The sequence below is a fragment of the Mytilus galloprovincialis genome, chromosome 8, assembly GCF_965363235.1.
Source record: "Mytilus galloprovincialis chromosome 8, xbMytGall1.hap1.1, whole genome shotgun sequence".
Lineage (NCBI taxonomy): Eukaryota > Metazoa > Mollusca > Bivalvia > Mytilida > Mytilidae > Mytilus > Mytilus galloprovincialis.
This window is the reverse complement of record NC_134845.1, coordinates 63,731,993-63,856,792: the sequence shown is the minus strand read 5'-3', so window position 1 is coordinate 63,856,792 and position 124,800 is coordinate 63,731,993. Positions and strand designations below refer to the sequence as shown.

Genomic DNA, 124,800 nt, shown 5'->3' with positions numbered 1-124,800 from the left:
TTGTCTAAATCACTTATATATTGTATAACCAAAAATGGAAGATTCCCCTAACATCTATAAATCAAATGGCACAAAAGTGTGGACTGTGTCACAGAAAATACCAAATCCTAAAATTGTATGATGCTTCTATCAATTTGGATGAATTAATGTGAACTTGAGCCAAATGTTCTTTACCAGACTTTTGGCAGTTCCTGATTACATAACAAGATAAATGAGGAGCAATATTTGTCAACAATAGTTAGAAGCTGATCATTCATCACATGTTATGTGTCAATATTAATGGCCTTCATAATTACATGACCTGAGAAAATCTACTCTATATTCATATCTTATTTTCAAATATTACCTTTTCCTTCACACTCTAACATTGTCTAACTCCAAAAAATGCATAACTCTAAAGAACTTTTAAATTAATTGATTTAAAATGAATAAAAAATTTGAAATCGTTTTCATAAAAGTTCCTAGAATTTACAGCTAATTTCCTACTGCTTGTAGAGTAAAACTTTGGTTGACTTGCTTGCTTTGTTTGTGTAAACCTTTACTCAAGCTTTGCAATTAAGATTCAAACAAAATATATAGGCATAATTAAACTGGTATATATTATATTTAAATTTGATTGGACATTTTACCAATTACAATTATACAATATACAAACAAAGCAAGTAATCTAACCAAAGTCTTGCTCTTCATGCATTAGGAAATCAGCTGTAATACATTCAAAAATGTATTCAAAGCTGAAACAAAAATGTCAATGAAAGAGAAAAAAGAATGTTTTCTTAAATCTTGCAGTATAAAATTAAAAAAGCTAGGACATTTTTGCTGTAAAACTATCATTTAAAATGTCAGCTTGATCATGGTAGACTTATCTGGAAAGAGAAGCAGAAAAAAAACAAGATTAGGAACAAATTAAGTTAATCTTTACAAATTGGTGAGAGTCAAAGTAGAATACACTCATTTCCAGAACAAATCCAATGCAAAGTATTAAATTAAAATTTTATTTTCTTCCATCAGACATTGCAACATAAAACTAAACTCTATAACTATCAAATTAATATAACATAGAACCTTTCCAAAAAGAATTATTTACAGCCTAAAACCTAAAAATTCCCGTACTATAATGGATCAATACTAAGAGCTTTCTCTTTAATGAACATAACTTTATGAGATGTTGGACATCTAGAGAATGATTATACAACTAATGTTACAAGAGTTAAGACAATTTGTCACTGTAGGTGATCCCACACATCTACACATCACCTAGTCTAATTGATTTCTAACAAGTCAACCTTTATCGCTATGTCCATATAGTGTCAAATTTATCATTTTTATGGGACATTTTATGGGACATTATTATTAATTTTTGTCTTTGAAATCATTTTGATTGATTTTAAGAATTGTATCGGATTGTAAGACATACAACACTACCACAGCATTAAACAAGCGATTCATTTAAAAACAATTGATATACTTAAAAAAAAATATATCAATTGAAAGTAAGCCTGCTAAATGATCAGTGGCAAGTATTTAATTTAATGATTGGCTTGATGTATCTTGCACAAAATTACAGCTGCATTACCAATCTTGTCTTACTAAGAAGTAAACAACTTTGGATTCATTTTTTCATTGATCCAGGAAAAATTAGAACTGTCAGTGAATTGACAAAAAGGATACACGATCTAGCCCAACATATTTGATTATCTCCCCTTTTCACATGTTGGACTGTGATTTAAAGCCCTTCATATGCAAGTTTGAATGCTTAAATTTTTTTTGAACTGTACGGTATAAGCTCTCAAGTTTATTGCTCAAAATCTCAACCATCCAGCATTTCTAAAGACGAAGAAAAATTATGCATTAAACAACATTTGATACTTTTTTGTTTTTTTATTGGGTTTTTTCGTTATATTAATGTCCCTTAATAACACCTACAAATAATCTTTTCCTTTTAAAAAAAAATAGTCATTCCATAAAATAAATGTTAATTTAAAAAGTGTTTTTTGAAACAAAACACCTAAAAGGACAAGGACACAGAAAATCAGCATACTTGGACAGGACCCATGTTAATCTTTCCACCAAGTAAACAAATTGACAGGATCCAGATAACTTGATAAGATATCCAGGTGTGCAGATGTTTACCTGTACCAATGGTCAGACTCAATCAAGTGAGACAAGATATATCAGTCAAGCTTATGTCCATTAGGTCTGTCTACCGTAAGGAGATTTGGTGGTGTTTGTAACAGATGGACATAGGATAAAACAATGGTCAACTGATTATCTGTGTCACCTGCCATTAGTGGACAGTTACAAATGTTAACTAGTGTACGACAAATGTTAAATTGTGGCTTGTTTTATCAAACAATATGCCGGTTCAAACAGATTAAGACATATTTACTTTAGTGGTTTACATTTTACTTTTTAAAAATTGTGAGTTGTCTCATTGGTACTCATTCAGTTGTCTCATTGGTACTCATTCAGTTGTCTCATTGGTACTCATTCAGTTGTCTCATTGGTACTCATTCAGTTATCTCATTGGCACTCATACCACATCTTTTCAAATTCTTATATCTATGTTCAGCTATTGTTTGACAATTTGGAATTGTATTTAAACTTTCATTATTTTCAATACATTTTGTATAATAAATTCAGTAAAACCACAGAATTTTTCTAACCATGTGCAACAACACACTTTTATACTTGTTTTTTAACCATCCTCAGAGGTCTTACATGAGTTTGTTTCTCTCAATTGTGGGAAGTTCCTTTTCCCACCACAGATAAACCTTAGATTACTATAACAGTTAAGTCTCAGGCAAAACAAACCAAGTTGAAAACTTCTCATGAGTGTTAAAATTTGGAAAAGAATTAAATCTATCGAAAATATATTAACAAATTTTCAACCTTTTCATAAACCTTCTCAATATCAATGATTTTCACGGTATCATTAGATTTTAATAGATGATGGATAAAGATTCAACAATATTAACATACAGAACTATATGGTATAAAAGAAGAAAAGGTGTTCAGTAAATCATATATATCACCTAATGATATGGGTGGATTGTATAGATTTGCCGCAAAATTATTTATTCTGATTTAATCAAAGACCGTATCTTTTCAAATAGATTTGAATTTATTCAATTCACTGCCTAGGTCAGCGATTTTATGTGGACGATTCAGAAACCAAATATATTATCTTCCTCAATTGATTTCTACAGTGACTTGTTAAATAGCGTGAATTTATCATCCCTAAATAAAGCATTGACCCACAGAATAAAAATCTGATCCAGACTTTTCTTTTTCATAGTATGAAGGAAGATCCAATAAGTAGAGGAAACAAAACAAAAACCAGATGCTACGCAGGGTGCAGCTTTATACGACCGCAGAGGTTGAACCCTGAACGGTTGGGGCAAGTATGGACACAACATTCAAGCTGGGTTCAGCTCTAAATTTGGATTGCGATTAAATAGTTGACACAGCATAGGTTTCGGACACAGAATGAATGTGGTCTAATGAACTTAAAATATTTTGTTTGCCCTTTGAGCAATTCACTAGGCTGTTGAATATTAATCCTCTCAAAAAAATGTTTGAAGAAATTTTCTTTTTATTTATGAAATCTGAAATGAGAAAAATTTGTCAACAATAAAAACAATATATCTGCATAATTTGTTTACCTACAAGTGTTGGTTTAATTATGTGCCTATTACACTGCTAACGATTAAATGGTTGTTAAAAAAACTTTGCTTAAATTCATTTGTGGTGAGACAAATGTTTCAAATGACTTTTGTGGTCAAAACGTTTGCCACTAAATTGTTCAGCATTTAAAAAGAAGGAGAGCACACAATGGAATTTGTCAGACAGTATAATAATTTATCTATTTTAGTTATAATATTTGCATTTTATAACATGACATGCAAATAAATATATGACATGAAAGATTGCAGAGTATGGTCGACATTATAGTTTTGGTTGTAACATGTATACAGGTCTTGAGCTTTAGTATTTCCTGATTCTTGAAACAACATATCCCTTAAAAGTGTTATCAAAATTAAGAAATGTGGAATGCATGAATACCAATAAGACAACTATCCATTATGTATAGAGCAAAGGCCCAAAATGTTACCGTCCCTTTACTCAGTATCATTTCTTATGCAAAGTTAGGTTAATGTTTTTTTTTAAAACTAGTACCTGTATAAGTTAACATAATTTAATCAAATAAATGGAGAGCAAACTGGAGGATTCCTCTTTGTTAATAACATAAGTATAGTTCTTTCTAGGAACACTTTTTAAGATGTATCTGTGACAGACATTTAAAAACAAGCAAGAGCACACAGTGAAATTTGTCAGCCAGTAAAATAATAAATCTACTTTAGTTACAATATTTGCATATGATATATTTACCATTACATACATTGACAACAGGTGTTCAAAATTTTAAAAAAATAGTCTTTTTAACATACTATGTATGATGAAGAAAGTGTATTTGAAGGATTTTAAACATTGAATAAATTAACAATGAACAAAAGACAGATAGTTAAAAAAATTCATGACCACAATTATTTCAGCCAATCCCATATGATCATTGATACAAGGTTTCCATTTCTACGATTGTAAAAATGAACTGGCGTAATGGGGAGATAATTTTGACAAAGTAGAATCCGGACTGAATATATTCAATTGTCATGTCAAAGTCCTCTTAGAAAGTACATTCTTCCAACATGTCCAAGATTATTGATTAAAATAATCCCCATCTAAATTGTTTCTTTTAAAAGATATGCAAATATATTATCTTGTAAAAAAAAAAAGGAGGCAGAAATTAATGCAAAAAGAGAGAAAAATGAGAATAGTTCAAACAAAGGTAAAGCTACTTAAAAACAGACAAAGTGCATCATCAAAATTCCTAAAATATACCCAAATATTCACGCCAATCACAAAAAGAACCCTGCTCTAAAGAATCAGTATTTATTAAGTCAACAATTTCACACTTCTCATTGTGTCAAGCCCCTCAAATACATGTCAAGTCTAACAATAGTTGATAGATGGTGATAGCCAGCTGACACCTTTCCGCCTTATGTCTTAAGCCACAATACAATTGTATCGACATCGGACCTCTTTAATCACCTTTTTTGTAAACGTTATACACCATATCAATAAGCTTGTTTACTCTTCACTTATCGGAAGGATCCTCTTTAAAGATTTAAATAAATAACAATGTGGTCGAATTGCTACTCGGCTAATACTCAGATAAATCTCCATCTTTTTCAATTCTGAAAACCATTTACTATATTTATTAAGAGAGATTAATGGCAGGTCATCAATTCACGATATAAATATCTGCAAAGTCGGACACCTTCATAACACTAAGCAGACCTGTATGTATGTCCTACTTTCTATATTCATTCAAGCAATACTTTTGCCGCCACTAGAATTACTAGGATTTCCTCGATTCCCAAGAAACCGAAGATTTCTATTCACATCTCGGCAATAAAACAGATATTAACATCAATCGACCAGCAGGATGTTTGTATATCGGACATATAAATAGATTACGCTTGTTTCACACGATAATGCCTTGTATACAATACATCATAACTTTTCAAAAATAAAATATACGGACTTTAAACTACAATATTTAAAAGGATTTTCATCATCTTTGTAGATTTTATAGATTTTCCTTTCTTTTGAAATCAATGATTTTTATTTCTCAAATTTATTTTAATTCACTTTTTGTCTAATAAATCATAATTTTATTACAGACAACTGTCTATTTCTTGAAATACAAACATAGAGCAAGCCCAGACCCACTTTACCAAGGATTTGTCTAAACCTTGAAAACAATCTATGTTCATTGGTCTTGCATATCATTTAAAAAAACACAATGTATGTACATTTGTCCTGCGTATCATTTAAAAAAAAAGTATTTAAAGATTTCAACTTTGTCTTTCCTATAGATTTAAAAATGATTAATTAAAGTCACAAGAAACGAGTGACCAGTGAAAAATAATGTTCCTCCAATTCTTGAACCAAAGCATACAAACATCATAAACTTAGTCTTCTGTGCACGAATTTATCATTTTTTCGCATAAATTTCGTATAATCATCAATTTTTTTTTCAATCGGTCAGTGTTGTTGTGAAAATATGGCAGGAAATTAAAGTTCGTGTTTTGAAGCCGAAGTTTAAAGATGGTCACATGTTTGTCAACAATCAACAAAAAAGCATGGAAATTGAGCACATGTTTAACATGTAAATTCAGATAATAGTTTATTTTAAGGACATCCATGCGTATTGCGATCACCGGATTTTTACGGGATGGGTCACACTGAGGTCACTTTGCATATGGAAAATATGTTGGGGGAATTGCTTCCTGGAAGGAAGCAATTAAAATAAAGTAAACTTCTTCTAAATATGAATATATTAAAGAATTTTCTTCAGAAAAAAGTATATGTACATAAGTTTTATAACAAAAACTATCCATTGAGTTATAAAAAAACATATATGCCTTATTTTTTTTAATTTGAGGTTTCTTATGACTTTAACTTCTTTAGTTTACCGGTAATTTTACAAATATTTAGAAGTATACTGACAAAATCAGGCAGGTATGTATGTTTCACATAAAGTTTCTTTTTACAGAACAGAAATGGTGCAGCTTATTAGATGCCATTTGGTGCATTTCTTGTATTTGACATGTAAAGATGAATTTTAAGTAAAGTTCTTTAATAATTAACTAAGTGGTATGTTTCTGTATGTTAAGTGAATTAGATAAAAGCCTAATCTTTCGCATTCTTGTACAGTGAAACCTGATTAAACCGGACCCTGAATAAACCGGTTTCCTGTCCATTCATGAAAATGAAAGTCCCATTTTTTCCCCTTCAAAGTCTTTGTTAAAATACCCTTTGTAAATCGGACCCTGTGTATTCCAAATTCCGGTCTAATTATGCAGTCCCAATACTCTTTATTTCATTAATCATAACCTGTCAAAACCGGTTTGTCTAATTAATTTCAATGATCGATATGCAATCAAAACATATTTGTTTATACAATAGTGCTTTTTAGGATAATCAATTAGTCAGGTGTTAAACTGTGAACTTACAACCGGACAGTAGTGAGCTGTTTTATTTATTAAAACATTATAAACGTGTCAATTAAACAAAAAGACACATCGAATATATCTCGGATTTAACTTGCGTTGTAAGTTGGATAAACAAATTTAAATCGCGGAGAAAGACATTTACCAAAGTTTACCACGTGATTTCTAAATCCTGGGTTCCCTGTTGTGAACCCCTAAACAAATGACTTTGATAATGAAAAAACACCCGGATGACAACAATGAATGGGTATTGTACACTGTACGACAACGTTTCGATAGTGATGAAATTACGTTTGATTATATTCTGGCTTTTTAATTGGCCATTCCAATGTTTCAAATAAACGATCATGGAAGTAAATCGAAACTATCGCCTCACAATCCCAAACAACGCGAGAATTATGATGCAAATACAAACAATGAAAAACGAAGTGAAAGTATTTTAATTTTATTTTATCAGATATAATTTACAATCAAAGAGAACTTTTACATGCAAAATATCGGACGTCACCAGTCTTTAACTTCCGGTCAAAACGGAAACCTGAATAAACCGGCTCACTGTCCAAACCGGCCCTTTTTCATAGTCCCATAGCCGGCCGGTTTATACAGGTTTTACTGTATTTCAGTAATTTTATTTTAAAAAAGTAGTGTTTATCTCTGTCACTGATCATTGCAGAATCATATGTGCAACCCTTTGCATTACTTAGATATAAGAATATGTGATATGAGTGCCAATGAGACAAGCATTACTTAGATATAAGAAGATGCGGTATAAGTGCCAATGAAACAAGTATTACTTAGATATAAGAAGATGTGGTATGAATGTCAATGAGACAAGAATTACTTAGATATAAGAAGATGTGGTATGAATGTCAATGAGACAAGAATTACTTAGATATAAGAAGATGTGGTATGAGTGCCAATGAGACAAGAATTACTTAGATATAAGAAGATGTGGTATGAGTGTCAATTAGACTAAGTATTACTTAGATATAAGAAGATGTGGTATGAGTGTCAATTAGACTAAGTATTACTTAGATATAAGAAGATGTGGTATGAGTGCCAATGAGACAAGAATTACTTAGATATAAGAAGATGTGGTATAAGTGTCAATGAGACAAGAATTACTTAGATATAAGAAGATGTGGTATGAGTGTCAATTAGACTAAGTATTACTTAGATATAAGAAGATGTGGTATGAGTGCCAATGAGACAAGAATTACTTAGATATAAGAAGATGTGGTATAAGTGTCAATGAGACAAGAATTACTTAGATATAAGAAGATGTGGTATGAATGTCAATGAGACAAGAATTACTTAGATATAAGAAGATGTGGTATGAGTGTCAATTAGACAAGAATTACTTAGATATAAGAAGATGTGGTATGAATGTCAATGAGACAAGAATTACTTAGATATAAGAAGATGTGGTATGAGTGTCAATGAGACAAGAATGTTTTAGATATAAGAAGATGTGGTATGGGTGCCAATGAGACAAGCATTACTTAGATATAAGAAGATGCGGTATAAGTGCCAATGAAACAAGAATTACTTAGATATAAGAAGATGTGGTATGAGTGCCAATGAGACAAGAATTACTTAGATATAAGAAGATGTGGTATGAATGTCAATGAGACAAGAATTACTTAAATATAAGAAGATGTGGTATGAATGTCAATGAGACAGGCATTACTTAGATATAAGATGTGGTATGGGTGCCAATGAGACAAGCATTACTTAGAAAATAAGAAGATATGGTATGAGTGCGAACGAGACAGGCATCACTTAGATAAAAGAAGATGTAGTATGAGTTCCAATGAGACCAGCATTACTTAGATATAAGAAGATGTGGTATGAGTGCCAATGAGGCAAGCATTACTTAGATATAATCAATTACTGGAAGTAACTAAAAGGTCAGCTGATCATGAAAACTCATATTTTCAATGAAATATAAAATGATGTACAGGTCAAGATTTCACCCATTTGAACAGTATGTACATCTTACAATTCTATGGACCAAAATATAACTTTAGCTCATGCTCTCATTGAAACAGTAATTCAGTGGGTGACCTAATAGTTATTGTTTAATGCAAGTCAATGAACTGTGAAATTGAGGTCAAAAGAAAGAGACGTCTATCAGTCTGACATAGACAACATAAAAAATTCAAGTTTCATTAAGTTATAAAACAATTTCCCCCTATAGTTGTAAGTAAGAAATATAAAAAATTAATGAACTGAATCTTGATATCCTGATATGATAACTTTCTTTCAAAACTCTTTGTGCTTTATATTTAGCAGTGTTCCTGCTTGTAAGTACAACTTATAAATAGAAATAGAAATGTGTTTTGATTACAAATTTAACAGGCTGTCATACATTATCCATGAAAGAAAAAGCCAAAGATCATTTATAATTTTGAAATTGTAAATTGTATCACTTTATATCATTGTAAACAAATGAAATAATATATGCAATCCCAACATCAATTAAGACAATTAATGACACAGCAATGTAACTTTCGAGCTTCAAGTTCCAAAAACTTGGATAAATTGATACACAAGTTCTGTCATGAATGCTTATCAAGACATAATACATTAGAGTGATCAGCAGGTGTTCTCAAATAAGTCGTACTTTACAATCGTCAAATTTCACATCCCATGTCGATTTCGAAAGGAAAACGACACTATGTCAATATATAAATGTCTCGGTCAAATCATTGGATGCTTCATCTTAACCTTTTAAGCGAAACCTACCATTATTCCGTATTTAACTGTATCAGGTCACAATGACTACATACAGAGCTCTTTTGTTCTCCAGTTTGTAAAAGATCACTTTTTGTAGTTATAAGAAACCCTAAACCACTTGAGTTTTAACCTTATACGGATAATATGTTTCATAAATTATTTTCTATTTTCATGCTCAGATAAATCTACACAAATTTGGTAGTTACATTAAACACATTAGATTTGGCTTATTTCCCTAATGATATTTAATTGTAGCAGAACCTAGCATGCATGCCATGCAACTTGAGATGTGGACCTTTAAAATGGAAGTGTGAGTAACATTAGGTACATATCCTTCTATCAAAAGGAGTAAACAAAGTTCTTTAAGAAGCACTTTGAATGTAGTGGTGTAAATGTATATAAGAAAATGTTGTTTGTTCTGTAGTAATACCCCTCTACAACGAAATTTGTTACATGCACACGTATAAAAATTGTGTTTTTTTTTAAATTGGGGTTTTTATCCAACACAATCATAGCTTTGGAAATTGTTTTCAATTTAGTCTTGTTTAACTGTATACATATATATATATATTTTATTGAGAGCCCAGGTGGTCGTGTGGTCTAGCGGGACGGCTGCAGTGCAGGCGATTTGGTGTCACGATATCACAGTAGCATGGGTTTGAATCCCGGCGAGGGAAGAACCAAAAATTTGCGAAAGCAAATTTACAGATCTAACATTGTTGGGTTGATGTTTAGACGAGTTGTATATACATTATGTACACAGCCATGTATCACCATCATTGATGGCGATCCGATGGATACATCTGTTGTAGGGTTGTCACTGACTCAGACGTACTTATGAATATAATTATTTTCTGTGACTGTATCTTACATTAATTTGTAGGATCCTTTCCTATAGATAATTTAGCTGATCTGTAACAATAACATCTTCATGCCTTATATATCATGTACTGTAGTACGCCGCTAGATTAAAACTGACGTGGAAAGGTAACACATGCCCACCGAAAGCTCTTTTATTGAGAGCGCAGGTGGTCGTGTGGTCTAGCGGGACGGCTGCAGTGCAGGCGATTTGGTGTCACGATATCACAGTAGCATGGGTTCGAATCCCGGCGAGGGAAGAACCAAAAATTTGCGAAAGCAAATTTACAGATCTAACATTGTTGGGTTGATGTTTAGACGAGTTGTATATACATTATGTACACAGCCATGTATCACCATCATTGATGGCGATCCGATGGATACATCTGTTGTAGGGTTGTCACTGACTCAGACGTACTTATGAATATAATTATTTTCTGTGACTGTATCTTACATTAATTTGTAGGATCCTTTACTATAGATAATTTAGCTGATCTGTAACAATAACATCTTCATGCCTTATATATCATGTACTGTAGTACGCCGCTAGATTAAAACTGACGTGGAAAGGTAACACATGCCCACCGAAAGCTCTTTTATTGAGAGCCCAGGTGGTCGTGTGGTCTAGTGGGACGGCTGCAGTGCAGGCGATTTGGTGTCACGATATCACAGTAGCATGGGTTCGAATCCCGGCGAGGGAAGAACCAAAAATTTGCGAAAGCAAATTTACAGATCTAACATTGTTGGGTTGATGTTTAGACGAGTTGTATATATATATATATATATATACATGACATCCATTTTTTAATTAACTATGGATTCATAATTATTTTTCAACGGTACCTTTTTTTGTCGATTTAAAAGGTATAGGTAAAGCACAAATTTAAATGTTCAACTAAGTACAAATATATCATAAGCTTGTATGCAGACTTTTGTAAAACTAAGAAGTTAAATATCCTCATCATTCTTAAATAATAAGCACTGTTTAATTTGTAAGGTTTATAAAATTTGGTTGAGGCAAACTAAAGTCATGGAGAACAGAAACAAATTTTGAGGACACAAGTATGCATAAGGGATGGCATAGAGGGAGAAGGGTTTCACTTAATGCCCCATATTATTCAATTCAATTCACTGTCAGCCATTGTTTCATATTATGAAACATTATATTTTAATCCTCAGCACCATTACTTTATTTAAGTTTAAAGACCACATGAAAATATTGTTACACATCTGATTTTAAAGATGGCAGTTATAATAGAACCTTCTCCTTTAGCTCTAATAGAATGAAAATACTTAGCATGCAAAAACTTACATTCAAACTTCCGATCATAACAACCTGCAAATTTCCAAAATGACTAATTCATAAATTGTAAATGCCTGGAAGCTGGATTTTATGTAAAAGAATTTTCATCAGATATCATAAATGTAACGGGAAGGATACAGATGAATGGAGAAGTCGAACAAACAACACATCAAAACTCGGACAACTGATAAAATCACCGATTTTCATCACCTCGGGTTCCAAATGATACACAGCAATCGGTACTTTATACAACTTAACCACAGGGAAATTATAGTAAATGTTGATAATTACATTGTAACTTGTTTGCTTTTATCAAATCAGATTTTCATTTTAAATCTCCAGTTGTAATATTTCAAGGGATAAATCATTTAGTAACGTTAATCATTAAATGCTGAACAGCAATAATACAATTATAATTTCAGTAAATTAAGCCAATCATTCTAGAAAGATTTGTTTTTTATTCTATGGTTAATATACAGTCAAACCTGATTAAACCGGACCCTGAATAAACCGGTTTCCTGTCCATTCCGGCCGAAAATGAAAGTCCCATATTTTCCCATTCAAAGTCTTTGTTAAAATACCCTTTGTAAACCGGACCCTGTGTATTCCGAATTCCGGTCTAATTATGAAGTCCCAATACTCTTATTTACATTAATTATTACCTGTCAAAACCGGTTTGTCTAATTAATTTCAATGGTCGATATGCAATCAAAACATATTTGATAATCAATTAGTCAGGTGTCAAACTGCGAACCTACAATCGTATAGTAGTGAGCTGTATTATTTATTAAAACATTATAAACGTGTGAATGAAACGAAAAGACACATCGAATATATCTCGGATTGAACTTACGTTTTAACCTCAGTCCTGGATAAACACGAAGTGAAAGTATTTTAATTTATCAGATATAATTTACAATCAGAGAGAACTCTTACATGCAAAATATCGGACGTCACAAGTCATTAACTTCCGGTCAAAACGGAAACCTGAATAAACCGGCTCACTGTCTAAACCGGCCCTTTTTCATAGTCCCGTAGCCGGCCGGTTTATACAGGTTTTACTGTATATATATTATGACAACATTAGAATACATACTGTTAAAAGGTTGATATGCCCACTCCTAACAGAGGAATCAAAACTATGGTTGTACATGTATCATAAAAAGTTTAACGTAAATTTTAAAAATTTGATGGGTTTAACAGATTTCAATTAAAACTTATTACATCATCTCTGAATGTGAATAAAAATCAAATGAAAACAATTACAAACAATTTGGATAAATAAAAAGTTTTTTGATAGAATAAAAGAACCTTAGTGAGCGCGCTCACATACCCCACGCCCCTACATTGTCACTGGACAAATAAAATAACTGTAAGGCCTAAAAGTTATATCATAATTTCCTGTTGATATGCACCTATACATAGTATGTCCTTATAATCTAAAAGGTTTCATGAAATTCTGTTGTAAGGTTTCAAAGGAGTTTTGATGACAAACTGTTGCAGTAGTATATTGAAGCAAATAAGTTCAAAGGGGCATAACTCCTAGAAAAAAACCTGATTTATAATTTCCTGTTGATATGCACATCTACATAGTATTGCTCTTTTTCATAATCTAAAACATTTTAATATACGCACTGAAGTATACCAATTGTATCACTTACTAACTGGGAACAGTTCTTATGTTACCTTCTAAGGTCATTGCCTGCTATAAGAACCATAGCTGTAACATAATACATTACCACAAGAAAATGTAATCATTTCCAAATAAAACATATATGAAAAAGATATATATAGTTGGTCATAAAATATCACACTACAATAAATTTTTATGATGGTACCTTTAAATCTCAGTCAGTATTGGCAGCAAGCATGGAGTTCATTTGGTTGATTTCCACTTTCATGTTCACCTGTTTTATTATGACCAGGCCTACAAATATAGTAATAAAAGAATATTTCATCTTCGGTCACATTTAAAATTTGTTTTGAATACCTATTATTACAATTATGTATTTGGAAATAAAACAATAATCAGAAAAGTGGTTGCTTTATGTTTAAAAAGTGTGAAATAAATATTATTATTAATAAGTGTTTCTCATTTCTAGTTTTTTTTATATAGATTAGACCTTTCGTTTTCCCTGTTTGAATGGTTTTACACTAGTCATTTTTGGGCCCTTTATAGCTTGAGGTTCGGTGTGATCCAAGACTCAAAATTGAAGACTGTACTTTGACCTATAATGGTTTACTTTTACTAATTGTGAATTGGATGGAGAGTTGTCACATTGGCACTCAATACCACATCTTCTTATAAATCGATGTATGAGTAAAGATTGAGATCTTCCTAATTTATTAAAAAAAAAATCATAATAAAATTGTATTTTACAAACTTTAGTAAAAGAATCTAGGTATGAATATCATTATTTTCTTTTCAGAAGTAACATGTTCAGCCAGATATGAAAGACAGAAAAATATTACAACCTTTCATGAAATCACGAACAAAATGAAAATTCAATTGTTTTCCCACAGCAGTAGATCTTCCAGAAAATTTTGTGGCTGATTCAAAACCATGAGAAAACCTAGTATGTCAGTTTCCAATTAAAATTTCCACAATTAGTCGGAAGTGTACTGAGTCAGAAATACTCGATATATTCAATACGAATCAGTTTGAGATATTTAAAATTCCATGAAACAATTTTATGTAGGATTATAGTATTTACTGTTTTAAATACAATTCATATGTAATAATCTTAAGATGACACTTTTTCAATTAAGTGCTCAACCCAGTCATAAAAAATCCAGCAGTGTCAATCAGAACCAGGAACAATAAGTTACAATCTATGGACGTCAGGCTTGCTGTTACCCATCCTTCCATCACGGAAATCTATATCGCCATGGAAACTAAGAGGTTCAGCATCTTAACCTTCAAAAGAGCACGACATGAGTTCAACATTTTTCGTGGTTTATGGTTTGTTGACCTGTCATCAGTACTGTAGGATACTTTTTCAATTTTATATAGCTTAATCAAATATTTAAAAAGATTAATAAATAGACATTGAAGTAGTTTAACATGATTTATATATATACAACTGTAAACAAAAATCCATGACATTTTTGTGATAAAATGTTAATCTTAAATTTCATACAATTGACCTTCTACTATATGGTGAAGAATTTCATGAATTGCATGTAGTAAATAACATTAAAATTCATTTCATCATTACTTGTTTACAAGTATGAAACATTTTTAAGTAACTTATTTAAATAAAACTTTTTTTAACATATATTTTGCTATTGCTGAAAGTCACCTTGAAACTGGTGCACATCTGTTCTTCATCATTTCTGACTTTTTAATGTGACATTAAAACACAAACAAGACTGGAATTCGGCTCTCAATACAAAGGTTAGGGACAATAAACCACAAAATTATTCTGCTAAACACCTAAAAAAGAAGATATTTACAACATAATTTGAAGGAAAGAGACTGAAAAATGTGATTAAGAAATCCAGTGGACACACACAAGATGTGTAAATGAGGCACTTGACCACTGAGTCAACACAACAAAGCTATCATCTTCCGGGATGACAATTGAAAGGACTATAATAATAGCTAAAAACAACATTAAAATGCATGAAATTTCACCTCTTTCATCTACTCTTTTATCATGCATCACTTTCTATTAAAAATGAAATATGATTTCTTTTGTTCAGACAGGCTATCAAAATTTGACGGCAGATTAGCACATGTGGCTGAATGACAATTTCTCACTAATTTCTATGTTAATGAAGACAGATGCAGGAGACTGCACATGTTTTAGTCGGTCCCTGTACATTATCCAGTATCCATTTTAGTCCAGAGGCTTATTATGGGCAGATGTCCAGTCCAGTGGACATTAACGGACAAGATGGTCAACAGGATAACTGATTTTATGACATGGAAAGATACAAATGTAGTAAATATGAGTGATACATGTTTGTTTTCTCTAGCGGGTCACTGTGATCATCGTTTTATAATACTTTTATCAATGACCATCTTATACTGTCGGTACAAACAGATTTCACTCCATATTTAGCGAAAAATTTAAAGAATTGATACAACTTTTATGTGGTCACAGTTTTGTCAACTCTATCAGTTTAAATTCCATTTTAACCATTATTTTCATTTGTCAGATGAAAGTTTGCATAATGCATAGTGAATTTTTTAACTATGCTAGATTTTACTACAAATACAAACTAACAAATTATGAAATAATGTGTTTCTATTAGCATTCAATATATAGGGGTTATGGCCACACAACATTTGTCAATGGAAGTTTAAGGCAAGCAACAGTTAATCTGATATACAATCCTTATATAAATTTTTTCAAAGTAAGGAGTGAAGGGCTTGCCGGACTTATGCCATCAAATTCTAAAGCATACAAAATACAGTTTAATTTTCTTCACTTATAAGCATAAGTCAAGACTTTTAACTAAAATGAAATACAAATAGTCGACATTTTTCTAGCCAGGGTACCTTTAAGGCACTAGTATTATTCTAATTTAAAAACTTATCAATGGAAAATTCTAAACACTAAACAATTTTTTTGTTTTATTTTTAAATTATCCTCTGAATCATGTACATGTAATTCTTTTCTTACATCCACTATCTTTAGTACATCTCAAACTACAAACTTCCGAAATCTAAATATGTATGTAAACTTTTGTCATCAGCATTGTTACATATCATTCATTTCAAATCAAGAAACAATTTTATGGCAATAAACCAAGCCATAAACACGTTCATTGTCGTCCAAACACGTTTTTAGAACAAATATTCAATATTTTATTGATAACTATAAAACCCATAACAATGTGGTCATTTGAGTGCATTGTTACAAAAAATCATTTTTAAGCAATATTTTAATAATAAAATTTATACAAAGCAAAAAATAACTGTTTTACTATAATACAAGACAACCCAAGCAAACACCTTAAAAGAATTATTTACGACTATTTCCATTATTTAATTGACGTAACAAATCGTTTAATGATGCTGCGATATTAGAGCATCACATTACATGACCATTTAGATACCTGATAACAATGAAAATGAGGCTGTCAACGATCGTACAGTATGGCCTATTTTGACATCAATTAGGTTCTCTTCCTTTTTTGACGTAACCTTCTTTCATCTCTTACAAGTACCTGTTGGTTTCGTCTCCTGTTACCTTTTCATGTCTTGCTTTCTGAAATTAGAATATGTAATAAAACATGAAACTTAATTACTATTCTGAGCACTATAGATTACATTATCTTTATCTAATAAACAATAATTTATGTCGTTATAAATATGTACCAATGAGAGAAGACTGACAGGCAATGCTTGGCATATAACTTCCATATTGTTATGCAATTTGTTGATGTTATATGTGCAGTGACAGAAACTGCCTTCCATTATAATAATAATTCTATTAACGTTGTTATTATGTTGTTTGGCAAACATATTGGTGGATGGTATGAAAATGTGCATACTGAAGGCGCAAGTCAGTAAAAATGGTGCATGACCATTGCAATATGAAAATATTTTGCCAATGTTCTATACATGTAGTTTAAGTACAACTTACAGATTTGCTAAGACTAAGGGGAGGGGGAGAGTACGTTTGACCATTCCTACATTCTGTATGTGCATGTCCCTCATAAGTCAGTAACCTGTGATTAAGCGGTTGTAGTTTGTTGCTGTATACCATTTTGTGATAATTGTTTTTGCTTATTGTCTTTTACATAATTTATAGGATGTTGCTCTCTTGTTTGAATTATTTTATGTTTGTTGTATCGGGGCCTAAATATAAAATGGGTTTTGCATATGGTTGAAGGCTGTGCAGTGACCTATAGTTCTTAACTTCTACATCTGTTCTTAAATATTCAGATTATAATCATACCACATCTCCTTATTTTTAGATACCATGCTAAATAAATCCGCAAAAATCACTCCTTTACCAACCTTAGATACCATATGGAATACAAATTTAAAAAAAATCCTATTCAATAATGTATCATTCTTTTTTCTCTCAATATCACTATCAATTCATCAAGTGCTCTCTTCTATAACCTCATTTGATATCAAGACATCTGAGAGTATGGTGTTTGCCATGGTAAAAATATCTGGACCATTATTTCAATTAAAAAATTCCTGTTTGTGATGATAATGTCTGCTCAACTGAATACAATATCAAAATCACTATCTCAATTAATATAACGTGGACATTATTGTTCCAATATCGGATCGAATCACCAGTTTAATGTTTCACATAGAATGATTATATTTCAAACAGAACTCCTGCATTTTATTTATTTTAACCAGTAAGAGATGTTTATTTAGCTTAGCACTTTTCAAAAGTGACAAATCAAATGCTGTCTAGATTGCTTGATTGCTGCTTGCTTAATGTTCAGTGGCAAATATGTCATGAATATTTAGACAACTATGATGTCTTTTGAAAAAGAAAGCTATTAAATTATGTAGTCTAAATATATATTAACAGTAACATTTTGTTCATTGTCACACTCACAGTAGTCTTAATACATTTCAGTTGATCATGCCTTTTGTTCAACTCGAAAAACCATTAATTTTGCAAACGTCCCTTAATTTAATTGTTGGAATTACGATAACACTAACAATATTTTCCAGATTTTGTTAATTAAAGGCTTTATTCATTGATTTGTTTGTTGCATTGTGATGGTGCTTCATTGTCTGTGGTAAATGCATGCACTCAATATCTAATAAACATACATGTATTTGTCAACTTTAACTTTTAAAACTTTGTACATACTTAATAATTTTATTTAGGTCAATATCACCTGATTTTGTAATAGTATATTTTCAGCTGAGACACCTCCTCCTTTGCTGGGCTATAAATCTGAAAAATATATCATACAGTATGAATACATAGCATGCTGGCATGAAGCTTGCTACCAAATTTCAGAAAGTTACTGAGAAATGTGCAACAAAAATTTCAGGGGACAGAGAGAAAATAAACAGACAATAGACAAATGAAAATCCTTTGTTTTGGCATTGTTTGTGTTGCCCATTCTCTATAGTTATTATGTTGTGTTCTTTTTATTGTTGTAATTTTTTTCAGCCATAGAGTTGTCATTTTATATTGACTTTTTTTTTTTTTGTAATTTGTTTATTTTTGACATTTTATATTGACTTACCGGTACTAGTTTAAATGTCCCTTCAGAACCTAAGACTTTGCCTCTTTCCTCTAATTCTATGTCATCATGCGATACCAAAATTTCTATTTATAATTAAAACAGTGGCGGATAAAAAAAAATCATAAGGGGGGTCCATTAACCACCGAAGAAGGAGCCCACTCTAGCCATGCTTCAATGATTCCTTAAATATTAAACCAAATTTTTCCTACAAAGAAAAAAGAGGGGTGGGCTTTGTAATTTTTTTTCAAACATCCCATAGATCAAAATTTTCATCTTAAATTATATACAGTTTCATCATGGGTAGCCATAATTATTGTTGCATGAATCCAGAAAATATAGGACAAATATCAATATCTTCTTGTTCCTTTTTCTTTTACAGATTTTTAAAAAAGATCTTTAAAGACCTTTAAAAATAATTTTGATATTTCTAAAGATAATATCTGGTCTTGATTTATTTTCAATGTATCATGTTAAACAGCCTTTCATGATGATAACATATTATAGAATTGTTGATAGTTTCATAAAAACTGTAAACAATATCAGTTTAGCAAATGACCAATTTTTTTTACCTAAATATATCTTTAATCTATGAATAATTCATGAGCTTTGAGAAAAGATTTGAACTACACTTGTAATATGTGTTTTCAATCATCTCCCGTCAATAAAATGACAATTTTACATATGTTTATTTCTCTCTTATCTCATGTTAAATCTTTGTGAAATTATACACTTGAAAGGCACATTTATTACAATTTTCTCTGCTTCAAAAATTTCTATTTGAAAAAAGTGTTTCTTAATATACCTCGCTTGATCATTATGCTTTCATACAACTCTGGTTATGCGATTTTAATGAAATTTTCCGTGCATAATGGGGACATCTAATTCAATTAGGTTACCCCCAATGAACAAAGTAACACAACATTAAAATTGTATTTTAGTCATTTTTAAAAAGTGGTGTTCCAAAATTGAATTTTTACTGATATTAAATGGCTTTTATTGCAAGACATTACATGATTCAATGATGAAAAGATATTTATCAACATTTTTTAAATAAAGTGAAATATATAGATCAACGCATAGCGGAAACTCATAAACTGTTGATACTTTCAGAAGAAAATAAATATCAATTTTCTTAAACTATTTTCCCATATGAAAACAACCACATAATGTGAGTGTAAGCATATTAGAGTAATTTGTGTAGAATTTATGTAATAGGAAATGTCCCAGTTTATAGCTTATTTACACAAGCATGTTTATTCCGTCAGGAATAAAACCCTTGGGAAGGACAGAGTCCAATGAAAAAGTATCAGCATTACAAGAACAAAAATTGTTTGAGCTGACCAAAGACACCAGTCCAACTTGTAATTTCATTGATTTTATAAAACCAAAATGGTATCAACTTCATTTTGTAGATGGAAGATTAGGGGAATGAACAAAGGTCACATTGATGATCCTTATATTATGGCAAAGCATTGTAAAATAATCCATGAAAAGCAAATAAAATATAGATTTTCAATAAGGAATGTTTTCCATATTTCTTAATATTAAAGCAGATTTTCTATAGCTAAATGTTATCCCCTCCACAAGCAACATTTGTTTTGTTACTTCCTAAGAAGAAATTTTTTTTTCATTAATGATTGCCAATTAGACAACTCACCACGACATAGACGTTAACAGAACTTTGGTAAAGATGATAGGGCGACTTCTATTATGTAGTGACGCCTTCAGTTGAAGTTTATAGTATCTTATATATAATATCAACCAATATCCTGTAAATTATAAAAACAAATCTTGAAATGGCTTTGTAACTTCTCTATTCACCCCACCCCGACCACCGATTTTAAAAAGAAGATATTTTGATAATTGGTATCAAAGAATACCATTGCTTACAATGTTCTTTGTCCAATTTGAGCAGAAAAAAGATCATTTGTAGAGGACCTCCCTAACATCATTCCTAGCAAGATCGGTTCAAATTGGTGTAAAATAATAAAACGCACATACAATCACATCTGTAATAAGATGACAGGTTAACTAACTTACATTAGTGCAAAAAAAAAATTAAAAAATTTCTTGCCAAAAACCAGATCAAAAACTAATTTCATAAGATTACTTCTTTCTAAGTTCTTATTTTTCAATGTCGAGAATACAAGTGCCGACTATAACTATCTTTGAAGATTTTCAAGGTGGTCCAGACTACCCAATCTTGACACAAACACAGAATCTGTCTATTCTAAAAGATGTCACGTAGTCTGTACATTTTCACTGTCAGATGTCAGCGGTCTTCATAGGAAAACGTTACTTGATTGCATAATTACAGAGACAACTGTGAAGGTTGTTTTTTAATCCTTTAAACTTACAATTTGTCCGTCTAATTCAAAAGACGATTTATCAGATCAAATGGGTTAAAAATGTTTCTAAAAACTCAGGTACAAGGGAACAAATTTAAACTTCCCATGTAAAAAGTTTCTCTTTTTTAGTCATTAGATCATTATCTTCCAATTAAAAAGATTGGTAAAATAGATTAGTTAATAAAAGATTTAAATTATTACATTTAATATCTACCGGTAATCTTTCCCTCTTTTCAAGGTACCACCCATTTAATAGAATCTTTTTAAAAATTTTGTAATTTTCATTTCATCTACACAAAAAAATCAATTGTAAGCGTTGGATCGCATTCAAGTGTCATGAAACTTGTCAGGGCCAAAGAAAGCAAAAGTTATAGTGTAACCCAGTGATCGGAAAATCAAAAGATAGTATCATGTAAAAGAGTTACTTTAATATCAAAATTGTAACTTAAAATATATATATGCACCTAGATATGTCACTTTTGAGGATTATCTGTGTTATCTTAGGTGCACATAAGTTTTATTTTTTATTTTACATATCCTTAAAGGTCATAAATAAGGATTTGCCAATCTTCAGCCTTAGGTCAATAACTTTTTTTCTAAATCAATTCAAGAATAGTTTTAAATCTGTAAAAAAAGATTTATATATTTTGTAACTATGTGGGACTTTTTAACATTAAAGGAAAATCAATTTAGGGAAGCTCTATATCATATTTTATATTTTGTAAAAGAAGTGTTTTTTAAAACACTGTAACCTGTGTAGGAAGCATGTTTTAAGTTCGAATAAAACAAAACAAAATTGATTACATAAATATAAATAAGATAAACAAAACTTATTTTCAAACATATCCCTCTATTTGTTTTTAGCCTTTTCAACTTGCAGTGATTTATTATTGAGTTTTTTTTAATCTAATTTTTTGATGATGTAATCAAATAAGAAATGATTAGTGTTTGACGTATTCACATAATTTTTCTATTCATTAAGTCAAAAACCATTTTCCGCCCAATCAAAGGGGATGTTTGTCCTCTATGCCTCCATATTATTTCACTTTGTTGAATTTAGTGTATTGTTACACTTTGTTTAATGATGCATTGACCAACTGAATTGATCAACTGCCTATTAAGAACCATCTTATTAATAATAATATCATATGTGCAAAGCAATGTTAAATCTCAGATAACTATTTAATATCACAAAAAAAGACAAAATATACTGTTTAAGGTTTCATATTTTCCTGGGATTTATCAATAATTTCAAAGTTTAAAGTTCCTAGATATGTTTTGTTTTTATGTTTTTTTCTTGTTCCCAACTCTTGCCCTCCTTAAAGATAAAATTCACTCAAGGAAATATTTGCAAGATTTTATCTTGGCATAGTTAACAAAAAATAAAGAGCTCTGCCATAAGAATAAAGTCCAACAACTTGGAAATAAAAACTCTAAACTTATCAAAAGTTCATGTCAATAGATATAAACAAGGCACTAGAGTTTGATGCAAATTCTTTAAAGTATTTTTTGAATTATTGTCTGTCATGTTGACAACGGACTGACAGACAGGTGACAAAAGGTGTACCATAATACCTCCTGGAGAAGGGCCCATTAAAAAACCTTCCAATAATTACTACCGTACAGTACTTATGTTTCAAAACACAAATTGAAAACATCTTGCAGTCATGACTTACATATATAAGACAGTTCTTTTACACCTTTATTTCTGTAGACAGCATAATATGTTCAGGGTGCTAAGACTATTTTTTTAGTCAACTGGATAACTTGATTTAGGTATCACTGAAAAAAATAAAAGCTTTGCATCAACACATTATTATTGATTCACCCTAGGCCTGTCCAAGGACTTACATTATCATTACTTGATCACCATTAAATGGTCTTGGTACATTGTACTGCCAAACAGCAACATGAACCTTAATGTAATGTCACTTCATTATTTAAACAGTTTTTGTATAAATATATTGTTGATGAAATCACTAAATGTCTTTGTACAACACAACATTTAGTTATCAATAATTCAATCACCACATCACATTATTTTTTCTTTGCCACTAAAAAAAAAGTGCTTGAAATCCAATTTTTTAACTGCTTAACTGACAGTCAAGATAAAGGGAAGTAACTCAATATTTACAAACAATTTAAATATTGTACAATAAAGTCTTGTAACAACATCTTGCATTCATAACTTGCACAGCAGTTGTACATCTATGACTAACATCTTTATTTTTTGTATAAACCAGAGTGGAAGGAACTGTTCACTGGGCAATTTAATTGAGAAGTCACTGAGGAAAAATAAAGGCTTTTTATAAAAGCTCCATTATTGTGTCAACTCTGGTTTAGGATCATTGTTTGATCACCATTAAATGTTCTTGGTACTGCCTGCCAGCAACATGAACCTTAATTTAATAACATTCATTATTAAATTATTTTTTTTTGTAGAATCACAGGATGCCTTTGCACGTACCATTATGCATTTAATAATCAATAATGCAGAAATTACATTAATTTTCATTTGGTTGTGATTTGTGTAAAATAGATTTTATGAATGCTTGTTATCCATTAGTTTATTGTGTTTGAGCTTTTGCATGATTTTGCCACTTGCTTTTAGGGACTATTCATTTAGAATTTTCCTATAGTGGGTTCGGTACTTCTTTCTACTAAAATTTATCATATGGAAAAATTAGAAATTATTGTGAGCATTTATTTTCGCTATTTTTGAAGAATAAACAACAATGTGAGTTTAATTATTGTACATTCAGGAAAATCTGCATACAGATATATGTATCAGATACTAATTATTGCAATACTCCCCCAGTCTAATTATTGGCAATAATAAAAACCTGTAAATTCAACTAAATTTACAGTCAAGATAAAGGGGAATAACTCTGCATTCATAGCCAATTTAGATATCATATACTGTGGATTCATTTTTATTCTTGGGATACCCATTTTTCGTGGATTTCATGTATACAGGCAAACCACGAAATTAAATGTTCAACTAATAACAAATTTTCTATAGGCTTTTATTTGGACTTGGGCAAAACCACGAAATTAAATATCGAAGAACATGTCCTTAATCCATTCAAATTGGTACCCACAAAAATCAATGTATTCACAGCGCTTTTTCATCATTCTATTCCACTTTTCTATCTTCTTCCAGTATGAGGAACTGTTTCATAATTTTTTAAAAGGCGTTGTTAAATAAAGCACCATTTATGAAAAGTTTGAAGAGATTACACCCCAAAAAAAATATTTCAGAATCCCTTTCCACTGATTTCTGTCAAAATTTCCAGTTTGATATTCAGTTTTTTTGTAAGATTATTTCAATAGTTATCAGTGGCGGATCCAGGGGGGGGTTCCGGGGGTGCGCACCCCCCTTTATTTTTGCCGATCAATGCATTTGTATTGGGACATATGTTTTGCACCCCTTTGCACCCCCCCCCCTTTGCCCTGGGTTAGCACCCCCCCTTTGAAAATTCCTGCATCTGCCCCTGGTTATTCTATTTCCCCCTTCTTCTATTACAACAATGTATTAAAAAAATCAAACTCAGGGAATTGCTTAACAATAACAATTGACTCCAATGAGTATTTTAATATAATTAATCCAACTAAGAAGTCATGTCTTAATTATAGACTAAGAGATATGTTTATTAAATGAAAAACATTACCCTCTCCCCTAGGATTAAAGTGAAACCATTCTTTAACGGTGTAGGGATCCATATGAAAGAACAGCTGATCAATCTTTTTAAAGAATACCTGTACATGTAATAAAATTCACTTCTAAAAAGTGCAAATCATTACATTATGTTACAATATCATAATGAGATCATTTTGAAATATAATATAAAATATTTACGTTTTGAAATTATAATCTCATTACAAGATTTTTATCAAGAAATATATGCATCAAAGTAGTAGAGTATACAATGAAAGGTATTATATTCAATACTGTTCAGCATGCAATGGTGTGAGTGTTGATACTCTTAATAATATATTAAATTTTATATGTAGTTATTAAACGGTACATGCAACAGTCTAACGTGTTATGGCTCAGAGTTTATTCCCTCTGTTCTTACTACAGAATAATTGCATTGTCACGATTGTATTAGTTTTTTTTATAACTTTGCAATGCCCTTTGCTCATTGTTGAAGGCTGTACATTAACCTAGTATAGTTGTTAACTTCTTTGTCATTTGGTCTCTTGTAAAGAGTTGTCTCATTGGCAGTCATACCATATCTTCATTTTTATATTCCATAAATTTGCACTTTAGTATTTCATAACCCTGTATTACTCAACACACAATAGATTCTCCAAAAGTTTTATTGATAATTTAATAGACATAAGAAGATCAGGAATGAGTGCCGATGAACAATTCTCCATCCAGTCACAATTTATAGAAGTTTGCTGTTTTGTCTTATTATAATCCAGCAGCAAATATTTCAAAATATTTAGTATTGCAATATCTTTGGTTCAATAGAGAATGATGATACCAAGTGCGAACAAACTTTAGTATGGTAGTATGAATAGACAGGAAGGCAAGGACAATGTACCCCAAATTTTAAAAACTTCAGTATTGAGTATATAGACAAATAGGCAACATGGGCAAGGACTAAGTATCCCAAATTCAAAAGGCAGGATTATTATAAAGTTGTTTCAAGCAGAAATTACGGACCATCATTTATATGTATCCTAGAAGTAGTAAGTCAATGTGGGGTCCTTCATTAAGAGCTTGCTGCTCAGTGTGACCCAAGGCTCTGTGTTAAAGGCTGATGCTTTGACCGATAACTGTTTACTTTTAATACATTATGACTTGAATGGAGAGTTGTCTCATTGGCACTCGTACAAAATCTTCTCATTTATAATAAAGCAATAAAGTTCTTCATAATTAAAATACTATTTCAAACTTGATGCATTATAAACTTACATTTTGCTGGTGATAAAACAATGCCTTAGTACATGTAGTAACCCTAATTTCTAATCTTTACCTACAAAATCAGAATGCTGGTTCTCTCCTTTGCTGGTTTCTTCTGTTCTGCAAACAACTTCAGTTCCTGCTTTTTCTTGGTGAGTTTTGCTGTTCATTTCACTCTGGCACCTGTCAATCAAAGCAAACGAAGAACACTGATTGGAAGACTCATTGTTTTAATGTCACCTGACTAATTTACACTGGAACAGGAAAGGTCATGCTTTGCACATGCAGCTTAAATAGTCTATTTTTGAAACAAGTTGTTCATTTCAGCATGCAAATTTCTAACTATCTGAGCAAGCACCTGTTACTGTCTGACCCAATTCTTGACAATTGCAATGTAGCAAGTTCATATATATGCACTTTAGCAATTGCTTCTGTAGATTTTAATATTTAAAAAACATTTTATTCCTTAAAGAAAATTATGCCAAAAATGCAATAGGGAAAAGTAATTTTAAATGTTGAAACTTGCTTTAATACAAAAAACAAAAAATCATTTTTTTACTTACAAAATAGCAAAAAATATTAAACTTATTCAAAATACATTTACTCAGTTTTTAATTTTTTCATTTTTGTAAAATGTATTTTTACTTTAACACATTTAATAGTCATGATAGTAAATCAGACTTTATCCCGCTTTTTGTTTGGAACAATATTGATTTTCATCCGGTCTTTGGGAAAGTTATCTCCCCTTCCATAAAAATAAAAAGGTCATCCCTTTTAGGACTAAATATTTCACTTTACAAAATACTAATTACATGACAACATCAGTCTGAAGAAATAACCAAAGAACCCCACTTTCTTTAATTTCACCTGTCTGGTCAATTATCATGATGGGTGTTTTAATAGATATAATTTCAAAACCCAACGAGGCAAATAAAAAAATTAACTTCACAAATTTTATTCTTTGAACCAAACAAAGTCCTATAATTATTTCACCACATTCTGTTAACACTATGGGTTGATGAAAATTTGCCGATTCAAATTAAACAAGACAAATAGAAATCTTTTCAAATATTTAATTTCTACCTTAAAAACCATGAAATAGCTATACAGCCGAAATAATATATACTTCTGAATAATTGTCTATTTCCCACAGATGGCGATAACAATCACGTTGACGTGCTATAAATTGCTAGGTTCGGCTATTTTCTGCAGCGTAAAATACAGTAATTACACAAAATTATGTAGAAGGGCTTTTGCATATCTAAATTTTTATATCCTAAAGGTTCCTTATGTAAATATCATTTCTTGTTTCACCTCTGAGTATCAGCAGACTGAAATCTTGGTAGAATTTGAATTTGAAATTTAATCACAATGAAATTAATGTACTTATAAAGGTATACCTCGAAATTAAACTGTAAGTCATAATTGAAATGTGTACTTATATACTTATATATATATATTTGTATACTGTGGTATTAAACTAAAGGTCACATCTGAAGATGAACCTGGGAATTATTTTTTCTTTCTCCCAAGGTTTTAAATCCAATTAATCAAGTTTTGTCACACTAAATGAAATGTAATTCTTATCCTTAATAGATGGGATAATGTCAGTTCACATCAGGGACAGTATCTAGTCAACTCACAATCAGGAATGGGCATATCATTACCTCTTAAAATTATAATTAACAATGACCCTGATTTGTTTTAAGTTGAGATTTCTTAATTTTATAATACATTCAATTGGCGATGTATATATATCATTCTAATTGAAATAATTAAAATAAATTTTGATGTCACTATAATAATGAAACCTCAATATTGAGAACAATAAATTTTTACCAAAAGACGTATTGAAAATCATATCATGTTTATGTATTTGTGAGGAATACTAATATACTTAATCTAGACCAATATTATTTGAATAATCAGGTTAACATGGTTAAAAACAAAACTTGTATCAAATTCTATTTCCTTGAAAAAATCAGGATACAACATAAAAGCAATAGATTTCAGTAGAACACCTTTTTCCTGAAATAATTTTGACATGTCACTTTTTAAGTATTTAAATTTTAAAAGCTTTTTTTACTGCAATCCAATCTGCATGGACAATAAGTAAACCGAGCATAAATGTGCAAGACAAAGTAACTAAACAATAAAAAGTACATTATCTAAAATAACAAGGGGCCTTGATTGTTGAGCCATTTAAGTAGTATCACTGTACAGTCAATGATGATGTTGTTAGTTTGAACAAAGATCAGCAGTTTTTCCTACTAAAGATAGTGGTTCTCTCCGGGTGAAATTTCCACCTAAAAAACTGACTTCCACTATATAGCCAAAAGTGCTGAAATCAAGGTCTTAAATAGGACGTTGCTGCGACGCTAAAACGGCCTGGGGAGGAAACTGTAAGACAATAGGTTATGATCTACATGTAGCTTCCTATGGTTTACAAAATTATTTGAAGCTTTTAAAAGTAGCCTTACTTCTCAATTAGCCAACGGTCAGTGCTCCCAAACCTCTTATAAAATTTGAAGTGTCAATTTTGTAACAAATGAAAGCTAATATTTTCAAGAATACATAAACAAGCCTGACCAAAATCATTTTATTTAAAATCTGGGGAAAAAAACTTGTCTGCCAAGTATTGATCTAACTTTAGAACTTGAAAACCTTTCAATAATTGATTAGAATTTTAAAAATAGTCCAAACAAGGAAAAATTGTAAACAAAGATCAATTAACAGGAAAACAAAATAAACAATTTTTCCTTGAAACAAAAAAAACCTAATACTTACAAATAACAGGTGTTGTCCAGCATTTTGGATGGTACTTTTAGATAAAAGTATAAACTTTCGTTACTATCCAGTTCTGATTTCAAAGGGAAGAGATCATTTAGTTCCTGTAATAAACAAAACAGGAAACTTGTTTGGTAAGTTTAATATTCATACTTAATCTTTCAGAAGATCAGTCAAACATTTTTGAGTTATGTTCATTTTGTGGCTATTTTGTTGTCTTGTTGATGAAGGTTAATCCAGAAAACACACTTCGTACACATTAAATTATTAAATAAGGTGTTGTTTTTATTTTTTACAGCACTGGTCAATATGGTGATGGGCTATAAGTCCCTGGGGTATTATCATCTCTGTAGTCATTACTTGGGTACTGATATAATTTATAACAAACTTTCTAAAATTCATTTTGAAGAAACTGAGGTTTCAACTACCTCAGGCAGAGTTAACCTCAGATGGATTTGGCTATTTATAGCTACTTTAGGAAGTTTTGGTTATATAGTTCTTCAAATGTTTCTGTTCATATATATATCCTTTGATTTCCAATTTTGGACTTTGGGGTTCCTGATGAAGGGAAATCCAAAAAAGAATATGAATCTGGAGAAATATCAAATTCTGGAAAATTGACATAAAATGTATTTATGATGAAAACTACAACCCAACTAAATATATAGGGTAAGCTTTGTGTACATGACAAAGAGAGGTTAGTTACTTCATGTTGAAATTTCTGTGAAAGTTAACTGAACATCATGACTATAACCCTAAATATTTGGGTAAGGTTTCATCATACAATTATAATCAAATTTCCAGAATTCAAAATTTCTCCAGATTCAAATGATTCCTTGTTTTAAAGAGTTTTGTAATCACAAGGTATTGTGGATTCATTAATATACAATGGATATCAGTTCTCATGGAATTTTTGTATTGGGTAACCATGAATTTGAATGTTCCAAATTTTCTATGGAATGTATGCAAACTTTGAATATTTAGTCACAAAATTAAGAATCTACGAAACATGCAAGTTTTCCTCAATCCACAAAAATCGATAACAACAAAAATAAATGAATCCAAAGTATATATTTTTAGAATTGAATACCCATAATCTTGCCTCTGCAACTTCATTGAGGCATGACAAAAACAACACTCTACATATACCTGCATATCAAATCTGTATATGAAGGTGTTTCGTTCAGTACATGTATTTACATTTTCTTCTCTCTAGGTGCTTCTTTGTTTTGTGCATCTTATCTACATCTAATGGATCAGCTTTACCTGAAGAAGATGAATTAGAATCTATTGATGACATTGATGAAAGTGAACTAGAAGAAACTGACCGAAAGAGAGCTGCTGTATCGGACGAGGATGATTTGGATGAAATAAATGACATTGATGAAAGGGATGTAGAAGAGAACGATCATAGAGTAGAGAAAAGGTAAACTTACATGCTGGCCTTAGCCTCTTAGGTACAGCATTTGTAATTACATACTTAACATCCTTAAAGAAGAAATGTATATCTAATCATTTTTGCTAATAAAAGCAAAATTAAAATTCATCAACAGAAATTAAATACATATATCTGAATAATAGACCATGAACTCATGTTATATTTCTTTAATATAAAAACATGACTGGATATTAATGAGATACTGTTCCCAAAGTTAAGGTAGGTGAAGGATAAATAAAGAGCTGCACCATGAGTGCATGATACTCCTGTCCATTTTTCAAAAAAATAAAGTTCCATTACTGTCATATCAAAAATTTAAAATAAAAACTAAAAGGAGCTTATTCTAGCAAATATAAACCAGTCACCAAAGTTTAACCAAAACTGCTCAAAGCATTTTTGAGTTGTTGTCTGAAAACTGGATACTACCCCCTTTTTTATGAATAACTCGGAAACTAAAAATCTGAAATTCATTATAATGGAAAGCTAGCTTAGGTCAACATGGTTAATAGATATAAATAACTAATCACAGTTTCATGAAAATTATTTCAAGTGTTTTTGAGATATTGTCTGAAATGTTGAAGTAGGACGGACAGACAGATGACTGTTTACCATAATACTGGTACCGGTATCTCCTGTGAACAGGCCTATAAACATGATAAAAATAAATATTCTAAAAATTTGTGTTTTTTTTTCATTTTAAGATGGGGTAAAATAAGACTAACTAAATTGGTTTTGAAAAAACTGGCAAGAGACCTGAGAAGAAATGGATCACTAGCAAGAAGAGCTGCTAGAAGACTTGAATCCTGGACTGGAGGTCGTCTGAGTGCAAATAGGATTACAGCTGTTATAGAAGGAGTAGCTGCTAGACTTGACAGATATGAAACTGCAACATGTAACTTCTTTGCAAGTGTTGCATCCAGATTTGGTATTTCCAGATGGATAGGATACAAAATTTGCCAACTTGCAATTTACTTGCTTTTGTAAAGTGAAATATGATTAAAAATGAACCCAGAAAACAATTTTATTACATTTAAATGTAACCATCAGACCCTAATAAGTGAGTCAGTAGAATTGGTGAGCACAGCAACATAATAAAAGTTTGTTTTCATAAGTACAGAAAAGTCAAAGAAAGATAACCCACCCCTGCTCAACAGTTTCTTTTCATGCTTTTAAAACAATTCAGGTTGTGTAATTCGTTTAGATAAACGTGCATTTGAAGACTAGAGGCTCTATAAAGAAACTGATTTGCTTGCTCACCTTGGTGTGCATATTTGACAAAGGCAGCTTTACTGATCATTTTAGTCTGTTTAATTTCTCTTTATCTTCAGTGGATTTTGCTCACAACACAAAAGAGGGTAAAAAAAAAATCCTCATTAAGAGGATGGGCAATCACTTCTATATTAAAAGAGTGACAGCCGTACTGCCTATATCAGTAAAATGTGATTTGTTTAAGTAGATCTAAAAATTGAGAAGGGAAATGGGCAATGTGTCAAAGAGACAACAAGGTGACCAAAGGACAGGAAAAAAAGAAGGCCACCAATGAGTCTTCAACACAGCTCCTTGCTAATAATTTAGAGTGTCTACTTATGGGGGAGCAGGACCTTTTTCGTGACGTTGGGATTGGGTGTTTTTAAGTTTGGGATTTCGGGATTTACCCTTTCAGGATCCAGGAATTCTTTTTTACAACTTCAGCATTTCTGGATTTAAATTTTTCTAAATTTAGGTCCTCAGGATTTCATGTTTTTAAGCCGGGATTTCAGGATCAGGACCTTCTCTGTTAGGGAAGGGTTAAGTGCTCACATGCATGTTTAACCCATTAACATTCTCAGTGGCATAATGAGATCCAGGGCATGCAGGGGGAGAGTTCGGGGGGGGGGGGGGGTTGGAATCCCCCCTTTTTTTGACGATCAAGGCACATATAGTTGGAACCACAGGCACTTGTTTCTATCCATTGGAAGGTCGACTATCCATACCAGGGCCGTAACTACCTATGAGGCAGGGGAGGCAGGCAGGGGAGGCAACAGCCTCCCCTGAATTTTCTAAACCAAAATTTTTTTTTGAAGTCAAAAAATAAAAATATTGACAATATATGTGTACACGAAGAACTTGAATTTATATTATAAACAACACAAGTTAACAGTTTTAACAGTGTTATCATGATACGGGATATGTCTGTCATTATTGGGATTTTTTATCTAAAGTAAACCGTTTCAGTATTTGTTTTATTTTTTTTCGTGTGGCCGTCCGTCTGTTATTCAGTATTGAGGGGGTCAGTATTCATATGAGAACACATATGAAACTTTGATTTCTATAATTTTGAATAAAAACTTAACTATTCACATTTATTTGGGGGCTCAATTATTTAAGCAGAGGAAGTTCCTTTTGTATTGTGAATCTTTTAAGATATCGGAAATTCGTTACCGGCTGAATCAGCTGTTGGATCGTTTTTTTTTAAGTTTTCCGATCGTAAGAGAACATTATCAGATTATGGTCAATGCCTTAGTAGGTAAACACTCCCTTTCGTTGTAGCAGGGACTTTCTATACTAATTATATACTAGACTAGTATAGAAAGTCCCTGGTTGTAGTTATATACATGTCTGTTCAGCTTTCAACAATATTGAAATTCAAGATCCTCGATCAAAAAAAAATATCTTGCGTTTTATAATCTTGCTTTATATGTTTTTTGAACTTACCAGTTTCTAAAAAAAATATTTTTAAATACAGAAAATACAGATAATAATTGTTTGCATGAAAATTGATCCAAGGATCCAGCAAAACTGATCTTTCTTAAAGTAAGAAAATCGAAGGAAAACAGGTAATTTTAGCTATATCATTTGAGAAAAAGTCCACCGTCACAATGTATTTAATGTTAACAATTATAGGTCAAAGTACAGCCTTCAAGACAGAGCTAGCCTTGGCTCACCCCGAACAGCAATCTCAGCTTATTTTTGCATAAAAGTTGCTTTCAGGTTCAAGCAATACTGATGTTTCTTAAAGTAAGGAAATCGAAGGGAAACCCCCCCCCAATATTTATAATAAACTTACTGAAAAAAATCAAAGATACGAACACAAGATAGTCATGATCAGACAGACAAAGTTTACTTAAAATCATTCTGAATGTTTATCTGTGTCACAAACATGTGCATGTGGCTCTTGCGGGATCAATGAGATTAGGGGAAAGAAACTATGTGAATGTCTTCATTTTCGTATCAGGTTCTGTACTTCCAGACGGAAACGAAAGAATTGTCGCTATTTTATACACTCAAATTGGAATATCTGCTTAATTATTTAACACTTTCATGTATCACGATTTCCCGAGAAATACGAGAAAAACGTAATATCCCGAGTAATCGTGGTACCCCTTACATGCCAACAAGGGAAACCGATTCACAGTATGAATATGGCGACTGTTTGGATATAATCCGCTCAATTATAAAGAAATATCAATCAACTTACCAAGTAATTGTCTGTGGAGATCTAAATGGTACTCTTGCTACTAGTACTGTAGGAATAACAAACATGATCAGCTTTTGAAACAATTTGTTCTGGAAATGGACCTATTTACTGTCGGAAATTATGGTGAACAAAAAACATTCTTCCACCATTCAGGGCAATCTTCTTCTCAAATTGACTACATACTGACCAACAACAAGGATATTTATTGTAATCATAAGATCTGGGAAAATACATCATCTAATGTCTCCTCTCATGTACCTGTCTCAATGGTCACCAATATTGCTGTCCCTCTGCTTGAAATTTTTTTCTTATCAAAATAAAAAGACTGTTCAAAGACTGAAATGAAACGAGATTGATGAACAACTGTACCGGGATACTATCTCAGAAAAACTAACTGACATTAGGGAAGACAAAACAACCTCAGAGAGCATTAAAACTCTGACATCTATTCTGTTAAAAGCTTCGCATCTGGCAGTCCAAACAAAAATGACCAAGCTAAAAGGTCCAAAATGGAAAGCCTCACCGAAAGTCAGGAAACATCTCAAAACCTGCAAACTGCTCTATTCTACATGGAAAGCTCTGGGCAAACCAGAAAATCATCAAAGCAAGCAAGATCTCAAAATTGAAAAGAAACTCCGTAGCTGCATCACAAAGACAAGAACATGCAATTGACAGGAGAAAGCTATATGAGCAAATTATTGACACAATCCTTCATCTGAACTCTTCTTCAAACTCATTAATAGAAATAAATCAAAATCTAAAACGGAAACATCTGGCTTGGAAATTGACGGTAAATTTGACTTCTCTTCCCAAACTACTACGAAGATCTCAGCCTTCCAAAAGAGAACTCATATGACAACGCATATCTGGAACTCTGCCAAATAAGACAGAAAATAGTTGCTCAAGGAAACATTCAGTCAGACTATGCCATCAATTGACATACACAGAAAAGGAAGTAAAACAAGCAATTGAGTACTTATAAACACAGGAAAATCAGCGGACGAACACGGTATCTGTGCAGAACATCTAAAATATGCTCAACATACCGTGGTACCAGTGCTGACAAAAATTTTCAATAAAATCTTGCAGGAAAGAAAAGTCCCAGTTGACTTCAAATCAGGAATCTTGACGCTAGTCTTAAAGAAGGAAAAAATCCATCTCTGGTTAATAGTTACCGTGGCTACACGAGTTCTGCATTCTTGGCAAACTCTTTATCAACGCCGATACTGACTTACAATTTGGATTTACTGCAGGTCTTTGGCCACTCTTCGCAAGTCTAATTATCTCAGAGTGTAAATGTAAAATAAGCAGTGCATTATCCTTATATCTTGCTACTGTCGACGTCCAATCAGCTTTTGATGTCGTCCAACATACCATTCTTCTTGACAAGCTTCTCGACCGTGGAACACCCTGATATATGGTTACTAATCAAAGACTTCTACAGCGGTCTTTACCTCCAAAGTTAAATGGCAGGGAGAATTCAGTGACAGCTTTAACATCCAACAAGGAGTTAGACAAGGGGTATTTTATTAACCCACCTATATAAAATATTTGTTGAAGATCTTCTTAAAGAACTGTAAGAAAACTCTTTATAGGCTTTATATTAGGCACAATATACTGTGGTGCACCAACGTGTGCTGATGATGTAGCACTACTGAGCTCAAATCCAGAAGAACTTCAGGTGATGCTTAACATTCTACAGAGATATGCAAATCAACATCAGTATACTATTCATAACTAAATCCAAAATTATTCACTATAAATCATCAAAAAATCCCAAGCCTTACTCCTGGAACATGTCAGGAAAGGTAATTTCTGCTTCTGAACAGAGATGGGTCCGATTACTTTCAATGTAATTGATTAAATTACAATTACTTTGTCATTTGTACGATTAAATTAATGATTACATCATTTCTGAAAGTATCTGATTAAATTAATGATTACATTGGCAAAGTAATCATGATTACAATGAATTTAAAAACAACACATTTTGAATGATGTGAATGAATAAACGTTCAATAACACTATAGCATTTTTGAGAAAGTATTTTAATTGGTTCAATTATAAAATGATAACTTCAAATTAAACTTCATTTATTTAAATAAACACCAAATTTCACTTCATTTATTTAAATAAACACCAAATTTCACTACATATATATACATTACATTTTATCACCAATGATCTCTGAATTATTTTGAATTAAATTTAATAAAGATAAATCATAATCAAGAGTTTTTTGTTGTCTTTTGACCTCTTTCATAATTTATATGTATTCCAAGTTGCAGTTTATGGAAGTTTAAGTATGGATGAAATAAAGTTACCAGTTAAAACTATGTTAAATTTGAATAGAAGTGTTTAATCAAATTGTAAACAATATATAAGTACTAAAAATCATTGCATTTTACATGTCCAAATACAAACAAAAATTAAACAACATATTTGTTAGCTTTTGCTAATTAGATAAATGTTCATGTCTGATTTATCTTTTATCATATATATTTCCCTACAGCTATACTCAATTTGTAATTGCAATAAAAACAAACCTTAATTAGTCTCCTACCTGTCAATTCAAAGTTGATAAAAATCACAAACATTAACAAAAGATTATAATTCAGGGTTAAAGAAAAGTATTACTTGAATATATTACAGTTATTATCAAATATTAATATGAAGATCATTATAAAATGATGAATATACATGTATGTACAATATCTTTTACCAAGATAAAAGGTATATAATTGTATTATATGTCTCTGCTTAGGCTAAAGATGACTTTTCAATACTGTAACAGTTTATTTTTTACTGAAGTAGACATGCGTAAAGTAACCAAACCATTTTAGTATGTTAAAAATTTATCAAATATGAATAACAAAGAGGTTCATTTAATGACCAAAACACAATTTTAGATTTTTTTCATTGTAATCAGAAGTAATCAAAAAGTAATCATGATTACAGGGTATTTTGAAAAGTAATTGATTAAATTAAATTACATGTAATCAGATTTTTGGCTGATTAATGATTACACTGATTACTTGAAAAATTGTAATCAATTACAGCTGATTAATGATTACAATTACAATTACCCCAAGTCTGCTTCTGAAGAAATTGTACATCTGGGTATAAAACGAACAGCTAGAAATGAATGTGATATCAACATAGAGGAACGCATCAAATCTGCAAGAAGAACTCTAATGAACTCAGGTCTACATGGAACCAACGGCTTAAATCCCAAAATCTCCGTTACAATATACAAAAGCTATGTATTGCCTAGACTCGTATATGGCTTAGAAGTCTTACCAATGCTCAAATGGAACTACTGGAAAAGTTTCACAAAGAAACTCTTAGATCCATACAATCATTCTTTAAAAGAACGGCTATACCTGTCATTTATTTACTATTGGGTGTCCTACATGTAGAAGGAGAAATCCACAGAAAGAAACTGACTCTCTTACATGGAATTCTATCTTGTGACAACTCTAAATTATGGAAATTCTTAAAAGACAAATATCCGTCAATTCCAAAAATCCTAAAAGCTTCTTTCATCAATCAATCTTATTGGTACAACAATACAACCTGCCAAACATTCTTGACTCCAGTAGAAAACTGCCTTCAAAAGTTGTATGGAAAAAAGCCTGAGATCCACAATCAACAAATACTGGACCTCTGAACTACAAGAAACGGCAGATGCAAAATCCTCATTGAGATTCCTTAACACAACCATCTTAGAGATAGGTATTGTTCACCCAGTCTGGGAATTCGCATCACAGAGCTTATTAGTCGTACGGAAAAGCATGATCAAAGCTAGTATGCTCACTGATACATACTTGGTACAGGCCGACAAAATGCAACATGTCTGCTGTGCCATAGGGAGGACGAAGATTTAATGCACGTCTTTACATTTTGTCCAGCTTTAAGGGAAACTCGTATGAAGTATTTCCTTCCTCTCAAAGTCCTGGTCACAAATATCATAGGCTGCAAAGGATGGGAACAACTCTTTAACATCAACCAAAACATTGTAGCACTTTTGCTTGATTTTTCAGTTTTCTGCAATCTGCAAAACCTCAGCAAAACCCAGAAGATGAATATTGAGTCACTGGCTATATAGAGACTTCTGTTACAAAATACATATCTGCCGCATACAACTTCTAAAGAATTTAGAAGTCAAGTGAAATGCAAATGGAAGTATGTGAATTCAAGGAATGGATGTTATAGACAATGAACTTTTAGTGATTTATGTACTTATTTGGAACAAATATACCTCGAGAAAATATATGGTCGGGATAAGAACATTTGAAAATTGAAAATAAAGTAAAAGAATTTCAATGGAGATCCATGCACAATACTTTATATACTGAAGAAAGATTAAAACAAAATGAAGATATCAAATGGAAAATGCCACATTTGTCAAAATGACAGTGATATAGAAACCCTGCAACACTTATTTTTCAGGTGTAGTACATCACAGTTAATTTAAAAAAATCTCCAATAAATAATCCTTTTGTTGAAAAGGACATTCTATTAGGTAAAAACACGAAAAGAATTAAAATATGATAATTTTTTAAACATAATTATCATATATTTTAAATTGACACTATGGAAAATTAGGAATTCAATAAAATTTGACAAAACGCCTAAAGCACCGCAAGATATTTATAAAATCTGGAAACAAAACTTGAAAATTAATCTAAATTTTGATTTCTTTTGAAAGGCGTTGACATCATTGAGAAGACAAAATTGGAGTCGGTTATAAGGAAAATTTAGACAGTAAATATAGTATTAAGCTTGTCATGAGTCAAAGTACATTTTTTATGGTTTATCGTATAAGAATACAGATTTTATCTATTTATACAAACATAGAAAAAAAATGTAATTTAGCCTATCATGTTTATTGTAGTAAATGCACATCTTTAGTGTGAATATCTTATTATTTACTTATACTATTTTGAAATTAAAGAATAGAACTGTTAGATGCTTCTAACATTGTATGGATATAGTTTTTACACGAATTGTATATCCAAGGTAATAAGTGGACTACATTTTTATAGCCTTCTATTAACCCAGGATAGATGGTTCATTTTGTAAACAGGGACCCTTAGCCTGTACTTGGACGACTAAGGTAATTGTATACAGGAAATATTTAGTTTATATGTCTTAAAAATTAAAAACAAATCGTATCACGGTCGTGGTGAGGTCTTCAAGATCGTGATGAGCGTGACAAACTTTGAACATGTTCAAAACAATCGTGGTGCGGTCGTGGTGAAATCAGGTCGTATTAGAAGCGTAGTGAGAGCGCACTTATGTCGTGGTAAGATCGCAAAGGTCGCTGTACCATCGTAGCGAGAGCGAGCGAAAGCGTGATTCTATTCGGAGAGACAGCGCTACGATCTCACAGCGACGTTATTATGACCTCACTACGACCATCACGTTCTCACCGCGACCTAACTACGCTTCCACTACGATCATACCACGTTTACAACTCGCAGTTCAAGACCACAGTACGATTGTAGTACGCCCTTGTCGTCCTCATCACGCTCTTCTTACGACATCACTACGTTCATACTATGACCATCATTCTCATTGTCATTTTCACTTAAAATATATTAAATCTCTACAGGTTTTATTTGTCTGTATGTAATTAGGACTTCTTTTTCTCTAACGGCTCAACCATGCTTCTCGTTTTTATATAGATTAGACCGTTGGTTTTCCTGTTTGAATGGTTTCACACTATTAATTTTGGGGTCCCATATAGCTTGCTGTTCGGTGTGAGCCAAGGTTCCGTGTAGAAGGCAGTACCTTGGCCTATAATGGTTTACTTTTATAAATTGTTACTTGGATGGAGAGTTGTCTCATTGACACTCATACCACATCTTCCTATATCTATTGACACATCTGTGTCATCTCTGCTTTTGTTCATTAAAATATCGTCATTTTAGTTTGATGGACCAGCAATAGGTTGTAATTTAGGTTGGATTGGTCGGTCCGACATCTCTGCTGGATCAGGATTCGTTACTATCAGAGCTCCCTTTGCCTCTACGTCAACCCCTACCACCACACCCACGTGTTTTAGTCGATTTTGGTGGCATGACTGTATTGTTTCTGAGAAATCTACGTATTAAACAGAAACAGAAGGAATGGAACTGTATTGATTTGGAACATGATGTTGACGTTATTGCTGAGAACATAGTAAGATCGCGTTATGAACGTAGTATAATATTAATCGTGGTAAGAACGTACTATAATCGCAGTAGAAGCGTGGTTAGTGGATAGCTCGTGGTATCGGGTCGTGGTGAGAACGTGATGAGCGTAGAAAGATCTTATAAGCGTTGTGAGGTCGCAGAATAAGCGCGGTGAGAACGTGGTATAATCGTAGAAGGATCGTCGTAGAAGCGTAATGAGAACGTAGTAGCATCGTGAAAGCAATGAAAATATACATTTTCATGCCGCTCATACCGCGACCTCACCACGATCGGAATTTATTTTAGATCGCGGTGAACGTGGTGCAATCGTGGTCTAGTGGGACTGGGTCTTTAGGGAGAGATAAATCCTTCTTTATAAAAATATCACTCCGCCCTATAGAACACAGATATCACATTGGCGGATCATGGCCAGAACTTTATAAAAGTGGGGTGGGGGGCGCTGACTGACCTAAGGGGGCTACTCCAGTCTTGCTTCATTGAATCCTTATATATATAATCTACCAAATTTTTCCTATATATAAAGGGGGCGTGCCAGTTCTACACGAACCTTCATTGTAAACAATGCCATGTAAGTTCCAGTTGGATGTTTTATACCCTTAGTTCCGTTTGACTGTATGTGTTCCAGTGAGAATAATACATGTACTACAGAATATTTTTTTTCACTTGGAACTTATATTATGAAAGATATTTTTTCATGACACATCACAACTGCAGCTTCAAAATGTCGTTATATGGAACCACAATTTCCGTTCACTTTCAAGCTTCCTTAAGATCACATTAAACAGCTTAACAGGTTAAATTAAGTGACACATCACATTTAACGAGTTAAGATTTAATTTAAACGTGCATCCCACTTCTCGAATTATTCAGAAATAAGATGGTGGCCATGGGTTGCGGTGGGGACATGTATTAACAACGATATAATTTAAGATTGTGCGCTTAAGAATGTAAACACAAAAAAGACGGGTACATGCCCCCGAAATGCCTGTCTAATTTTCAATATACTTTAATTGTATTGCATATACATGTATACGCATGCTTTCTGTTATTTCTAGCCTAAAAAAAAAGAAAATATATCTAAAGTATAAAAAAAAATGCTATTGACTGTGCAGTGTATAGTATTATATGTTTGACTGTACATAATTGATTCGACAAATTTGAAAAGAAGATCAAATGTTCCAATAGATCAAATGTTCCAATAGATCAACTAGTATTTTCTAGTTGATATTTTTACCTTTACATTGACCTATTTAATTTTTCTCTATTTAAACTATGGGAAATCCCGATATCAAGATTGTCAAGATTGTATATAAATATGCTATATACAGTTACTTATGATATTTCTAGATTTTTCTATACCTCTGTTTTATTTTAAAAGTTCCATTTTCTTTAATGAAAAACAAGCTTTAGTTTAAGCCTGTTGACTGGGTGACCAGCTTTATAGAAATGCGCATAAAATTTTCTAGGTAATAATTCACTCCGATCTAAAAATAGATATCTAATATATTGATGTATTACGTCAGCTTTCTATACTGAATGATGCAACTTTTGTTTGTTTACATTTTACCGGCGTATAGAATTTAAATAACACGTGTACTTATCAATAACACGTATACTTAATGAATTTACTACGAAAATGATTACGACAAATAAATAAATGACACGACAACTTATACTAAGTACTATGAGAAATAATTTAGTATAAAATCAAATGCAAATTCATATTATTTTATTCACCTTTGATACAAAGCTTACAATTCAATCAACCTATACCGGAGATCTTCAACCTCAGACTTCAACTATTTTATTGTTTACCGGAAGAAAGAAATTAGTATACCTAAACTGTTAAATAATTACAAAACCTGATTTAACATCTCACAGTAAGTACATATATTACATAGTATAATTATATACGATTAGTTAATATTGCTTAAAGTTCAGTGGCAAATATTTCATGCAATTTCAGGACGAACATAGACTATGATGGTTCTCATCATTGAAAATACAGGTAAAATTGAATTTGATTTTTATTTTTGTTACAGAAGGTATTCGGTTCTTCAGTTCACTATTTAGATATGTTTTTTTTTTCTTGGGGATATTTCAGTTTTATAAAAACCGAATACCTTTAAAAGTTGTAAAGGAATATTTGTTAGGGAAGTTTGATGATTTGAAAATATCAAGAATATATCATCCCATATTTCGTGTACCACCTGATATACATGTAGATAAATTAGGTCCGTAACTAAACGAAAAGCTCTAAAATAGAATAATCTACCATTGGACATTCGCGATTATATAATTATTTCAACATTTTTTTTTAAATCATTAGGAGTTGTATATATTTTATTATGGTGTATACTTAAAGACCACACCGTAAACAAAATATCATTTAAAACTAAATACAAATAAGTGAGTGCATATTGTATTACATGTATCATTATACATGTTATATATATATATAACTTTTCTATATTTCTATAATATGTTTTCCTCGAGGTTTCAGCCGCTTCTTATGGTTTTGTCTGTGAAATGTATTTTGTGTATGCAGGGGCGGATCCAGCCATTTTAAAGGGGGGGGGGGGTTCCAACTATATGTCCCCATTCAAATGCATTGATCGGCCAAAAAAAGGGGGTCCAACCCCCGGAATACACCTCCCCTCCCTGGATCCGCCAATGGTATGTTTATATAATTTGTCACAAACTCATTGTTAATATTTTAAGTGACAATGAATATTTGAATTGAATTGAATTGAATATATTACGTATATGGAATTTCAAAGTTTTGGATCAAATATTGGTCGATTTTATTTAATGAAGAAACGAACAAATCTCAACCTAAAATTGTATATGCTAGATATGTGTTCAAGTAACTTTTTTGAAGTTATTGTAAAATTCTCAATACCATCATGTTCAACATTTTCTTCGAAGATGTTAATTAGAAAAAAAAAATTATGTGTATTTTATTTCCTCTCTTATAGACATGCACATGATGAAGTTTCTTATAATTGGAGTTAGTGTGCTTGTGTTCCTGTCATGCGCAATGGCAAAAGACGAGGATATTGGAACAGTTATTGGTATAGATCTTGGAACTACTTATTCTTGGTAAGTTCAAAGTCATAACAATTACTATTTTTTCCTTTATTATAATATTTCATTATGAAAACCGTGTTCAAAGCATTTACAGTGCCTAATTTCAAGATTTTATAAATTTTCAGCTTTCCTATGGGAACAAACTGTGCGCATCTCCTTGTCTACCTCTTCTTACTTTCATATGAATTGGAGTTCCTTCAGACACTTGTCAAAACAAGAAAGACCAAAGAAGCCAGACCGTTTAATTTCACTTTCAGATATATTAATGATGTTCTTTCCATTAACAATCCATTTTTTTCTGATTGGATTCCATTGATATATCCCCCAAAACTCGAACTTTAACAAACAACACCACGGCTTCCGCTTTTTTCCTGTTTTTTTTTCACTTCATCAAATATGATTTTCACATATAATATATCAATAGAAGGTTACAGGGACATGCAAAACTAACACAATTTAGCATCACTGCTACACTATATGATGAATCTATTATATAAAATCGAGTTTCTTTATTTTAGTGTTGGCGTTTTCAAAAATGGAAGAGTTGAAATAATCGCAAATGACCAGGGAAACAGAATCACTCCGTCTTACGTAGCGTTTACTGAAGAAGGCGATCGTCTTATAGGAGATGCAGCTAAAAACCAGCTGACAACCAACCCTGAACATACGATATTTGACGTCAAGCGTCTGATTGGTCGAGAATGGAATGATGAAGCTGTACAGAAAGACATCAAACATTATCCATTTAAAGTCGTCAATAAGAAAAACAAGCCACATATACAAGCTAAAGTTGGAGATTCTTTGAAAGTGTTCGCACCAGAGGAAATATCTGCAATGGTCTTGGGTAAGATGAAGGACATTGCTGAGGGCTATCTTGGTAAAAGGGTGACCAATGCTGTTGTTACTGTCCCGGCTTACTTCAACGACGCCCAGCGACAGGCCACTAAAGACGCTGGAAGGATTGCTGGTCTCAATGTTATGAGAATCATCAACGAACCGTAAGTATAATATGCTAGTATTGTATAATCAAAGAAAAGTAACTCTATTTTTGAACAAGGATTATGTAGCCGCTCTAAGTTATGGGGTTAAACATAAGTTACCACTTACCAAATCTTTATTTACATTGTAGATAAAATCTAAACTTTATATACTCCTCTCACAATATTTTTCTGTTATTATTTAATTTCAGCAAATAATAAATTATTTGACAGCAAAGCCACTACAGATAACAATCACCGAATAACACCTATAACTAAAGTAGCAGTATCATTAATAATATAAAAAAGGATCTTCAGAAACATTTTCTGGAATATGACAGATCCTTTATATTTGATTCGTTGTGCATTGCATTGATATCCTCTTACTTTTCAGAACTGCAGCAGCTATTGCTTATGGACTTGATAAGAAAGGGGAGAAAAATGTTCTTGTGTTTGATCTTGGAGGAGGAACTTTTGATGTCTCCATCTTAACGATCGATAATGGAATATTCGAAGTCATAGCAACGAATGGCGATACACATTTGGGAGGAGAAGATTTTGACCAGAGAGTTATGGAACATTTTATAAAAGTCTATAAAAAGAAAACAGGAAAAGACATGAGAAAAGATAAACATGCCATGCAGAAACTGAGACGTGAGGTCGAAAAAGCTAAAAGAGCCCTGTCGTCTGCACATCAAACAAGAGTAGAAATTGAATCATTATTTGAAGGAAATGATTTCTCAGAAACACTCTCTAGGGCCAAGTTTGAAGAATTAAATATGGTAAGTTTTGAAATTTAATAAAATTGAGAATGGAAATGGGTAATGTGCCAAAGAGACAACAACTCGACCATATAACAGACACCAGCATTAAGTGCGAATTGTTTTACATTTGTCATTTCGTTTTTTTTATAGGTAACTATATGGTATGGGCTTTGTTCATTGTTGAAGGCTGTATGGTTAGACATAATATAGTTGTTATTTCGGTGTCATGTGGGTGTCTTGTGGAGAGTTGTCTCATTGACAATCTGTCCTTCACATCTTCTTTTTTATGTATATCATAACAGATTTGAGAATATTGACATACACCATGTAAATAGTAAACTTTTTGTTACACTGGCATGCTCGTAGAAAAAAACCCTTAATTATGCATTAACCGATTCTGCAATATAGGACGAAAGAGATTAGAATTGCAACTCTTCAGACAATTAAAATTCTTTTGTGTATGCTAAATTACATTTGAAAAGATCGAAAAGGATATGCATGAAACATTTGTCACTAGACGTTGAGGGAAGAACAATTTATCAATCAATGGTGCATTTTAAACTTTTTATCGAATTTTGGTACTGTACAGGCTAAGCATGGGGTCAAATTAAGCTAATGAAAATGTAGAATGTTTTTTTCTTGAATAGAAAATTCGGCTTTTTTTTTATTTCACTTCTTAATACAAATTTTCTAATACATTCAATTTGCCAACCACAACAAATTAATGTAGACAAGGAACCTATTGTATTAATGAATATGAAACTTTGTCTTTCAGGATTTATTCAAATCTACCATGAAACCAGTACAGAAAGTATTAGATGACGCCAACATGAAGAAATCTGATATTGACGAAGTAGTCCTTGTTGGTGGTTCTACACGAATTCCTAAAGTTCAGCAACTTCTCAAAGACTACTTTAGCGGCAAGGTGAGTGTTTGTTTTTGTTCTTATTAATCTTATCATCTTTTCATATTTTTTAAGGGGTTCTATATATATATATTTGTTTAAAAAAGAAAATGTTCTCAAGAAGTTTCTATGTTGTTTGCATTTTCTTTAATAATATGAAAACAACACGTTTCAAATTTCATGCAACCAAAACGCTTTTCTTTATTTACCTTCACCAGGATTGCTCAAGATCTAATATTTTAAAGCCAAAAATTAATGTGAACCGAAACATTTGAAGAGCTATGTAAAAAAAAATTTAGCCGGAACCATATAAATATAAAAAAGAAGATGTGGTATGATTGCAAATGAGACAACTCTCCACAAGAGACCAAATGACACAGAAATTAACAATTATAGGTCACGGTACGGCCTTCAACAATGAGCAAAGCCCATACAGCATAAACAGCTATAAAAGGCCCCATAATGACAAATGTAAAACAATTCAAACGAAAAAACAAACGGCCTAATTTATGTACAACAAATGAATGAAAAACGACAACCAATGAATTACAGGCTCCTGACTTGGGACAGGCACATACATTTAGAATGTGGCGGGGGTTAAACATGTTAGCGGGATACCAAACCCTCCCCCTAAAATGGGATAGTGGTGTAACAGTACAATATAAGAAAAAACTATAAAAAAATCAGTTAAAAAACCGTAAATTATCCGATGGATACAAATAGAAATAAATATAACAAAAACACAGAGTGGACGTGGTCGGGTATTTGTATATCCCAACAACGAAAAATAAGGTCAACATGATCAAGACAAAAAAGATATTTAATGTTAGGTCATTTCAAATTTATAATTTTATAGGAGCCAAACAGAGGGGTAAATCCAGATGAGGCTGTGGCTTTTGGTGCCGCTGTTCAAGGTGGCATCCTGAGTGGAGAGGAAGAGACCGGAAAACTGTTATTGATGGATGTTAATCCCCTAACACTTGGTATTGAAACCGTTGGTGGTGTCATGACAAAACTGATCCCGCGAAACACCCAAATACCAACAAAAAGATCACAAATATTTTCAACAGCAGCCGATAACCAAAATGCCGTAACAATACAGATTTTTGAAGGTGAAAGAACAATGACAAAAGACAATCACATATTGGGAAAATTTGATTTGACTGGAATCCCACCAGCTCCACGAGGAATACCACAGATCGAAGTCACGTTCGCTGTTGATGCTAACGGGATTTTAGAAGTAAGTGCAGAAGATAAAGGTACGGGTAAGAAAAACAATATTGTTATTCAAAAGGATGATAACAGACTTTCACAACAAGATATTGATCGTATGATAAATGATGCTGAAAAATTTGCAGATGAAGATAAGGCTATAAAAGAAAAAGTTGATGCTAAAAATGAACTTGAAAGTTTGACCTATAACCTCAAAAATCAAATCGGTGATAAAGAAAAATTAGGTGGAAAACTGACAGATGACGACAAGTCAACCATTGAAAATGCGATTGAAGAAAAAATTAAATGGTTGGAAAATAATTCAGATCCTTCGTTAGAAGAACTTAAAGAACAGAAGAAATCCTTAGAAGACATTGCTAATCCTATTGTCAGTAAAGTATATCAAGGGTCTGGTTCTTCATCAGAAGGAGAAAAAAGTGAATTATAGATAAAACTCTAGTCCAAAACCTTTGTCTTTCATTCTAAATAATAATTTCTATTCAAAGGGAATTTTGATGAATCCCTAAATTGGACAGAATGATTATTTATCTATGTATCTGTTCACACTTTCATTGTAGTATTATAAATGTTCCTCTGAATCAACGTTTTTATGTGATACCCATACCTTTTTCACACATATGATTGTATGCATAATATTGTAAATATGTTTTCATTGATCGATTCAAATCAAAGTTATATTTTATTTTTGCAAATGTTGTAAGTGAATGAATATTTTATAAATGTGATTCATATTTATTTAATGTCTCTGTTGTTATTGTTATTTATAATTAATTTAAATAAAATTGTGATTATTTGTAATTCTGTTTTATTTCTGTATTGAATTATCTACATGAGATGGAGAAAAGATCTGCCATCAAAATATTCTAAAATTTTACTATTTTCAAATCTCAATAGTTCACATGCATGTAATTGCTTGTATAGTTCACACAAATGAAAATTGCATTATCCTGGAAAATGACTACTTGCTTATCTTGCTGCTCAGTGTTTAGTTTTCCATGTTGGGCTTTGTGTACTTGTTGTTTGTCTTTTATTATAATTAGTGTTTTATTTTTATTGCCAGTTTGTTTTCCACTTTGAATATGAATACCTTCGGTAACTCACCCCCCTTTTTTTATCTTTAAGTGGCAAACATTGCATTGATATTCTGATGCAAATACATACAATAACGAATAACACAATACACTCTGTAAACTAATTTTATACCCAAATATACGTTGGCGTTGTCAGCAAATGATCTCACTAAATTTGGTGACTATGTTGAACGAATCTATCCCATCGAACTTGAGATAAAGGATATAACAGATACAGTTAAGCCTGCCTCATATCTTGACTTACATCTAGACATTACATTGATAATGGGGGCCGGTTGAAAACAAAACTTTACGACAGACGTGATGATTTCAGCTTCGAATTGTGAACTTTCCATTTCTATGTAGAACCATATTTTAGTAAGGCCTGCATACGGAGTATCTATCTCCCAGTTGACACGATATTCCAGGGCTTGTATTTCCTATCACAATTTCCTTGATAAAGGGTTGCTAAGGAACATACTAAACCAAGAGTCCCACGCGTTGATATTGAAGTCATCTTTCGTAAGCTTTAAAGACACCATCACGACTTGGTTGACCGTTATGAAATAGCGTTTCATAGATTTTAATTGATACTACATGTATTACTATTGTTGATTTGATTTGAATACCGCACCCTTTTCATAATTAGACTTATTACCAGGTTTGTGATTAGATTTCCAAGACGAAGAGTGCAACATGTGGATCAGGATATTCGTACCCTTCCGGATTACCAGAGATCACCACACACTTTATGATTCGGTTTGTGTTTCTCAGTCTCTTGTTTTCTATGTTGTGAGTTGTTTACTATTGTTTGTTTGTCTGTTCATTTTCAAAATATTTGAATGTTCCTCTGGTGTCTTTAGCTCCTCAACTAAAACAGATGTACAATTCAAAGGAGCGTAATTCATGCATTTCTTTTTATATTAGTACAGTTTCTTTTTCGACTGATGTATTTGTTTTTATTGTGTTTAACATGATTTGTCCATCATAAGTGTACTTAAAGTAAGATTTGAACAACGTTTGATTTTAAATCCTCTTAAGCATGACAAAAAAGGTGTCCAGCAGTTTACGCTGCTCCAAATGTTGTTGCTTTAATTTATATTATATACAGATCCTTCATACTACTTTCTTTTTTTAAACTTTTAAAACTACAGTTAAAATACCGGTCATAAAAAAGACAAAAGATATCAAAGGAATATTAATAAATCGAAATCAAACTGACAATGTCCTTCCCAAAACACAACCCCGAAACGACTAGATGGAAAACAACAGTACACAAAACACAGCACATAAACAAACTACAGACTGAGGAACACGAACCCCATAATATTTGGGGTGATCGCTGATCACTTAAAAGGGTACATAAATCCTGCTCCACATGTGTCACCCGTCGTGTTGCGCATGAGAGTCCATAAGAAAATGCATAAACCAAGTCAGGAATATGAGAGTTGCTTTCGATTTGTTTGATGTGTTAGAGCTATTGATTTTTTCTTTTGTTAAGGGACGTTCTGGTTTGAATTTTCCTCTGGAGTTCAGTACGTATTTCTGTTATCCAACAATTTTCCATTCGATGTATTTTCTCGATGTTTTAATTTTCTTGAGGTATTCATAAAAGGGAAGATCCAGGTTTGGAATATTCGAGACGATTCATAATTGTCTGCTAGCGAAAGTCGAGAAATAATTTGTTTTAAAATGGACGAAGCATTTAAAACCCCGTTAGCAAATGATTAGTCGTCGATTGGACTATGAATATACATATATTATATTTTGCTAAATTTGATCAAAGCTTATCTTAGGTTAAACTAAAACTACTCCGAAGGTATGAACGTTACTTTCCAAATGTTATCAGTATCAATTTTTTATCTTAAATAAAAAAAAATATGATCAAATATTCCTCATCAGGTTGATATTCAAATTTATATAAAATTTATTTCTATTACTCGATTGTGTATAACCAGAGATATATAAAATAGATATCTCTAGTATACGGTTGATTCAAACACACACATAAATACTTATCTGAATATATAGATTTAAATTATCAGAAATCAAGCTCATTTTTATGATAACGAAAATATTTAACTATTTCATGTTATCAGATGATGATAACAAGCACAAAATATTCAAGTTTTAACATAAATGGTGTAATCATGGCGAATAATATATCAGTGAAACACCAAATGGACTCGAACAACCTAGTGCGATGTAGGTTTCACCACGAAGAAAGTTGTCAGCTCTACTGCAAAGAATGTATGGATTTTGTTTGTTTCCATTGTTTAGGCCAGTTCCATCAAAAGCATATTTTTTGTCAAATACGAGATGCCGAAACAAACATTCGTGATGAATTCAAGAGGTTAGTGTTAAGAAAAGAACACGAGATAATTTTTAATGGATCGTCTATAGATAGACTTCTAGGTTTACGGGATGAGATTGAACATAGTATCGCGTATCATACGGAAAATAGGAAGAAACGGGTTGATATGTTAAAAAAGGATCTTCTTACGCAATTAAATGATACAGTCTCAAATAAGAAAACAGCAATTCAAGAAACATTGGATCGCATAGAAAACGTTCGATTAGCATTCTTGATAATAGATACTACTAATCTTCAGGAATTAGAATTTTGGAGTGTCGTCAATATATTGACAGAAATAAAGTCTTGTCTTCTTTCCGCGAATTCTCATAAGCATTTCCTTGAACAATTCACTTTCAGACCAAACGACCAAGAAATGTCAGTCGGACAACTTATTTTTTCACACGGTCAAAATAATGAAGCAAAAAGTGATGAGATCGATAAAAGTGAACATCAAAACCCGCCTCTCTGTCGTGACGTGTCTATTCAGACCGAAAACCAGCGTTATTCTGACTCAAAAAATAATAGTTCCGAAGCCAATTGTATAAAAAAAGGCAAAACCGATACACAACAGAAAGATTGTAATGACAAACATGAAGAATATTCAATGTTTTACAAGATCAGTATCGATAGATCATACAAGTACCAACACATTACGAAAATCGTGCCGATTTCAGACAAAAATGCATGGATAATTTCCGGTAACAAATTACATAAAATCACTAATCATACATTAGATGAGAAAACTTATGCAGAAAACGTGTGTGACATAGGCATGTTGAGACACCAGTGTGTGTTTATCATACTGATCAAAGACACAAAAATAATGCAACTTGTAAATGAGAATCGACTAATTTTGTTTGCCAATTCAGGAAAACAACCGTTCTTTCCTCATTGCGCATGTGTCACTATGGAAGATAGCATTATAGTTTTACTTCTATCTACAGTACAAGAGGATCAAGGTTATAAATATGCATTCATACATTTGGACTTAGAAGGGGTGGTAGTTCGTCGCATAGAATTTTATCAAAATATTTGCCACATACCAAACGAAATTCTAAGTACTGAGGAAGGCATATACTTTTTTTACGTAAAAGCTTTTGGTCAGCCGACAACATCTCTTATTCAAAAGAGAAATCCCATATCCGGTACCATTATTGAATCGTTTCAAGGGGTAATCGGTTATGCTCCAGAAAATGACTTTGAATGTTTCGGAATATGTACTGATGCGAAAGGAAATATTTTAGTGTCGGACTGTCGACATCATTGTGTTTTTATACTGAATAACAATCTAAAGTATAAACGGCGTCTAGTGAATGCATCAGATGGTCTAAATAATCCCAAGTCTGTCGGACTAGTTAAAGGCTCCCTGTGGATTGCTGTCGAAGATGGAATACAGATATTCAAAAATGAACCCAATGTTAATAATTCTATGTGTTCTATTGCGTAAATAAAGAAGCAATATTGAAGCGATGTAGACAAAAGTGCTGAGTATCATCTAGTGTCATCGACGCGCACATGACGGTTTACGTGCTCGTCCTTATGTTTGAAATTTCATTTGCTGATTAGAAATGAAGGTGTCACGACGACTGCAGATGTTGATGATTTCAATATCTATACCAGAGTCGTGCAAATAGCGTTTACCCTAAATGAACTTTTTAACAGAGCATCGTTATCTTTTACAAACCTGACGAGAGTGATCATTCTCTGTTTTTGTCAGTTTAATAACTGAATACAGGCACTTTTGTATTTTTCTTTTTTTTCATTTACTTTTAAAATGATAAAGGCTGTACAATACTACAGTAACTAAGTATAATCGAAATGAATTTAATGATAAAGCTCGTTTTTACAGTTTATTTCGGCTTTATACATCATGTTTATTCATTTCCCTTCTGGCGTTCTAAAATACGTTGTTTTTGACAATTAAGCTAATTGGAATAAAATAAATTACAAGAAGTATGTTCAACTATAATTATAATATTTATTGAATGAAATTACTATAATTATTATATTAATTGAATGAAATTACTATACTTATTATATTTATTGAATGAAATTACTATACTTATTATATTTATTGAATGAAATTACTAGGTATATGTACCCCTTGATGACAATGATAAATAAATAACCATTTGTGAAGGCATAACTATCCTAAGTATCCGATTGCACGATCAATCAAATAAAATCAACTATGATATATAAATGATTTTTGGTAATGTAAATTAATAAACTCATTAATCGAATATCTCTTATATCTCGTATATCTTTCATATATGGTATTTTTTAGTTGTAAATAGAACTTTACACTTATTGGAGAAACATTACGCATACCAATTTACACAAGTTGATGTCATTTTCAGATTAAAAAAGGGAAAAGAAAATAAGACGTTAAGCCATCAGTGCCAAGTAAACCAAGATTTCCTTACAAGGTACAGGAATTTCAATTCATTCATACATTTAAGCATATCGTTCGATATGGTTGATCTGTAGTCTTTTGCGGGCTGGTGTTTGTACTGTTGTATTGTTGGTTTTTTTTTTAACATAACACGGTATTTGTATGTCCAAAGTGGACTTATAAAGGCAACAGTAGTATACCCCTGTTCGAAACTCATAAATCGATAGAAAAAAATCCAAGTTATCAAATTGATGTTTATCCCCTGAATGTCATCTTTTCGTGTTATTTTACTAATAATCATTAAACATGTTAAAAGCTGGGATGGTCTATGACTATTTGTCTTTGGGTTAACTGTTTCGTTTTTTTTTTATGGCATATAACATCATATTTAGTTTTTTTTTCATATCATAATCAATACAATAAGTCAATGCTATTGAAAGTTATAGTATGGAAATTTTGTTTTATAATCTTTTGTTTTAAAGAGCTCTTAAATGACCAACATTAAGTGTGTCAAAATAAAAATCTTTCTAAACATTAAGTACATAAGATGGATTTTAGAGCAGAACGGACACTTATCATCAATTTAGGCTATCTATTTTTTCCAGCTACGTTGATTTTAGAAGAAACGGGTATGTTGGGAGGTGGGAACTGGACACACTATCCATTTACGCAATTGAAAAAAGATTTATGTACTCTAACACTTGGTTTTAAGGAGTAAATAAATAATATAATTGCACAGAACACATTTAGAGTATAAACAAAAACATGAAAAATGATATTATTTATTGAGGACACACTATCATATCTAGAGTTACATTTTAAAGAGCTTTTTATCACAAGGAAACCCATAAAATTAGTGGAAAAACAAAAAAGTGAATACATGTTCATGGTTATAATTATAATTAGTATAAGAGTAAACAAACATTGTTCGACATACATTTTTTGGAACTGTTATGAAAAGTAAACACAAGTTATAATTGTCATTTGACTATTCATTCAACAACGCTGTCCAAGAAAACAATGATTTAGTTATACTTATATTTTAGGTCTAACTTACGGTATTTCATTCCGTGTTCAAAATTATCCAAATTTGAAAATAATAGGCCAAAAGTTGAGCAAAAACAAAAGTATGCAATATTATTCAAACAGCTATTTTTGGTAATTTTGAGATTTTGCAGAAATCATATGCATTTATTGCCTTCATCTAAAGTTAATACTTAGTACCCAAATTCACTGATTAAGTCATGTCAGGTTTTGGACTTTTGTCAGATGTTCGAACTCCTCCATTTTGACTTACGATATATGTACAGCCTGGAACAGGGATGTTACAGTACATAATAAGCACACACTGTAAAAATCAATTGAAAATGACAAAACTCAGTAAATCGGTACGATCATCAATTGATATCAACTAATATAAACACAATAGATACACATCTCCAAAGAAACAATACTCTCTGCTCCTGAGAGCTAGTGGAAAGCCAATTACAACCAACATATGATTAAATAATGTTCCCATTATACAGTATCAATCAATATAAATTTAATGGATTTGGCGTAAGAACGTCATGTACAGCCTGATAACCCAATGACCTTGTACAGACAGTATCGACAGGATAATCATGGATACTCTTAACTTTTCATTTATAGAAATGCATACTGTAAATTCAAATATTATTGCGTACATTTATTATTGCGATTTATTGTTAGGAATGATCAAGAATGAGAGATTACTTAATGCAAATTAAAGAAAAGCTAATGTTTTAAGATACATTGCAAGTTGTAAAATTGTATTACTGAAAGCCATACACGCATGCCCCCTCAAGCACTGCATTGTTTGATTTTAGAATTATAACTTCAACTGTAGGTCCAAGTTTTTGCTTAATTACATCTGTAAGGATAGGTGACACTGAACAATCATGCACAGCAAACACTCTTGTAATTTCCTTGTTGATTGCTGGAATAAATGTATCCAGTACTTCTGAAGCATATCTCATTCCATTCTCAAAAAATGATCTGAATAAAGATGCAGTGATTCTTAATTTATCATTCAAAAGACCTACTTTTTTGTTGTAACTTGATTTTTGTACAAGCTCTTCGAATGGTTCAGTCGTAAAAGGTATCAAATGAACAACTGGAATCCATACACTAACAATCTTAGTGGAATTTTGGCTAAATGTTTCAATTTTCAATTCCAAACGGCGTACAAACTCAATATATTCCATATTTTCTTTTAGAATTCCTATAACATCATAGCCAAACAACTGATTCAAAAAAGAACAAAACTCTTCAACAATTAACGAGTTCCTTTGCCAGCGAGTACCGCGGTATATTTCCTTCACAAATCTTGGCCATGTCACTTCGTGCACTGTAATGTCCGTCGTTCCATCTGAAGATAAACAATAATTATAACTAGAAATTCAATATTCCAACAATTATGGAGCAGGAAACATATTTCTACCGGTGAAAAGATTACAAAACGAGTTTCTGCATAGTTAAATAAGACAAATTGAAAGAGTTGGTATTGCTTTGCTTCATAAAAAAAAATGGCCAACGTAGATACAAGTATCTTGTCATAGGAAGGGATAGTCATTCTTTGTAAAGGATCACTCTGATTCAATCAAAAAATTCTCTGAAACTGATATTTTCCGGATGCTTGATTTCTTGATTGACAACATATCTGTTTCGTTCGGAGGATGTGTTTTTCAACAGACTGTCGGCATTCCAATGGGAACAAATTGTGCCCCTCCACTTGCCGACTTGTTTCTTTATTAATATGAGGTTATATATACAGTTAGGTCGGCCTCATATCTTGACTTGTATCTAGAAATTGACAATGAAGGTCGGCTGATAACAAAACTTTGCGCCAAAAGATTGGATTTCAGCTTTTTAATTGTGAACTTTCCATTTCTCAGTAGCAACATTCCAGCAGCATCTGCATACGGGGTATATATATCCCAATTGATATGATATTCCCGTGCTTGCATTTCCTATCATGATTTTTTGATAGAGGTTTGCTGCTCACAAGTAAGCTTTTAAACCAAGAGTTCCGAATGGTGAAGTTGAAATCATCCCTTCGTTAATTTTACGGACTCCATCACGAGTTAGTTGACCGTTATGGAATAACCGTTTAACAAATGATATCGAATATGTTCCTTACGTCGTAACTACAATCCCCGTCCCTTTCATGAATGTAACCTCCCGAATTAGACTATTTACCGGATTTGTCATCACATGAGCAACACGACGGGTGCCACATGTGGAGCAGGATCTGTTTACCCTTCTGGAGCACATTAAATCACCCCTAGTTTTTGGTGGGGTTCGTGTTGTTTATTCTTTAGTTATATATGTTGTGTCATTTGTACTATTGTTTGTCTGTTTGTCTTTTTCATTTTTAGCCATGCCGTTGTCAGTTTATGTTAGATTTATGAGTTTGACTGTCCCTTTGATATCTTTCGTCCCTTATAGCACTTCATCATAATTTTGAAATTATGATAGCCAGGTGTAACACAAATTGACACTATTACACCACTTTAAACGCCTTTCATGAATCCAAATGATTTAAGACTTATAAAAATATACGCTAGAAAGGCAAAACAGAAACAAAAACAGAATCATTTAATTTTAATCGAATCAATCAAAATACTTTTAAACTTTTTTGGGGACTTTTATTCAAATATCACTCTCAAAACCTTGGGGATTTACAATGACAGAAGATATTTGTAGATTTTACAGTAAAAATATATAAGTTTCAGACACTCGCTTAAAAACCAAAATATATTTTTAATATTAATCAAACTGTAAAAAAAAAATCGATTGAGCGAACGGATATTGATGTGATTGTATCGTCCAATTATAGTTCATTTTTTGCTATAATAATACTAATTAAACTTTTCGTTTAAAAACGCTAAAAATGGCTGATGAATAATTAAGTACGCCTGCCAGATGCTAATGGGTATTTTAGAGTCTATTTGTGATCTTAGTCTTATGTTAATTGAGAAAAAAAATCTTACTAAGAGCAGAGAAAGCTCAAACATAAATAGTTCCCTATCAACACGATAAGAGGACTTTTCTGGTGTACCTGTGCTAAAGAGAAACCGAAAACAAAGTCTCTCCTAAAATGAACAAACGATCGGTGAACCAATCCATCATTGCGTACATAACATTGATTGCAATACTGAAAGTATATACATTTTATCTCATTCAGACTCTTTACTAAAAAAATAGAAAAGTCCTGAAATGTTAGCCTACCTCTGAGTATAACAATAATGCAAGGAGTTAGAAAGGATTTTGCAAATGGGATATACTGTGTCTGAAAAAAAATATTGGAGAAAACTAAAAAGCGCATCGCTTCTGTTTTTTAGTTTTTTTAAAATACTTGTAATTTATGTTACAGACCAGTTAGAAAAAAACTTTGCTAAACTTTTTAAATGAAGTTATAATTCGATATTAATTTTTGTTCGAATGATCAATGCGAGTCAGATCGAGCAGTTTAATTCAAACATTTACCTTTGATAAGATATTTTCCGTTTTGAAATTAACTTTGAGTTCGGTATTTTTTTCAATAAACCTTCAAATCGTTTAAACGATACAGTTCGTATCATATAAAAAAATAAAATTTAATACAGTTATTATTAAAGGTTTTACTTTTTACAGTTGTTTCACAAAACACGCATCTTTTGAGGAAATATATAATATCCATAGATATTTTGATTTGTTCACCTACTGGTTTCCAGATATGCACTCTATGATTCATCTCGTAGAGTAATGTTACCTTTACACATACACATCGATAGCGGAAAAAATGAAGTATGAGGAAGACCTAAAGTGAAAGCAGGTATAGTTCGGACAATAACTGTTTTAAAAAAATGGAAAACAACAAGTTTTATAATTTATTGCGTCCGAAGCGCTTTTCTGGATTTACCTTCATCAGGAACGCTCAAAGCCAAACATTTAAAATCCGAAGATGTATAAGTACCGAAAATCGTTGAAGAGCTATATGTCAAAAATACCTAAAATAAATAGCCAAATTCGTCTTAAGCCAACTTTGCCTGAGGGAGTTGAAACCTTAGTTTCATAGTAATTTCAAAAATTTATAATCAGACAATTTAGGTAAAGTTTGTTAAATCATGTCAGTACCGAAGCACTGACTACTGAGCTGATGATACCCTCGGGGACTGATAGTCCACCAGCAGAGGTATCGACCCAGTGATGTAAAAAATGGAAAACAACACGTTTTATGATTTATTGCGTCCGAAGCGCTTTTCTGGATTTACCTTCATCAGGAACGCTCAAAGCCAAACATTTAAAATCCGAAGATGTATAAGTACCGAAAATCGTTGAAGAGCTATATGTCTAAAATACCTAAAATAAATAGCCAAATTCGTCTTAAGCCAACTTTGCCTGAGGGAGTTGAAACCTTAGTTTCATAGCAATTTCAAAAATTTATAATCAGACAATTTAAGTTAAGTTTGTTAAATCATCTCAGTACCAAAGCACTGACTACTGAGCTGATGATACCCTCGGGGACTGATAGTCCACCAGCAGAGGTATCGACCCAGTGATGTAAAAAAACCTTTGCGTATAAGCTTTCCATTCTAGGATATATTTTGTTAACGAAACTTCTTGGAAATTTTAAACTTGATTATCACAAATCCCGGTTGTGATTTGACTAAATACCAACATCTAGATATGTTCAGGTAAATATGATATTAAAATTTGTCCCTTTTAAATTTATTTTTATTTTAGACGATTTGTTAGTATAAGCGAAAAAGAAGAGACTTTATGGTATGGAGGTGAATTCTTTTGCATATTATTATTGCTTGCTTTACTAGATAAATAGATAAAATCCAGTACAATATGAGAAATAATTATAGATGCTACCACTGTAGCAAACGCCCCGAAATGACAAAATGAACAACAAAACAAACGAAATAACCATAATGTAGTTAAACAAACAAACAAACAAACAAACAAACAGAAAATGTACTTACAGACCCATTACTAGGAACAAACACATACAAAATAGTGAAATTAAATAAGTTTGCAATTGCTCCCCCAAACCTTGTCATGGGATATAAAAGAACAACATGTATGTGACGTAATCATTCACAGAAATGGATTTTATTGAGTAATAGGACATCATCAGTATATCTGATGAAAGTGAAATCAAAGATCTATAAAAGATGCTTCTTCAAATGATTCCGTATGAAATCCATATGAATACAAATACAAATGAACATGCATGTAGGGGCACTGCATAATTAATACCTTTTTGAATATCGACTGCCAGTTGACTATTTTACCTATTATTTCTGTTTTGTTCACATATCGTTGTAAATATAACGGAATTTGATGCGACTATTATACAAGTGAGTGCTATAAACTCAGGTTCATTCCATCATGTTCTACATCTGAAAATTGGAAAATCGGTACGTGTAATATGATTTGATTTTTGTGATTTTGTCAATTATGTAAAGTATATGTACATGTAGGTATGCCTGTTTTGCGGAAAATTATAAGTTCTTTAGTAAGACGTTCCAAATAATATTTTAGATATAAAACAATATTGTTGAAAGCTTTGTCTGCTTGATCAATCGACTTGTTCGGAAAACTGTCCAAAAATTTATTTGTACACAATTGTGTAATGCATAATTTTCTTACCTCCTTCATCAAACATCAAATATTTACAACCTTTGTATTGGTGTGTACCGCGCCCTTTAAGTTGAAGTTTACCGTACATATATTCACAATATACAGCGAGAGCATCCGGTTCTGAAGTAATAGTAATCTGTTCGTTTAAAAAGTTTGCCTGCAAGGATAAAAGTATCTACTTTTAAATTACTACTTAATTTGCAAACTTTTCACTATTTCCATTTAAATTCCATTTTAAGCACTAACACAGCCAATAGATATAACTCATTGAAGTTCGAGATGTAACGAAATATGAAGTTTGTTTCAGTTTGAGGTTTGTGGACAATGAATGGATGAAAAGAATATTTTAAATTTCACAACTATTCCAAATCATTTTCATTGATATAAAGTATCATATCGCTCAAGGTGTTTTGCATGTATACAAAATTTAGTCCTAATATCTATGATGAGTTTATTTGCTTGTATGGATATACTTTAACGGAAAGAACATATAAATGACTGGGAATTTTAAAATATCTACGCATATATAAAAGTACAGAAATTAAATTCATCTAGTAACTAGTATTTTCGGTAAAAAGATATGTTACGTGGAACAAATTTCTTTCTTAATATAAGAACATGAGTTAACTGATTATAACTGTTTCTCTTAAGGTAACACGATACCGAATGGCATATCTCCCGATTTCCAAAATTTTTGGCATACGTGTACTTTGAATCGAGTTACATCGGAATATGTAATAAAAAATGGGGGTCACCATTTTTGTTTTTTTGTAATTTTCATAGGAAAACGTCAATTTTGGCGACAAATTTACTTAGGTATATAGGGGAAATGCCTTTTTTTCGGCTAACCTTTTTAGATTTTCGAATGGATGGCTATATTCTTATATACGGAGAAAAACAAAAAACTAACATAATATCCAGGATTGCATAGTGAATCCATACACGTATAGAAACTCATATGTCACCATCCTTGTTTTTGAAATAAATGGCTTCAAAGTTGATCGATAGGCCTAGAATTTGACCAAAAACGTGTGACCATATGGTGTACGGAATATAACGTTATTCCTTCTCAGAGAAATGGAGAAAAAAATATGTGACGGGATCTGAATGAGTATATTTTAATTTTCATTTCCCCTGTCGACTGTCGTAAAGTTCCTAGTAATGCAATATAAAATTCTACTGAATCAGATATAATTTTATTTCGTCCTGCACATGGAATTTCACTCATGAATTAATATCAATATCGTCCGATTTTCACATCAAACGAGCATATCATGACTTGAAACTTGCGTGAACAGGTTCCATGTGAATCTTATGATAATAGTTCATGCATAAATCACCGGAATTTTGTACACGTTAAATTCACGTAAATATTTGAAATAAAATTATTTAAATAACATCTTTGTTCTAAAATTTGATTAAAACCATAAAAAATACCTTCAGATTTTTGTTAAGTTTACGTGAAAATTAAATAAAACATTTCACGTGAGATTCATCCGAATTACTGATTTTTAACTCCATCAGATTAGACAATGGTGGTATCATCACTGCATTAACAGTTTTTTAATTGCTCGGTTTGATGGTTGTTTAACGTTCAGTGGCAAATAGTTCATGCATGTTCGGGACGATACAATACAATTTTGAAAACAGTTGTTTATAAAAGACACATTTGATGCACCAGTCAAAAAAGATTTTGTGAAAGTTATGAGGAAAAATAATGATCATGATAAAATACACATTCCACAAAAAATAAAATAACAAAACTCCAAGAAAAAATCAAAACGAAAAAATCCCTTATCAAATGACGAAATCAAAAGCTGAAAAACATCAAAAGAATGATAAACAGCTGTCATATTCTTGACTTGGTACATACAATACATGTAGTATAGTGTACCGTGACTCTGCGTTGTGTAAATATGTTACTTGTTTTCTCAGCAAGTCGGACAAACCTTGCAAACTGTTAAACCGAATAATTCAGTCGTTATATTCCGCTTACTACATTAAGTAAGTAGGAGAGATCGATTACGGGGAGGGACTGAATTATTCGGGTTGATTCAAATTTCAACATTCTGTCATTTGTGAAAAAATTATTTACATAACAAATCTTGAGATCATATATGCATTCTTTACATAAGTAAAACAACTGCGAAATTTAAAAGTTCCAGCTTGAAATTCAACCTGTATCAGATGTAAGCCGGAGTCTGTACTCTGTGTGCCTTTGTATTTTTATCAAAATGCCTAATCCAGCAGCCTGTCATGAAACAAAAAAGAAACTCCAGACGATATGCGCACCTATAATATGAGTAGTAACACCAGGTACATAGTTTTAAAGCTGAAGCAAAACTACTGTAGTTCTAAATAATTAGCCGAATTAACTCTATATATATACTATGTGCGGGATTAACGGTCGAACGGACAAATGTAAAACAATATGATGATACGTGCTCCATAAGTAATTTGGTGACAATGCATATTTTTGAATATCCAGTTCATATAATGGAATGGTAAGTTGGAGATCTGAAATGTAGTAGCAATGTAAGAAGGATAGCATTTCCGTCATTTCGTCTTTGGTGGAAACTTGACTAATTGGAAATTTTACCGCATCTCCTTATATTTCATAATCGGGTTTGAATTTTCTAGAGAAGAGCAAAAGTTTTAAGACTTGAACTAATATTTACCAAGAGACTGAAATGTTACTGTGACAATTATACTACACATACTCAAACTTTTCCAACGTTTACTAAAACTACAAATAAGAAGTGTAAAGATACTATTCCAATTAGCATTAGTCACGATTTTCTTGATGTCTTCAAGGTGTTGATGTCAGCTAATTAATGCCCAGCTGTTGCTATCTTATAAATTGCATATATCACATATCTCTATTTATCATTCTATCAGCCAACCTTTGTACAAATAACATGTACATGTACACATGTTTTTTTATTTGTACTTGTACTTTTACAGATAAAGTCTCATGTTACCCACTTCCAAAATGAGCAAGCGGTAACGTAGCTATTTAGTTTTGCGTAACTTTTCAATTTTGGTCTTCCTCATGGTCTGCGTTTAAACTTTGTCGAATTTTTTTTAATTTTAACAACTAAAGTTCCAAGTGACGGGGGTAAATTGTAGGATTGATAGCTTTGATTATTGGTTGGTTAACGTTCAGTGGAAAATAGTTCATGCATGTTCAGGACGAGAACAAGTTAACAATATATACAATAGGTAGGTTTTGCAATAGAGGCAGGGCATCCACGATGATGGAAGGGAAAATTTAAACTGACGCTATACATGTATATATATACTTGTATACTTGTTCTAAAAACTACTTTTAAGAAAGAAACTTTCCGGGCCTTTTCCCACGCCTATTATGCGAGCAATATGGCCCTCAGAGCCCTAAAAGGTAACTTTGTTAATTTTCTTTCAATCGTTTTGTCTCCCAACTTGTACATGTACATTATTTCCAACTCAAAACTAAAAAGACACCGAATACCCATGCAAGCGTAAATTAACACGAATATAAAATCTAAATGATTTCAAGATCTAGCTTTTTTACAGTCTCTTGCCGTTTGAATAATAAAAAGTCAGCCGTTTGCATGTAAATTTCGAGAAAAAAATTATAACGGAATCATGGAACACGGAACCGGTCTGACTACAGCCAGTCCCAACTATCAACTTGCGTTTGTAGACGCAAGTGGATACTCGGGGCTGGCTTTATTCAGACTGTAACGGAACCTGAATTTTGTTATTTTTTTTCTGCCGAATCAAGTGCCCATGTATTTCTCAGCCTTCGTTAACTTTCTAATGCTTCATTCCGATGTTGCTGTCCGTCCTGAGTAGACGTGGTTTATACGATTACAAAGCTGGCACTGTATTTTAAAATATTTCCAATCTATATCGAATTTACTCTGTACAGACGAATGAATTTCAGAGACTGTTTACACATGAAAAACAGGAAAAGTTATTTGGCTAAATAACCACTTTTTTACATTCAGTACAAACAAACTATTTTCTGTATGATTTTCAACGTCTGCTTGTATTGTGCTTTTCCCCCTAATTATATCCGTATTCTCATCCAAATAAATTTCAATTTTGTCCGAGCGGTGTTTTTGATGACCATTTTAAAACGAATTAATAGTTGTAAAATTCCCCGTTTTTTCACACATCATCCTAAGCTTCTATGAATTAGATTTCTAATTTCAAAACAAAATTTTATGGGGATACGGCGTGAAACATGAATTAATACTTATTGCAAAAAAAAACCAAGGTTTACTTTTAAAAATTGTTATTTGGATGGAGAGTTGTCTCATTGGCACTCACACCACATCTTCCTATATCTATACCAAGAATAAAAAAAAAGTGATAAAACTATGCCTGTTATGTATAAGAACATATATAGATAAAACGTGCAGATGCTTAAATATCAAAAGAAACAGAATATTTAAAAAGTAAAGTAATACTTTTTAAAGATTAACAATAAGCAGAATGATTACCGGAAAACGATAAAACAATCTATGTCAAATAACCGCTACGTATTGCATCAAAACTCTCGGCACTCTGCATCTAGGGAAAGTTACCGTTAAAAATGCTACACAAAACCCGCTGCATTGGCTTATACATGTGTGAACGTTATTTGATAACGTCAGGAACGATAACTCATGGCGTAACGTCATTCGGTATCGTGTTACCTTAACTTGCACGCATGCGTTATAGTATGGTGTTTACCTTTTTTGCAGCATCGTGCATGAACTGTTCTCCTTGAGTTCCACAAATACGTGGAACGGTTAGCACCAAAAAAATATCGTCCATATAGTTTTCTTTTCTTCTTGACATGAACTTTGAAATATTTTCAATTATGTAACTCATTACAGCTGTATAAACATCTAATGCTTTCATTTTCTTTGATGTGCCTCCAACATCATTTCTTGATTCTATCAGCCAAATGTCCGTGGTTAATTCATCCTAAAATATTTACAAATTAATTTAAAAATTAAATGTTTCTTAAAGAATGCACTTTGAAAATACAGCTGATTCTCACGCCTCTTTTGCGGAGATTAAGAATACTATTAGAATTTTTTTTTGTCATACTGCTTCCAAGTTCTTATCTGTAGGTTGCATCTCATAGAGACATAACTTTTTAGCAGTCTGGATAAGAATCATGCATGCAAAATAATGAAATAAGGATACGCACTGTATCACAGAAATCCACGATACTTTTTGTGTTGAAAGATCTTGTGAAGTAAGAACTAAATTTGTAATATAAAACCATTGAACACAGTATGTTCCTCTTGGTGCTTTATTGAATATTGGGAAAATATGAACTTTCCCCACTTTTTGCAGTACAAGAATTTCACTATTTTCTCCTTAGACCGGATGTTTTAAGGAAAATGGTTTTATGCAAACTAAAGAGAACAATTTTCTTTAAAAAATATCAAAAAATAAAATATGTAGCCTTTTCCTGATTTTGAGTAAAGTTGATTTCTTTTTTATTCAAAATGGTCTAAGGGAGATAACTCCTTTCAAGAAACATTACTTTCTCTTACATAACAACAGTTGCCATGTGACTGAAAAACATCCAGAGTCGTTATTTTAATAGAACTAAATATCCAGGTGTGTTGATAAGTCGTTATCCTAAGGCTATTTTTTTCTTACTTTTTCTGTAGACTTAGCTTTCATTTTTTATTACCATGCATTGTCAAACTTGGTAACTCATAATTGTTTCTCAGTAACTCAATGTACGATGCTGTCCCATACTGAACCTTCTGACCTTGTTTGTTTATGCTTGGTCGACTAGTTTTAATTTCTTTAACAGTACCTTTGATACAGTCAATCTAGTTCAATGTTTTAGGAATTTGAAAACAAAACTTTAATTTCTATCAGCTTACCCTATATGCACGTTGTATATATATGAAATTATTCTGATAAACCAGGTTCAACACACCATTTATTTCTTTAAACATATGCCCTGTACCAAGTCAGGAATATGGCCATTATCATATTATTGATCGTTTCTGTGTGTATTACATTTTAACGTAGTTTTTCTTTTGTGTCGTTTGTTCCCTCTTATATTTGAGTGTGAATTCACATTATTATCAGACGTGTCACAGTATTTTCTTTCCCAAGTTCAAGTATTTAGTTTTGATGTTATAGTTGTTATTCTCATCGGATTTTGTCTAATGCTTAGAATGTGTGTGTTACATTTTGATAATGTGTCATTGTTCTCCTCTTATATTTAATACGTTTCCCTCAGTATTAGTATGTAGCCCGGATAAGTTTTTTTCTATCGACTTATGAGGTTTGAACAGCAGTATGCTACTGTTGTCTTTACTGATAACCAATTGAAACATTTCAGAATACTATAAATTTAATGGTCAATAGATAATCATTCCAATATTCAAGATTATATGAAGCGTTCAATCCTGCCTCTGTCTCCAGTCAACATCTTTCTTTATTCCTATTTATCTATCAAAGTAAAAAAAAAACTCTGCCTCAAATGGCCCTCTTAGAACTTTTATCTTTATAAAACCATATATCATCCATTAAACATTTAAAAGAACTGACTTCGAAAGCAAGGTTATTGTTTTCTTTGCAAAAGACCGTTATAAACATAAAACACTGGACACTTTTAATTTGCAAAACACTAATTTGCAAATCTGCCGCCGCCTCAAATAAGAGCTACAGTACCAAAATGTGCGGAATTACATGGGATTCAATAATTTCATTAGTTTTCTACTGTTACTTTTATATCTATTTTGCTATTTGATTTATAAAAACATGGGATTTTCAATATGGGATTGACCATTATCCCATGGGACAAAATAAATCCTATGTGATTCAAGTAATAATATATAGATATAAATAAACAGTAATGTGTATGTTGCAATGAATGCTGTTTGGTTATAAAAAGTTTTAAATGTATACGAGTTTTAAAAAAAAAAATCATATAAATATATAATATTTTTTTCATTTTGTCACACACATGTTTTTTATTTGTAATTATGACAATAAAGATAATAATTCTGATTTTGGATTGTATAATGAAAAAAAATAAGGTCAAAGAGTAAATGATCACATGTCTAAATAAATGAAAAAATATTGTTTTGAAATCTTTGTCTTGTTTATTTTATTATGAAAAATAGAACTGAAAACAAAAATAATATTCTGATTGAATAGTTTACTCTTTTCATCATGTTCATGAGGTAAGGTTTTCCTTGTTATAGTTTCATTGCAATACATGAATATGCAAACAATTTGAATTATATACCTTTGTAGTGTACATGATATTATGCTTATATTTGCAGATTTATAATATAAACACTTTTTCTGTTAAAGTTTTAGTTTTCTTTTTGGCTGCTTGCTATGTATAATTATTCAGTTCACTATATAGGAGTCAAGTTAATAAATTATTTCATCCACTAGAATATTCCCGCAATTCTTAGACACAACATTTTTCCAATCTTGTCAAAGATCTCCCTCCATACATCTTTATTGGATGGAGCAATTCAAATGAGAAGACAAAGCAATTTTATTTAGACAACAACATACTTATATTTTTTTCATTCATTCCTTCTTTCAATTGATAATTACATTGTTGCAAGTTTGTGTGCATCTATGATCATGATGATATCCCTCCTTTTTGTTTATAGTCATTATGTTGAAATTTTCTCTTTATATTTTATGTAGGAAAAAAACGTCCCATTTCAAATTCTAATGCAATTATTTTGTATCAATGGTTCTGATTGAATGACAGTTAGCGTAAAATTCTCTTTCTCCTTGACTGTAACTAAGGAAGCAGATATTTTGAATTGCTGAATGTATTGACATGTAATTTCTACAATAATAAGCCAAAAAACTCACATGTTGCACATAACAATCTTCTTTTAATCAAATTTTATTACATTCTGAAGCGGCACAGAAGCCAGAAAACTCCCGGTAATTATGTTTGACGCTGGATATCATCTTTTCGAGGAATTTTCTTTAACAAAGATTTTACACTGAAATAATGATTGCAATTTAATTTTGAACTTGTTTAGCATTAAAATAGAGATAACTGTATTGTATTTGAAGCTTTGCGGACGTCCATCGGTAGTTTTACTGTCGCAAATACCCGTTTACCTGTCTCCGCTTTGCGTCGCCAGGTAAACTAAATTTGCGACAGTAAAACTACCGATAGACGTCCTTAAAGCTTCAAATACAATACAGTTAACTCTTAAATGTACTGAAACGTCGCCATGTGACGTCATCAAAACATCATCTTTTTAAAATTAGAAAATACAATATGTTCTAGTATTCATTTAAAAAAAAGGAAGAGTAAGCATGGACAAATATCAAATTGTTTAAAATATTTGAAAACAATAAACAAAAGCTCTGTTATTCGACTTTTGACGATGCGAATTTAAGCATGAATGCATTTGGGTACTCCTCATTACAGAATCATTGATGGTTTGGAGGTTAGTTCAGACTAATTTTTATTACCGTGTACTGATTTATTATCACCAAATATATTTTCTTTCCAATTATTAAGATATCTATTATTAAGTATGGTATGATTATATAGGGAATCACCGAAGCATGACAGGAGCTGGCCCCCTCTTAGACAGTCAGTGGGCCCCCACTTATATGACAATTTCTGGATCTACCACTATAGTCTTCAGTTGTACTATCTTAAAAATTGTATACCTGTATTCTTAAGTGTAAATCAAGGAAAATAATGTAAATTATCTGTGCATTGTGGTCTATAAAGGGTTATTTTGTATTCTTGTAGGGAACAATAAAATAAAAGATATGAAATAAAAGGGAAGTCCCTAGGGGGTCACACCACTCCCTCTTGTATGTATATATTCTTGTATGGAACAATAAAACACATCAAATGAAATATAGGGAGAGTCCATTGGGGTCACCCTCACCCTCACATGTTTGAAAAACCTTTAAATGGTTGAGATCCCCAGTGGTTAGGTGGAATTCCAGATCCCTGATTCCCCCATAACCATATATATTCTTGTTGTATGAGACCATTATATTAAGCAAATGAATATGGGACCATTATAGGAATGGTGTTATAAGAGCTTTGTTTTGGAGACTTCGAAACAGCATCCTGTTACAATTACTAATTGTTTGAACATAATTTTGGTTTTTATTATGAATGTCTTTCTTCTACAGTTTTGGATAAATAGACTCACTCAAAATCTAGCAAATTGTAAGTTGAACCTTCTTCAGTAGGTCTATGCCCATCAGAGACCAAATGATGCACAAGTAAGGTATAGGTAACAATATGAATGCAACTATGAGCAAAAGCCATACCAGTGGTGGATGCCAGGGGTTGGAAGTTCAACTCGACAATCGATGCATTTGAATGGGAACATATAGTTGAAACCCCCCTTAAATATTAGGTTGGGAACCCCCCTTTTTAAAATATGAAATAAATCAAACAAGGAAGTAACCGGTGTAGGCAACTGTTTTGAATTTCGATAATCAGCCTTAAATAACAATGTTAAATTTTGTGTGCATTTATTTTTGCTTATTTTCAATAAAGGACAAAATTGCGTGATTGATTATTGTAATTTAAGAAAAATCTGCATACATATGTTATAAAATGGGAAGTGGAAACTGGGAATTTGTCAAAGAGACAACAACACAACCAAAAAGCAGACAGCAGCTGAAGGTCACCTATGTGTCTTCAATTCAGTGAGAAAATTTCGGCACTTGTCTTCAGTTGATAAATATGTATCAGAAATGAGAATGAGATACAGCTCTCAGTTGCATTGATAAAAACCTCACAATAAGTTCTAAATATCAGAATACACAGTATTGCAAGAAACTCTCAAATTGTACACATGGAGCTGAGAAACCGTAAAATTTATCTTGCTAATCTAACATTTAAGTCCTCATAATCCATCTTAATATGCATACTCTTGTACAAAGGAATATAAGTATGCAAAAGACATATATGGTCTTCAAAAATAAGAGTATCAATGCTATTAATTCATAACAACATCTAAATCAAGTAATAATCTTGGTTTGTTTAAATATTTCGGAGGTTAGTATGACCTCATTATTTGTGATGATGCTTACGTTTAAAGTTTGGAAAAATTGTTTGTACCAACAAAAATGAAAACACAAAGTTAATCTAGAATTATGTTTTTATCATTTTTTTGTGATTAGATTGTCAGCAAGATTAAAAGAACAAATACGCAGTTCAAAAGTCAAAATGTGGATAAGCTGAGGTTCAAGGTCCTACCTTTGTAGATTTTCATATTTTGCATGAATTAATTTAAAGTTTTTATCATGGACAGCAGCGAAAGAAAAAAAAATTTTTCAATTTTCCTGCTTCCAAAGGATAAATGTAAAACATCTTGTTTTTGGTATGTTTTATGCTCTGTTTAAATAGTGTTTGTGCATTCATCTGTCCAGTCCTTCCTTTAAATTGTATCCTCTTTAAGTTTTTGGTGAGTGTTTGCCATGAATTTCAGTAAGTAGCTTGTGGATTTACATGTATATACTCAAAATTTAGTACTTATATTAATGAAATTTTAGCATGACATCCTGTCGAATGCTTGTTAATCATGTTTATGTTCCAGAACATATGAGATGTTAGACTGTACGTGTACAGTCTGTCCAATTTTAAGAAGTTGGTCAAGTTTATTAGAAACAAATGTACATTACAGATCAACATAACTGAAATCTTTTATAGATTAATACAAAAAGTTTAATTGCAGTTGAAATAAAAAGACATGTTTGGTCGAGCTCAGGTACTAGACAGTACAAGTATTCTCAAATGGTCTGACTGTATGCATATGGTCGGACTGTGTGAGTATACTTATATGTTCCAGACCGTATCCAAATACTTATATGGTCTGGAACATTTATACATGTCTTAAAATTAGTATCAAACACAATTTGGTGTGTGTGAACTTGGTGATAAGTTATTCGTTTTTTATCCCATTTTTAATTTTAATATAAAAGAAGACGATTGTTGATGTATGTATAACTGATATAAAAACGAAACAGCAAGCCAACAACACACAAAATAAGGATAAAACAATATAATTTTTTGTATCAATGTTATAATATCCAATAAGCCCGAAGATTTTAAGGGATTTTAAACATAAGTTGAACTCTGTCAGAACTTCAGAAGCTTAAAGAAATATTGTTTCTGTTGTCTGCGTTTTGTATAATATATTGCAAATTCTTGTGAATAATGGAATATGTTATAATAATTGCCTAACATTGATCATATTTACATGATATATATATATAATGTATATAACTTGGGAAAATACCAAAATGTTATAAAGAAGAATAAATTAATTGATTGTTATATAGTATGATAATAAGAAGATGTGGTATATTGCTAATTGACAACTCTCCATCAGAGAACAAAAGATGTAGGAGGTTAGCAACTGATGACACTGAACAACCTTTAATCATCAGTAAAATCCATAATGCCTAGTTTGTTTGATTGAAAATCATATTATTGCTACATGTATGCAAACAATTTTGAATAATACATAACTTAAGATTTAATTGGTTCTTTTTCAGAAGGATTGACATTCATCACCTAGAATAAATGAAGAAAACATAGAAACAAAACCAGAATATTTCAAAGACAAAAGTTGGATCAGCTATTATTTTCATCACTCATTCAATGATTTGAAGTTCTTTTAAATACCAAAGGATATTGAAACCACAATAATGTAAATTTTCTGTGCTGAATGACCAAAAAGTGGACTAAACGATCACACAATGCTGGATGATAAGAAACTTTTAATGTTTTGTGTGGAGGGATATTGTGAAAAAAATAGATTTACTTTTAAAAATAGCTACTGTAAAATCAGAAATTATTGTGAGGTTTTTATTTTTTGCGAAAATTGCGACATATATATAGTTGTAAACGCAATAATTTAAGCTCTCATTTTGAAATATTTTATATGAATTAAACTGGATTTTTTTTTCTCAAAATTGTAAAAATTAAAATCGCATTTTAGTCTTAAATGACAAAATCCCAATAATAAATGCACATAATATTTTTTGAATTTACAGTACTAGTATGTTCGGCCTTATAACAGCGTTTTTCATTGATTTCATATGGTAAATAATAGTGTTTCAAGAAAGTATTCTATAATTCAAAAATAAACATATATTGATACTTACATTATCTGCTTTGTTGTTTAAAAGTTTAGTTTTGAACAGTTATAAAACAATATGTTGAATTAACATTTCCAAAGAAAAAAGATATTTAATTAAAAAGATTCATGTTATAATAATTTACTACCAAAAAGAATACATTGTAACATACACGTTACTGTTTATTTATATTTATATATCTTTAACTTGTCCCAAGGGATATAAAAAATCCCATGGGATAATTATAGTCTCATGGGATTTTTTTTGTCCCATGGCGCAACAAATATCCCATGGGACTACAATTATCATATGGGACCAAAAAAATCCCATGGGATTTAATTTAACCAAAATCCCAAGGGATAATGGTCGATCCAATGGGATTTTGCCCTGTCCTATGGGATATTGAAAATCCCATGTTTTTATATATCAAATAGCAAAATAAATATAATAGTAACAGTAGAAAACCAATGAAATTATTGAATCCCATTTAATTCTGCACATTTTGGTTATATACATGACATTGTAGCTCTTATTTGAGGTGGCGGCGGATTTGCAAATAAGTGTTTTGCAAATTTAAAGTGTCCAGTGTTATAAGATCATTTCCATGACAGGTTAAATTATATGATTTGTGAACATTGGGTTGGGGATTTTTCTCTCTGTTTTGCCTCTGTACAATGTTCAATCAAGGATCTTTGCGTTTCATTGACTGCGAAGAGTGAATATAAGCACTTCGTATCAATCTAAATACATAAATTCTTATATTTTGAATTTAATTTGCATACTCGGCTTTAGGAAAACTATTCATATTGTGAAATATGACTTTATGCTGAGTCATCATATATAGATTTTCAGAAAAAAAAACCCGTATCAATGCTATTTATGTCAAAGCAGTGACATTGACCCATTCATGTTAGAACACAAAAAAAATTGCTTAACTACTGTATCCCAGACGAGGTTTTACTATACCAAAGAAACAGAATCTTAAACATGTTAAAAAACTGCTCTGAGAGTTTTTTTAGTTCTTTTTTTCGATACTTTTAAAATGAACAAATTTCAACACCGATAAATTAATTATATAGTAACTATTCATAGAACAGGTCACTCCAACAGGTCATTTATATTTTAATGGACCTTTCTTACATTTGACGAAAGGTACGAATTAAGTAATAGGAGCATGCATTGCAATAACATGATAACACAAATATTCTTAATATGTTTAATCAGATAAACCAGTCTTCTATTCTGAATGGAATAGATCCTTTGATTAAAATTAAAACACATCGCAAACATGGAACACACATTTAATATCTGAAAATAAGGGGAAAAGAGTTCAAAATACATTTACCTTCGATACGTTGTTTGTGTTAAACATGATTGAAGATTTAATATAAACATAAAATGCAATGTTAGGAAAATGTATTGAAACTCGACCTTAGAGACGGAACAAAAAGAATGTATGCTGACGTTTTGAAAATTTAGAGGTCAAATGTTTAATAAAAGATATGACCACACTTGCGATTATATGAAGCAAGTGGTAAAAGGGATACAAACTAATGCACCCCTTGAATCATATGGTCGTTCAATATTTATTTCAAAAATGATTTTTAGTCTTGCTTTTCAGTTACTGTTAAATGCACGACCTATTCTCTATTCAATCTCATTCTCGTAATCGTCGTTAATTATTTTTAAAATCATGTATTACTTGTAGTCTAATCATTTGTGCATTTAGTATTTACAGAATATGTCAACACGAGTGAACATGTTATATCCTATAACAATTCAAGGGGTTCTGTCATTCATTTTGTGACGTAATTTTGCCAATTGGGAAGTCATTTTTATTTTTTTAAGTGGGGAGCCAAGACACTTGTTTTCATAAGTGTGATTGTAAGTTAATGAAAAGAAGGAATTTGAATTCATTCTTTTATTTTATGTTGAGGGGAAGGGAGGGAAGTTGAGCACAATTTGATATTTTATCTTTTTTTTATTAAACTTTGTTGAATAATCTCCACCACCCTGTTTTTTTTATAAATTTTACATCGAACATCACGAAAGTCTTATTTTGCATGATTACTCAGATTGATATATTTTGTTGCACAAAGTGTTTTGGTTCTCGATGGGCTAAGATTAAGGGCATACGATATAGTAACAGGGGAGGTAATGACGTTGCTAACGTAAAATGTTATTTTTGAGACGTCAAACTGTGACATACCGGGAAAAGATCCATTTTTCGACTGATTTTTATCATTCAAACTGATTTAATGTGAAAACGAGTGCATGGACACCTATTTTTTAAAACGACATTTTGTTTCATTTTGCAGGGAGATTTTGTGAACCAAATTTTATAAAACTGTTAATAATGCAATTTTTTTAATGTTGATAAATATACAGCAAAAAAATACGTTTTTTTCTCAATTCATGACCATTTGATAAATATGAGTTATTTCTGAATAAAAAATGCATAACTTTTTAAGTTATTTATAACAAACAGGAGTTACAAATTATTTGACAAAAACAATTTGGGTTTATCTTTTAAAACAAAAAAGTTATGGTTTTCTTTCCAAAGGGAAAATACGGCCACAAATCCTAATTTTTTTGGCAAATATTCAAAATTTCGACCTCATTTAACTCAATAAGTAGCACGTGAAGGTATAATTTTTTATAACATATTTGATTTAATCAGGCAAAAAATAGCCTATATGGAAATGTTCATCAAACTGTAAATACGGGATCAAAACTGTATCGTATGCCCTTAAAGCGAAACACAATCTCAGTCCCATGATAGCCTTGATTAGGACTAACATCAATATGTAAAACTATGCGAATATTTCAATTTATCATATTTTTAGTAGTAAATACAGTAGTTTTGTATATTTGATAAATAGCCTGCTGTGTAATCCATATCGCGCAACTTTGATGCGCACCCTTTATCGCATACCCTTTATCACACCCCAAGTCAGTTTTTATTTATGTAAGCTTAAGAAAATTTTTCCTCAAAATAGGTCCAACAGAACGGTAATTCGGGCGTGACGCAATTTATTGAATGACGTCATTGTTTGGTATATGACGTCACGAACGTCAAGTTATCATATTTTTGACACACTAAATGCAACTATAAAAAAACACAATAAAAAAATACAATAATCAACAAAATATTTTTAAAACAACAGCACGCAAATTGTAAGGTTACCCAGGTGCTTCGGATAAGTAATTGAGCAGTTCTTTTAATGCTTTTGAAAGAAGACAAAAGTAGAACTGAAGGTAACCCAGTTCTATGGACCAGACAACAGTTCATATAATATAATACTCTTCTCTTGAAATATATGATAAAGCGTATAAAACATGACAAAATCCGTATCTCATGCCGTATCACCCTCGACCAATATCATCCCCCAGGCATGAAGGTTCTTAGGCTGATATTGGTGTCTCATGATGATACGACATATGATACGGATTTTGCCATGTATTATTCTCTATATAAAGTATCCCTCAACTAAATTGCACATGCAGAAATCTGCAAACCAGCAATTTACGACGTTTTTTTTAAACGGACAGTTTGAAATCTGATTTTTAAAAAGCATTTGCCTTCACTGATTGGTATATTTCCATTACAAAATACAATACCATATTTACTAACCTTCATTTCTAAAAGTATTTCCCCGATGTTTTGAAAATAGTACCAGTTGTTGAATATATCAGATCTTTTCTCTTCGAACTCCAATTTATTTTTCAAATCAATGCCATGAACTTTTCCATTTGGTTTCAAAACGACATCTATAGACGTTCTATCGGCATTTGTATATGTCACAGAACGTATACCAAGGTCACATTTGGAATTTCTAGTGAAGGCGTCATAATCGCATTTCAAACAGAGAGCAGCTCTGATATTGTTTGTGCGTATTTCTATAACCACAACGTTCTGTCTTCTGTATCTATCCTGAAACTACATAAAGATAACAGCTTACGTATAGGTTAGACGATACTTGGTCATGTTTTATGAAGATTTAAAGACCAAGGGAGGGTTTTAGGTGTTCATAAAACATGACCAAGTATTTTCGGACCAATTTAGACCATATTTACCTCTTCAATGACCCTACAAAATCATCCTTCCCGATATAATATCTAAACCTTTTAATTCCCTTTTTATAATGTTGTTGAATTGAATAAAATAAAGGAATGCATAACATAGGTAATTATCATGTCAACAGATGGAATGAAATAGCACTAACTTCGATGTATTGGGACACAACGAATAAATTGTTCAAACATTGAGTTTTTTTTCTAATTCAGGTAAATTTCAATGCTTTCATACCTCAAAGGAGTAGGGGAAATAAGGACCTTATTTGGCCCAAAAATTACTGCAAATTTAAAAGATATCATACATATTTTTAAATTACTGAAAACTTGACTAAGGTATAAGGTACTAAGAAAAACAAAAAAAATTGACATCGAACAAGTTACCATGGCAACGAATCATGACCTAATTTGCATAATTTGTTAAATTTCGGCTATTTTCCTTGTTTTTTCATCAAATTTTAAGTATATTTTAGATTTAAAAAGTATGTGCGCACCCAAGAAACAACTTTATATTTGGTGAGATTATGCCAATAGTTATAATAAAGCTTCTGTTAAATTATTTTGTTGTTTCTCGGCTGCGCAGGATCTTTCCTCAACGGAAATAATGATAGAAAACTGCATAAATTCTGTATTTTACATCGTTTTTGTGAAAACAATACATTTTATGACGTAATTGTGACGTCATCAGATAAAAAAAATTCTGTTTTTAATTGATATTTCTTGACCCTATGCATTTCTAAACATTATGTGCCAATTTGAAATGGTTATCAAACATTTTATTTTCTTGGGCCAAAACTGGGCCTTAATGACCCTACTCCTTTTCTTGATTTTTATAAGCACGCAATGTTTTTTGAAATGTGAATATATTTTGGGTAAATGAGACAATTCTCTTTTCAAATAACAATTTATAAAAGTAAACCATTACAGATCAATGTACGGCCTTCAACACGGAGCCTTGGCTCACACAATACAACAAGCTACACAGGGCCCCAAAATTACTAGTGTAAAACCATTCAAACGGGAAAACAAACGGTCTAATATATATAAAAAACGAGAAACACGTATAATTTACATAAACAAAGTTAACGACAACTATACTGTACATCAGATTCCTAACCTAGGACAGGTGCAAACATTTGCAGCGGGATTAAACGTTTTAATGGTACCAAACCTTCTCCTTTTTTCTGATTTAATAGCATAACAACACAACATAGAAAAACAGATGATAAAATATCAATTGGAAGGCTTAACTTAATAAAAAAACGTCAATAAATACACGAATAACGAATAAATTTGATCTGCGATATATGAATGCAAATGCATAGTTAATAAAATATAAGGGAAACACATTCAAGGCCAAAAAAGCAAACAAACAAGTCCAAACAAAGCCACGACAAGACACCACCGCAAAATATTTAACCCTTCGAAAATAATCACTTTAAAAACCTTTTTTAATAATATATACAGGTAAATGAAAAATAACTTTGTCGTTTTAGGTATACCACTTATTTGTACAAAATTCTTCTAATAATTAGGAATACCAAGAAAGTTCTGTCATTTTAATACATAATTTAACACTAGATACTAATTGAGGTGAATATCAACAATTAAACTATACAATTAGAGCTAGCTAAAACTTCCCTGTACATATTTCAAGAGAATAATCTTGGTGTTCATACAAATGTAGTACGAAGAAGTGAAAATTAGTAGATATTCCAAATAATCAAAGCTGGTATATAGAAAAGATCCATATCAATATAAAATAACAAAAAAGCATTATAAACAGTATCAATAGGTCGAATTATACGATTTGAGAGTACTCGCAGTTACTGACATCTAGTTGAAGCCAAACAAACTTAATTTACGACCATTCAACATCTGATGCGTACTTTTTATTGATGAATGAACATTTGTTGTGGTTTTTTCCCAAAAAAGAAAATCCTTTGCTTTTTCATGTTTAGTATTCTGACATTGTTTTCTTGTAAGAAAAAAATGACTTGAATGTCTGGTATAAAAAAGGAATAAAAGATTTTTCTACCTTAACCTTTGCACTCAGTTCATTTTCGTTTGTTTTGTACAATTGTTTTCCATGATAAACATTTGCAATACTGAAAATATTTTTAAAAATGCTATTCTATTTCAAGTTTACTGAGTAGGCTATTTTCCTAAGGAAATGTCTCAGGTGATTGTACACTTTATTAAAGTGGTTATTAAGAGTTCTTCTTCATATTTAATCTACAATCAAAAGTTGTTCATGTACAGCATTTTGAAGTGCACGAAATAAGGAGTAAAAAAAACCAACTTACTTTTCATTGGACAATAAGGGGTGAGCATGTTCTAAGGTTGGTGTACAATGAAAAATCATTCATTTATTGAATTTTATAGTGCAAAAAAGCCATGTACTAAGAAAAACAGAAGGGAAAATACTGATTTTCCGTAAGACGACAAGAGGTTAGTATGTTAAATAACACATCCAGTGACATATTGATTGCCAGTGTCATACCCTGCAGTTGTTTAATAAATTACTTACCTCGAGCAATCCGTGAACTAATGGTATCGTTGTTGGCGAAACTAAGCGGGGAACAAAAGTTGGTGGGCGTTGTATATCACTATAGCTTCGTTCACTGTCCTCGTTTATTTTTTGTTTCCCTTCTCTTGCAGCTCTGAATGCTTCATTTGCGTCGGATGAACTAGCAGCATCATCAAATATTTTACGTCTTGTTTTAGTTTGTTCAACATTTTGTTCTAAAATGGTTTCCTCTTTACTGATAACATCTTGGAAAATATTCCAATGTTTTTCAAATTCATTATTTAGTATTTGTGATTGCCTGTGAATTAAATTGATCAGATCACTTTCCTGCATCATGATCTTCTTTTTTCCATCTTGATATCTAGTTATTTCTGATAACTCAATGGTTTTCAGTTTCGATAAATCAATGTCAAATGTTTTGTTAATCATTTCCAAGTAGCTCTTATTTTTTTCAATGCACAAATTATATCCCTCACTCAGTTCGATCATGTTGTGTGTGGTATGTGTTTTTGTAACACACAATAAACAAATTGCTTCTTCACAATCCTTACAGTAAAGAAAGCAAAATTTATCGTCATGAACAGTGCAGTTAATGGACGTCAAATCAGGCTTTTCCTCCAAATCTTCTGAGGTTATATCTTTTGTTTTTATAATTTTGTGCTTGTCAGCATGTTTAAATTTTGGATGGATCGTTTCTTTGCAGGCACTACACATATATCGCTTGCAATCAAAACACTTCCACTGTATCTGGTAACTTACTTCGCATACTTCACAAGGTTTTTCAACTTGTCCCGTATTTTGTGAACTTTTTGATAACGACATTTCACCTCTAGAAATGATAGCTGTTTTCCTGGCCTTTAGCGACGGATTTAACTTCCCTGTTGAAAACATGACGTCAGTCTTATTTGGACTAAAATCTTTAAATAAACCTGTTGTAAACAAAACGGTTGTCAAACACTCCCATACTCTAACTTACAAAAGTCAGAAATCATAGTTACCTATGGATTAATTTAAACAAAACAAATTGTAAGACTCAAAATGATTGTTTTGACAGTTAAGTGTTGAATAAAAAATTCAATATCATAATTATTTATATTATATGCATGAGTGCCCCGTTATTCCTCATTAAAAGACAGTTTTAATTTATAATACAGGTAGCACGGTGGTATTTGCATTCCAGAATTTAGGTTGCTCTTCTGTGTGTCATGTATCTGAACAGTGTTATTGGACAAAAAATTCAGTATCAACTAAACATACTTTCCGAAACTGAGGGATGAATCAGGTGTAGAAAATTATGAAATAATTTTACATACAGATGAACATGAACTTTTTAGAATGTTTTTAAAATTTTGTATTCATTGCACTATAATAGACCTAAAAGCGCTAGTGGCCTAAGATTTAATGATAGCAAAAAAAGTAAACGGTCATGATACATTTTGAAATTCATTTCTGATTATTAAAACATGTAAAATGAAAGAATTTCAGTTAACTGTGAATGTTGAATTTTGACAGTGTTAGAAAGTCGTGAAATTCTAAAAATGCTATTTACCCCTATTGGGCCAGGAAATACTACCGTGCCAGTTACAGGTAAATGGATGAATATTAGAATACGGAATGTTCGTATCAGCCCTGGATTAATACTTAATGACAATATAAACATGTATATATGTAAAGGGTTTACAAGGATTCACAGGAGCATTTGGATACTGTCAGTTTTTGAAATATCACAACGTATTTCTAATAATAAAACTGAATATATGCTGGTTTTACAGATTAATGCAAATGTTGATGTTTTATAAATTTCCTGTTAACAAAACTTTGAATTTTTCGAAAAACTAAGGATTTTCTTATTCCAGGCATATTTGGCACAACTTTTTGGAATTTTGGATCATCAATGCTCTTCAACTTTGTACTTGTTTGGCTTTATAACTATTTCGATTTCAGCGTCACTGATGAGTCTTATGTAGACGAAACGCGCGTCTGGCGTACTAAATTATAATCCTGGTACTTTTGATAACTATTGAGTACTTTTTTGATTTGAAGCAAATGTCCTCTGACTAAATGTTCGAAGTATGACGAATATGTTTGAAGCATCTATCATAACAAACTTGAAATACAAATACTGCAAATAAGTTTGCCTCAAACTCAAGCAATTGACAACAAGGGTCGGTTAAAAACAAATCTTTACGACCAAAGAAATGAGTTTAGCTTCGTCACTGTGAATAAGCTTGTTCTTTGTAGCAACATTCCAGCAGCGCCTGCATTTGGAGTATTATATAATATATCTTGCAGTTGATACAATAGTAAGGGCTTACGTTTCTCGTGATGCTTTCCTTGGTACAGTGTTGCTTCTCACAATCGAGCTATTGCACCAAGACTTTCAACTGGTGAAGTTGAAATCATCCTTTCAGAAATAATTTTGGACGCCATCGTTGACCTTTACGGAATATCGGTTTTAAAGATGACAAATGATATATTTTTTAATCGTCGTTTCCCCAGTCTTGTACTACTGTTATTCGAATGTGAATAATTGACTAAGATCTATCACCTGGTTTGTACTTAACTGATCAGCACGACGGATGTTTCATGTTAAGGAGGATGTGCTTACTCTCAGTATCCTTTGCCTCTCTAAATCTTGACCAGAGTTTGGGATGCAATTTTACATGATATATATCAACAGAGGGGCGAAAGATACACGATGAACAGTCAAACTCATAAATCGATAATAAACTGATAACGCCATGGCTAAAAATGAAAAAGACAAACAGACAAATAACAGTACACACGAAACAACATAGAAAACAAAACACTGAGAAATACGAACCCCACAAAAAACTGGGGGTGATCCCAGGTGTTCTTGAAGGGTAAGCAGATCCTGCTTCGCATATGGCACCCGTTGTGTTGCTCAAGTTATTACAAATCCGGTAAATAGTCTAATTCGGAAGGTCATATTCATGAAAAGGGATAGGATTGTAGTTACGACGTAAGAAACATATCCGATATCATCTGTGAAACGGTTATTCCATAACGGTCAACCAACTCGTGATGGTGTCCGTAAAATTTACAAAGGGATAATTTCAATTTCAAAATTTGAACTCTTCGTTTAATAGCTTCCTTGTGAGCAGCAACCCTCTATAAAGGAAATCATGATATGAAATAAAAGCGCAGGAATATCGTATCAATTGGGAGATATATACTCCGTATGCAAGCGCTGCTGATATTTTGCTTCATGCTAATAGAACGTTCGCAATTGGGAAGTTGAAATCACCTGGTTTATCGTAAAATTTTGTTTTCAACCGACGCTTATTGTTAATTTCTAGATGTAAGTCAAGATATGTTTGAAAAGTATGAGTTTATCTATTTTGATTAAGATGCCGTACATGCATTTTACGACGAAATCATAAATTTTACACTATTGTATCAGAAATTGTTACTAAAAGAATATAAAGTTCCAATTCACAAATATATCTATAAGGCATGTAAATGGGTTAAGTGGCTTTTAAGTTTAAAACGCAATACATATTGTATTTTTCATTTTCACTAAAGTGATTTAAATTTGACAGTCATTCAACTGATTCATGTTTTAAAAGTCAATTTGACAATAAATCAACCGCAACTGAAGTCTATACTTTATTAAGTAGGATTTTGATCAGCTGACATCAGATCATAAATTGTGACTTTAACTTTCTACAAAACAAATGCCATATTCTACGTTTCAATAGATAAGATTTAAAACTGTATAGTTGTCGTTTGATGATGTAATAAATATTTGTTTTTCGTTAACGTTTTGTACATATCTTATACCGTTAGTTTTCTCGTTTTAATTGTTTTACATTTTAATTTTGAGGCTTTTTATAGCTGACTATGCAATGTGGGCTCATTGTTGAAGGCCATACGGTGACTTATAGTTGTTCATTTCTGTGTCATTTGGTTGCTTGTGGAGAGTTGTCTCATTGGAAATCATACCACATTTTTGGTTTTAAATTACTTCATTCTGTATTAAAAATAACAACTTTGTTCGAAGTGTGTTAAATATAGAGTTAGTTAAACGGATAAGGTTAGAACTTTCATCAGTAATTTTCCATCTCTTATAAGTTAACAAAGAAGGTAGATATTTTAAGACAGGACTTTTATTAAATAACGACATTTTCTATCTGCTTTCAAAATGTGGCAGAACAAAGTTAGTTTCAGAGTTATATTTAGGTCTGTTGATTTCCTTTCCTTTCGTATGCACTGTAAGCTAATGTTTTGAACTTTTTATCGGAACCTTTTCATCGTAAGCGGGAAATTATCTTCAGAAAAATATTTAAGTTTCCTCAAAACTAAACTTTTGAATTTGATTTTAAAACATAAAAGATGTTATGTACGAGAAAAAAAAAAGAGAAGACGATAATACATATACATGCCTGATAAAGGAACAACCTTTGTGGGTAGATAAAGGGTTAGAGAACACTTACGGGAGTTATCTCTTTAAAGCCAGATGCACGTTTTAATCATATTCTATTAGAATAGAAAATTCAAGCTTTTCAATGATCAAATAACTGTTTTTCAAATTGCTATATATCAAACGAAATTATTCCTGTAAGTTGTGTGATTCAAATTTCTTGAAATTTCCATATTTTTGTCAACATTTCAAAATTAATATTTTGTCAAAATTTTCTGAAATTTAAACTAGACAAAAATGTCTTAGTCAAAGAGTTGGCAATTATTTGTATAGTAACAATTTATTGGTGTTGGGTTCTCCCTTTATAATCATTATTCGATAGAATTAAGAAGTATGTAACCCTGCTGAAAAGTTATATTATAACGACTGACTTGTTTATTCTATGTAAATATGTTGATTTTGGATAATGTTCATTCACGTGATTCGTCATATGGTACAAGGGGCCTCGGTGGCCGAGTGGTCTGAGTAGTTACTACTGTAATCACTAGCCAGTCAACAATTAGGTTGATAGTTCGAACCCCGCTCGTGCCGGTGCACTCGACTCCAATCGTAATTGACTAGGATTGTCAGTTTTCCTTTCGAAGGTCGGTGTTTTTTTCCCGAGCACTTCGGCTTCACAAAAGCGGTGATTAAAAGTGGCGTTAAAATCTTAAAAAAATTAAATTGATATAATACATCTAAACACTTAAACGTCATATTAAGCTATGATGCGATATAGGAAGGTTTAATATGCTTTCGTGATTAATTGACTGATGAACACAAAAAAGAATATTAAAGAAGAAAGACGGTGAAGCGCTCTGAAAGTGTATGCACTTTATGCACGGCTAATCATACGTTGCAGTTTCCTTTTTCATAAATGTAGTCTTTAGTCATGTTTGTATTTAACTAAACATACCGACCTTCAGTAGTAAATGTGTCAATAGTCGTAATGTGCATGTTTTTCAAACAGTTTTCATTAAAATAAAAAATGAGATCTTACTTCTTACCATATATACCAGTCTCATCAACATCAGTATTATTTGATATTTGCTGTGATAATGAAGCGAACAAAATTTTTTAAAGTCTTGCAAAAGCAGGTTATTGGTTTGAATTACATCCTTGACATCGAAAAAATTCAGATAGTGTGCATATTACATATTTCATGTATTAATGTATACAACAAAAAGATTATACATAGCTGGAACCCAGTCTATTGTTTCTTAGGTATATCTTCAAAAATAATATGCTTGAATAAAAGATATGTTCACTGTATATAACACCTATGAAAAGACAATTCACCATCCACTAATTATGTGGCTTATTTAAAAAAAAAAATTTTGCTGATAATGTTTGCTATAAAAAGTAAAATAACATAAATACAGAACCCCGAGGAAAATTTAAAACGGAGAGTTCCTAATGTAATGTTAAATTCAAAAGCTAAACACACCGACAGAATGAACAACAACTGGCTTACAGACGCCATCACGAGTTGGTTGACCGTTAAGGAATAAAAGTTTCACAAATTATATCGGATATGTTTCTTTTGTCATAACAACAACCCACTATTAATACCAGTGAGACGGCAGGGCGTGTTTAGCTTGTCCGTACTTATGTCTTTTCCATGTTTTCTTTCTGTGTAATTTTACAAAATGGTTCATAACTCTTTGGTCAAAATCTTCACCGCCCACATGAGTGTCTCCATTCGTGGCGGTAACCTCAAATATTCCATTATCGATAGTCAGTAAAATGGAAACATAAAAAATTCCTCCTCCAAGATCAAACACAGGGATATTTTTCTCTCCGTCCTTATTGAGACCATAGGAAATAGCTACTGCAGTTCTAAGGATAAACAGACAGAAATGTAGACAACAAAAATGCTATTTTGTGTTTGATAACATCAGTGTTTTTCGCAAGAAATCGATTTGCAAAAAATAACTGCACAAATCATTACTTTGGATTTCATTATACAAAGTAAAAATTAGCATAAAATGAAAAATGATAACACTTTAAACGTTTCTTTATTGTGTGGTCAGAGTGCTTCCTGTTCAATAATTGCTCTTCAACTTCGTACATTATTTGGGCTTTTTAACTGTTTGGGATTCGAGCGTCACTGATGATGAGTCTTTTGTAGACGAAACGCGCGTGTGGCGTAAATTTAAAATTAAATCCTGGTATCTATAATGAGTTTATTTAATCTGAAAGACTAGATTATATGGTTTTTACAAACTGTGGAAAACCTGAACTAAATTTTTGTTTTGGAATATTTAATCTCTTATGAACTTCAGTTATTTCGAATTTTCCTTAAAGTTCGGCATTTTTGTTTATACTTTTTCCCCTTAGATTTGGATACTAACGGTTCATTGATGATTCTTTTAACATTGAGACCAGTAATTATTCCAGCATCTTTGGTAGCCTATCTCTGTGCGTCATTGAAGTAGGCGGGGACAGTAACAACTGCGTGTATTACATTTTTACCAAGATATCCTTCTGCAATGTATTTCATCCTACTCAGAACCAATGCAGATATTTCCTCTGGAGAGAAGAACTTCCAACCTTTACTTCTATATGCGGTTTCCTGTTCTTGTTTAATACGTTGAAAGGATAAAGTCTCATGTCTCATTGGACTACATCGTCATCCCATTCCCGACCAATCAGACGTTTTACGTCAAATATTGTTTTCTTCGGATTAGACGTCAGTTGGTTTTTGGCAGCATCACCTATCTGACGCTCACCGTCTTTTGCAAATGCTACATAAGAAGGAGTAATTCTGTTTCCTTGCTCATTTGCAATGATTTCAACTCTTCCATTTTATACACTCCGACGCTAAAAATGTATAAAGACATTGTTTAAACTTCAATAATAGAAATTTAAACATACAATGAAGAAAATGTAGTGTATGTAGAAATTAATAAAGTTTCTGAGTACTGCTTCAAATTAATAAATTTAGTTTTACCCATAAAATTCTTGTAATATTGGCGCCACTGTTCACTCTTTTAAGACTATAGTATCCGATAAGTCTTTCTATTGGAAAATAGTTTACGTTGTACATATTTCTATGTATAGTCTGATCACTGGAAACAATATGCTGGTTCAGTTTACTATTTTAGTCGAATGTTAACACAATATTATTTTGAAATGTATGTATCTATAAAGTAAAGTTGTATAAAAAGTTTCCCCTTTGAAAAGATTACCATTTTAAAAACTTTGGTCATAGCTAAATTAAATCATCTGTTTCTATCTATCCCTAGTCCAGATGAGAATATGTTACTTAATTTAACAAATAAAATGTATGCTTTTATCTGGGATAATAAACCAAATAAAGTCAAGCGAGATCTTTTATGTCAAGATTATTATAAGGGTGGTTTAAAAATGCTAAATTTAAAAGCATTTATACAGGGACTAAAACTTACATGGGTGAGACGTTTATATAATTCGAATTCAAAGTGGGTGAGATTAGTCTCTATTGTGGAGCAAATAAATTTTATTGAAATAAGTTATATTGGGCTTATTAAAAGGTCATCAAATAAATTTTGGCAAGAGGTTTTTGATGCTTGGAAAACCCTTAATCAAATTAGAAAACCAAGATGTATTGATGAAATTCTATCGTATTCTTTATGGGAGGTAGAAAACCTTAAAATTGGTGGTTCAAGAGTCTATTATAAAAACTGGGCAAATGCGGGAATTTGGACAGTGCAAGATTTGTTAGATGACCAGGGCAAAGTTATGTCATATCAAATTTCCAACAATTATATCAATTTAGGCCAAATATTTTACATTATTATGGAATAGCACACTCGCTTAACGAGTGGTTAAACACGATCAATATTGAAGTAAAGGAGAAAAAAATTCATGCAATACTACCTTTTAACATAAGTATCTTTTTTGAATCAAAAAAAGGTTCAAAGGACATGTACAAAATATTGAATGAAAAATACGTTACATTACTGCAAAGGAAAATGGGAGAACCATCTTAATATGACTGGTATTAACTGGAAAAAAATACATACTTCGTGTACAAAATATAGTTAAAGCACTAAGCTTTGCTGGTTCCAATATAGAATTATCCATAGAATTTTGGGAACTAATTCACCTCTTTACAAGATGAAAATAAATAGTAACAACATGTGTACATTTTGTAAAGAAGGACCAGAGACCATAGAACATTTATCTTGGAGCTGTCCTATGGTCGCCAGTCTCTGGCATGCACTAAACATTTAGATTTTTGAAATGACAAATATTGAACTGCCTTTGAATATTATGATTATTTTATTTGGTATCTTCGAAAATGTTAAATTGAATTTTGTTAAAAATATTCTATTTTCAAAATACTACATTTACCGAACAAAACTACAAGAAGTTTTGCCATTTTTAAATGCTTTAAAAAACTATTTAAAGGAACACTTGAATTTAGAAAAAATATATTTCATTTAAAAACCTCTCTGTAGAGGAATATAACAAATACTGGAGTCCCTGGGCCCCTATAATAGAATAAATACTAAATGTTAAATTTTATTGATACACCACTTATGTATATTGCAAGAACAAGTAAGACTTCAATGTTATAAGATATTTATTTATTTTCAACCTACTATTGCACCATCATATATATTCAATTGTTGTTTTATAATACAATACTTCTTTTGTGTGAAAATGCCATTCTGTACACCTTTGTTCATACATGTTGTGCTAGTCTATTTGTTACAATAAAGAAAATTCGTTATAAAAAAAAAAAAAAAATTCTTATGCCGTCAAAATTTCTTCTGATTATATGCAACAAAGAATACAATTTCAGTTTATGACAATGAAATATAATGTCATCCCTTTATACTATTAAAATGTCACAATTTTTTACTTACCACGAATAAGTAGTTTCGAGGTCGATACCGATCACCGTTCCTATATCTTTAGCGTCCCCACACGAGAGGCCCAAAAGGGAGATAACTCCAATCAAATATAACTTCATTTCTGTAAACAATTAAAAAACATTATCTACAAAAATATATACTAATTATATGTTCATAATAAAAAGCAGATAATAAAAACAAGGATGTGTGGTAAGATTAACAATGACTTCACTACACTAGAGACCAAATGACATAGACGTTGACAACTATATTCCTGTACGGCCTTCAGCAATGAACAAATCCCATATCGCATAGTTAGCTATGGGATAAGTTAAACACGAGAAGTGAATACTAGTATAAACTGAAAACTTATAATTACTCGAATTTTATATTCACTCCGTTACACTTACCTGATAGGTTTACATAATTGGATATTCTCTCCGGTATTTGGTCTTATCTCGCTCAAGCGCTTAGCTGATCTTTTAAAAATCATCTACATCTATATCAGTTAAGCGCTTAGAACCTCAGTCTTCTTTCCGGCGAAAATCCAGCCGGTCGTGTTTTCGCTCTGAGAAAATACATTGAAATAATTAGTTTATGAGTTAAGAAGTATTAAAATAATTAACATTATGGCAGAAGTCGCTATGAACGGTTCAAATAGCGAAGACGACGTTTTGCAGGAACGTCCCAGTTTGTCAACTGACGCGAACGAAACGACAAAGATGGCGGCTCGTACTCGTTCTTCTTCTTTGACTAAGAATAAAAGCAGGTCTACACGACCAGCTAGACACCTTAGAACAGAAATAGGAAAGCAGGTTTGCCCAATTTGATTCAAGGTTAGATAAAATATGTAATTTTATGGAAACTAGTCAAAACCCTGGCACTTCGGGTGAGCAGGTACAAAATGTTTCTACTTGTAATTAACAGGATAGCGGCTCTTTGGGAGCGCGCAGACCTTTACAAGAAACACAAACTCCTGATGTAAATTTGCCTACAGATAATGAGGCAGAGGAAAATTTACATGGAGATGTTATATCTCTGGCACCAGGCCGTTCGGAGAGACTTAACATTGGGTTATTCTCAGATGAAGAAGATGGGACTTCAATGAGAAGTGACAATGAAAACCATAATACTGTAGCTAGGTTCAGTAAATATTTAAAGTGTCAAGAAACTGAGGAAACAGACTCTGGTATTGACAATCTTAATCAGTTATTTGGTGACGACGCCAAAACTAAATCAGTTTCTAAGTCAGTTGGCCTTGTTTTAGACAAAAGTCAGATTGATATTCTTTCTGGATCATGGCATTGTGAAAAACCAGAAAAGATAACTGCATACAATGAGCAATATAAGTTATCTTTCCCAGTACATGAAAGTTCTGAAAAACATTTGGATATACCTAGTCTAGATAGCTTTACATCAGACCTACTAGTTGAAAAACATGGTCCAAAAGCTTTTACAATTTCTAATAAGAAAAAGACTTTATATACACCTTATCTAAAATCAGTTGAAAAATTGGCATATCAAGGACAAGCTGCTGCTAAAATGGGTATTGTTTCATCGTCTTACATGCAACAGGCATTAGGTACATTATTAGAAACATTATTAGACAAAGAGGTGAATATGGATAGGGCAGTACAACAAGTCCGTGATATCTTTGCTATGTCAACAAAAAGTGTTGATCAGGTTGCAAGAGCAGGTGCTTTTCATCACCTTATTAGAAGAAAACTAGAAATGGAAGATACTGGGTTAAATGACATAAAAGAACTTAAAAATTCTTTAATTTCCTTACCACTTTCAAGCAGTGGAGTGTTTGGTGACAAGTTTGAAAAAACCTTGAAAGATAGGATAGAAAAAGACAAACAACTTAAGGAATTTCTTCCTGAGTTACATATTGGAAATAAACCTGGGTCTTTTCTGGGTAAAAGAAAAAACACTGCTTCTAATGATTGGCAAGCAAAACGTGTGAAACAAAATGTTAATCAGAACAGTTTTAAATCAACTCCAAGTACTCAGCGTCCTTTTCAGAGAACAAGCACTGTTTCCAGACCTGACAAGAGTGACAATAAGTTCGAGAAAACAGGAACTAATTTTCGTCCCTCATGGGGCAACCAGGGAAAAAACAAACAAAGAAAATGACTATTTAAAGGTAAGCAATATCATGGCTTGTCATCCGGAGATACCTGTTGGGGGACGTCTAATTTATTTTCTGAAAAAATGGGAACAAATAACAGACGATCAATGGGTGCTTTCTGTTATAAAAGAGGGTTACAAACTGGAATTCTAAGAGATTCCAAAGAACACAGGAATAAAATACACCTGTGTATCTGCAAAAGATCTAGATATTTTAGATACAGAAGTAAGAGAGCTAGTACAAAAAGAAGCTGTAGAATATGTACCTCTGAACGAAATAGAAAACGGTTTTTACAGCACATTTTTTCTTGTCCCCAAGAAAACAGGGGACATGAGACCAGTAATAAATTTAAAACCCCTCAACAGGTATCTCCGAAAACAACATTTCAAAATGGATTCTCTTTCTACGGTTCTCAATCTGGTGAAACAAGGAGATTGGGGAATCAGTCTGGACTTAAAGGACGCATATTTACACGTCCCAATTTACAAAACGCACAAGAAATATCTGAGGTTTTGTCTAAAAAACGGGAGAGCTCTTCAGTTCAAGGCTCTACCTTTCGGTCCAACCTCAGCCCCAAGAGTTTTTACAAAAATTGTGGCAGTAGTAGCTGACCATTTAAGGTCAAGGGGCATACGACTGGTTGTCTATCTAGACGACTGGTTCCTTCTGAATCAGGAAAAAAATCAATTAATATTAGATCGAGAATTAGTACTCAATCTCCTTGTCGAACTAGGATTCATAATAAACTTAAAAAAGTCCACTTTGGATCCATCACAACAGATAACATACTTAGGGGCAATGTTTCTCTTGGATCTGGGGATCGTTTTGCCAACAGTGGAAAGAACGTCCAAATTAATAACTTCATCCCAGGCAATGATCCTTCAAAATCAAGTAATAGCCAGAGATTTTCTTCACCTTCTAGGGATAATGTCATCCTGCTTAGAAATAATTCCCAATGCAAGATTACACATGAGACCTGTTCAAATACATCTGTTGAAATTTGGAAATCAGTTTCACAGAATCTGGAGTTCAAAGTCCCAATTACTGCACATCTAAGAAGCCATCTAAAATGGTGGTTAGATCAAACCAACATAAAAAAGGGGAGATCATTGAAACATTGGGAAACCCATGCCACTATGACAACAGATGCCTCAACATCAGTGGGTTGGGGAGGTCACATGGGGACTCAGATAGCACAAGGAACCTGGAACCTATCGGAGAAAAAACTCCATATCAACTGCTTAGAAATGGAAGCAGTGATAAGAACGATAAAACACTTCTTATCCCAATTGAGGGGGAAAAATGTATTAATACGTTGCGACAACTCAACGGTGGTACAATACATCAATCGTCAAGGGGGGACCAAATCAATGATTCTTTGTCAAAAAACTTGGGAATTATGGAATTTGGCAATCGATCATCAGATTCAATTGAAAGCAGCCCACATTGCGGGCAAAGCAAACATTCTAGCGGATTTATTGTCGAGAAACAAAATAAGACACACAGAATGGACACTAGAAAGATCTATAGTACAAAAAATATTCCTAAAGCTAGGGTCACCAACAATAGATCTGTTTGCATCAATCCTCAACAAACAAACAAAATTTTTTTGCACGTGGTTTCCTCACAATCAAGCTTATGCTCTAGACGCACTGTCAATTCCATGGCAGAATCTGTTCGGGTATGCATATCCTCCAATGTGCCTAATACCAAAAATTCTACAACACATGTCCCAGTACAGGTGTCAAATTCTTCTAATAGCACCACATTGGCCAAGAAGACCTTGGTACCCAGACCTGTTGAAATTACTGGTAGATTACCCTTTAAAAATTCCAATTCAAAGCAATCTTTTACACCAGCCAGAATCACGGATTTATCATCCAAATCCAGAAATATTCAATCTAACTGTATGGCCTCTATCAACAGACTCTTTAAAAAGAGAGGCTTTTCTAAGGACACTAGACAATTACTGTCTGCCTCATGGAGGGCAGGAACTCAAAAAGATTATTCTGGCAAATTCAAAAAATTCTGTAGCTGGTGTAATGAAAGGGAAATTGATCCCTATACTGCCTCTTTGACAGAGGTAGCAGATTTTTTGACAGGTCTGTTTACTAAGGGACTTCAATATAGAACAATAGCTGGATATAGGTCCATGTTATCTACAGTCTTACCGCCTATAGAAAAAATTCCTGTAGGCCAACATCCATACATAATAAGACTTTTAAAAGGTGTATTCAATTCAAGACCACCTAAAATTAAACTTTTACCTGAATGGGATCTTCGGAAAGTTTTAGACATGTTACAAAAAAGTCCATTTGAACCAATGAAAAACAGTGTTTTAAAATATGTTACTTGGAAAACTATTTTCTTAATTGCTATTACTTCTTTCAGACGCTGTAGTGATCTTCAAGCATTGAGAATAGGAGATGGTAATATTAGTGTACATAGTACTGGTGTGTTTTTCATTAGAGAAGGCCTTTCAAAGCAGGATCGTCCTGGACATAATGGTTCAAAAATATTTGTTCCAAGTTTTAAGGACAACAAATTATTGAATCCGAAAAGGTCATTGTTTTATTATTTAAAAATGACAGATAACTTCCGTAATTGTGACAGAAGTAACAGTAAACTGTTTTTAAGTGTAAATAGTCCGCACAACCCGGTCTCTAGTCAGACAATTTCGAATTGGATTGTCCAAACCATCCAAATGGCATATAATGACAAAAATAAGTCTGTAAAGGCGCATAGTACAAGAGCTATTGGTCCTTCATGGGCCCTATTTAATGGTTCATCTATGAAATCCATCATGGAAGCAGCAGACTGGAGTAGAGAGTCTACTTTCACGAAATTCTATTTGAGAAATCTAGAACCAAGCGTTTTATCTTAATTGTTGAATAAGAAAAAAGAAAGAAAAAATATATAAAATAAACATTAAAAAAAAAAATATTGTACATTCATGTATATAATATATAGATATTGAAATCCTCATTTCCGACGAGATGCGATGGAATTTTAGATGATGAATATAGACTACAAAGTGTTTGAATGATAGAAAACAGAATATTCATTTTAATATTAGTGTAAATAATGGATGATATTTTACATGGAGAAGAGGAGGAGTGATTTTATTGTTTTAAAAATGTACAGTGTATATATAAAAATTGAACAAGAAATTACTACCAACCACAGAACAAAGTACTGCTTTGAATTCTGGATGTATCCAATTATGTAAACCTATCAGGTAAGTGTAACGGAGTGAATATAAAATTATATAATTTGGTTCACAAATTTGAATTTTGTGAACGGAGTTACACTTACCTGATATACTACCCACCTCCTCCCCTCAGTAATTTCTTTTGGTGAATTCAGCTGGATTTTCGCCGGAGAAAACTGAGGTTCTAAGCGCTTAACTGATATAGATGTAGATGATTTTTAAAAGATCAGCTAAGCGCTTGAGCGAGATAAGACCAAATACCGGAGAGAATATCCAATTATGTAAACCTATCAGGTAAGTGTAACTCCGTTCACAAAATTCAAATTTGTGAACCAAATTATATAATTACGCTTAAAAATATTTTCGATACTGCAATTTTAGAATAATCAAAATTATGTTTCTAAATCTTCATATAATTATGGCCATATTATCGAGATTTAAATTTTTAGTGTCACTTTCAATGTCCCTTCTTTAAAAACGTAAAAGGAGAAAAAAGAGGACAGAAAAGGGAAGGGATGTAATTGTCAATGAAACAACGTTTCACCTGAGATCAAATAACGTCGATAAAACTACAAGAAGAAAATATAAAATCTCAAATGAGGAAGTAAAGATTGATGCTGGCGACAAACTAATACCACCAGATAGATTATCAAGACATATGAGTGCTCACTCTTTCCAAATACCATCATGCAATACCAGCATCAGGTAAGATTTCTTCTATCCATGTGCAATAAGAGATTTAAACTCCTTACCTGCCTCAGTGACCGCTGCAGAAAGTCTTGACTCGTTCAAGAGCCCACTGCATGCACATTAAATTTCAAGTTCCATGTTTTTATTTGCAACATGTATAAATGTTATGTACAGCACAAAATTTTTCATTTTTGTTTAAATTATTATTTGAACTTGTTAAGTTTGCAAGTGCACACCTAACCGTGACAGGATAGTCAACCTGTTGACGGTGGTCACTAAGTGGTAGAAGAAGTAGAATCTTCATTTTCTTAAGATACCGGTATAAGTGCAACGGTTGAATTTCCATGTATAAAAACAAAGAAAGATCTGGCACCAGTCGTTTTTACACTTGATCCTTCCTTGCAAGTACACCAACCCTTTTCCGTAAGGATGTACTTAGGTGAGGTTTTGGAATAAGTGTCAAATGTTCGGACTCCTTGGTGTTTTTGCATACGATACAAGGTAAAATAATGTGCCCAATAACACCTATTTATCTTTTAACATAAGACTTAATCATTGTTAATAGCTCATAAAAGGCCATTTGACAAAATCTAAGCAGATTCTGGAGTTTCTGTCTTTCGATTTGAGACCCCAAAAATACCGATGCAAATATAAGGTAAAAGTCTGAGTCATCCTTTTCCCGCTTTATGTTATAAATCAAATATTTCGAAAAGGAGCTCCATGACCTATCCATATTTTTAGCTTATTTTGATCCATAACTAATACTCTTCCAGCTTAAATTATCAATTTTGAATTCTTGATATATTTAATTTTACCTTTAATCACCTAAGTACATCCTTAAGTCATAAGTTACATTTCATCGTAGATTTTATTTCTAACCACGTTTTTAAACGTGACTTTACTGCAGGTATAAAATAACTTCAGATATTTTCCTTTAAATTCTTCAATTTGTATTTGAGATTAAACTTTATTCATGATACGTTCTGTTTTCACATGGACGATTACATACAAAAGCACTTGATATGAAAATAGTATGTAAATCATAATATAAAAGAAGTCTACATTTAAACAAAAATCTATATTTGTGTAACCTACTTATCATTTATACAAAATATTGCTTTAGTAATGTGTAAGTATTATTGTGACGTTTTAAAAGGAAAAGGAAACGAAGGCAGATTTCATTGAAAACTCATCTTCGTTTTTCTTCCTCAACAAACTAAACAAGATGGCAGGTATGTTAAATATTTAGGATATGTTTATACAAAATCAGTTATCTGTTTTAGTATGTTTTCACATGATCATTTGAAATTGAAGACAACTAAAAAACTACTGGATATATTAAATGTATGCTAACCAGCAATTGATTATCGAGATTGAGTTCAAGTTTCAGTCAGAAATTAAGTTACAGATCGAGTTTAAAAATTGGAGTAATAGTTTCAATAGGAGTTCAAAGTCGAATTTTGAATTTTGAATATTTTAGGAACAAACGAGAAAGGTGTGTTTTATACCCAAAGTCAAATATATACCAGAAGGAATATTAAACACATGGAAAATTGCATAACCACGATATAAGTTTCACATTTTTAAAATGTATAACGAGGAGAAGAAACTTTAAAACCTTACTTTACTGCTTAGGTATTATCATGTTTATGGAAGTGTTCTTTTTTTCCTTTTGTGCGTTCTCGTGCGACAATGTTATTCTTTGGAACCAATGATTTTCTTTTAAAAAAAACTCACCCAATACGCCATTGATTTGATTATTTCAGAGGAAAAAAATTGCCATTGAGAGTAAAATTCAGTTGTCTCCCTATGAAGAATAGTTTGTTTCGTGATCCCAAGCTTAAGTTTTGTTAAAATATTTTTTTTTTCAACAGATAAAAGTAAAAACAACGGAAAAAAACAAGTAAATATCATACATGTTACGGAATTATAACACCGTTAAGGTTAATACATTGACTTAAATAAAATAACATTACAAGATGATGATTAGACTATAAAAGTTTACGGTTAAAAAAAAATAATCACTATTTTAAACACGGGAAATGACTGTGTAGTTTTTATTGTTTCAACTATAAGATTGTCCATATGCTTATGCAACACTTCGGCATGCTCATTTTAAAGGTATGCATGAATTCATACCCGATATTTCTTGTATGCAGAAACACTGAATATCATGCATGGTATTTTACAGGTTAAAAGAGTACTGTCATTTATAACGTATTATAAACATTTCATTAATAGGAAGACAGTAAAAGTAATAGACACCAGTCTTTTTCACACCTTAATTCGAATCTTCGTGAATACAAGTTCTGTTCTCTTTAAATTATATATTTTTGTTTTAATCACAATTAAATTAATAATTAATACATGTTCTTGTTTATATTCAAGAACTTTTTAACGTAGCTGAATTTGTGGCCTTCAAATTTTATATATAATTTTATATATATGCATGAAAAAACTGTTCATAATTAATGCTTAAGTACCGTGGTAAATACTGCGTAGGCCAAGACGGAAAAAGAAATAAAGGCAGATTTCACGGAAAACACCACTTTGCACCTTCCCACAATATACTATACAAGGTGGCAAGTATGCAATATCTTAAGGATGTTTTCCCGGATGTTTTTCTATAAAACAATTAAGTGTAATGTCATCAATTATTTTTTTTAAATTTATATTATGGTATTGTTATTTATTCCTATGATAATTGAAATTAAAGGGAAATGTAAAAATACTGGTTATATCAAAGTTGAAAAAATGACAATATTTAGTAGATATAGGAAGATGCGGTGTGAGTGCCAATGAGACAACTCTTCATCCAAATAACAATTTAATAAAAAGGGAAACCATTGTAAGTCAATGTACGGCCTTCAACACGGAGCCTTGGCTCACACCGAACAACAAGCTATAAAGGGCCCCAAAATTACTAGTGTAAAACCATTCAAACGGGAAAACCAACGGTCTAATCTATATAAAAAACGAGAAACGAGATACACGTATAAATTACATAAACAAACGACAAATACTGTACATCAGATTCCTGACTTAGGACAGGTGCAAATATTTGCAGCGGGATTAAACATTTTAATGGATCCAAACCTTCTCCCTTTTTCTGAAACAAAAGCATAACATCACAACATAGAAAAACACACGATAAAATATCAATTGACAGACTTAACTCAATCAAAAAACGTAAATTAATACACAATGAATGAATAAATTTAGTATATGAATTCAATGCTGCTTTTGAAATTCTTAAATCCAATTGCGCTGATTTCTAATATGAAGTGCTTCGGTGAACGGTTTTACAACCCTATGAAAAAGCAAAAGGGAGCATACACTTAACTAATTAGATAAGAATTTGTGCATCATGACGCGGATAACAGTTTTATTCCAGATTACTTTTATTCAAATACATGTTTTTACATGTCACATATCAAATGTACTCGATTTACCTTTTAAGAGAAGCCTGTACATTTTATATGTTTACGTTCAATCTATCTTTCAAATCATCATTTGTTTTATTTCAATTTCGCTTTGTATATACAGCTTTTTCATCAAGAACGCGTCTTTTGGGGAATGTATAATATTCATAGATTAATTGTTCCGTTTAGGTACTGGTTCCCAGATATGATTTCTACGTTTCATCTCATAGAGACATAACTTGGGAATGCTACCAGTATAAGTAAAACATTATAGAGTCAGCCTTGAATTCTGAGGAAGCCCCTAAATGAAGGTAGGGGTAGTACAGAAAGTTTAAACTCTTTTATAAGTTCGAAGGCATCTAATAGTTGAAAATATGCTGCACAGCCCTATATTTTAACGTTTGAAGCACATCGTAGTGCATATGAGCTTTTCATTTTAAGATTTTTTCGAAACTTCATAGTAAAAGTGGTACAGGTTTTGTTGTATAAGGAGTTCTTATTAAAATTCCATTGTCTATATTTACAGAAATGCTACCTTCAACTTAATTTTAAGATTATTTATTTTTCTAACAATCAAGATTTTTGTTCTTATTACAGACAACGTAACACAAAACATATCAATAGCGCTGTATCGTTTTATGTGTCAGAATATAGTTGGAACAGAAGATCATGTTAAACAACTCAGATTGATTAACACCGTCCGAGATAACTTGTCTAGTGATGAAAAGATGACATTTATTACAAGTGGTAGTTTCGGGGAAGGACTTGAGATGCGAGGCAGCGATTTAGATATTATGTGTGTGCTCAAAGATATGAAGATTCAAGATGTGAAATCCAGTTCACATCCAAGAATTAGATATTGGACAATGGATACAGATGATGTAAAGCCTGGATTTTCTAAATTGTATTGCGAAAATACATGTGGTATGTCCCATAGAACTCTTGAAGAAGTAAATGGTAAATATTATTTTTCGAGCGCTATATTTAGACAAGGCCTTTTGGTTGATAAGAAAAAACTTACTATTCATGGACCGTGTATATCTGACAACTATGAAAAGATGGATATAGCCTTATGCCTTCGTTGTAAAACCTGGGTGGCACCTGCAACAGAATGGATAACCAGACCAAGCAATCAGTGGTCAAGTTATAATGTAAAACAACGTATTATAGAACATGGGGTACTCTTTGTACCGATCGGAGTAAAAGGGTCACCAAAAGAACATCTTGAATGGCGAATATCCTTTTCAGTTGGTGAAAAACTTCTCATAAATACGTTTACACACACTCAATTATTATGCTATGCCCTCTTAAAAATTCTCTTGAAAGATGTTATTGCTGCTAACTCTGAATGTAAAGATTTACTCTGTTCATATTTTCTGAAAATAATTATTTTCTGGATATCTGAAGAACTACCGCAACATGCATGGAAACCTTTCAGTCTTATACCTTGTTTTATGCAATGTTTGAGGCGACTGATTTATTGTGTTGACTATGCAGTTTGCCTGCATTATTTCATTCCAGAAAACAACATGTTTGAGAACAAGATAGAGGGTCGTGCTCGTGAAATACTATTAGAGAAATTATTTACCCTGCATAGTTATGGTTGGCGATGCATTTTATTTTCCGATCAAATATCTAAGTTTCATAAATCAATGCAGAATTTCCACATCGAACTACATTCGTTGTATGTGCCTGAAGTTGTAACAATAATTAATTCGCTCCAGTTGCAGTCTTTAAATATTTTGGTCACTCATATTATTAAGAACGAATTCCAAAGAGGAATACAACTGATTGTTTCATGTCAGAAATCTTCAATAAAATACTTATACACATATTTTATGTCAGTGGTGTGTTCAATACGTGCCCAGACGTTACCACTGACCATTACGTTCAGTAATAAATACCAATACACACAGTATAGATCATGTATTAGTATTTTACAACAGAATATCTATCACGATGCTGTATCTGGATGGCTGATGTTAGCTTCGTTTTTCTACAAGACAAAGCAATACAATAAAGCGTTACGCATAATCGAGTATTCTATAACTAAATATCCTCCCGGAAAACTGTTCCGTTCCATGGATGTGATGGATATAGATCACCGATTACTTAAACTGAAAACAATCCAGAAGAAAAGCATTGTCCAACAGTGGAGAATAATGTTAGTAGATGTTATGTTATTCGAACAGAACTCTGTATTAATACCTAACGAACTTCTTAAGGAAGTAATGAATGACATGTGTAGTATTCATACTTTACAGTATGCTTTATTCCTTAACTTTCGTTGTCATTATCATCTAAATAACGCCAGGCAATATGAGGATTCCCTGTAACATCTACAACTGCGTAGAGGAACCAATTTATCGACCGTACAAGGGCTGTATAGCCAGTCAAGATCGTTAAAACTTCATTTTGTTGGAGCCAATTTATTTTAAAGAAAATAGCGATACCGACTTTTCAGCCTACAATCTCAATTTAGCTGATTTGGGAATATTCGTGGATATCAAGCACCATAGAAATATTTGACAAACTTGTTAATGCGAAAGAAAATCAAAATATAAAGACACATCAGTAAAATAACATTAGAAAATACCAAAGAAAGAAAGGTTACACGATATCCACATCAAGGAATAGAAATATAACGCTATACACTATAACGATGTTGATTATATGCTTGGCAAACACAATTTTTATAATATATCTATTACAAACAGCTTTGTCGTAGTGTTTGGTACGGTGTACTGAAACTGGTTCGTTTGCATAAATACACTTCCTTATGCATCTCTTATTATGAAATGTTCTTAAATTTTGATAACATTGATAATGAGTACATTTCATACTAAAGGTCTATGCAATGGTTTAAGCTATACACCGCATCGAGTCAAACAATATGAAACTGATAACAAGAAATTTCAACTGGTGCGGAAATTATTGTTTACATTTTTTTCTTTTTCGTGAAATGTTCTTTCACTATTTCACAACAATTGTAGGAAATACTTATACTTTGACATGTGTTTGATTGAAACAAAGATAAATCACACAACAGAAAAAAAAAAATCGAAATCACGAGAAAGTACTTATAGACGGAAATATTAAATAAATGACAAAAATAGAAAAGACAACTTTTGAGTTCGATGCATTTCCGTCAAAACTCTGGTTTTAGGGAACATCATTCGTATGTTTTTGGGCATCGTCACTTCCGTTCCAAATAATGGGGATGTTCTGATACCTAACAGAAAACCCTGGTCTTTTTTGAACTTTTGGTCCTCGATGCTGTTCAACTTTGTACTTGTTTAGGCTTTCAAACTTTTGTATCTGGGCGTCACTAGTAAGTCTTGTGTGGACAAAATGCACTTCTGGCGTATTAAAATTTTAAACTTTTTGTTAGCTATTATTCGTGTGTTTCTTTGTCCATTGTGGTCTCCTATTTATTTATATTGTGGTCCTTTAATGTTGTGTTGTCATTTTAATGTTATGGTCATAAAAGAGGAAGGTTTGGCATGCCACAAAACCAGGTTCAACCCACCATTTTTTCCTTTAAAAATGTCCTTTACCAAGTCAGGAATATGGCCATTGTTATATTATAGTTCGTTTCTGTGTGTGATACATTTTAACGTTCTGTTTCCGTTGTGTCGTTTGTTTTCTCTTATTTTTGAGTGTGAATTCACATTTCTATAAGACGCGTCACTGTACTTATCTATCCCAAATTCATGTATTTGGTTTTGATGTTATATTTGTTATTCTCATAGGATTTTTCTAATGCTTAGTCCGTTTCTGTGTGTGTTACATTTTAATGTTGTGTCGTTGTTCTCCTCTTATATTTAATGCATTTCCCTCAGTTTTAGTTTGTTACCCCGATTGTGTTCTTTGTCCATGGATTAATGATTTTTGAACAGCGGTATACTACTGTTGCATATATATTGACTTTATAAATATACTGTTCCCAGATACAAGTCAGATATTGATCATGAGTGCATATGTATTACTTCAAACTTTGAACAAAGAAGAAACAAAAGGTTTTATTTGCTATCTGATATAACGAAGAGATAATTATTGTTTAACGTTCATTTTCATCTCCGCCTACGATAGGGAGTTCTTTGATCATAATATTTTTTTACAGTAGCATGATGAGTTAAAATGTGTTCCTCGTCCAACCTGAACATCATACTGTTCATTTCATTACTACATCATTGATTAATTTCTTGTAAGTTGAATAATGGCCAGTGGCAAACATTTAAATCTTTTTCTGGAACTGAAACAACTTGAAATAGTCGTAAAGGGGTAAACTACACAATATTTGACTGATATTATTCAATGTAAAATAAATTGGACACGAAAAGAAGATATAAAATTATCACGCGTAAAATTTCTGATAACTTTTCTGCATTAGTACCATTTAGCAATGTTAAAGAAAAATAGCCTACAGTTGTTTTGTGTAAAGGGGAAACAAGAGCTCAGTGATAAAAAGGATAAATCAGTAATTGATTCGGAATTTTCAAATGTCTGTGACAGTTAAATATACTGTTTGAAAGAGTCGTATATGACTTAAGGATATACACCTCTGAGGAGCCAAACATTTCTAGAATTAAACTTTTTCATGTTTTTTTCTTAACCTAATTTTTGGCTGTAAAAAAAATGTATGGTGGTGCACTTCTTTTTTTTGCTAGAACCCTTTGAAAATACCCAATATTGATGATTTTCCCATTTTTCATCACTTTTTGCCCATTTTGGGACTATTATTGTGAAAAAAAATGACAGTTCCACAATTTAACTTTTTCAAATACTTTCAATAAAGATGAAGTGGACCAATCTGAATAAATTTCAATTAAAAAAACTGTAGGTAGGTGTTAATATAAAAAAGATTTATCATATTTTGATGCTTTTTGTGTCAAATTTACCATGCTGTCAATTTTGTTTTTTCTCAGTTTAAAGAACAAAATGCATATGTTTTCAACTATTTTGTTATAAATGACACATATCTAAAAGAAAAAGGGATATGGGATGTAATTGTTTCTGGTAAAATCCTTTTAAGAGTTAAGTTTAATTTTATCAGTTTTTAAATTCATTGATATTTTGCACTTGTATCACATATCTTGGAAATAATTTCAAGAACGAGATTTCACGAGACTGAAACACTGAAACGTCATAAGTGGCAGATAGACATTTTAACAGCTATAACTCAGCCGTAACCATCCAATTCACATCCCCCCGCCACATTTTTTTTTTCAGTTTTGCTTTAATTTATCTTCACTATTTATGTAATTTAAGTATACTGCAATTACGTCAAAATTCCAACTGAACACTATCACATTTATAAACTGGTCAATTTTAGCGATGTCAAAATACATGTAATGACTTTCATTCATTTTCACATTAGGTCACCTAACGGACATCTTTTGGAAAGTTTTTTTTTTCGTCCAGTAACTTTAAGGAGTAATTGCGAAATTGCAAAACGTATTTCAACTTATTTTCGACTGGTACTATACCAAATTGACATGGGTTTCATAGGTGAGAAGTTCATTCAAGTAGAAAATTGTAATAACATATTTTCTTTATTTTGTACGTCCGAAGCGCTTTTCTGTGTTAAATTTTCAACAGAGATGCCCAAGCCCATACTATATTACAAAGAAGGACCTAAAATAAACTAATTCATCTCTGAGCGTTAAAGTTTGACATCGTATATTGCAGTTCTTATTGTACATCATTCACTCATAAACGAAATAATTATTAATTGTACAAAAGATATTTCGAACATGGGGTGGGTAGAAATTTCACAACCATGGTTCACGACTTTTGATTTTGCCTTTTGATTTTTGATTTTCCTTTTTGAATTTTCCTCGGAGTTTCAGTATTTTTGTGTTTTTACTTTTCACTCCATCCCATTCTGTATATGCATGTCCTATTATAGGAACCTCTAATTAAATGGTTGACGTTGGTTTGTTGACTAACATTTTTGTTTTGTTTATTTATTGCTGTGGTTTTCTTTTTTAAATTGATACACATCATCAGTTCAAAGTACTAACAGTTACCATGTAATAAAAACGTTTAATTCAGATAATTTAAAAAATGAATTGATCATCTAGATGTTTATTAACTAATTTAGATATTTTAAGTTCGGTTGAAAAAAAATAATATTTATCTACAAATGAATTGAAACAGTCATTTAGATCTGAGATTAAAATTTGTGACGTAACTATAGTAAAAGTAGCATTGATGTATAACATACATTTAATAGCAGGAAACAAATCCAGGAAACGTACATGATTCATTGGAATATTCAATCAAAGTAATGAAATAAAATCAATAAGTATAAATGTTAATTTTTATTAAAAATACAAATAACAAAGTAATTCAACAGATTTTCTCTCTTAAATAACAAATACACGACGAGTTCAATCATGCACCTAATGACATACATTAAAATATATAAACATTGCACACTTTTCAAAATACATACAATTGTATAACATGTAATATACCATCTTACAAGAATGATATTGAGACAAAGAGTGTAATGCTTAAGACTGTCTAGCAATTATAATTTTAGGGATGTCTACTGTTCCCCACAGGGGCTAAAATGTCTAGACAAAATGAAGAGCAAAGATAAGTTATGGTGTTCTATTGATGAATTTTATGTTATATCAATTTTAACATAAACTATCAAAGAATCCTTAAACAAATGGAAATACTGAGGTCCCAAAATATTCCAATGTGTAAAGGGATAGGTCCGGTAAGGGCCGAATTTGGCTTCCAATTTCAGGTTCATCTGACAAAAGATGTTGGACACTTTTTAAACACTTAAGTGTCTATTTCAGTTGATTCAATTAGTTTATGTAAAAGATTTTAATTGATTAAGTCATTAAAAACGCTATGATTCAACCTTGAATATGACAAATCTATCAAAATTTAATATGACAACAAAACGTCACTTTTCAAATGGTTTTTATCCAAAATGAAAGTGGCCGCAACCTTTATACATGTTATGTATAATCGATAAATACTACTTATATTTCAATATTAAGAATGAACATAAATGAGGCCACTTTCATTTAAGACGGAAACCGTCTGAAATTTAACTAAAATGCTAAAATTTTAATGATTTCATTAATTTAGTATGACTTAATGATGATAGGATCCGATGTATGTTCATTTTATTGTCAAAAACAGCCGATATTTATGTAGCAGAAGCATTCTAATTTCCAATAAGTAACTAAAAGTTTACATTTTAACAATTTTGCAAAACTGCTATATTTTGGGCCACAAAGGGGTCTTACTGGACCTACTCCTTTTAATTTTTCTCAGCCGAAGCTGGACTTACAAGAACTAAATGTTCTACAGGAATTAGTAGAAACCGTGTTTCCCTCTATGATGACATTTTTTATCACACGATAGTTTATGGATTTCTGATATCCTTACAAAAATAATTAATTTAGTACAGTGAACTGACGAGGGGTCACTGATTGTTTTAATTAAATCACATCATGTAAACTTTGTCGCCTTTTGGTTATAATAATATTTTCATGTCTGTTCCGCAAATAGCATGTAAATAAAACAGCAACATTGTACATATGTCACACATTCGCCCAACTCAAACACTTTTTACCAAAAATTCATTACCACAAAAACAAAATAAATAACAGAGTTACTTGCACATGAATAAATATGACTCTTACTTTTAAATGTAAAATGGAAATATACTGGCAGTGAAAGACAGAGGTATTATGGGACTAACAAACTTATTACAATTCTTCTTTTTCTCCCTCCGAAGAAGGAGAATCTTGATATATCTTACTTATAATTGGATTAACAATGTCTTCTAAAGCTTTCTTCTGTTCTTTCAAATCATGGACTGAAGAATTTAAATTATTTTCCAACCATTTTAATTTTTCTTCGACTGCTGTTTCTATTGTTAATTTTTCTTCGTCAGTCAATTTTCCTCCAAGTTTTTCGTTATCACTAACTTGATTTTTCAAGTTATATGTCAAACTTTCTAATTCATTTTTAGCATCTAAATTCTCCTTTGTCGCTTTATCTTCTTCAGCAAATTTCTCAGCATCATATATCATACGTTCTATATCTTCCGGTGAAAGTCTGTTATTATCCTGTTGTATAACGATATTATTTTTCTGTCCCGTTCCTTTATCTTCAGCACTTACTTTCAAAATCCCGTTAGCATCAATGGCGAACGTGACTTCTATTTGAGGTACACCTCGTGGTGATGGTGGGATGCCCGATAAATCAAATGTTCCAAGTAGGTGATTGTCCTTTGTCATTGGACGTTCACCTTCAAAAACTTGGATTGTAACAGCCGGTTGGTTATCGGCAGCTGTTGAAAATATTTGTGACTTCTTTGTTGGTATGGGCGTGTTACGTGGTGTCAGTTTAGTCATAACACCGCCCACTGTCTCGATACCTAGAGTAAGCGGGTTAACATCCATCAACAAAAGATCACTGGTCTCATCTACTCCGCTAAGTATACCACCCTGAACAGCAGCGCCATAAGCCACTGCTTCATCTGGATTTACTCCCCTGCTTGGTTCCTGTGAAATTGTAGTATTGATAAATTAATTTGCATATTTAAACATGCAGCACAATTATCATATGCAAAACGAGAGCATTATTTTCAAAACAACATTTTATAAAAGGATCAAAAGCTTTCTCAAAAATTGAAAGAAAACCAAAATCATATTGTATAGACATACATGTATGTCATCGTTGAAGACTAGACGTCTGTTCAAACAAATCTCAATTAATGGCTTCAGTATACATTTTTTTTCGCTTTATAGTGTTTTATTATTATGTTCGATGTGATCAAAAGCTCTATGTTGAATGCCGTACATTGACATTTAGTTGTTTTCTTTTACACATTGTGACATTCATTGAGAAATTGTCTCATTGGTACTCGTACCACAACTTCATATCTGTACTATAAATGTAAATTACCTTTTCGTTAAAGTAATCTTTGAGCAGTTGTTGAATTTTAGGAATTCTTGTAGATCCACCAACAAGAACAATTTCGTCGATTTCAGATTTCTTCAAACCAGCATCTTCCAAAACTCTCTGAACTGGTCTCATGGTAGATCTGAATAAATCCTGCAACGAAAGATATGAATGAAATAACTTACTACGAATGGCAAAAACGCTAATTTTTATTTTTATCTTGCAAGGTTGTAGCCATGGTAAAAACCTTAAAAAATCAGTTTGAATATGTCGGTCTTATAAATCAAAGCAATACATTTTTAAAGTAAATAGTTATATGGCATTAAACTAAAAAGTAAAGCGTGTAATATCTGCCACTGGAAAAATAACATTATCATCATTTTTATAATTAGTATTAATAGCTTGAAGTTTGATTTACATTAACAGCATATATCGTTCTATTCAGAGGCAGTTATCCATATTCTGGGATTGAATTAAAGATGCCAGCCACCGTTGCAGCATTGACAATGAAAACATTCTTTAAACTGTCCCATTGTTACATGGAATACTGCACATTCAAAGTAAAAGTCAAAAGTTATCATGGGCATTCTATAAATACTAGATACGTTGGCCCTCCTAATCGTAACTGTCTTCCGTTTTGTTGAGATTTTTATGTTTCCTTCTCCTTGTTTGTTCGGAACGGTCCGGTTGATCTATGATTCCTCGATTAAATTATATAAATGTAAAAACAAATAATATACAACTAGTTTTTGACTATACGACTTACCATGTTCAGTTCTTCAAATTTTGCCCTTGATATTGTTTCGGAGAAATCTTCTCCTTCAAATAGAGATTCAATCTCTATTCTAGTTTGATGTGCAGACGACAAGGCTCTTTTCGCTTTTTCAACTTCACGTCTAAGTTTTTGGACTGCTTGCTTGTCACTTCTTATGTCTTTTCCTGTTTTCTTCTTGTACAATTTTACAAAATGGTCCATAACTCTTTGGTCAAAATCTTCACCGCCCAAATGAGTGTCTCCATTCGTAGCGGCAACCTCAAATATTCCATTATCGATAGTTAAAATAGAAACATCAAAAGTTCCTCCTCCAAGGTCAAACACAAGGACATTTTTCTCTCCTTCCTGATTGAGACCATACGAAATAGCTGCTGCAGTTCTAAAGACAAACAGAAAGAAATGTCATTATGAAGACATAACTCATGCTATTGGGTAATAGTTTACAGTAGTGTTTTTTTTTCGCTGTGAGCATGTTTTAAATGAAAACGCAGAAAATCGATCGGCAAATCATAACAGTCAAAAGAATTAATTGCCACAAATCATTACTTTGGATTTCATCATACAATGTACGAAAACAAATGAAAAATGAAACTTGCATTCAATTCGTCTTCAGTGTCTTTTCCGTTCAATGATTTAATAAAAGATATGAACGTCCTCTTTTTTATTTAACTTTGTTGTTCTGTGTTCTTGTTTACTCCCCCCCCCCAACTTAAATGTAGATACTTACGGTTCGTTGATGATTCTTTTAACATTGAGACCAGCAATTCTTCCTGCATCTTTGGTAGCCTGTCGCTGTGCATCATTGAAATAGGCGGGGACAGTAACAACTGCGTTAGTTACCTTTTTACCAAGATATCCTTCCGCAATGTCTTTCATCCTACTCAGAACCATTGCAGATATTTCCTCTGGGGCGAATACTTTAGAAGAATTTCCAATCTTGACTTCTATATGCGGTTTGTTGTTCTTATTTAATACTTTAAAAGGATAGTGTCTCATGTCGTTCTGGACTGCATCGTCATCCCATTCCCGACCAATCAGACGTTTTACGTCAAATATCGTATTCCCCGGATTAGACGTCAGTTGGTTTTTGGCGGCGTCACCTATTAGACGTTCTCCGTCTTCTGTAAACGCTACATAAGAAGGGGTAATTCTGTTTCCTTGCTCATTTGCAATGATTTCAACTCTTCCGTTTTTATACACTCCGACACTAAAAAGTGATAAAGACATTAGTAAGTCTTTGTGAAAATGTAAAACAAAAAGTGAAGAAGATAACATTCAAAAGATGAAATGAAAATTAAAGTTGTTGGTTTTAGTTAATACTAGTATGTTTTTATTTATATAGATAAAGGCAACAGTAGTATACAGCTGTTCGAGTTCGAAATTCATAAATCGATTGAGTAAAACAAAAACAAATTCGGGTTACAAACACTGAGGGAAACACATCAAATATAAGAGGAGAACTATGACACAACAGAAACACAACACTTAAATGTAACACACACAGAAACGAACTATAATAATATAACAATGGCCATTTTTCTGAATTGGTACAGGACATTTAAAAAAAATATAAGACATTATATATTACTTTTTATGAACCAAAGAACATACTTTCACAAATGTTTCAGTGAATGACGAAAACATATAATGTCATCCCTTTATACTATTAAAATGATTTTTTTACTCACCAAGAATAAGTAGTTCCGAGGTCGATACCGATCACCGTTCCTATATCTTCGGCGTCCCCGCACACGAGGCCCAAAAGGGTTAGAACTCCAATCAAATAATACTTCATTTCTGTAAATGATTGAAAAACAAAAATATATATACTGCAAGTAAATATATGATCATAATGCATAGTTTGAAAGGAAATAGTTTAAAAGCATATAAAAGGGGGAAATACAATGTATGCTACGTACATAGTCCTACTGATATACTTGCCCATGAGACAACGATCTGCTCAATTAAGACCAAATGACATATATAGACGCGTTGACAACTACATGTATATGACACCGTAATGCCTTCAACAGTGAGAGAAAAACTGATAAATCAGACTGCTTCTGTTCAGCGTAAAAATGGTTAGCTATAGCAAGTCGTCAAGAAATTATATGATAACTTACATGTAAATAATCTAGGTATGGCCGTATTTTCGAAAATTCAAATATAATGTGTCGCTCTCCATGTCCCTTCTTTAAAAACGTAAAAGGAGGCACAAAAAAGGACAGAAAAAGGGGTCGGTGTAATTGTTAACGAAATTTAAAACAAATATCCGCCTCAGATCAAATACATTGTATAAATAAACCTCAAGTAAACGTAGACGTAATTTATAATTACTTTAAAATAGTTTTAACTTACTTTATTAATTTGTTTTCTTCATATAATTCCGTTTCAATATATAACGTACTTTCTTCTTGAAGAACAAGCTGTCGAATATCGTAGTTTTAGTTCGGTTTCAATTTAAAAGTTCGACTTTTGATTTAAGACTGATATTAAATTAGAGTAAAATGAGTAATTTATATTAAAGAATGTAATTGTTATCTTTGCTTATTCATTGTACAAGTTGTCGTGGCATTCATTTATTTGCTGAGTTTGTTATTTTATTTCGCAGTTGATTCATTAAGGGTAACGTGTTATTAATAAGAACGCGTGGTCTTTAAATTCTGCGCCGAAATAATGTAAACAAGCTGAGTTTCATCATATTTATGTGTTATGACGTCATGCATAAATAGTTTATTTTTATATCGACCATACCTGTACAGTAGACTATATATTGACCTAGAGACTTACACATAAAGAAGCTATTTAAGTTAACAATGGTAAATATATACACTTGAGAAATATTAAACTTAACGTTATGGGGGTAATTGAATATTTCCAAAGAAGAAAGATACAGTACAAATGTAACTATATAATTTGAACAGAGACCAGTGGACAAATATGCACTGTAAGTTATATTTAGTTTCTAAATCGAAATCTGGGATTTCCCGTGTTATAAATAGAGTAAACACATTCTATATCTTACACAGGTCGAGAACTCTAGATTTCTTTACGTCAGAATATATTTGCATATAAATTTCCCAAACACAAGGCCAATACGGCCTTGAAAAATTGACCAATCGACTCAATGAGCTACAATGCATTGTGGGCTACTACGAGTTTACTACAACCGGAAAACACGTGGAATCAGTTGAAGAACTGTCAAATAATATAGTGTCGGCCAGGATTCTCAAAATATATGTTTTTGTTCTGCGAATGTGATTATTGTAAAATATATAACATAATCTTCAATTTGCATGCTCAGATTAAAAAAGTATTGTTTACGGGATTCACTATTCGACTTTCTTTTTCGCCTTGTTAAAGTTATTGAACAGGTTTTTTTTTCCATTGTTATGCATTGTACCTGTGCAATAATTTTACGACCTGAAACAGTGAAATTTCAGATGAAATGACCACTGTCCACTATGAATTTTTTTTGAGTTCTTTTAAACCTGTATAATGTCATTCTGCCTAGAAAAACACGAAAACTTTCATTGAAACATTAATTTCTTTCTGTACTGGATGTGTAAAATTTTTATCAGGACCTGAACTGAAAGTAAGAACATCATAATATTCAGTATGCTAAAAATAAGTGTTTTGAAAGCGCCAGGGCTGATCCAGCCATTTTAAAAAGGGGGGTCCTAACCCAGGACAAAAGGGGGGATGGGGGTTTCAACTACATGTCCCCATTCAAATACATTGATCGTTCAAAAAAAGGGGGGTCCAACCCCCGGACCCCCCCCCCCCCCCCACCTTGGATCCGCCACTGAGCGGGTACGGTAAATAGCTTAATACATTTTGTATAGCTTCGAATTCATCCATCGATAAAGTCTGTTTGTTGCTAATTTTATCACAAAATATACCTCAGAGGGCTGCTGTCATGTTGACGTATGTGAAATATCTTCAATATTTAAAGCCCTGGATCACAGTGGGTGCCATATTACCTATTATTTTTATTCCAAAACGTGCTTTGTATATAGAAATAAAAAGATGAGGTATGAGTGCCAAATGAGACATCTTTCCAAAAAAGACATAATCTGGTAAAGTAAGCAGTCATAGGTTCAATGCCGAAAAGTAAGCTATAAATGACCCAAAAATTACTTGTGTAAAACAATCCAAACAAAAAAACAAAAACAAAAACAAACAAAAAACGGCCCAATATAATATATATAAAAGGAGAATAAATCTATCTTTTAAATAAAAACGTATAAAGGTTTGCATGCGTTATAGGAGCCTGTATTTCAGTGGTTGTCGTTTGTTTATGTGTTACATATTTGTTTTTCGTTCATTTTTTTATATAATTAAGGCCGTTAGTTTTCTCGTTTGAATTGTTTTACATTGTGTTATCGGGGCCTTTTATAGCTGACTATGCGGTATGGGCGTTGCTCATTGTTGAAGGCCGTACGGTGACCCATAAATGTTAATTTCTGTGTCATTTTGGTCTCTTGTGGACAGTTGTTCCATTGGCAATCATATCACATCTTCTTTTTTATATTAGATCCAACGCTGCAATTTTCACAAAACATATCAAATTTTCCACCTCGTCGCACATACATGTGGATAACATCATTACAACTGATTTCCTAATGCATGTAGAGCAACACTTTGGTTAGCTTGCTTGCTTTGTTTGTATATTGTACACTCATATTAGGATAACGACCAATTAAATTCAAATATAAAATATACAAGTTAAACTATGCCTATTTATATTGTTTAAAGATGTCAATATTATTTTCAAAGCTTGTATAAACAACTATACACACAAAGCAAGCAAGCCAACCAAAGTTTTACTTTGCAAGCATTAGGAAATCAGCTGTAATGATTTTATTCAGTTTGGCAAATTTCCGAGCCCGTTAAAAAACGAAAACAAAATGAAACTACAGTTGCTGACTTCACTACCTTCAAAACAAAGGGAACAGTTTGGAAGTCTCATATACTGAAATGTGACAAAAATAAATACTTATAGATTTTGTTAACACTGCCATGTATGTAAATATTTTTTCGCCTTTTTTACGAACACAAAATTGAAGGGTCACACATTTGCCTTTAATCATCTATCATGCATTGGTATTCATTTAGTGGATTGGTCAAAAACCTAGTAGGTAAAAATAAATTGCGTCACATGTAAATAAACAATTACATGTGCGAGAGCATAAGTATGCTAATTAGTGCATTTCCATATAAGGTAGTGGTCCCGACCTGTTACCCAGGTGTCAACTTTTTTTTGTCTATCTGCATAAAACAAGAAGGCTAAACTTTTGCAGGAATTCATTTATGTTCATGAATGAAAAATCTCATATGTACATATCTACAGGATGTGGCGTGTTGAAGATTAATTATTGTATTTATAAATGTATGAACTGTACATGTATGTTTCATTGATATCTGTTTTTACGTAGTAAGTATATCAACATATTTACGCAGTTGTTCTCTTCTTTACCCCTGCGTATATATATTGCCATATTCGGAAAAGCGTCGCCCCCCTCCCCCCCCAAAAAAAACGACTGAAAAAGGGACAACAACAAACCCAACAACACCAAAACTATCATGATTGGCCAAACTTTTCATATTAGCTTGCTATCCTCAATTGCATGTCTAGGGTTCGATCAATGGCAGATCAAACCGAATGTTTTAAGTAACTCGCTTAGTTTTGCTATTTTGTCCCGCTTTAGATATATATTTTTGTCCTAAATTTAGCAATCTTCTTCTAGTTTTCACCCATCAATTTTCTACAAGTTTATGCATCTATAGTGAACCCAAATTCATAAAATTTACAGGGTGCACGTGGCTTATATTGGTGTGTTCTACAAACTATTGGACTATACCGGGATAGAGCGAAACATTTTGACTGCCACTGGAATCAAGAGGGATTTCGAATATGGCCAGAATATGTCCTTAAAATTGCCACCTATGGCCTCTATTACAAATTGTTTCGATGTGTCTAGGTCTTTGGGCAGACAAAGCGCTACTTATCTATCTGAGCCATCGGATTTAATGTTCCCTATGCCTCCCGACTGTAAGTCAACTAGCATACCAATAAATTCAGGAAATAGACATTGACCTTCGGTTGGTATCACGGTTGTATGAAAACCATGCTTCAACCCTTTTCCTGTAGAAGCCATGTTAGTCATGGAACGATATATACGTATCTGTTACACGTATATACACGAAACATTTTTCTTATTGAATCATGTTAGATCTTTTTTATCAGGTGTGTTTTTATTCATTTCATAACTGTGTTTGCAGTTTGTTAGTGTGTCTATGTATTTTCCTGTTCTATTTCATGTAAGGTCAATGGTTCAACACAAAAGTGCCCGGATGTTTAACACCAATCAATCAATCATATGATATTATATATAATATAAGGACAGTAGCTGTTAGCCAACCTATTTCTCTTAGAAAAATCATGTGTGTATTAATCGTTGCGAATGTGTTATACTAGAATTATCCCTTATGCACGAGTTCTTGTATCATGATCAAAGATTGTTTTATGTTGGTGGAATGTACAAGTGCCCGGCCACGTCATCTCTTTGCTTTTGTTTGATGCATTTATATTTGTATCCATCTGACGACTTAAGCCTCTTTTCACCGATTTTTTGGTTTGTTATTATGTTGTTCTGTTGCACCACTGTCAACGTTTAAGGGGGAGGCCGGGGGTTAGGCACCCTTTACAGCGGATTCCATTGAGTGTGTAGCCAAAGGTAATATCTTTGGTTAGCTTGCTTGTTAGCTGAACCGTGAGGTCATTATTAGGTGAGGTATACTACCCGCCTTTCAAAGTAGCATAGTCCAACAGACAGATAGATTGGTTTTCTGTAAGACTAGTCTATTTATAAAGTAGGGTAGTTTACCTAACCTAACAATGACTTCACGGTTCAGCAAACAAGCAAGCTAACCAAAGATATTACCTTTGGCTACTCACTCAATGGAATCCGCTGTAACATGTTAAAACCCGCTTCTTTCTGTATTTGTCTGTCCCAATTCAAGAGTCTGGAATTCAGTGGTTGTCGTTTGTTAGTGTGTCTCGTATTTGGGTTTCGTTTATTATTTAGTACATAAATTAGGCCGTTGTTTTTTTTCGTTTGAATTATTATACATTTGTCTGTTCGGGGCTTTTTATAGCCGACTACGTGGAATAGGCTTTGTTAATTGTTGAACATGCTGAAGGTTTTTTTTTCTAGTAGATTTTTTTTCTAGTAAATTCTTGCTGCATTCAATGCAATTTTTCTAATCTGTGCCAGAATTGACAACTATTTATGTTTGTATATAATACTTAAAACATTTAATAAATAAAAGTATTCCTTTTATTCTAAAATGGCGCTGTATTTCACATTTATTTTGAAAAAGCCAGAATGCACTAGTAAATAGAAATGCTCTGACGATTAATTGCGAGGAATAAAACATATGTCGTACATGTATAACTGTATTTAGCACAGTAAAATGTGTATACTAACCCAAATAGATGAGAAGGGTGCGGTATGGAACGTCGTATTATTAAGGCAGTTACGGCGTTCCATAGTGCGTGCAGAAAATATCCAACTTGGTACATTTGATTCTTGAGATGTGCTTGTTGTTTTCTCTATCATATTTTGTTTTAAGGAACTGGCCACTATATATAAACAATATTTTTGAGTAGTCTGAGTTCAGAATAGTATTATTATTGTTCTATAGATATTTTGTTTAATATATATTTTAAGTTGTCATAAAGCATGATATCTCAACACATAATTCAATAAGAATTTCAATATAATCAATTTTATATATATTTTATTTTATAACTTCTGAAACATGTATTTCCATTCTCAATTTTATGTTACATAAGTATAAGAATTTAATATGTTAACATTTTTCTTTAAGCAGTTCATAGTATATTTAAATATAACAATACATAGGAATATCGCCTACAAATAATCTCAATACGTCATACTCCAAATACTTTTTTGAACCACCCATCCACCCATAGCTGCTTGGTTGAAGCGCATGTTTTTTTTTTAATTTCAACATGTTTAACAATATTGACCCGGGGGTACTTTTTCCATCGAGTAGCCGCGGAGAATGTATTAGCGGGCGTCCGCGGAACTTACGAAGAGCAGCCAAAAAAGTATACCATAAGACACTTTTTTACGAGGGAGAATTTTCTACCGAGGAGACAGAGAAGGTTTTAGCGGGTTCCCGCTGATATTTCGACGACCAAGAGTGGGTAGCAATAGATATAAATAGATTTGAAGTGGGTAGTAATATTGAGGTGTCAACTTTTTAAGAAAGTATTTAAAAATTCATTGCACCACCATGCCTTATAAAACATTTATCATACATTAAATTTTATATAATTTAATTGCTTTATTGTATATAGATATATAAAAGTTGTGGTATGAGTGCCAATGAGACAACTCTCCATTCAAGTCATAATTTGTAAAAAGTACCACCTTGCTTCTTCATACCTTTACTTTTATACAATTTATTCTTTAGTGGTTTTATTGTGTCAACATCAGAACACAATGAGTTCCTTTTCTGTAACAGGGGTAGCTACAGCAAGAAATAGATTTGTAGGAGGTATTCTGATAACAAGACAGTCTGATAATTTGTATGGTCCGTATGACATTCCAGTGAATATCTCCTTCATGGTGTACCCATTTTCATCCGTTAGTCCTAGTTGAGACATGGTCCGATTGACCATCTGCAGCAAACCACCAACATTCTTATTAAATATTCCAACTGCATATCTTCCTTTAGGACTTAATGGGCGGAGCCAACTTTCCAGTTTAACAGCCTGAAAAAAATTACGAAGTACAAAATTTAGCACATATGTTTTTATTACAATTCTTTTTTCCAAAATATTTGTTGCATAAGCTTTGTACTCAGTATAATTATTGATAATTTTATAAAAGAAAATTGCATATACATTGTTTTTAATAACAAGCATAAGTGCACAAATGAGATTTTGACTTATAATTTAAAATAAATCATCATAAAGACGTCGCGTACGGTGTTGGTGTTAGTTTTGGTAACGTTATTTTGACGTTATTTTTCATGCATTGTATAAATAACGTCGTACTTTTTTTTATTTCGTGCAGCTCAATCATACAGCATAATTTATATGAGCGGTTTGCTTGACTTGCTACGCATAGAACCGAAATGCAAAAGCGGCACATATGTTTTTAAGTAGAGTTAAATTAAAACAGAAAAATAATATTCATTTACATTAGTATCCCCTTGGAGCAAAGATATTTTCTCTTTCTTTTGATTGAAACAGGATATTTAAAAAAAAGTTTAAACCACTGTCTTTTCTGCTGCTTTTTCTTTTAGTTTAAACATATTTATTTATAGTGGATTGGGAAACAAGTTATTACAACTTATATTAATCCGTTTCCACTTTGAGGGTGCCAGTGCTTCCTTGTAGCCTTAGCCTGCTCTTTTCGAAATCTAAACGGGTGACTTTTATGTGCAAGAGATATTGCTCTCTCTTAATAAAACACGGGTTAGTCATTTATCGCCCTCTTCCGACGGACTGTCATTGTTTCACAAGACCATCATACTCGCAAATGGTGTCAAGGGCTTATTCTTTTATCCGCTTTTGATAATTTCCAAATAAAAATTTTATTAGTTGAATCGTTTGTTTCATCGCCTGTATTAAATGTTAGAAGAATCAACAGTTGAAAGCAAATTCAAAATTAACCACAATAAAATTAATTTAATCAAATTTGCCAATTTCATAAACAAAAAGAAATTTAATCTCCACTATGAACAAGAAAACAGATGGGCGCAGATAATTTTAGCGCAAAACTACTAGGGGAAATTTTAGCGCAGACTTTAGAGCCCATTTTAGCGCAGGATTAATCCGTTCAGCTGCATTTTCGATAGCCCATTTTAGCGAAAACTTTCCTAGTTTAATAATACTAAAACCACGAGCATTAATTTATGCTGGTTTAGTATTAAAGTTGTATGTATATACATGTTCACTTTGGTTCATCATTGAAATAAAAGTAATTTTATAGTTGAGCTATTTGCGTTTTTCTTGATACTATCATCAAATTGCAAACAACAACATATATATACAATAATTACATTAGATGCATGTTTCATCATAATACTTTATTCTGATTGACTAATTGCACTAATTTACCTGTTGATACCAACACTCGATGGTGAACGAAATCGTTTGAGTATGGACTAAAATATCAACCATAAGCATAAAACATAATGATTTATAGGTTGCAAACAAACAAAAATTAACCAATGAAATATGTGTTTCCAATAAATTCAAAATAAACAAGGTTAAGTCGTTCCACGCATCGTTGTATGCATTGGAAACAAAAACAGGTTGAAGAGGTCGTATGAATAATTGATTATTATTTCGGCAACTTCTATTTAAATATTCATGAGGAAAAGTGACATCGGGTCAGTGACTGTATATGACATAGAAATATGCAGTCAACGCATTTTGACTGCTCAAATAGAACGAGTGCAGTATAAATAAAAATACAATGTATAGGCGAATGTGCACCACAATCTAGACAAGATAAAGAGAAAAATCAGTTCCTACTGCAACTTTATCAACAGTATTGTACTGATTGTGCATGGGTTTTCTCTTCCAGATCTCGCGCATGGGTCTTTGTTTTTTAATAAAAAGTGTGCAAACAAAATAAATATTGAAACAAATATATAAAGAAAAATGCAAGGATGAACTTAAAGGGATGTTTCATTAATCCTTGTAAGCCCATCGAAATTGATAAAGAAGCATGCCAGCATTTTTTTATCCTTGCATGTTCCTATGTTCCTAGAAAACGGCGTGTGTGACATTTCAACGGATTTAATAAAATTAACAATTTAGGACATAATTTAAACAATACTTACTAATTGAAGACATAGAAAATTGTATATTTATTGTATAATTTTGACAAAGGAAGGGTGGATATGTAACTTGTGGTTTGGATCTGCAGCATTCGTTCGAATTTTGAAGAGCTCCAAAAAATATGCAAGATTTGGATTTTGTGACAGAAATACAAATTTCAAAAAATCATTAATTCTGCCACGATCTTTTGAAATGTTGTAACACAACTTTTTATTTTTTTCCCTTATTATATACGGAATAAAAAGATATATCATTTTCGGAATAATCTATTTGAATTACCGTTAAAAATCACTCTTAACTTCACCCCTATCCATATTTTTTTTCAATTTTCGGCTTGACCACAAAACAAAGTGAACTTTTCGTCCTGGTCAGACGCACCCAGTTAACGATGACGTCATAAATAAAACATAGACTACTCTTGCTAGGAGTACAACTTTTTTTTAATAAGTTTAAAAAATGACAAGAATAACTTCAAAGCAACGCTAATCATATGTCGCGGTGTTACTTGTCTACACGCTCAAAATCTGTGTTATTAGTGATCATTCGAGTGACAAAATGAATAAAAGTATTGATTTTAAGGAATATTCCATTTTTACTTTTAATTACGCACATTTTGATATATACATTTATATAGTTATCAATTCCGATACTTCTAACAAATGCAATAAAGGAGAACTGGAAATTAAAACCCGTATTATCACCAACACCGTACGCGACGTCAAACAAGTTTTGAAAAAAAAGAGGTAGTATATATAACCATTACCATGCTGCCTACTAAATAAAAATCCATTCGTTGCAGCAGTTTTTGAGAAAAGTACGATGAAAATATTTCAAGTTTTGACGAACGGTCGGACGTAATAAGTGATTTTAAAATAGCCTAACTCTTACAGAGCTCTCTTTAATTAATGTAAAAAGAGCATGTCCCCCAGATAAATGCATTGAGAACTTAGATGAAATTTGTATACAGATATACAGAAATATTGTTACGAGTTATAAGAAAGTATTGCACGGTGACAACATGCTTAGAAACTTATTTAAACAAATAGTAGTTGGCATGGCATTACTTACATAATCATCTATATTCCAGATTCTTCTACCAGCAATACCGAGTGAGTCCTGATGTATAGCCAATACCTCTTTATTTAACAACAACTGTTTTGCTGTCGGATCAATGTTCCTGAGATCTACCGACATAAACAACGGTGACGCCATTATAGCCCACAACCCAATCTGTGTCTGCTGCTGTCCCGCACTTAATGAGAAATCACCAACTATTAGCTACAATTTAAAGAAAAAATATAAATTTCATCACGAAATCCAAAAAAAAATATGTATGCTTGTTAAGAGTTGACAGATTTATTGATTGATGTTTAACGCCACTGTCAGCACCATTGCGCTACTTTGTGAAGATCAGTTTTAATTGGTGGAGGTAACCGCCTGTAGAGAATCAGCAATGTTTGATTGGAAGCTAGAAACAACAAACAATGATGTGTAACGAACCAATGACAAGATGAACTAATCTTTAAACATAATACATTTAAAATTTAAAGAAATGTTAATAAAGAGCTAATGAGCACATTACCAGTGCTGCTTATTTTTCGGTAATGGCTTTTTATGACCTATTGAAGTCTTCGATGACAAGAATAGTAGGTGATACGGGGATAATATTTTCCCATGTTTCGTACGAAAAAAAACCAAGGAGTCCGGCAAACTTAAGTTAGAGAACGGTAACGAAAAAATTAGCAATTTATCCATTTGTAAAGGAACTCTAGAACGGAACAGGTGACGCCACTAAAATGTATTTAGTTGTAATACGTATTGTGTATAAGTGTCATAACATTTCGTTGAGGCAAACTTAAGTTATAGAACGGAAACAAACTTTAGGACGTACGGACGGACGTACATATAGACGGACAAGGGTAAAACTTAATGCCCCTCCGCTACGAGGACATAAGAAGAGAGACAGTCTATTTGTGTTGATTTATTTAAAAAAAAAACACTATGCTAGCAAGGATTTGCGTATTGAAATCTCGTGGTTTATTCGTTTTTTCTTACGCAGCGAGTGCAATGATTTGTATAGTAATATTTTTGCCTTGATCATACTATATAAATACTTGATGTTAGTAAACAAATCTAACCTGATCTGCATCGTTCCATCCACCAGGCCCAGCAATTTCCAGGAAATTCTTGTCGTTTTTGCCATAAAACTCAATGATGTTAAAGACATATTTCCAGTTGTCTTCTACGTCTTCATAATTGCGCCACATATTACAATATTTTTTTACTAAATTGTAGTCAACCTGAAAGGAGCGGACTCTTGAATTTTGTGTATTTTGTTACCCTTTACAAGGGTCTGGATTGGGTGGATCATTTTTCTGTTTCCTTTATACTGTTTGACCATTAATTTTTATTATTCACAGCAGATTCCATTAAGTTTGTAGGAAAAAGTAATATCTGTGGTTAGCTTGCTAGCTTGCTGAACCGTGAAGTCATTATTGGGTAAGAAATACTAGTACCCTCCTTTCAAGGTAGCCTGGTCATACATACAGATAGATTGGTTATCTGTCGAACTAGTCTACTCTTAAAAGAGGGTAGTTAACCTACAAATGTAACCTAATAATGACTTCGCAGTTCAGCTAGCAAGCAAGCTAACTAAAGATACTACCTTTGTCTACAAACTCAATGGAATATGCTGTAAATCGAAGTATCTCATTTTTTCTTCTCTTTCTTTTTTTTGGTCCATTTTTCTCTATTCATTATATGTTTTGGTCATTATTCTTTATTCGGTAATCCTCTACCCAAACCGTCTTTAATACCGTTATTTAAATGACTTGACAGTTACATGTATGTGTAAAGGAGGAGGACTGAGTATAAAAAAAGAAGTAGCTCAATTCTGTCACATCTTTGTGTGTGTATCCCAGGTCAGTAATCTAATTGCATTGCTGCCCAAATAACGTATTAAACAAATGTATTTGTTGAAATTGGCGCAGCATGCAGTTGTTATTATAATGTGTTTCGTTATGGGAGATTTTGATGATGATCGCATATCTTAGATATTTTCTGGTAGATATGTGTAATCAATATATTATAGAGGACAACTCCATTGATGAAGAAAATCTAAGCAGACGCCAAAATATACGCATCGTAATTAACGAAAGTTGAATTTCCTTATTTGGTCGTATCAAAATAAACATTAAAATCACCTTTGGTCCCATACAGATAGCTAAAGCACAATCATACAATATTGGTCGTCCCGTCTTGTTGAGATGCATCCCCATCTGTTCAAAACCTGTAATCGATTCATTAAAAAACAATTATGTTCTTCATTATACAAAAAAAAAGGTTTATTATTTTGTATCCTTTCAATCGATAGTGTACTCCCCAAAATAAATGTCTATTTTTGTAGATATTTGTAGATGTAAATAAACGGAGAATGTTTATGGCACACATATGATGCCCCCACTTGCAAATTCTGTTATAAAGGGGCATTACTTGAGAAACGGTTAAAATTCGAACTTGATATGTGTTGTGGTAATAAGCAATGTTTATGAGTTTCAAAATATTTAGTTGCGACAAATAAACTGAAATTGGAGAACAGAAGTAATTTTAGGGACGTACATGTACGCATATGAGTATAACCATAACATAAAAAAGTCGCTATACATGTAGTCTCAATATCAAAAGTCGCTATACATATGTACCTGTAGACTCGATATCAAAAATTGCTATACCTGTAACAAAGTTTGGCCCTGGGTTACAGCAATCAAATTTCAACATATCAACGCCCCATTCAGCATATGTTGCAGCATCGCGAGCCATGTGATACTTGTTTCCAGGGTAACCCTTGCATGTCTTATTGCCAACACTTCCGTAAATACCAAACTTCAGACCTCTTGAGTGTACCTGGTTTAAACAAAGCAATAACGATTAACAACAATCGGAATAAAAAATGATCTGCAATTACATTTAACCTCCTTCTACGATACAGATAATAAATAAATAATATATTGAAAGATAGACATATTCTTCGGTTAGATAGTCCAGTGTTTTCAGTCAAGATACTGCGTCTTTACAATTGGAACGGTAGCAAAACCTAGACTTTGCTATGTGTGTAATTTGTTTACTCATTGCAGTATAGATTACAGGTGTTAATTCCATACGCTTGTCAATTAAAAAGCTATCTAATTGTTAAGATAAATGTAGGGATGTTTTGAAATTAAACAATTTTTTATACTATCATAGTACATACTGCATTCATTAGTTTTGGATTGATAGAAACAAATTATGAGATGGGGACATTTTTTCTCCACAATTATAAATTTTTACCACTATAACATCCCATCTTTGTATCACCCCTTCCTCCCTTATCAAACATCCAGTAAAAGTGACATAACGACATCATTCTTGTGAAAATCAAAAGACTTGTTATTATTTTTCTTCAGTTATGCTTATCATCAAAACAGAATTAACACGGTATGGTTGACTTACGTAATCAATAACTGCTTTCATACCATTCGGAAACCTTTCGGGATCAGTTACAAGCGTTCCCATTTGGCTTCTTTCTTTTGCCATCCAGCAGTCGTCGACCGATAAATATTCATATCCCGCTTCCAAGTAACCATCTTCTGCCATTCTATCTGCCATTTGCATAAGCAGGTTGGCGCTAAAAATACAGGTTAATATATGTCAATATCTCAAGTCAGGAGTCTACCAGGTTTCTTTTAATTTGTCACATTTGTTTTTTAATTATTTGTTTTGGTCATAAATGATATTTTTTGTTGGATTTGTTTTTGATTTGATCTTGTCGAGGGCTTTTATAGCTGACTATACGGAATATTTGTTCTTGGTGAAGGCCATATGGTGACTCATATATATAATAAATCCATGTCATTTGGACTCTTATGGTAGTTTTCTCATTGCCAAGCAAGGAAATTAACGTATTTATGAGCTGTTGGTTTCCCCTTCTTTATACATTCGTACAAGAACGACGCGCGGATTAATAGTGCAAACTCACAAACTCACACAACTCATCTTATTGATAGCTGTTGTCTGCTCTGTGGTCGGGTTGTTATCTCTTTGACACATGCTCCATTTCCATTCCCAATTTCATCTTACTCTGAAACAATAGCGTGACTCTGAGCCAACCATGTAGTGTTTATTTTTACTCATACGTAGCATTTTTAGGTCAGAATCAGCAAGTACCACTTTACAGTCGTTGGTTTGACACATACGGGAATTTAACCTCACATATATGTTTTAGGAAATAAAGATCTAGAAATGCGTTTTATTCAAAATATAATTTGACAGAGAGTTTAAGACATTTTTTTTATCCACTAACATAGCGCGAAACTGTTTGTAAATATGAGTTATTCCATGAAAGCACAAACTCACCAAGGGTACCTCTGTCAACCGCGCATGAATATTGAAATAACTCTTCTGTGCGGAGTACTTACTGATGCCCAATGGAGATTTTCTTTTACATAATTATGCCTTAAAACAATAATTCCCTATGTTTTTTTTTTATTTTAGTCTGTAAGGAGATGTGGTATGATTGCCAATAAGACAACTATCCACTAAAGTTCACATGAGATGGATGTAAGCAATTATACGCAACCATACAACCTTCAACAACGAGAAAAGCAAATACCTCATGATCAAAGTCAGCTAAAACAGGCCCCGACAAAAAAAGAAACAATTCAATTAAAAAAAGTACCACGACAACCACTGAGCTACAGTCTCCCAATTTTGGGACAGGCACATGTTGAAGATCATACGTAGACCTTTAGTTGTGACATTTGGTTTCTTATGGAGAGTTGTCTCAATAGCAATCATACTACATTAATTTTTCTCATACATACAGAATGTGGCGGGGTTATACATGTTTTTGAGCACTCAACCCTCCCCTAAACTGTGACATTGGTGTAACAGCACAACATAAGAACAAACTATAAAGTCAATTGAAAAATCTTCACTCATTAAATCGATACAAACAAAAATACAGACAGGACGCTACATTTGTAAGTACAAATCTGAGAATGTCTGTTTATCATAATGCCCGAAAAAGATCATGATGCATAGGAGAAATTTATCTCTTTTTACGTAATGAGTATTTATAATGATGCCCATAAGGACCTGAGATAACCCCAGTTTTTGGTGAGGTTCGTGTTTTTAGTCTATAGTTTTCTATGTTGTGTCTTTCGTACTACTACTTGTCTGTTTGTATTTTCTATTTTTAGCGTTAATAAGAAGCATAGACTCAGAGCATAGAGTATATGGGCGTTTTTCAATAAAAACGTATTTTCTTGTCCTAGCCACTTTAAAAAAAATGTGTTTGATCTTTGCAAGTAATTTTTTGTGCAGTCAGTACATTGAATTCGATTTAACATTTTTAAGCAAAGAAACAGTTTATTTTTTTAGAGGGATTGATAAGATATTGACTCCTGAATGGTCCAAAACAACCAAAATGGCATGACCCTAGACCGCCTGTTCAACATTCATACTCTAAAATATCGTAAAAAAATTAAGAAATTAATGTTTTTTTTACTTTACATAAGTTCTTTAATAATTCAAAAGTATGTTCAGAGCCAACATATTCTAATAAACAGCTTTCAATATAGGTTTTTTAATTTCAGAAGGTGTGTCCCTCACAAATTGTCCACTACGAAACGAAGTCATTAAAATTTGCCAATAAACAGTTTTATAAAATCAATGTAATTTTTGTTTGCAAGAGATATAAACATTGGGGTCTTACAAAAGAAGTGATGCTTTTATAACGGCAATTAAATTGTTGGTAAGAAAAATTGAGCACATCAAATGGACCAGAATGATACCGTATTTTTGATAATGTCCCCTACGAAACGGGTCAAATCTCCTTCAGTATCTGGTTTTAAAATTATGAAAAAAATATCAGTGTACAGCTTGATAAATGCTTTGATGAATACAATCAGTCTTGTTACTATTTCAATATAGGGATTGTGGTGAAAAAATAAAGCAT

At 32.2% G+C, this 124,800-nt stretch overlaps 4 protein-coding genes and 4 long non-coding RNA genes across 9 annotated transcripts in view; 3 read left to right on the top strand and 5 right to left on the bottom strand.

Annotated features, from left to right (window-relative positions):
* Positions 1 to 11,994: 11,994 nt before the first annotated feature.
* LOC143043443 (uncharacterized) lies at positions 11,995 to 20,936 on the bottom strand. The gene is made up of 7 exons (XR_012968393.1): positions 20,822 to 20,936; positions 18,808 to 18,866; positions 17,047 to 17,198; positions 15,282 to 15,415; positions 14,694 to 14,896; positions 13,818 to 13,906; positions 11,995 to 12,012 (listed from the first exon to the last, which is right to left on the bottom strand). It is a non-coding gene; the product is annotated as an uncharacterized LOC143043443 (long non-coding RNA).
* A 2,268-nt stretch (positions 20,937 to 23,204) lies between these two features.
* Positions 23,205 to 29,329, bottom strand: LOC143043442 (uncharacterized). 2 transcript variants are annotated; one of them, XR_012968392.1, is made up of 3 exons: positions 29,215 to 29,329; positions 26,505 to 26,610; positions 23,205 to 23,294 (listed from the first exon to the last, which is right to left on the bottom strand). It is a non-coding gene; the product is annotated as an uncharacterized LOC143043442 (long non-coding RNA). The 2 variants fall into 2 exon arrangements; XR_012968391.1 differs by having other exon boundaries at positions 23,210 to 23,294; positions 26,501 to 26,610.
* LOC143043441 (uncharacterized) lies at positions 29,242 to 31,671 on the top strand. Its single transcript, XR_012968390.1, has 3 exons — positions 29,242 to 29,348; positions 30,431 to 30,640; positions 31,354 to 31,671. It is a non-coding gene; the product is annotated as an uncharacterized LOC143043441 (long non-coding RNA).
* A 10,368-nt stretch (positions 31,672 to 42,039) lies between these two features.
* On the top strand, positions 42,040 to 48,075 carry LOC143042362 (endoplasmic reticulum chaperone BiP-like). The gene is made up of 6 exons (XM_076214638.1): positions 42,040 to 42,189; positions 43,288 to 43,411; positions 43,918 to 44,397; positions 44,771 to 45,158; positions 45,916 to 46,065; positions 46,901 to 48,075. Exons 2-6 carry the CDS (start codon positions 43,290 to 43,292, stop codon positions 47,702 to 47,704), a joined length of 1,944 nt encoding a protein of 647 aa, XP_076070753.1. The 5' UTR covers positions 42,040 to 42,189; positions 43,288 to 43,289; the 3' UTR covers positions 47,705 to 48,075.
* Positions 48,076 to 52,782: 4,707 nt separating this feature from the next.
* Positions 52,783 to 78,889, bottom strand: LOC143042361 (heat shock 70 kDa protein 12A-like). The gene is made up of 5 exons (XM_076214637.1): positions 78,477 to 78,889; positions 75,507 to 75,812; positions 64,475 to 64,711; positions 59,762 to 59,909; positions 52,783 to 55,487 (listed from the first exon to the last, which is right to left on the bottom strand). The coding sequence occupies exons 1-5, from the start codon at positions 78,810 to 78,812 to the stop codon at positions 54,892 to 54,894; spliced, it is 1,623 nt and encodes a 540-aa protein (XP_076070752.1). The 5' UTR covers positions 78,813 to 78,889; the 3' UTR covers positions 52,783 to 54,891.
* Positions 78,890 to 94,908: 16,019 nt separating this feature from the next.
* LOC143042360 (uncharacterized) lies at positions 94,909 to 99,914 on the top strand. Its single transcript, XR_012967955.1, has 2 exons — positions 94,909 to 95,007; positions 97,795 to 99,914. It is a non-coding gene; the product is annotated as an uncharacterized LOC143042360 (long non-coding RNA).
* Positions 99,915 to 104,798: 4,884 nt separating this feature from the next.
* On the bottom strand, positions 104,799 to 109,410 carry LOC143042359 (endoplasmic reticulum chaperone BiP-like). The gene is made up of 6 exons (XM_076214635.1): positions 109,274 to 109,410; positions 108,604 to 108,712; positions 107,643 to 108,122; positions 106,907 to 107,294; positions 106,144 to 106,293; positions 104,799 to 105,740 (listed from the first exon to the last, which is right to left on the bottom strand). The coding sequence occupies exons 2-6, from the start codon at positions 108,708 to 108,710 to the stop codon at positions 104,940 to 104,942; spliced, it is 1,926 nt and encodes a 641-aa protein (XP_076070750.1). The 5' UTR covers positions 108,711 to 108,712; positions 109,274 to 109,410; the 3' UTR covers positions 104,799 to 104,939.
* A 5,439-nt stretch (positions 109,411 to 114,849) lies between these two features.
* The window catches only part of LOC143042358 (alpha-N-acetylgalactosaminidase-like), an 11,022-nt gene continuing 1,071 nt past the window's right edge, over positions 114,850 to 124,800 (bottom strand). The window contains exons 2-7 of the mRNA XM_076214634.1: positions 122,295 to 122,469; positions 121,538 to 121,709; positions 121,010 to 121,095; positions 119,945 to 120,106; positions 118,875 to 119,084; positions 114,850 to 115,724 (exon numbers count right to left, since the gene is read on the bottom strand). Coding sequence (XP_076070749.1) covers positions 115,443 to 115,724; positions 118,875 to 119,084; positions 119,945 to 120,106; positions 121,010 to 121,095; positions 121,538 to 121,709; positions 122,295 to 122,469 — 1,087 coding nt within the window. The 3' untranslated portion in view covers positions 114,850 to 115,442. The remainder of the gene's footprint in view (positions 115,725 to 118,874; positions 119,085 to 119,944; positions 120,107 to 121,009; positions 121,096 to 121,537; positions 121,710 to 122,294; positions 122,470 to 124,800) is intronic.

Coding starts and splice junctions, on each gene's coding strand:
- LOC143042361 (XM_076214637.1), bottom strand. CDS start 78,812: ATGATGCAGGAAAGTGATCTGATCAATTTAATTCACAGGCAATCACAA. Junction 75,813..78,476: donor TAGTTCACGGATTGCTCGAG/GTAAGTAATTTA, acceptor ATCTTTATGTAG/TTTCAGGATAGATACAGAAG. Junction 55,488..59,761: donor TTTGATGTTTGATGAAGGAG/GTAAGAAAATTA, acceptor GTTTATCTTCAG/ATGGAACGACGGACATTACA.
- LOC143042359 (XM_076214635.1), bottom strand. CDS start 108,710: ATGAAGTATTATTTGATTGGAGTTCTAACCCTTTTGGGCCTCGTGTGC. Junction 107,295..107,642: donor AAAAGAATCATCAACGAACC/GTAAGTATCTAC, acceptor GTTTGTCTTTAG/AACTGCAGCAGCTATTTCGT. Junction 106,294..106,906: donor AATTTGAAGAACTGAACATG/GTAAGTCGTATA, acceptor CTTTCGTTGCAG/GATTTATTCAGATCTACCAT.
- LOC143042362 (XM_076214638.1), top strand. CDS start 43,290: ATGCACATGATGAAGTTTCTTATAATTGGAGTTAGTGTGCTTGTGTTC. Junction 44,398..44,770: donor ATGAGAATCATCAACGAACC/GTAAGTATAATA, acceptor CTTACTTTTCAG/AACTGCAGCAGCTATTGCTT. Junction 45,159..45,915: donor AGTTTGAAGAATTAAATATG/GTAAGTTTTGAA, acceptor TTTGTCTTTCAG/GATTTATTCAAATCTACCAT.